General features: G+C 46.6%; 10 protein-coding genes across 28 annotated transcripts in view; 5 read left to right on the forward strand and 5 right to left on the reverse strand.

Moving 5' to 3' along the window:
* The window catches only part of LOC142030907 (F-box only protein 6-like), a 62,392-nt gene extending 38,458 nt beyond the window's left edge, over nt 1-23,934 (forward strand). For 3 of the 5 annotated variants that reach the window (XM_075027418.1, XM_075027419.1, XM_075027417.1), the window contains exons 2-7: nt 18,402-18,556; nt 20,709-21,031; nt 21,660-21,786; nt 22,513-22,608; nt 22,952-23,087; nt 23,628-23,934. In XM_075027418.1, the coding sequence (XP_074883519.1) occupies nt 20,773-21,031; nt 21,660-21,786; nt 22,513-22,608; nt 22,952-23,087; nt 23,628-23,774 (765 nt within the window). In that variant the 5' untranslated portion in view covers nt 18,402-18,556; nt 20,709-20,772 and the 3' untranslated portion in view covers nt 23,775-23,934. Of the gene's footprint in view, nt 1-18,401; nt 18,557-20,318; nt 20,481-20,708; nt 21,032-21,659; nt 21,787-22,512; nt 22,609-22,951; nt 23,088-23,627 lie in introns of those variants that run through there. The other 2 variants (XM_075027421.1, XM_075027420.1) reach the window with 2 other exon arrangements.
* On the reverse strand, nt 14,307-20,387 carry LOC142030908 (F-box only protein 2-like). The gene is made up of 6 exons (XM_075027422.1): nt 20,294-20,387; nt 18,356-18,631; nt 17,101-17,227; nt 16,908-17,003; nt 16,383-16,518; nt 14,307-15,958 (listed from the first exon to the last, which is right to left on the reverse strand). Exons 2-6 carry the CDS (start codon nt 18,603-18,605, stop codon nt 15,824-15,826), a joined length of 744 nt encoding a protein of 247 aa, XP_074883523.1. The 5' UTR covers nt 18,606-18,631; nt 20,294-20,387; the 3' UTR covers nt 14,307-15,823.
* Nucleotides 23,935-25,351: 1,417 nt separating the features above from the next.
* On the reverse strand, nt 25,352-33,106 carry MAD2L2 (mitotic arrest deficient 2 like 2). Of its 2 annotated transcripts, none has more exons than XM_075027424.1 (9): nt 33,001-33,106; nt 30,521-30,572; nt 30,166-30,284; nt 29,552-29,623; nt 28,577-28,677; nt 28,359-28,453; nt 28,172-28,245; nt 25,870-25,962; nt 25,352-25,570 (listed from the first exon to the last, which is right to left on the reverse strand). In XM_075027424.1, exons 2-9 carry the CDS (start codon nt 30,558-30,560, stop codon nt 25,529-25,531), a joined length of 636 nt encoding a protein of 211 aa, XP_074883525.1. In that variant the 5' UTR covers nt 30,561-30,572; nt 33,001-33,106; the 3' UTR covers nt 25,352-25,528. The 2 variants fall into 2 exon arrangements, with proteins under 2 accessions (XP_074883525.1, XP_074883524.1); XM_075027423.1 differs by lacking the exon at nt 33,001-33,106 and adding an exon at nt 32,507-32,805.
* Nucleotides 33,107-33,291: 185 nt separating this feature from the next.
* On the forward strand, nt 33,292-47,090 carry DRAXIN (dorsal inhibitory axon guidance protein). Of its 3 annotated transcripts, none has more exons than XM_075029212.1 (7): nt 33,292-33,424; nt 40,577-41,058; nt 42,413-42,600; nt 43,146-43,257; nt 43,640-43,729; nt 43,976-44,065; nt 46,085-47,090. In XM_075029212.1, the coding sequence occupies exons 2-7, from the start codon at nt 40,599-40,601 to the stop codon at nt 46,195-46,197; spliced, it is 1,053 nt and encodes a 350-aa protein (XP_074885313.1). In that variant the 5' UTR covers nt 33,292-33,424; nt 40,577-40,598; the 3' UTR covers nt 46,198-47,090. The 3 variants fall into 3 exon arrangements, with proteins under 3 accessions (XP_074885313.1, XP_074885311.1, XP_074885312.1); XM_075029210.1 differs by lacking the exon at nt 33,292-33,424 and adding an exon at nt 33,750-33,928; XM_075029211.1 differs by lacking the exon at nt 33,292-33,424 and having other exon boundaries at nt 40,272-41,058.
* A 6,024-nt stretch (nt 47,091-53,114) lies between these two features.
* Nucleotides 53,115-62,707, forward strand: AGTRAP (angiotensin II receptor associated protein). 2 transcript variants are annotated; one of them, XM_075027425.1, is made up of 5 exons: nt 53,115-53,235; nt 58,424-58,458; nt 58,682-58,793; nt 59,411-59,609; nt 61,803-62,707. In XM_075027425.1, the coding sequence occupies exons 1-5, from the start codon at nt 53,209-53,211 to the stop codon at nt 61,907-61,909; spliced, it is 480 nt and encodes a 159-aa protein (XP_074883526.1). In that variant the 5' UTR covers nt 53,115-53,208; the 3' UTR covers nt 61,910-62,707. The 2 variants fall into 2 exon arrangements, with proteins under 2 accessions (XP_074883526.1, XP_074883527.1); XM_075027426.1 differs by lacking the exon at nt 53,115-53,235 and adding an exon at nt 54,782-55,012.
* A 4,545-nt stretch (nt 62,708-67,252) lies between these two features.
* C5H1orf167 (chromosome 5 C1orf167 homolog) lies at nt 67,253-82,998 on the forward strand. Of its 4 annotated transcripts, none has more exons than XM_075027428.1 (20): nt 67,253-69,535; nt 70,090-70,133; nt 70,720-70,939; nt 71,122-71,285; nt 71,712-71,809; nt 72,168-72,354; nt 72,792-72,973; nt 73,297-73,483; nt 73,659-73,881; nt 74,432-74,613; nt 74,779-74,875; nt 75,287-75,429; nt 75,938-76,146; nt 76,947-77,091; nt 79,217-79,484; nt 80,060-80,168; nt 80,422-80,653; nt 80,762-80,897; nt 81,664-81,774; nt 82,495-82,998. In XM_075027428.1, exons 1-20 carry the CDS (start codon nt 68,255-68,257, stop codon nt 82,552-82,554), a joined length of 4,278 nt encoding a protein of 1,425 aa, XP_074883529.1. In that variant the 5' UTR covers nt 67,253-68,254; the 3' UTR covers nt 82,555-82,998. The 4 variants fall into 4 exon arrangements, with proteins under 4 accessions (XP_074883529.1, XP_074883530.1, XP_074883528.1 ...); XM_075027429.1 differs by having other exon boundaries at nt 67,652-69,535; nt 73,770-73,881; XM_075027427.1 differs by having other exon boundaries at nt 67,652-69,535; nt 72,171-72,354.
* A 777-nt stretch (nt 82,999-83,775) lies between these two features.
* On the reverse strand, nt 83,776-95,600 carry MTHFR (methylenetetrahydrofolate reductase). Of its 4 annotated transcripts, none has more exons than XM_075027439.1 (12): nt 95,500-95,600; nt 91,976-92,227; nt 90,633-90,871; nt 90,208-90,318; nt 89,836-90,029; nt 89,120-89,370; nt 88,225-88,359; nt 87,733-87,913; nt 87,157-87,339; nt 85,616-85,717; nt 85,247-85,366; nt 83,776-84,749 (listed from the first exon to the last, which is right to left on the reverse strand). In XM_075027439.1, the coding sequence occupies exons 2-12, from the start codon at nt 92,215-92,217 to the stop codon at nt 84,552-84,554; spliced, it is 1,956 nt and encodes a 651-aa protein (XP_074883540.1). In that variant the 5' UTR covers nt 92,218-92,227; nt 95,500-95,600; the 3' UTR covers nt 83,776-84,551. The 4 variants fall into 4 exon arrangements, with proteins under 4 accessions (XP_074883540.1, XP_074883538.1, XP_074883539.1 ...); XM_075027437.1 differs by lacking the exon at nt 95,500-95,600 and adding an exon at nt 94,258-94,882; XM_075027438.1 differs by lacking the exon at nt 95,500-95,600 and adding an exon at nt 94,902-95,039 and having other exon boundaries at nt 83,778-84,749.
* CLCN6 (chloride voltage-gated channel 6) lies at nt 94,979-114,830 on the forward strand. 5 transcript variants are annotated; one of them, XM_075027432.1, is made up of 23 exons: nt 94,979-95,222; nt 96,119-96,178; nt 97,229-97,294; nt 97,846-97,914; nt 98,617-98,683; nt 99,097-99,203; nt 99,440-99,566; nt 100,177-100,244; nt 100,354-100,412; nt 101,076-101,208; nt 102,106-102,219; nt 102,474-102,640; nt 103,565-103,691; nt 104,065-104,191; nt 104,534-104,687; nt 104,788-104,947; nt 105,093-105,199; nt 105,818-106,004; nt 106,639-106,796; nt 107,640-107,796; nt 108,538-108,645; nt 109,317-109,442; nt 110,770-114,830. In XM_075027432.1, the coding sequence occupies exons 1-23, from the start codon at nt 95,139-95,141 to the stop codon at nt 110,848-110,850; spliced, it is 2,613 nt and encodes an 870-aa protein (XP_074883533.1). In that variant the 5' UTR covers nt 94,979-95,138; the 3' UTR covers nt 110,851-114,830. The 5 variants fall into 5 exon arrangements, with proteins under 5 accessions (XP_074883533.1, XP_074883535.1, XP_074883537.1 ...); XM_075027434.1 differs by having other exon boundaries at nt 97,849-97,914; XM_075027435.1 differs by lacking the exon at nt 94,979-95,222 and adding an exon at nt 95,714-95,908.
* A 7,623-nt stretch (nt 114,831-122,453) lies between these two features.
* LOC142030915 (natriuretic peptides A) lies at nt 122,454-125,067 on the reverse strand. The gene is made up of 3 exons (XM_075027442.1): nt 124,812-125,067; nt 122,947-123,229; nt 122,454-122,679 (listed from the first exon to the last, which is right to left on the reverse strand). Exons 1-3 carry the CDS (start codon nt 124,929-124,931, stop codon nt 122,663-122,665), a joined length of 420 nt encoding a protein of 139 aa, XP_074883543.1. The 5' UTR covers nt 124,932-125,067; the 3' UTR covers nt 122,454-122,662.
* A 10,898-nt stretch (nt 125,068-135,965) lies between these two features.
* LOC142030916 (C-type natriuretic peptide 1-like) overlaps nt 135,966-136,749 on the reverse strand; it is a 1,747-nt gene continuing 963 nt past the window's right edge. Inside the window, exon 2 of the mRNA XM_075027443.1 lies at nt 135,966-136,434. Within this exon, the coding sequence (XP_074883544.1) occupies nt 136,129-136,434 (306 nt within the window). The 3' untranslated portion in view covers nt 135,966-136,128. The remainder of the gene's footprint in view (nt 136,435-136,749) is intronic.

The raw sequence follows: 136,749 nt of genomic DNA on the forward strand, positions 1-136,749 counted from the left end.
CTCAGGAATGAAATCCTGCCTGATTTTTTTGTTGTTGTTGTTGTTGGGGGTTTTTTTGAGGCATGTGTGTTTCCAGTCTTCCATGGTAAAGCTCATGATCCCCTAGGTCAGAAATGTCTCCTGTTATCTCCATACCCAGGTGAAACAGCTGGAGTTCTGCCCAGCACAGTTACAGGTCAAGGATCACTTGTGATACTAATGAAGGAAACTCATTTCAAGAGGTACAATTTGGGAGAGTCCTGCTTGGGCCAGAGGTCAAAAGGTGGATGGCATTGGGAATTGTGGTGTCAATAGCCGAGCCAGCTACGGTGTTGCTACAAAGACCTGGAAGTTGCAGCTTGCATGAAGGTTTAGTTCAGGAGGACTCAGCCATTGTGTGTGTGCTTATGGTCCTCAGCTGGTGACTTCTGCGACAGAGTTGTGTTGCATAAATTAAGGCCATGGTCCTGGGCCTTCCTTTGGGGGGGGCTGCTGTGGCACTGGAAGAGCCTTTCCCCTTCTGCCAAGGAGAGCGCCTGCTTCCTCGCAGCTGTCATGAGGAGCCTCCTGCATTTCTTTCCAGTGTAAAACAGGGCTGGATAATTTCATCACCGCTAATAACATTTCTAGCGAGGCAAGCTACAATAATGATAAGGGTAATTGAATCTCATGCTTCAGGGATAAGCTGAGCTCAGGAGGGGGATCAAGGAGGAATTCATTTCCCCCTTCCCTGTGGAAGCTGCTTTGCACAGGCAATCATTTGTGTTGAAAGGCTGATGATTTCCCTGGCACAGGGGCTGGGCTGACCCTAACAGCTGGGCTCCAGAAGATCCCTATTGCCTGCTGTTTGTCCTGGGTCTCAGCACTCTGCACTGTGGCAAAGGGCGAGCTGGATTTGCCAGCAGTCATTCCAGGAGAAAGTGGACAGGGGCAATAAGGGGAGATGAGGCACTGCTTGCCCAAGGCTTACAGCCTGCTGGCATGTGCAGGTGTGTGCTGAGAGGCTGTGTGAGTGGACAAGGGTGCCAGGAGGAACAGAAGCAAACTGTAAAGTTTAGCCCCAAGGTGTTATGTTCCTGTGCAACTAGCTTTGTGTAGAAAAAGCATGTGAACAACTTTGATAGTGGTAAATTTTTCAATGTCCAGAGCACTGCTTTGATTTTTAACTTTGGGGGACATGCGATGAAGTGAAGAATGTGAACCTAGGCTGTCCTAAGAGTTGCCAGGAGACAATACCAGCTCTGTTGTCAACTAACATCTATGGGCTTTGGTGAATCTAATCCCTAGGACTTGGAAAGTCTCCTCTTACTTGTTGTCAAAAGAGCAAGGAGTTCTAATTCCTGCAATGACGTTACAAAAATTGTTCATGGTATTTGTGGTAGAAACTTAATTTCAAATAGTATAATTTGAGAAAATCCTGACTGGGTCAAAACTTACTGGGGAGCCTAGGAAACAAAATGTGTCTGCATAACTGTTTTGTGGTATCCTCCCAGTTCCTATTACCATCTAGAGATGGATGCATTTCAGTGGGGTCTGAGGGGATCTCTTAATACCCTTCTCTTAACTCAAAGGAGCATTGGCATTTAATTACCTCATTTATGCTTGCTGGAAAGCCTAAAGCGTTCTGAGCTGTGGGAATGAAGGGGGTTATAGCAGATAGTGTGGTGCTATTTGTTAAGAATAAACCACAGAGTGATGCAGCTCAGCTAAATGGAGCTTTCAGACCTATCTGACAGGGTGGGAGCTCTTACTAAAAAGATCTGGCTGGCTGAGCTGGAGAGAGGAGATGCCTGACACACAGTGGGAGAAAGATGTCAGCAGCCAGCCATCTGTCCTGGTCCCCTCACTGTACTCCATTACCATCCCTTTGGATGGATTTATTTCCCACAGTGCTTGGTCTGGATAGGATCAGGCAGTAGAGTTGTGTCAAGGTCCATTAGTGGGCATCTGAGACCTTGAAAATGAAGGGATGTGTTCGAGAGCCATGCAGGGAGACTGTGTGGAGCAACATATTGAATCCAGCAGCACAGAGGTGTTCAGAAATGCTCTGGGAGTCTCTTTTCACTTCTAGGAGAGAAACCTAGCTGTGCTAGTCCTGGAGGGAGGGTCCAGGAGGCAAGAAAGCATTGCTATTCATTTTTTTTTCCCCTTAGCAGCTGTGAATTATTCATTGAAGTCCACTCACTTAGTGCTGGGGAAGGGATTTCCTGTTCATTATTTACTGATCTCTTCAGAAGTGTTACACTTTTTTCTTTTCTTTTCTGTTTTTTTTTCCTGGGATCTCTTTAGGAGCAGAAGTTTGTCCCCCTGGACTTTCAAGGAGTCCTTTGCCATGTGCCTTTGTTATTTATTCTTTATAATGAAGCTGCTAGAATTAATTCCTAAGAAAGACAGTGTAAAGAAACATCCCTGTCATTAAACAGTCTTCAGAGCTGTGGTTAAAAGATTTCCAGGTGGCAAATGAATGCCTCAGTGGACTCTGTGTCAATTGACTCATGATGTGATTGACTGATGGTGTCTAGTCTCATATCGAAGCTGTCCTTGATGTCTGTCACCTGGTTCCTTCCCTGGCTGTGAGCATGGGATGAAAAGACTGCAGTGGGATGCACAAAAGCCTTGGTGACCATGCTGCGAAGGCGTCCAGGAGTTTGGCCTGGGACTAGGTCTCTCTGGAGGTTACTGATCCCTAAAGTACCAAGGATATTGGGGTAATACCCTTGGATTTTTTTGGTCCAGGCTGTGGTATGTGGGATCCGTGCCCTGTAGCAGTGTCACTCCTTGTTCATCAAACAAAATCTAGGTCACGTTCCTATCACCTCTGCATCATGGGGTCTCTGGTAATCAGAGAGGCTGGTCTGTGCTAGCATGTGCTGTCTGTTCTGGGGTTGGGTGCCTGAATGAGACAGTGACACATCTCCTACCTACAGTCCCACACATGATGGCATTCACATGCATTCCTGCAGGTGCCAGAAGGCACAATGAGTTTGCTTCTCACCGGAGTTTTGCTCTTTTTTTCTCTTTTTCTCCAGCCCTGGCACTTTGTACAAATGCAGGTGTTGCAAGCTCTGCCTATTGTTTTTTATGGGGCATTTGCTGTTTTCGAAAGGTGCTATTCATCCTTACCTAGTGATTTGCAGATACATGTAGGGTATTTCTCCAGGTCTGTTTCCCAGTTGGACTGTGATAGTGTCAAGTAGTTAACTGGGCTCTGTGGTCTCTGAGGCCAGCTTCAGACTCCAGATTACCTGTGCAGATGAGCCAAGGAATTGCTGCTGTGCATGTTGATGAAGACAAGCTTTCTATGGGAGTCTGCCAGGCTGGGGGGTGGTGATCCATGATGAGTGGGGCTGAAGATAAGACCCAGAGAGGGGAGTGATCGCTGGTGTCAGGTGAAGAATGGATCAGAGGATGTGAATTGCACAGCAGGCATTGGTGCAGATGTGGCTGTGAAAGAGACCCTGTAGTATTGCTCTTGGAAGCAGGGCAGTCAGCTGGAGCAAAGCCTGCTCTCTGGGACACTATGGACAGAGAGAAAACACTGTGGCTCCTTATATGGGTCTCTATTGGCGTGCTCGGACTGTTGTACGTTACATCCCGTATATTGTGCTCTTTCTGCTTTTGTTTGTGCTTGCTGTGCAAGGTCTGCCTGCCCCTTTGTAAGGTGCACAGCTCAGCAGGACTCTAGTTCCCAGGAAAGCCTCCTGAAGACTTGAAAGATGAGAGGAGCAAAGTGAATCGAGGCATGAAACTTATAGTTAGCTGCTATCCAAAGGAAGGTAGCTGTTCATCTGAACAGGAATTGCTTCCACCTTGCCTGTTCCCACCTCCTTCTATCCAAGATCATTAGACTTGTGAAGGAGCAAATGCAAATGAAAGGTTTGAAAGCAGCCTGGAAAACCTTGGCTGGTGTTTCTGGGTCATAGTATACAAGTCATTAGAAAAACAGCAGCACCTCTGCCTCAGTTAGCTCTAATGGTCTCTGGAGATGCAGGTTGGCTGTCTGGCTAGGCTGCAGTGTGGGGAGATAGGAAAATTGGCATGATTAAATTATTCAGGCAGTTCAAAGGTCTCTGCAGGCAGCTGCTCCTTGTGTATGTGTAGGAGAAGGTTTTAGCATTGCTGATGAGTGTAACCGTTAAGGGAGGCGAGCCAGAGTGCGTTTATGAAGCCTGGCAGTTCTTGGCTCAGGGGTGTTTACTGGCTGGCACTGACATCCAGGGGCTCGGCTTCCAGTGTCTTGCAAGACAGATGTCACTATCCAGCACTGTGCCACTCTGACAAGAGGCAGTGTGCTCCCTTTTTTTGCCTTGTGGTAGACACTCTCCAGCTATCATGGGGCATTTCCTGGCTGTTTCTCTATCTGCTGGACATAACCCTTTCAGCTACTTTCTACCACACAGATGTGCAGCAGTGATGTGCTCAGGGAGGGAGAGCTTGTGTGGGTTCCCATGTGACACCAGCTGGGTGTTGTTATTGAGGGAGGTAGACCTTGACGCTGATGGGGTTTGGAAATGAGATGAAATGTCATTTGTTTTGCATGCAGGCAAAAAGCAGTAAATGAAAGGATTAGATGGAGTATGCATGAAGGGAGAGCTCTTGCCCTGATCAATAATTTAAAAATTCCCAGGCAAGAGAGAATTAGGGCTGCATGTACAAAACAGTTATTTGAGGCTTTAAAGAAAAAAAAAGGCAGCAGCAAAAAAACCAACCAAACAAAAACAACAACAAAAAAAAAAAACCCACCCCAAACCTTCCAAGAAGCTATTGAAAAGACTAGTTTGTTCAGATTTACTGGTTGCACTTGAGTTGAAGGTTGCAGATAATGTAACTGAAACTTATGCATGTATAGGAATTCATAGTTACTTCTATTCAAATTGCCTTAAACTCTGTCCATATCATGGTAGCATAAGGGAGAATAAAAAACTAAGTAGCCCTGGCCACTTAAAGGAACGGCTTTGTCTTACTGAAATCATAACAATTCAAATGCTTTTTCTTAATGTATGCTGATTGTGTCCAAACTTTCATCCTGTGTGGCCATGTGCTGTGCTGGAGGTTGTACGAAGCAGTGAATGAGGGTTGGCTGGGGAGGCAATGTGGTTCAGAAAACAATGCTGTGGGCTTGGAATTGTTGACTGTACTCACAGGCTTCCTGTGTGACTCCTAGCTGAGACAGGCTTATGTCTCTGCCATGCCTGTCCTAAAGTAGGGATAACAGCTCATGGAGGGTAATAAAATCTGCTGATAGTTCAGAAGCACATAAGTATATCATGGCCCTCATTCCTGGAGCAAGCACTGTCTAGATACAGATTAGGAATTAATGCATCCCATGCTTTTTTTTTTTTTTTTTAAGATGACCTTACCTTTTAGGCTTGCCTGCCTGTATCAAAGCCCCTTTCCCCACCTCTCTTCCATCCATACTGAATCCCAAACTCTCTGCTAAGAACAGAAGCACTGACTTTCACAACAGTCCATCAGCAGCATCTCCTGTTCTGTAAGGAGTGTGTCAAACCGTAAGTGCAGCAGCTTCTCGTTTCTTTGAGCTGAAACATCCAATGGCAACAAATCAGTATCATTTCCTTTGTTTTAACTGGTTTTCCTTATAATCGCTGCTACCATCAAAATTTCTAGAAAATAAAGAAGTTCTCTGCTTCTTCAAATGTACCATGATAGCTTTTCAGCACGCCCCACCCTGGATGGTGTAGCCTGTGCCTTGAGAAATAGTGGCATCAGCAAGTATTAGTGTTCCTTGCGCTCTGCGAAAGGCTGGTTTGAGGGGTCTCAGCTCAAATACTCTAGTGAACAGCCCCCAGTGGTGTCGTCCAGGAGCTGTTGTATTGCCTCTGGGGATCCCCAGAACCAGGTGTGCTAGTTAATCAGCTCAAGTGAAGTATCAGAGCCTTGCAAGTAAGAAAGAAAGGTCAGCTTGTGTTTACTGGTCTGAACCCCTCTGGACAGGGTGGCATCCTGTGCCTGGCACAACTGTGGGCTTGCCGCAGGCCTGGATACAAGGAGTGTTTTCATATTTGTTTCAGTGGTTTTGGATCAGTGAGTTATCGCCCTGCCTCTGTCCACTTCTACCTAGCCCTCTCACACTTGAGTGCTGTGTTTCTTGGCTTCGTGCCTGTGATTTTGTTTGCTTACCAACAAGAGCTGCCTTGTACAGATTGTTATGCATCTTGTCACTGCTGGGTGCACTTGAACCTGATGTGGTCCCTGAGGGCACAGTGGGAAGTTGGAGCTGTGCTCTCTGCTCTCCTGAGTCCTGGTTTCCACTGATGGTGGGTGACTGAGTTTATGCTGTGCAGGATGGGGGACAGAAGCATCTGAAAAGGGCAACTGGGGCTGCTGCCTGATTTTTTTAAAAAAATTTTTTTAAAATGTTGCTTAGAAACCAAACTCAATACTACCGAACACCACCAGATCTGCAGTGCAGAACTCATTGCACAAGGGGAAAGGAGGTTTTTTTATTTTTATTATTATTTTCTACTTTTTTTCCTTTTACAAGAAATAACTCACTTTTCAGCTGTTGGAGAAGGTAGTAATTCATCTAGAGCTTTGCAGCTTGCCTTCTGGAATGGTTTTATTCTTAATGTAGGAATAAAACTCTGTTAGGTCAAATACACAGCAATAAATACAAGAAGCACATTAGCTTTAATATATTGGATTATTCCACTTGGTGGTGACGGGGGAAAAAAACAAGATTTAATTCCCCTGGCAATGCAGGCAAAGAAAATCGCTTTCCCTGCCCATTTTTTTTCTGTTAAGTCATTTTTGTCTGTCAATGCCAGTGCTGCAGGCTTTGACAGGGTTTAATTTTACTTTTTATTTTTTTTAACCTGGTGTGAAAGAAAGAAGTATTTTCTCCAAGTAAATTGTCCACAAATTCACTCAATGCCTTTTATTTCTAGCTGTTACAGATTCCGTCCCTGATGGGATGTGTGGAGCTCTCAGTACTGTCAGGAAAGTGGGGATTGTCATGAACTGGCAGAGTAGGGAGCTTTTAGCTTCACTCAGCTGTTGGAGTGGGGCAGTGAGTTCAACACAGCTGTTCCCCCTTTTCCAGGCATGCTGGTGTTGGTTTCTGTTCCTACCCTGAAGCTTCACAGCTAGAACTAGGATTTGCTTCCCCATGCCAACTGTTTTTGTGATGTACCACCACCCTTCAGTGTCACAACATCTGTTGCATCTGTTCTTGTGTCCCACAGGCTAGTGGTGGCTTAGGGCTCCCATATGGTGGTGAATGTACCCAGCAGTACATGGATTTCTCCCAAGTGACATGCCTCGTGGTGCTGAAGTGTTTCATCAAATCCCATAGTCAGTCCTTGTGCCAAGCTGTCCCTCATTTTCCTGGGAGAGCAATGACATTGGATCCTTTTCCTACAATCCCTGTTTTTTCCCAAATTTGTATTTTATATCAGGAACAGGACAGATGACGAGGCAGGAATGATCTCCTTGCTTGCCATCATGGCAGACAGATAAGTAGAAGCTGGCTCTGCTGTGGATCAGGCAAGTAGCAGAGAGACTGCAGCAGAGATTTAGCTTGGATAACAGGGACAAAATATCTCAGTATGGTGAAGGACTGTAAGAAAGGACTTGCAGGGGGTAAAGCCTTCATAGCAGAAAGCTTTGAAAAAAGACTAGATGGATCTGTGTTGGGAGTGGTACACAGGTGGGGAGGGCTCTTCCCTACGTAGGAGAATGTGACTTAGAGTAGGCAAGCTCAGGTTTTGGGGTGCATGTCTTGGTTCTAAAGTGTCTCTCTCCTGTGTGTAAATTGGCAAGAGAGACTGAGGAAAAAGCACGGTAGGAGTCTCCATGTGGTTAACTGAGTCTTTGCACTGTATTCATCTGTCCAGGTAGAGTTATTGCTCCAATAAGCAGGGCTCCTCCACCAGCACCTAGACTCTTATCTGATTGTATTTGTCTAAGACGAGAAAGACTTCATGATAATCCTGCTGGCAATTAATTGGCTTTTGTTCAGCAAGAGTGAACACGATCTCATCTTAATCTGTTTCATTATTTCTCCTTGTATAGCACAGTCAACACAAGATTAGGTTTAATTTACAAAAAAATGCAAAGTCATTACTCATATCTGGATCAGGATTTTATCTGCTTCGTTTTGCAATGCTTCATGTGTCAATATTAACAAGAGGAGCTGCATGGTGTGTGGTGAGGTGGAAATGGCACTGCTTGACTTCAGGAACTTTTGGAAGGATTGCAAGCAGCAGAGCTCTGCTGTCATCCTTCCTCTACCTCCATCTCCTGCCCTTCCTCAGATAAGAAGCTTTGTGCTCAGGAAGCTACACTCTTCCTGCAGGGCAGTGGGCCATGATGCTCTTAACTCTCATCTCCTAGCTCCTTATGCAATAGTAACCCTGGGCATACATATGGAAAAGAGCTATGGGAAGCCAAAAGAAAATACTGGGGCGTCCATGGCAGTACCAGCTTGACCTGGGTCTCATTTGATGCCAGGTGAGAGGCTATGCCAGTTCCCTATGGTGGTCAGTGTCTGAGGACATCCTGGTCCTGGCAGTGCAGGAAGGCCAAATGGGTGGCTTCTGAAATGCTCTGCACGGCTGTGGACGTGTGCATATGTCTGTGGGTTTATCTACCCCTGTGCATTTCAACGTGCTTACCTGTGAGTGCTCCTACAACCCATCCCACTAACCAGGGTCCCCTTCTACCCTGTCCCTGCCAGGCAGCTGGCTCGCAGAGCAGTTCACAGCATGTTCCCTTTCCCCTGGTTCTTCTGAACATGGTACCTACATCTGTAACATGCTGAGTGGGAGGCATCTCACTGCTGAAGCTTGCTCCCTTCCCTGGTTAGTGCTGAGCTCCTGTTCCTGCTGCAGTTAGATATGTTCCCCCACGATCCAATCCATCAGTCCAGCGAGCACTCTTGCGACTTTATTGTGGCCTCTGCCTTTCTAGGAACACTGATTGTGCTGTGGTTAATGGGTCTGCACAGATACCAGCTCCACATGAGTTGCTCTAAGTGCCTGCAAGGGAGGTTAGCCAAGGGCATGTGTAATATAGCTGGGAGTCTTGCCTTGCTGGGGAGGGCTGTTGAACTTTGCATGCAAGGAGGGTAGCAAAGTGGCTATGTATGCCTGGGCAGTGTAGATGGCAATGCAGGCAGCCCTACTGCTCAGGGCACGATTCTTCTAATTCTTGTGGGCTGGATTAAGGTAAGATGATACTCTGCAAGGAAAGGAATGTTACTGATTTGAGTGATACTCTTTAATAAATCCATGCCCTAGGATAGTGTTGGCTGAGTTGTGCTGTTTCAATCAAATTTGAAAGGCAGGCCTTGATCTGTGTTCAAGAAAGCTTTCACTGCTCTCTGATTAGCGCATTACAGTTTAAGAGGCTGCCTGCATCCAAGGCAAGTGTGCTACCAGTGTCTGTTGCCCAAGAGGTAGCTGTACTTCCAAAATGCGTGGGGTGTCCCGGGTGGCAGGGATAAGCATTAGGGTCTGTGTAGCAGAAGCTGCTCTGCAAACCATGACAGCAGGCATTTAAACAGGACAAGAAGAGGGAAAAAACCCACAAACTTGAGCCTAAGCTGCAGCCAGAAGAAACAAGGTGCAGTGAGCAGAAATAGGCCCACAAACGCAACACTAGGAGCGGTACACTTGCAACTCTTCTGCCCATCTCTGGGCGTGGAGTCCCAAATCAGGAGCCAGCAACACCCGAGGCCGGCGTGGCTCTGCGGGCTGGCTGCCTGCAGCCCGAGTGCCCTCTGCTGTCACTGCGGCTCTGCAGCGGCCGCGGCTCCGGAGAACGCTGGCGGGGCCGGCAGCGCTGGGGGCCGGTGCGCCCTTTCGGGGGGAGAGACCGGGGCCGATACTCACGGGAGGCTTTTGACATGGCCCCCGCATGGACTGCAAACAGGGCTGCGTTCAGAGCACTGGACTTCGGATGCTGCCAGCTAGCTGGTGCCCAGAGCTGCCGGGAAGATAAAGTAAAAGCTGTTGGGCACCTCTGCTGCAATCTATCTTAGAATGAGACAAAACTCTTCCTCAAAAAAAAAAAAATGAGGGAGGCTGGCAGTCAGCCCAGGAGTGTGTTTGCCTGGCTGTATCTGGCTTTTCTGTTCCTGTGACTTCTCTTCCTCATGTGCCAATCTTGACAATGTCTATCCTGTTCTGGTTGTCTGGGTACCTTTGCTTTACGCGCAGGCTGCTGTGTAAGGAGCTCAGCTCTCTTGCGCAGCTGTCTCAGGCAGTAGTTATGCTTTCCAGATTCTGTGAGACTTCCCAGTTGAACTCACTATAGCTGTTCTCTGTAACTTCAAAGTACCTCCCCAGTAGGAAAGCATCTTTGGGCCCTTTTTTTCCTAATAGGTTAGGAGACTGAGAAGGACAGGGCAGTCACTGCCCAGTGGACTTCAGGAAGAACTAGCTGGATGGAAGGAGAAGCAGGAATCAGGTTAGCTCAGTGCCAGTGCTGCTCACCTGTGGACTTTGTTTTTTCCCCAAGATCTGTATGGTGTGGGATCGCAATGCAGGAGGCATGGGAATGGATATGACTGAACTGCAAAGGGAGGTGTGTGGCCAGGGGATGTTTCTTCACTAGCCCAGTGTTTTCTGGGTCTTCAGAGGTTTTGTCTTCCTGATGGGCTTGTGGACCCAAATGCAAGGATAAGTCACTGGCTTTCCATCCCATTTGTGACCATAGTCATCTCAGCTGTAGCTTTAGGCTGGAAGCCTCTGCTGCAGGTGTGGCTGATGCTCTGCTATCCTGGCTTTCAGGAAGCACCATTCCCAGCCTCTACAAGCTGTTTGATTTAGGGGAATCAATCTCATAAACTATCCTTCCTTTTACAACTGGCTAGAACAGCTGGGCTGCAAGCAATGGGGAATTGTCAGATAGATTTCCCCCACACACATCGCTAGTCCTGAATGCCTGGTGGGGTAGCAAACTCCTCCATCTGTCCACAAACCCCCCAGGTGGGTAATAATAGATGCTTCATATAGAAAAATTCAATTAGACTTGACAAGAGATGTATGCTAGTGCTTCCTTGCCAGGGCCCCATCTTGGTCTGTTCTGTTCCTCTGCAAGAGACTTGCTGTAGAAGCTATTATGAAAAAACAAACAAACAAAAAATCAACACCTTGTAAGTATAATGGCATTTATAGCCAGGACTGGCTGTGGTAGGCTTTGTAGAAAAGAAAATTTCAGTGGGATCTCGTACAACTGCAGCCACCACCAAGATGTAGTTGGCTACCCAGGACATCAGATGCCAGCTGCTGAGAGCAGGAAAGGGCTATGTGGAGTTCATTATCTAGGGCTTCTCTTAGTGCCTCTGAGTATTAAAGCAGCCAGGGTAAGAGGTGTGTTCATGCCAGTGTCTTGACCAAGAGTGAGTAGTTTGCATCTTAAACTTTCTCTCCAGTTGTCATCCAGCTGATTTGTTGCAATGTGGGGTGTTTTGGAGGACGTTTCTATTTTTTGTTTGGTGTAGCTCACTACTAAGGTCAGCAGTCGTCCGCCCCAGAGATGGCTGTGGTGCACTGTAGGTTTGATGTGCAAAGGAAATAGAAGCCCTTCCTACAGCTCATTGCCATGTACAGGACTGGGAGGATACCCTTTTGTGTGGGTTTGGTGCTTTTGCCAGCATAAATGTTCCAGCAACACTCAATTTTTGTGTTTTAGTGCTCAGATCTCTAAATACTTTTGAGTCTGGGTGATGAGAATATCTGTTATAAATTACTTGGGGACAGACCTCTTTCTGTCTGTACAGGACACGTCTGCATTGGTCATCAGTGTTCCCAAAAGCTACTGTGTAGTATCACGCAGCTGCTTGCTGGTGTTGGCACAACAGAAAGCGGAAGGAACTCCCTTTCAAGCTGTGTGTGTGTGTGGTGGGTTAACCCTGGCTGAACACCAGGTGCCCACCAAAGCCATTCTATCACTCCCCCCCTCAGCTGGACAGGGGAGAGAAAAATATAACAAAGGGCTCGTAGGTAGAGATGAGGATGGGGAGAGATCACTCAACCAATTACCATTATGGGCAAAACAGACTCAACTTGGGGAAAATTAACTCAATTTATTACCAATCAACCAGAGTAGGGTAGTGAGAAATAAAAGCAAATCTCAAAACACCTTCCCCTCCACCACTCCCTTCTTCCTGGGCACAACTTCACTCTCAGATTCTCTACCTCCTCCCCCCACCAGCACAGAGGGATGGGGAGTGGGGTTATAATCAGTTCATCACATGTAATTTCTGCCACTTCATCCTCCTCAGGGGCAGGACTCATCACGCTCTTTCCCTGCTCCAGCATGGGGTCCCTCCCATGGGAGACAGTCCTCCATGAACTTCTCCACTGTTGGTCCTTCCCACGGGCTACAGTTCTTAACAAACTGCTCCAGCGTGGGTCCCTTCCATGGCTTGCAGTCCTTCAGGAGCACACTGCTCCAGCGTGGGCTTCCCACGGGGTCACAAGTCCTGCCAGAAAACCTGCTCTGTGGGCTCCTCTCTCCACAGATCTGCAGGTCCTGCCAGGAGCCTGCTCCAGCATGGGCTTCCCATGGGGTCACAGCCTCCTTCGGGCACTCACCTGCTCCGGCGTGGGGTCCTCCCCAGGCTCCGGGTGGAGATCTGCTCCACCGTGGACCTCCATGGGCTGCAGGGGGACAGGACAGCCTGCCTCACCATGGTCTTCCCCATGGGCTGCAGGGGAATCTCTGCTCCGGTGCCTGGAGCACCTCCTCCTCCTCCTTCTTCACTGACTTGGTGTCTGCAGGGTTGTTTCTCTCACATGTTCTCACTCCTCTCTCCGGCTGCCATTTCTGTGCCTGCTGCAACTTTTTTCCCTTCTTAAAAATGTTATCACAGAGGCGCTACCACCATCACTGATGGGCTTGGCCTTGGCTGGTGGTGGGTCCATCTTAGAGCCGGCTGGCATTGGCTTTGTCGGACACAGGGGAAACTTCCAGCAGCTTCTCACAGAAGCCACCCCTGTAACCCCCATCCGCTACCAAAACCTTGCCACTCAAACCCAATACAGTGTGATAGAGCCCTTCAGTGGCTGGGAGCTTTAATACATCTAAACCTTTTTGTCATAGCCGCACTGACTTTCTGTAATCCTATGAAATTGTATCATCTCAATTTCCATGAAGTCTGTAACATGTGAGAACCCATTAACCTGCTGTGCTCTGTTCATCTCTCACAGATGATTTGACATCATCTTGAAATTGGACGTATGGGTATGGTGCAGATTTCAATGTGTTCAGACTTCTAGTATTTGATCAAAATTCAAAAGCCATTTGGAACAAAATATTTATAATGCGAGCAAGACTTTTTTCCAAGTACCCAGGCACTCACTTGCTCTGGGATTGTAATACTGATGTGGCTGAATGCAAGGAGTAATCCCTTCCCTGAGGTCAGCAGCAGCCTTTGCAAGAAGCTCTGTGGAGCAGAGGCAGCTATTCTCTGCAGTAAAGCTGCAAGGCATTGAGCACCTTGCAAAGCACCTCTTGGAGATGAGTGGGAAGGTCAGGACAGCTTTGCAGGATGCCCCTGACAGTCAGTGTGAAGATCAGGCCTACTGGCATGAGGAAGAGTGTGGAGGGAGGGGGAAAGCCCCTGGGCAGCTGCATTCAGTGTGACATAGCTGCTGGGGAGGCTGTGTGCATTTTGTAGTTCAGCCTAGATAAGCCTGAAGTTGGGACCATGGCCCTACCCTGTATTTACAAGGGACACAATATCTGAAGGCTTAATCCTGGGGTTTATGCTGACTGTGAGATGGTGGCTTAGGAAGGGTTCACTTTAACAACTGCATCAAGATATCCAATATTGATCCGCTTGCTATGCTGATTCTTTAGGGACAGAGGCCTCATTTCTTCTGTGGGGCAGAGAGTTGGCAGTGAGTTGAATATTAACTAGCAACTTTGTCAGCTGCATTAAAGGCTGTGGTGGATAAAGCAGCATTGTGTGACTGGGCAGGGGTAATGGAGGGGAAAGAGTTAAATTCTGAACTGGTTTTAGTCTCTCCTGGGTCAGAACCAAGCCTGAGCTTGGTAGCCCTGAGTAGGGCTACAGTTACAGATGACCTGGAGGGCATCTGTCAGGGCTGGGCTTTGTAGGAGCCTTCCTGGACCTCCTCTGTGCCTTGTGTGAATTCCCACTATGTTTTAAGTGCACCTCTGCCAGCTGCTGCTCTGCAAACCCATTGCCCATCAAGTGCTTCTGACAGGTTCAGGCTGCTGGTCAGGGAAGAGAATGTGTACCTCTTTCTGGGAGACTCATGGTATTATACAACATACAATGACTCCTGGGTTTTGGTTAAGACTGGTTGACATCGCTCCACATAACTGGACAGAAAAAACATGCTTAAGCACAGGACAAATAGCCAGCACACAAAGGAAGATCCACACACAGTTGTGTCACTTTATTACTTTTGCCTGGACTCTGGCTTGGCATGGCTGTGGTTCGGAATGCCAGTGTGCCCTAGGCATCCAGGTGCGGAAAGCCTGATGAAGCAGAGCGTGCACAAAGTGACCAGCTTGGAAGCTCACTCCTTTGGCTACAGGTAACAGTAGTACACTGCACTTGTAATGGTGCACTTTGATGCAAAGTAGCATTCAAGTATGTATGTGCTGGCAGCCCGGGAAGGGAAGACAGACAGATGGACACGAAAATGTAAGTGCCTACCTCTAGGCAACACCAGCTCTATTAAGGGGATGCTCTTCTGAGAGGACTAACTAGCAGGGCAGGCTTGGCTCAGGGAAGCTTAGGTGTCTTTGTTCAGGACGGTGGCTCACAGTCCTGAGTGATATCAAGAGGCACTAGTAGGCGTATGTATGAAGTGCTGTCTTATCAGTGAGCATATGGAGTGGAGGCAGACATGTACTTTTGTTAGTAGGCAGGAAGAACTGAGATGAAGTGGGGCTAACAGCTTTCTGTGTGAAGAACATCTCCCTGCAAAAAGTCATACTGGATGACCAGGGTCCTTTTTGCATGAAGCATGCGGAGGCCAGGAAGGAGTAGATGGAGTTTGTTTTTATTTGTTCCTGGACCGTCTCCCCAGTTTGCTTCTAACCCATTTCCTTAAGTCCTTGTCATCTCTCTTCCAGCAATTACTCTCAGTTGCCATCTGTCTGAGGGAGGCAAATGAAGCCCCAGGTTTGGACACCAGAGAGGTTTCAGTTCCCAACACTTTCCTTAATAAATGGATGCTGAGAACAGTGCAAGAGAAAAGGATCCAATCCCTATTGTTTTGCATTATCACTGAAAATTTAACTAATAGCACTTGGCAGCCAAGCTAGAGCTCCTATGTGGCAAGTAATGACATCTATTGTTTATAAGTGGGAGAAGCTAAGTTTCTCACTGCAGGTCATGGAAGCAGTTGGTGACAGATGTGACACAGCTCTGGGTTTCCCTGGTATGTTCTCAGACACAAGGCCTATGCCTTTCTTTCTTTTTTTTCCACTCTTTAACTTCCAGAAAATATGCCCCAAGTACCCTTTAAAATTAAGGGGTGCCCAAGTCTGGGAAGCAAGTAGGAGGGGTGTCTAGCTCAGGCTGGGTGCTAGGTGTTAGTGGCTTAGGAGAGAAGTAAGGTCTGCAGGATTTCTGGGTGATCTCATGTCTGACAGAGAACATCAGTGCAAGTGGCGAGGCTGTCTCATGTGATGCATTCACAAATCTATTCACACTCTTTGCATAGTCCTCTTGAGGAAAGATGGATGGTGGCCCCTGGCATCTTGCATGCACATTCATATGTAGAAAGGTTGTATGCTCTACAGCCTGGAAGCAGCACCATGCAGAAACCATCCAAAGGCCATGGGATGCCCTGAGGGAAGTCAGCTCCAGTATGCAGGCCCCAGTTCAGCATGGCTATGGCTCCACTGTCACGCTGCTGTTGGTAACACGTACGCCATACCATCCCTTCCAGAATAGTGTGTCCTGGCCACCGTGTTCGAAGCGGACAAAGCGGACCCCAGGCCCATAGTTGGAAAAGGTGTGGGAGATCTTTGGGATGAGAGACAAAAGGTTGTTGGCAAGTGTCAAACCACCATGAACCTACCCTTCTTTAGTGCAGTCTTCAACCCCACCTGCCCGAGTCATACCTACTAGGCTGGGTAACAATGAGGACACCTACAGTGGGAGTTACTAGGAGGAGCTTTGATCCCATTGTTGTTCAGAGGCCATTAAACCTCTCCCAGTTGGGCATCTCCATCTTATACCTGCAGTGGTGGCTCAGCAAGTTTCCAAGTTTTATGTAAGGTAGCCTCCCAGTATAATCCCTTTGTTCAATCACAGGGTCATGGCTCCACAGAACACATGACAGAGCCTCCTCCTCCTCCAGGAGAACTCTCCTGCTTCTCTCTGCTTGAAAATATTCCTGATTCATGCAGCTTGGGTGTCACCTGCTGAGCCCACAGCTGTAACTCACCTCAGTCCAGTTGGCATCATTGTCCTGTGGGATGGCAATAGTCTCACTTTTGTACTCAGCCAGAACATCCTCATTCTCTGAGAGCAGCTTCACACAGAGCTCATAGAGGCAGCCGGCATCACTGCGTCCTGCATACCTGCAAGGATATCCAAGCTGCTAGCCTTACCTGTGTGAACTCTGCGAAGAGCCAGAGCATGCAACTGCATCTTGCTGAATGCAGGCTCTACCAATCTTGTCAAGTTATTGGGGTCTTACTTTGAGGTGGAAATCCATAATGGCTCTTACCCCAACCCACCACCTCCCCTCATTCACAACAGGAACCTGGTCTTCAGAGGCCAAGTGCACCAACAATTTGAAGATTGTGGGAGCTACCTGTGGCACTGTAAGCCAAGACCCAGCCCTGTCCCACATTTAGGGGATCCTGGCAGCTGAGGTTTTAAGGCCCACTGCAGGTATATGACCTCCCTGCCCTTCCTTTTCTTTCTTGACTCCCTGCCTGCCTTCTGAGGCATCCTTGCTGCTTACCAGTCTTTTACCACAACTTTAGGCTGGGTTGTATCCATCAGCTCTTCCCAGTAGCCCTCAGCCCTAAGGTCAATGACCTGAGCCTTTCGACACCACCTGAAACACAAGAAGTTAACTGGTATCACAGTCTCTCCTGGGACTGAGGGGACCAAAAATGTCCCCTTTCCTGAATAAGAGAAGAAAGCAGCCTTACTCATAAGATGTAACAAAGTATTTATGGACTTCTTCACTAGGGAATTCTTTTCCAAAGTCCCCAGGGAGCTCTTCAATTTTCCAGCCATCACCTCCATTCTCTACCTCTCCCCAGTGCTGCAAGTCTTCTGCAAATGGCAGAAAAGAGACTCTGAGTCTTAGTTTCTGTGGGCCTGGGGAACCTGACCATCTCCCACTGGAACCTTTCTCTGGTTTGTGAAAGGTATGCTGTTAGATGCAGAACTAATTTTGTATGTAGACTATGGAGATGTTTGTTAAGTAGAAGTCAGGCAAAACCCTTTAGTCTGGCTGAACTTTAATGTTAAAAAACTTTAACGTTCCCCACCAAAATGGCTATGTACGTGTGGATTTATTTAAGAAAGTACGCCAGTGAAATTATTTAGGTATTCTGAACTGTGTGTCAGCACTTTCGTTGTCATAACATAGTAATAGCCTGGGGAGAGATGCCAATTGCTTTATTTCTAAATTGCTAAGTGGTATTTCTAGAAGCAGTATGGCCTTAAACATTGGGCTTTTCTGGTCTTAGCCAGAGGGAACCTGGATGTTGGAAAAGCTTGCAGGAAAAATAATCTGTAAATAAAATGGTCAAGCTGTGCTGATATTGGTTTGGTCTGTGATCTGTGAAATGTATTTGTTGCTGCTGGAGTTGTGAGGCTTGGTTACTGCTGCTTATTGCTAAGCATCTTACAGATCTGGCAAGCAAAGTTCATAGATTATCAAAATAACGACAGAAGGGGTATGTGCACAGCTCTAACATGGGCTGTAGTAAGGAGGGTACAAACAAGATTTGCCTGAGCTGCTTCAAGGAAGGAAGCCTGAAGTGCCTGGTGAGCTAAGGGCAGACTAGCTCCTGAGTGGGGAAAGGCTTGATCTTTCCTGTCATGGTTTGGCAAGAAACAATCTAGAAATGCAGATGCCACTACTATTACTGCATCGGACAGGGGTTCTGCAAAGGACACTTTTGTCTCTCCAATGTGATTTGGATCCCTGCAAGGGCTTATATAAAGTTGATGTCAGGTAGAGCCCTTTACAAAGGCTGATTATCAAAGGTCTTCATTCCCCTTAAATGATTTGACTGCATGCATTAAGTGATTTGACTTGGGCAAGAAGCAAGTACTGCAACCAGATAGCAACTAAGATTTTTTTTTTTTTTTTTTCCAAAGACTGGAGATGCCCATTTCTCAGTGACTGGTCATGTTTATGAAATCTTGGGGCTTGTTATGCTGGTCTCTCACCTTCACCACATGGGTTCTTGATGAGATTCTTCCTTTTCTTACTCAGGAAATAGAAGTTTTGCCAGTTCTCTGCATTCTCCTGTGACTCTGCTCCAGTGAGGCCTTCCTGCTGACACTTCAGGATCCAAAGCGCGGCTCCATCGACCAGGTTCTTCCACTGGCAGCAGACCAGGCGGCACGCCAGCACCAAATCCACTGCAGGTATGGAAGCTAGGATTCTGATCAGGACTGCTTCAGGGAGGGACTCCATCCTTGGGCCAGGCTAGACAGAGCTTTCTGAGAAAGAAGGGGGAAAGGAGTGGTGACGCAGTGGCCCTTCAGACATGGGGTCCCCCACCCTCGGTGATGTCAAACACTGATGCATTAGAAAAAAGGGAAAATAAGCATGTTATCTGAAAGCATGATTTTGGGGGCACAGATTGCTTCCTAACCTCAGGAAGAACCTCCTGACCCCTATTAAGTTAATACCCTGAAGCATGTGAGCAGATTAATATTTTATGTTCCAGGTGAAGCCCTTAGTTAAATCCATCCACAAAATGCAAGTAGTTGACATCTGCAGTTGTGGATAGTTCATCAGTTTCCTAGACTGGAATCAGTCCTTCCACAAATCTCTGCTGCTGCAAAAATCAGCTTCTTATTAATGACTTGCTCTGCAAAGGGAGGCATCTGGGTGTGCGTTCTGTCTTTAAGAACATCGCTAATAACAAATGCTGCAGAGCAGTACCTAAATATCAGTGGTGAGCATCTTGCCAGCCACATTTGCAGTGGTTCGTTCTATATCTGAAAGGCTTTCCCTTAAGGGGCTGGCATTTAAATCTCCTTAGTCATAAGCCTGTATAAAGTATAGGTCTGAGCATAAGTGAAAATAACTCAGTTGATATTCTCTAATATTCCTTTTTTTCTGTGGCGTTATAACACAAGCAATTAAGTCAGAAGTGTGTGCTTTAACTTCATGTGCTAATTCTGCGCTCTGACTCCCGACAGCTCTCTGCTGCCCTGAGTTGAAGGGCCAGGTGCTGCAGGAATAAGTAAAGATGAGTGTGCAGATTCAGAGCCCCATGTCATCAGTGTGGGATGCACTGTGACACTGCTTTTATCTCAGCTGGGTTCTGATGCTGAGACTGCAGCGAACTGCATAAGATGCAGGCAAACTCCTCAGGAGCAAGTCACTAAGCCTAGGAGAGCGCTAGGAACAAAGTAGGTGAAATATCCTGACATGCTACTTGATGAAATATGGCAGTGCCAAATCCAGCAAGGGAGGGAAGAAATAAGGAGTCACTACTAGAACAGCATCCTAAATTTAGATGTTCCAGATGCAGAGCTATCATGTGTCCTCTACCTGCAGTGCAGACAACAGGAGGAAACTGTCATTTTAAATTCCCTGGCTTCTATGGGGATAGCATTGGGGATTTCCCTTCTCTCCCCACCCCTTTCCAACCCTCAGCCACAGTTCTGAAGGGTAAAATGCGATTTTTTTTTTTTTTTAACTTTTTAAAAAAGAAAAAAGAGAGATCATCCTGGTTTCATCTCCTGCTAGAATTTCCCAGGCCTCACCTGCTCTCTGCCTGGTGGTGGAGCATTACCGCTCTCCTTGCTTAGCAAAGGCTTCCCACGCACTCGGGGAAGGGGTGAAGGTCCCTGGCTGACTTTCCTTTCCCGCCCCGACACACAGCACCTCAAGACCGGTCTCCCGCCGGCAGACCTCCCGGGGTAGCCTCCATCCCTTGCCGTCCTTGGGGCTCACTCCGGTTCCTTATCTGCCCCCGCCCCGACCCTCTTTCCTCCGCGCCTTCCCCTCCCGTGCCGCCCAGCAGACACCCGCAGCCTTCCGGCGCAGCGCCCAGCGGCTCGGGGTGCCCCCCTCCCGGTACCCCCGCACCCCTCCCGGCAGGGCAGGGCCGGGCCGGCCCCGCGGGGAGGTACGGAGCGCTCTCTTACCTCGGCGCGCTGCTCGGCGGACGGACCGGGGCCGGCACCGGGACCGGGGCCGGGCTCCCCTGATAAGGGGCGGCGTCCCCGCGGCCCCGCCTCCCTCGCCGGCTGCCCGCCCCGCGCTCCGCCCGCTGCGGAAGGGCCGGTGCCGCCTCACATCCGTGTCCGGAGGGCGCAGACGGGCGGAGCCCAGGTGGGGCGGGGGGCCCGGGGCCGCGGCCGGGCGGGGGGCGCCGGCGGGGGAGAGCGCTGCCCGGGGAGGGGGGGGGGGGGGCGGCCGCCGCCGGTCGGGGCCGCGGCCCCGTGGCCCGGCTCCGTCCCGCTCGGGCGCCCGGGGGGGGCGGCCCGGCATCCCGGGGCAGGCGGCTGGCGGGGTAGTTGTGTTAGTGACCGGTGAAAACTCTGCTTGTTGTTCCCGAAGCGGCGTGGCCTCGGCGCCCGGGGATTTTTCCACCGCGTCGTCCTGCAGCCCGTCACGGTCTGTGATGACAACCATTTGCGACCTCCCCGAAGACGTGCTGGTGGAGCTGCTGTCGCTGCTCCCAGCCCAGGATCTGATCCGCACCTGCAGACTGGTCTGCACGCAGTGGCGGTACGTGGTGGATCTGACCACCCTATGGAAACGCAAGTGCCAGCGCGAGGGGTTTTATATTCAGAATTTGGACAGAAGCGTCTCTGATTGGAAGATCTTCTATATGCTCTGCAGCTTGAAGAGAAACTTAATCAAAAACCCTAGTGCCGAAGGTTTGTTTCATTATTTATAGTAGAGGGCTAAAAGACTTTCCCAACAGTCAGAATGAGTCAGAGTCTCGCATTACTCAAGCGCTGCTGGTGTTGTGGGACTGTCCAGCTACCGAGGGATCTCTGCCGGGTCAGATCCACAAGTAAACGTATGCACTAAAACTGCCGCGGATAGGTAAAGTATTGGTAAATACGTATTTGTGGTTGTGACCAGAAAAAAACCTCTGGAGTCGCTAAGGCCCCAGCACTGCAGACAGTGACGGTTAATTTGCACAATATGGTAATGAAACTATCAGGTATTGAGATTAAACGTTTGGGCAGCTGGGGAATTTTTGTTGTCAAAGACTTGACTAATGTGACTACAGTAGTTCTACTACTTTACTGATTACGAGTTTCTAATGTGGTCTGGAAGTTGCTGCCTATTAGCCTAGCTGCTGACAGCCACATTAGAAGTAATGGCAACATAAAGACAGAAGTCACTTTCAGCTGTAGGAAAAACACAGTGTATCTGAGAAACTCATCCAAGTAGGTTCCTAGTATTCTTCTGTCACTGATTCTTTAACAAAAGCAGAGACGCTGTTGGAAACTGAAGTGAGGTCCTAACGCTCATCTTTGATATCTATATTTTTAGAGAACTTTCAGCACTGGAAACTTGATAATAATGAGGGAGATAAATGGAAGATTGAGGATCTGCCTGGAACTCATGGAAAAGACATGCCAGACCCCAAAGTACACAAATACTTTGTCACTTCATATGGGTAAGAACTGGATTCCAGTAATCTGGAGCTGGGAGACCTGCTTCCTCCTGTCTGCAGAGGCACTACAGTTAGAAGGATTGAGGCAGGTCACTGAACCTTTGCCCATGTGTGGGGAAAGGAAGGAGCTTAACTAACCTTTTATCCTAGTTAGTCTAAAGAGACAGGTGTACTGCTGAGAGAATTAATTGCAGCATGTGCTAAATTCCTCTGTCCCCACCAGGAATTTCCTGTAACTTTTTTATAGTCATGATAATCCACATGGATTCCCTGCTTCTCTTCTACCAAAGGTGGTGGGCAAAGGTTAAGGTTTGGCAAGCTAATCAGATGCACTCACCTGACAAGTTCAAAGCTCTGTAACTCTAAGAGTGGTAGGTGTGTTTGTCATGCTAACAGCTTGCAATAAAAGCTGTCAACAAAGGAGAATTATCTGCTTTTACATCCATTAAGCAGTAGTTTCCTCTTACCAATATATGCTATAGAAGTGCAGAGACCTCTCTTAATCCAGGTTGTAGGTAACTATTCCTTTTTTCTAGGGGTGAAGCTAATCAGTTCACTTCCTTGCCTAGTTCTGGCTATGGAAAAAGATATGCCTTAGCCATGTCAGCCTTCTGGGCCTTCGAGGTTGGGTGGGCTTTTGGTAAGAGTGAAGCTGTCGGGCAAAGCGTGGACGTCGAGAGGGAAGAGATGTGTTTTGTGAAGTTGTGAATATTTCTATTGCTGTTGCAGGCCATGCTTCAAGTCTCAACTCATTACCCTGCAGAAAGAGGGATACTGGAATCAGCTGATGGATGAGAAACGGCCTGAAATTGTAGTCAAGGACTGGTAAGCATATGCACTGAAAACCACCAGAATTTCTGGCATTGGCCTAGAGATAAGCTAGGCCTCTGAAGCTTTTCATGCTATAAAATTAGTTCTTTATCCTTTGGGAGTTGTAGCTCTTGAGTAAAGCATAAGCTAAATCTAAGTTTGTTCAATGGGCTGTAAAGAGGTGACAATCCTGTGGAGAGCAGGATAGCTGGAAGTTTTAGAACTTCTTCATAGCTGTGGGGATGACATTCCTTTTCCTCTGCAGATGAGGATCTCCTTGGAGACTGTTTTTGAACACTAAAGAAAACTGAACACTGTATACACAACCCTGCTCCTTGATTACTCCCTGCCTCTCTAGGTACGCTGCCAGATTTGACTGTGGGTGTCGCTATGAACTTACAGTGAGGCTCCTTTCTGAAGACTACATTGTCCTTGAGGAGTTCCACCCTGAGCCAGTGGTTATAGAGCAGTGGAATGATGCAGCGTGGAGAGAGGTAAGCAGCAGCCCTGTGGGCAGTAGCTTTGCATCAGTATTATTGATACTTGAATCTTGCAAGTCTTACTTGGCCAAAAGTCCCAAGTGGACCTTCTTTCTCTGCTCTTCAGCCTCCTCTACTCAATACAAAAGGTAAGTCAGTCCTTGCTGTTGACAGTGCTGAAGAAGCAGTAGTGTCATGAAAGAGGTAGGTTTGGTTTGTAGGTGCCCGGGGTTTTCTAAAGAGCGTCCCCTGAACATGTTTAACTGGTTTGATTGGCTGTAAATTCCCCATTACATTGTTGCTTACATGACAAACATACCTAAGAATCAAGCTTAATGTTATGTTTTACTTGGAGGGGATTTCAGGGCAGAAGGCTAAGTAAGAGAGGCTTTTTTCCCATCCCTCAGAAAAAGGGGTATGATGCACTTTCAATGAAAGATATCTTAAAATGAGCTTTTCCTGAGACCAAGGCTTGCATATTGTAGTGGTCTGAGCTTCTAGGTCAATGCTGGTTTATTTAGGCACATTAAGATGACCTTTATTCTTTCTCTCCAGATTTCTCACACCTTCCAGAATTACCCAGCTGGAGTTCGTTACATCTGGTTTCAGCATGGAGGCCAAGACACCCAATTCTGGGCAGGATGGTACGGGATCCGAGTGACAAACAGCAGCATCACCATTGGGCCCCTGACACTGTTATGAAGGCACAATATGAGCGTTTGCTTTTACCTCAGGACTGTAACCAGGTGGTCTCAGGTGCACTTATTTGTACTCTCCGGGCGCGTGTCCTGGCTTTGTCTTGCACAACTGATCTCAAATACAAGCAGCTAGTTCTCCTTGTTCACAGCAGAACTTCTGCAGGCCCAGCCCTTTGGAAGGACTTCTGTCTTCATCTTCCAGGCTCCTGTACCATGGATGTTACTGCAATTACTAGTGCCCTTCCACAGGAGGAAGACTAGGACAATTAAATATGACATCTGTCTCTTCTAGTTAATCTGTCCTTGTGCTACAGCCAAACACTGTCTTAAATAGAAACCCTTTCTTGGTTGTTTATGGAACTTACAAAAGATAAGGCTAAAATGTTTTATTTCAGATTATCAGTGCTGTCCTCAAGGGCTCTGCTACAGAGAGACTTGTTTTGTACGGTATTTTCCTCTTTCAGTTTAATTCTGTATAAAAACATGTATCTTTCACATCAGACCTTTCATAGCATAAGGAAACTGTCAACACTTTTTCATAAATGCCGTATCACTGGTACTTAATTCCTTACTGTTTCTGTAAGTGTATATGACCAAAATGCTACATGCCTCCCCTGTCCAAATACAGCCTGTCATTGTTTGAATAAACAGCTAGAGCAGGAGGAGATAAGAAATCCATTAAGGTGGCTACCTTACAACATAAGTGCCTTTTGATTGTGATGGGCTTTTTCCATATTACCTTTGTACTACCAAAGTACTTGGTTTGTACTGAACAGTTTAACCCTACATAAAATGTTAAAGCAGTGCACAACCTCAATCTGTAGTATTCTCGCACTTTTTCCTTGGAGGAAGCAGGGAGGTACTATGCTGGCTGTCTTATCAAATTGTCTGACCAACAAGCTCAGCTTAAATACTAAGAACCATCTCTTCTACCTCTGTATGCACAGAGCCAATACTAAGACCTTCTTCCAGCTCCTTTGGTAGGTGTAGGATTAACAATGGTTTCCCTTGTCTGCTCTCTGTTAGGAGTAGGACATTGGCAAGTGTCCTTGCTGGACAGATGAATTCCACCTTGCTAATGCTACTTATAGGTGAAAGCTCTCCCAGGGCAAGGGGAGAGATCAAGGTTGTATAGCCTCTCATAGGAATTGACAGATTCCACATATGTTCCAGAAAAGGTATGGAAAAGTGGTGGAAGCTCCACATAAAATACAAAGCTCCATACAAAATAAAAATACTTCCTCACTTAAGGGGGGAGGCTGGTTTGGACAGAACTCAGCCTAGTTCAACAGGGGTAAAACTTAATATTTATTGAAGACTACTTGGGACAGTCACAGTGGACAGACACTACATAAGGCCTCACTCACCCTTAGTACGAGTCCATCGCTCTAGCGGAGCATGTAACAGATTGCTGTATATCACTACCCATGAGCAATGGCGATGCCCTATTAAGGTGAGAACTGGATTGGTACAAAGCACTGGCTGCATACTGCAGTTGCCTATATCCTGCCCCCAGGGATTCGCTGTAACAAAACCTATACTCACTCTCACACATGAGTGTACACGGGAACAGGCTCTGGCTCCACATTCCAAGTCAGTTTTATATACAGTGGTAAGAGCACTTGAAATAAAGAGGCAGCAGCTGCTCTACATTCACCCAGAAGGCCAGCTGAAGAGACGGTTATCAAGGTATGGTTTGTGAGACACCTTATTCCACTGGAAGATCAGATGAGGTTTGAAGGCAAGGAAGATTTGAAATCAGGTGCCTTTGTGGGCTCGCTCTTCTACATATAGCTGCATCTGGAGGAGAGAAACAAGCATCAGTTCCGTTTGATATGCAGGTAGGTGAATGCAAAAAGTCTGCAACAGGCTAAATAGGAAGAGTCTGTATGTTCCCCCATAACCAGGTTTCCTATTTTATTACAAGGAGTCTTGTCCCGTTTTGATTACAGGCACAGGCATCTGCAAGACTAAGCTACTGCTCAGCAGTTATTAAAATTGTTACCCTACAGAAAACTGCAGAGCTGGCATCAGAGTAGACAAAGCTTAGAACTACATGCAGTTTTCAGCCACTGCTTGGGCCAGAAAGCTCTGCTCACCTTTAAGATATCAGATGTCATAGTTTTCAGGGGGATGAGCCGGGGATCATGCATGTGCACATCTTGTTCATCAGCAAGGATCCATGGGAAATCCTAGGGGCAGGAACACAAGGCGTTTTATTTGCAGAGAGGCTGGCAGACTCTGTAAGGTGAGTTCTCTTTCTCAGCACTAGGTCAGCATTAACTGAATGAGAGCTCTAGTGGCTGAGAGAAGAAATGGGTAACTCAAACCTTTCGTAACAGCAAAACTCAACACTTGCACACTTGGCCCTGAGACTTGGCATAATTACCTTCAGTTGCAGCATCAAACCATAATGTTAACCCACTTATTCCAAAGGTGACATCTCACCTCCTTAAAAGATACGCTTTTAACTGTCCTGGCTAGCATGTTCTGTTCATTACACCAGCATTTAATTGCAACTCCAAAATGCTCAGGGCATGGATTTCTGTCCTGCTTTGCAAGCTGAAAGGTTGGCCTACTATACTACCAGTTTCCGTTACTAAGCAATACAGAGCAGGCTTCCATTCTGAAACAATTTTATACTTCACTAGCTTTGTTTATTGATTTATTGTGCCTTGTAACACCCAAAATAACTTGGCTCGGGGCAGGGGGAGGGAGACGGGAAGTTTCCTTGTACCTAAGGCAAGGATTCTTAAAAAAAAAAAAAATTTCTTGTTTTAAAGTGATCTGCACATACTTTCCTGCAAGATAAAATGTATTTGTGCACCCAAAATCCACTAGTTAGTTCAATCTTAGTCTTCCTTGCTGTTTATAAAGTTATCAGCCATCCACACACAGTGGATGTGGAATAAGGGCTTTGTTGTTGATTAAATTCAAGTACCTATTCTGTATATCAGAATACTTTTAACTGATTGAGCAGGCATTATGCAGTAAGTATTGTTACAACCTAATTCAGGCATTGAAGCAGCTATTGTCTGCAATTGTGGCTGGTGTGTGGTGAGCGTGCTCAGTCACCTAGCTAGTGTAAACCATTTTAACAGATTCAAACCAAAGTTGTGAAGTGCATCATATGAAGTTAACATATGTGTTCAAAATATCTAGCGGCCTTAACCTTAGAGATGCCAAAACTCTGTAATTTCCAGACTTTGCTCTGCAGCTTTCTCATAATCAGGTAGTGTATTTGGTTTGTGTGGCAAGGTTTTGGTAGCAGAGGGGGGTTACAGGGGTGGCTTCTGTAAGAAGCTGCTGGAAGCTTCCCCTGTGACCGACAGAGCCAACACCAGCCGGCTCTAAGATGGACCCGCCACCAGCCAAGGCCAAGCCAATCACTGATAGTAGTAGCACCTCCGTGATAATATTTTTAAGAAGGAAAAAAAAGTTGCAGGACAGACAAACAGCAGCCGGAGAGTGAGAACATGTGAGAGAAACAACCCTGCAGACCCCCAGGTCAGTGAAGAAGGAGGAGGAGGAGGTGCTCCAGGCACTGGAGCAGAGATTCCCCTGCAGCCCATGGGGAAGACCAGGGTGAGGCAGGCTGTCCTGTCCCCCTGCAGCCCATGGAGGTCCACGGTGGAGCAGATCTCCACCCGGAGCCTGGGGAGGACCCCACGCCGGAGCAGGTGAGTGCCCGAAGGAGGCTGTGACCCCATGGGAAGCCCATGCTGGAGCAGGCTCCTGGCAGGACCTGCAGATCTGTGGAGAGAGGAGCCCACAGAGCAGGTTTTCTGGCAGGACTTGTGACCCCGTGGGAAGCCCACACTGGAGCAGTGTGCTCCTGAAGGACTGCAAGCCATGGAAGGGACCCACGCTGGAGCAGTTTGTTAAGAACTGCAGCCCGTGGGAAGGACCAACAGTGGAGAAGTTCATGGAGGACTGTCTCCCGTGGGAGGGACCCCATGCTGGAGCAGGGAAAGAGCGCGGTGAGTCCTGCCTCTGAGCAGGATGAAGTGGCAGAAATAACATGTGATGAACTGACTGTAAACCCCATTCCCTGTCCCCCTGTGCCGCTGGGGGGAGGAGGTAGAGAATCCGGGAGTGAAGTTGTGCCCAGGAAGAAGGGAGTGGTGGAGGGGAAGGTGTTTTGAGATTTGCTTTTTTCTCACTACCCTACTCTGGTTGATAGGTAATAAATCGAGTTAATTTTCCCCAAGTTGAGTCTGTTTTGCCCATAATGGTAATTGGTTGAGTGATCTCTCCCCATCCTCATCTCTACCTACGAGCCCTTTGTTATATTTTTCTCTCCCCTGTCCAGCTGAGGGGGGGAGTGATAGAATGACTTTGGTGGGCACCTGGTGTTCAGCCAGGGTCAACCTGCCACAGGTAGCCAAAGATATCACTCACCTTTATCACCTGGATCTTTTCCATGTTCCGTGTGGCAGCCTCCCGTGTGTGAACCAGAACGGTGAAGGTACAACCTGCAAGAGAAATGGTAGGCTCTGGATCAGGGGACAACTAACAAAGGATCAGACACTACCTATTGGCTGAAGGCAAGTAATGCCATGCTATGAGGCTGTATGGACCCATTTACCTGGGGGATTATTGTCAAGCACAGCATCACACACGCTGATCTTCAGGATGAAGGCACGCAGTAACTGCTCCACATGGGACAGCAGGGACTCTGAACTGTTGAGGAGACAGCAGTTGTTACTGGCATGCAGCAAAGTGCTGGGGCCTGGAGCTGCTTCCAGAACACTTCTGCAGAGGCAGGTGTTGGATGCCACGGGCAAGAAGTAATGGAAACTTTACCTAATGGAAAGAAGAGGTGGCTGGGTGATCTCAAAGACAAATCTCTCCACAGGGTGGTGCTCTTTATCCAGGATTACAACTACGACTTTCTCCACATCATTCTGCAAGAACAAAGATAGAAAAATCCCTGCCTTAGAACAAGCTGTCTTCTCCCCAACAGTGTGCATCACATACTTCTGGTAAAGTGGGAGTATGCTTATTTGTTGCGGCTCACAGCCGTAGCACTTATCCAAAGCTTGAGCACTGTCAGATTATTCTTACCGATCAGAAAAAATGCTTTTGCAAAGCCATTTCTTGCTAGATGTTAAACCGATAGCTTATTGCTAAGGCCTAGGGAGATGAAGTGCATTAAATAGTACATTTCTCTAGATACTGTTTTGGAACAAAGGAGGAAAAGTGTACAGCTGTCTCATGGCATCACTCAGGAATGTACAACAATGAGGAAGTTAAGATATGCTTAGACTGTTGGCCAAATATAGCAGCTTTGTATTTCCGTTCTCTAAAAGTGCATTAAGGTTGTCTGTAAAGAGCAGAAAATGCAAAATCTGCCTGCATCCTGAAACATTTCATATGGTCACACCTTTCTCTTACAAAATCTAGAGTTCAAAACTACCTTTGCTTGCTGGCTTACATCAAAGCTTTTAAACTATTCTGCCAGATAGGTGCTTAAACTGAAATGTAGTCAAAAGCAGAACATTAAGTTACCATGTAGGATGATATAACTGAAAATATATAGATGTATATCCTCATGTGCATGTATTTGGCATTTAGTTGCATCTATGATCAGCAGCAAGGCAGGGCCTTAACTGCAAGGAAAGGTTATGGATGTTATTTTTGTTAGGAACTTTATCAGCTAGTTTATTGTATATGGTAAAATTGTAAATAAATTTTGCAACTAAGACAGTATTTACTTTCTCTTCCTTTCTATCAAAACCACTTGCAGTATTTTTGCCAAGGTCCCCGATATGATCTTACCTTCTCGAGCAGTGGCTTTACACAGTGCAGTGTGTCCTGGATGTACTGATTCAGCTCTGGGTGGCAGGACATCTGTAGCAAATACAGTGAATAGTCAGAGCTGTGTTCTGACGTGAACCAGTACAATGCTAAATGGGAAGACTTAAACAGAAGCACAAGTGTGTTACAAGGCACTTGAGTCATGCTTCAAATAGCATTTTTCACCATTAAGTTGCCAATTCAAACCAGTAATTTTTTCATGGAAGGGTTAATTAGCTGAGGCAGATCACTGTACCCACACAGTTGTAGTATATTGGGAATATATACCCACAATAGCATATTGGGAATAGTATATTCCAACCATCTCTACTTCCTAGGAAGCATGCTTTCATGTTACCTTACTGTACATAGCTGGGGAAGCCTTCTACTACTGTTGTCCATGATCTGCTTGTTCCATGAGTACTGCTGTATCCTCAGCTACAGGGCTGTTTTCCCTTTTGACAGGAACTAAGTTCTCAAAAATGAGTTTGCACATTAAAACAAACTCTGGAAGTTATTTAGTTGTGGTGAGCGTTGACTGATCCCTGCTATTTTGCTTGTCTGTGTGGCTGTCAGCTTCCAGGAAAATCTCCTACCTGGACAGGTACATTGTATTTTTTCCTCTTCTGAAAGATCCCAATAGGGTAAACTTCTCTGACATATAAGATAAGGTGAACAGCCACTTCCAGAAATTCTGAAAGAACATCCGCAACAACTGAAAAACAAAAGTAAAGGATGCTGAAGTAGGGAGTCGGGGGGAGCATGCAGAGCAATACCATATACTCATAGGAATTTTTTTAAGGTATTTTTTCCTGCATAAATTTTACCTGCTTCCCCTTAGCTGCAAGAAGTTTAGGGATAGAGCAACCCTCCAACAACAATCCCACAAGCTCATGTGCCAACAAGAACCCTTGCAAGCATAGCAGTTTGCAGCTTAGCACAACACATTACCTTGCCCAAAGTTAAGGTCCTGCCGTGTGAGAGTGGTCATCTTTCCCAGAACCTGGAAGTAATCACAAAAAGAATGTTTATCCTCTGGCTCCTATATTATTAATACAGTCAGCTCATGGAGCCATCCACTTTCCTTGTGCTGCTGAGCTCAGACCCAACAAACTGTCCTCTGCGCTTAGTCACAAGCATATGAACACTACCATGACAAATCCACAGGGCCCACTGTGAAAGGTTTAAGCACCCTCCGTAACCAACAAGAAGTCACCAGAAATCACCAGTAGTACAAAAACCAAAGACAGTATCATTGTCGTGTTCTGGCTCACACCACAGATTGATAGATTACTCATAATTTAATTCTTGCTTTTTTTTTTTTTAATTGGGCCTTATTTAAATAAAAAAAGTGAAAATCTGTCCAGTTCACAGTTCTTCACTGTCTCCCTCCCTTTTTGATGCATTTTGCTAGGACTGGAGAATTCCTGATTTCTAACACATGAGAAAGTTTAGACAATCGCTTTTTAGTAGCACAAGGAATGCTAGTTTTTTTAAAGCCACACAAGTGTTCTCGTAACATACTAGAACATACCCCTTTTCTAACCCCTACATCTTATTGTAACAGAAGAACTACTCTGTTTTATGGGTTTATTTTCACACCACCACCACAAAACATTGCTTGTTCAGGCTAGGCTCTGCATCTTTCATTGGCTCTACACAACACAGGTACTCATCTGCTGTCCACTACCAACAGCTTCAGAGTCCCAAGGAAACCAAACCCTGCACAACTGCATAATTAAGTTAACACAGAATTTGTCACACAGAATCATGGAATATCTTAAGTTGGAAGGGACCCATAAGGATCACGGAGTCCAACTCCCTGCTCCTCACAAGACTATCTAATCCATATGACTAAGAGCATCAGCCAGACGCTCCTTGAACTCTGACAGGCTCAGTGCCATGACTGCTTCCCTGGGGAGCCTGAAATTTGTGACAATTATAAAGGGCACCACATTATTGTGCCAAATTGAATACTGTGTGCCAACAATCAAACAGCAGACACTGAGGTTCAACTTTCCAACAGCTTTCCTTATATAGTGGAGGCTGTGCCTTACATGTTTTAAGCTACAGTGTACATAATTTTCTATCACAAATTTTAATGTTTCATTATTTTATCCATACTCTTTGCATGCATGCAAACTCTAACCACTAATAGCAGCACCATTGTTCAAAACTGTGTATGTCTTTAAACATCCCCAGGAGCACCTTAGCTCCATCAGTAACACAGCTGCCTTACATAGACCTCTGATAAGCCACAGTCATTCCAATCAGTTGTTTAGCCACTGATTTTCAAGCTGCTTCAGCTGCAACAAACCATGTTTTTCAGACCTACAAAGAATTACTTCAACCTTCACAAAATAGGTAGCTACTCTCTCCTCTTTCTTTTTAAATCAGAATCTTACCATTGTATACAAAGACTTCTGGAATGTTAGTGATCTGCTACAATAAATAACATTAAGATACTTAAGCATTTCTCTAGCACCCCTGCCACAGTGACTCTCAAATTTGTACAAAAGATCTGTATCAAAGTAGCATTAAGAATCTGTGTTTTTAGAGGTTTAGGTTCGCATCCTCACCTAAACACCACCCTTTCTTAAACAGAGGCCCCAGGGAGGCAAGCGCATCCCCAGAGATCCACCCTTCAATGCAGTCATAAGGTTATGCCTAAGAATCACACATTTAATACTCCCTCAGATTAAGGTTTTGGAGTAACTGACTGGAGCAATGCTGCAGTTACTAGCCTTTCCTCTATTCATTTGATTTTGCTGTCCTGCATCTAGGAGGTCAGTTTCCAGAAAAAGTCATCCCATCTTCCCAGCATAACAGACAGCACCGAGGGAAAGCCTGCACTTCCTTCATGGTGCTTTCTGGATGCTAGCAATCCCTTACTGAAGGAATTTCAGAAGAAAAAGGAAGCGAAGGAGGCAGGGATACCATGCAGTTTGTAATCCGTCATCTCCAAGGTGCCCACGTCGATTACACGGGCTCCCGCGCTAGCCCAGAATGAGGAGCACAGGCCTCCCGCATCAGCTTGCGCTGCGCCCTGCCCGCTTCACGGCTTCGGAGGAGAGAAAGGAGAATCTCCAGATGCTCCTTCACCGTTTCACCTGCCGGTTTCTCTAACGCCCGGACAGACGGAAGGACAGACCGCGGCTTTCGGGACAGGGCTGGGTACCCCGGGGTGCCCGGCTCCCCCCGCTCCCCGGCAGACAAGCACTGCCCTTACTTCGCTCTTCCTGCCCGCATCTCTGAGCCCGTGCTGCCCGCCGTTCACCCCTGCTCCCTTCCGAAACAGGGCTCCCGACCCCGCAGAGCCCCCTCAGCGCCGCCCTCCATCCCCCCACCGCCAACCCAGGCGCCCGCCCTGGGGACCCCCAGCGACGGGCACCGCCCCCCCCAGCCGCGGAGGACCCCCCGGTGCCCCTTACCGCCTCGGCCCGCCCGGCGGAGACCCCCGGTGCCCCCGCCCGCCCCGGACCGGCCCCCGCTGACCGTCACCGCCGCACACGCGCGGCGCCCAGCGCGGGTGGCCGGGCGGCGGCGCGGGCGTGTGACGTCAGGGCGGTGGGCGGACCGAGCGCCCTCCGGCGGCGGGAGGAGCGGGCGCGGGGCCGGGGCCGGGCGGGGGGAGCCGGTCCCCGTCCCCGCCGCCCCCCGCAGCCGCCGCCACCCCGCGGGCTCCCGGCTGCCCCCCCCCACCCCCCGCTCCAGCGCCGCAGCTCCTTCCCTTGCAGCGGGGCTGGGTGCTCGGTGCAGGGAATGGGGCACCCCGGTCCCGTTTCCCACGCCGTTACCCTAACGCGGGGGAGCCCCTGCGGGGAGCGGGAGCGCCGCGCCCGCACCGCCGTGCAGGTGAGCGGGGGCCCGGTCGCCACCACACCCCACCCCACCCCACCGGGGCCGGGCCGCCCCGCCTTTGTCTCCGTCCTTTGTCTGCCCCGGGCAGGAGCCGGGCAGGGATTGCTCCTGCCACCCGCCCCGTACCCTGCGCTCCCGTGGGTACCCCTCCTCCTCCTCCTCACCGGGCACCCCCGCATCATGCGCCCCTTGCACCCCCCTACAGCACCCTCTGCACCCCCCCCGGGCCCAGCACACCCTGAGCCCCTCCGCCCCTCCCAGCCCCACCTCCCCCCGCACCATGCACCCCAGTCCCCGGGGATTCCCGGCGTCCCCAGTTCCTTTCCACATTCCCCCACTGCCTTCCCCCTGTCTCCTCCTCCTCCTCCTCCTCCTCCTCCTCTCGGGTTTGAACACCCCCCTGCCCCCCCGGCAGACCTGCCTCCCCTCCCGCTGCATGCACAGCCGCTCCCCTGCCCTGCCTGCCGGGCTCAGCCCAGACCGAGGAGCTGCGGACAGGTAGGCAGCGCTGCCCGCATCGCGCTCACCTCGCACCCAGCCCGGGGCCGGGCCGCGGGGGTGGCCGGGGGTGCATGCTCCACCGAGCTGATTTCCCTTTGCTTTCGCAGGGATGGGGAAGGAGTGGGGGGCACCTTCCTACTTTCCGTGCGCCCCGGAGGAGACAAAGGCCGGGGGCGACGGGGAACCCCCCGGTCCCGCCGCCTCTAGGCTGCCGCCGCCGGGACACCGGCGATGCGCGGTGCCTCGGGTCGCGGCGGCACGGCTCGGCTCGGTGGTGGGAACCGAGCACCGAGCTCGGACAGCGCCGGTGCGCGGTGCCTTCAGTCAGCCCTATTGTCACCGGCGCCGGGGAGCGGGCTCCAGGCTCCCCCGCCGCCGTTCTGCCTCCCGGCTCGCCCTCAACGCGACGTGCAGCGCCGTGCACCTAGCAGGGGTGTGCAGTGCGGGCTTTTGGGGTTTGCGCCCCACCACCTTACTGCAAGTCCTCGCCACTTCAGGGGCTACTGCAAGCTCTCTCCCGAGATCGCTCTCCCCTTCCCTGCAAGCAAAGTCGCCTCGGACGGAGGCATCGGCCCTCTCGCAGGCAGCTGCTGAGCACCCCGGGGGGACGTGCCGGCTCTAAGCCAGAGCTGCCGTGGAGAGTGGTCGAGGGCTGAAGGAAGCTTTTCCCACCGAGTCATTGTGTTTGCAGAGCTGTGCGCTGCCGTGCAGCGAGTCCCTGAGTACCCGTGGGTTATTCTCTGCTCTTCCTCTGTTGGTGAAAGTGAGGTCTCGTTTCTGAATTAAATCAGTTTGGCATCAGTTAATGACTTATTACAGCTAGTAATTTGTAATGTAGAATTTAAGTGACATTTATCCAATTCACACCTGAAGTCTTCCATGAACCAGAGGGTTTAATGGAAATGGTTTTGTATTCCCATCTCCTCTCCCTTGCAGAAGGAGGCATTAATCCTACACGTTTTGGTTCAAAGTGAGAATGACATGCAAGGAAAAATGTTGAAAGCACAGCCTAACTGTTCTGCCAGTTGGGACACATCCACTTCTCCCCCCAGCGAAGATTGGGCCAAATCTGCCCCCATTCTTCCCTGTCACACTGGCTGGTGCTTTCCAGCCGGGTGAGCAATGACCTTTGCTATTGATTGTGTCTCATTTGTCACTAGGCATTGTGCATTAAACTGGAGAGTCTTCTCTGCTGTGCTGACAGCAAGCGACTATATCTTGGATGCTAATCTCAGGCTCATTGCTATTTTAATCTCATTATTGGGTAAAGTAGAGTCTGTTTGATAGCAGGTCGCCTATGAAGGCTGTGTCAGCCACTCCGTGAAGCCCCAGAGGGAAGCAGAGCAGCAGGTACTGCATATTCATTCATGTGCCCCTCTTCCACTTCAATACGGTGACTTGCTGGGCTGCTCTGTCCCCGGAGGATGTTGGCGCTGCACCCTCCCTGCTCGTGCACTGACGCTGAGGGCAGTGAAGCTCTCTGTGCAGATCAGGGTAGGCACAGGAGAAAGGGGTAGCATGGCTGTGGCTGAAGGTGAGAGGCGCGTAGTGACTTAAAGGATTTGCAAGGTGTCCAGCCTTCATCAGAGCCGGAGTGCTGGAGCTGAGCATGACTTAGTGACAAGTACAAAACTGCCAGCTTACAAATCTGGGCTGCAGGAGAGAGGGTATTTCCTGGGCCATGCTTTGTGAACAAGCCACTTCTGTCCTCCGTGGCTAGGAGGGCAGAGCGCAGGCTGTCAGCCAGAGCTGGTGGGTGAGGGGAAGGGATTGCCTGGGCCAATGGGTCAGCAAAAACAGAGTCCCAGTTCCAGCCCTTCAACTAATGTTGAGTAAGTCACATTTCAAGTGGTCACTGGACGTGAGTCGCCCTAGGGAGATTCTTTGTGGAGGTACAGGGGCAGCTACAGCTACTACTCAACACCCTGCAAGCCTGAATCTCTATGTCCTGTCTCTTGTGCCACTAGTGCAATTAGTGCATTAGTGAATTTGGCCCTTTCTGCAGTGGAGTGCCATTTGGTGATGGCAGAAAGTGAGAGAAAACAACACAGGCAAAGGAAAGCAGATGTTTCAAAGGGTGGTGGCAGGATTCAAGTGGCCTAGCCTAAATATCTGCAGAGCGGAAATCTCACACCAAACACAGTCATAAGGGACAAGGACACTGTGGAGTCAGATAAATATGAAAGGCAAGGTACGGAGGAAAGTTGACAACAGATTCAGGAAACCTAAGAAAGGAGGGAAGCTCTGAAGAGGGACCCAAAAGGGCTGGAGATCTGTGAGCAGGGGACTCTGCTGCTTCGTCGTCCCAAGGATGTCTGGGCCAGCAGCAAAAAAAATTCTTTAGAAAGTGAGTGTGCAAGAAATGTTGGAGAGAAGAAAAGTGTTATTACTTTTCCCTGCAAAGGAAAAGAGAAGAGTGCATATAAGATTACCTGTCTGCTTTTGAGGACCCTAGAAAGCTGGGAGAGAGGAGCCCTTTGAAATGGGAAGTTCTCTTGGCAGATTGTTTATGAAGCTTCCCAGCATTTGCCTCCAGAAACAGAAAAACAGATGGAAAGAGACCCAGCAGGGAAGTGAAATCTCATTTATCTGCACAATGCCATCCTCCTGGCTCCAGCCAGCTCTCTGCATGTCAGCTACCGTAGAGCCTACCCCATCCATTCTGCTCCAGGCCTTCCCAAGCCCATCCATCACCCTATGGCTTCTTATTTGCAGGGACCCTGGCACACGAAGCTGGGTTTATTGTCTATCATCCCTGCCACACATGCACATACACACAACACCCATGTAGATGCACATACACTTTGTCTATTGCTGCAGCTTGGGATTGTCTGGAGTCCAGGAAATCTTTACGCATGCCTGCCAAAGTCTGAGCTTATCAGAGCCAAAGAGAAATCTGGCCCAGCATATGTACTTGGGTCTAGCTTGGTTCAGCCCTTGAGCATACAAACTGCATCATTTGTGGTCTGGAGTGATAAAGGATCTTGATATTCTCTGTTTCTTGGTTCAAGAGTTTTGTTCCTCTTGGCTGTGACATGAAGAACATATGTGAAAAGTTAAAGCTAGGACTGTCAGGTATCATGTTTTAAGTGAGATATGTGAATGAACGTAGATGATCTGATGTTTCTGCTTTGTCAAATACAAAACTGCAGCAGGGGCAGTTTCAGAGCCAAGGTGACATAACTGTATTTATAGAGGGAAAACATGCCTGACTTTCTGTGGACCTTCTCAGTCCATGGCTGCCTTGCAGGATTACAAGGAGAGAGCAGAGTAATAGCAATTGTATCAGTGGGTCCAGAGAAAGAGCCTGGCCACAGGGAAAGTTACCCAAGATGCAGCCCCCTCCCCCCCCAATTTCTCTTACAGGATTGTGACCATCCGCTACTAACCCAAAATGGATCAGAAATAGTGGCTGAGACAGTGCTGCAACTCACTCATCAGCCCTGAGCCTGCACCCTGGGTAGCTCTTAGGCCTTATCTTTGCTTTACACAATTTCTTGTTAGTAGGCAGATTTGGTACCTGAAGAGGCAGGTGGCTCATAATCCTGAGGGTCTATAAAGGAAGTGCAAGGCATTGGGTGGAGCAAGGAGGATGGAGGCCTGGTGTTGTGAAGAGCTACAGGGGCAGCTTAACTTGGCAAGTACTTCAGCTATTTCTTTTATTAATATATGAACCCTAAGAAGAGGATGAATTCTAGGCTTGCTGCAGCATGTGTGATTGTTTTAGAGCAATTTAGGAAAGGTATCTCCTTACAAGGACAGACTTCTTTCTGCCTAGCATATATCTCAGGACAGAATTTCACCCTTGGCAGAAAAGGTGCATCAGCAGTGTGAGAACATTGCTGTCACCTACATCAACGAGCCTGGGGCTAGCATGGTCTTTTGTGGACTGTGGTCCTGACAGAGGAGAGGGTGGAGTTTACTTTGGTGCTCAGACATTGAGGAACCTGAGCACTGAGGAGAACTAGGGATGCTGTTGTGTTATCTAGCTGCCTTTTGGAAGTGTAAATTTTACAGCTTCTGTAGGGTAAGAAAAACGGAGGCGGTAGGAAAAGGTTTCTGAAGTTAAAGATAGACTAGGGCATGGAAACAAGTGGTTAAGAGAAGGCTGGGACTTCTGTGCCTCTAGCACAGCAGTGTTGTATTAAGCCAAGGTACCACAACTTGCATGCGCTGTTTTGGTTTGGCAAACAGCTCGGATGTCCCCTGACAACAGTGCAGTACAGGTATTTACCTGCATTATTAATGCAAGATCCCCAGAGACACAGTAACACAGCATGTTAGCCTGCCCTCTCAGCCAGCGCGGAGATGAGGTGACCCATGTGCTCTAGCTGCGCTTTCAACCTGTGTCATGCCAACAAGACAGCTGGGTAGCTTAAATAAACGCCCCCTACACTTTGAAGCGGATCTTCTGTTTAACTGCCCTGTAGCATTTAGCTGCTTTCTAGCTCCTGCTGAAAACCAGAATCTGCAGCTAGTGTGTCTGTCAGGTTCACCATCAAAAGGGCTCATGTCTGTGTGAGTGAGATTGGAGACACCTGCCTCGCATTCTCTTTGCACTTGTTCTCTCTTGGTATTTTGCCTACAGATGAAAAGGTAAGATGCTGTTTCTAGCTCTTTGAGTTGTTCTGAGTGATGCCTTGATCCAGCTGGTTTGCTCTGGTTCTTAAAGAGAAAATCCTAAGGAAAAACAAAGACCGTGGATGCAGAGCTTGGGTTTTGCTTGGTTGCTATTTGTTCCATTGGTTTTGAAGCAGGACTTCAAGCACTTTGTTAACAAATTTAGCTGTCAGTCTGGTTTTTCCTTTGTCCCAGGTAGCTGCCAATAAAATACTATTTCATAGTGTTATGCCTTCAGCAAATGAGCTACCCAGCACCTCCTAAATCAGTCCTCAAGTAGCAGTTTGTTGTCCTTTGTGGCCAGTAGAAAGACCTGCTTTTCAGACACTGCATTAAAGAGAAGGTCCCTGTGCTGCCTACCTCTTTCCAGAAGAGGTCTGAACTGAAAATTTGCTCCCAGGCTCTGAGCAATAAGAGAGGTGAATCTTGGAAAGGCAGAATCAGCTGGTGAACGAGTGAGCAGGCTTTTCAGTTGAGAGGATGAAGACATCTCCCTCTAAGCTTTCCAAATGCTTTATGAGGCTGGGGCTGCTATGATGGCAGAGGTTCCACTAACTTGAAACACTCTGCATCTGCCTTACAGGTTGAAAGAAAAGAGGCAAGGAAGAGCCAAGGCTATTCTTAGGGTGTCTCCTTTCAGCTGCACAAAAAAGCACTGAGACTGGCCTCAAAGGATGTTACCTGCTGCCTTTCACAGGTGACAATGGCTGGTCAAGCAGCAAAGCACCTGGAGGAGGGAGTACAAGGCATTGTAATTATGCAGCAAAGTGGTTCACCTGGTGAACAGGCAGTGGGAAATCAGGTGCAACTGGGTCCTGGGGTGCAGGGAAGATGGGGAGGAAGTTGAGTGAAGAGCTGTGGCTGCAACTTTGTGACAGTATTTCTTAAACGTAAGCATAGGCCTGGTTTCCTGACAGTCAGTGTCATGGGGAACTCTGGCTTTAAGCATCCCTTCACGCTGCCCAGATTGAGAGGGACAGTCTGAGAAAGCTACCCAAAGTTAAAGGCTACACTGCAAATGCTGAAAAACCCTTTTCCCTTTTTGTGGGAAAGGACAGGGGAGAAAGACTTAATTAGAGAAATCTCCAACTCGTGCAATGTCCCAAAGCCATGTCATATAACACAAACACAGGGATGAAGGAAGACCCTAAAAAATATTACAGTGAAACAGAATGAATGAGAATAGTCTGCAGCCACTGTGCTGAGGGACTCAGTCTCAGTGGTCTTTGGACTTAAGTTACCCTCCCAGTGACAGCCTTACCTGGTGGGGTGAGGTAAAGTGACCTGTGCAGGGTCAAGGAGGGAAAGTGGGACAACCTAGAGAAAACTCAGTCTGCCTCCTTGTTCTTTAGATCAGCATCCTCTGCTTTGCTGACAGCAGAAGATTTCTTTCTCTGCTATGCTGTGAGGTATCAGCACAAAATTTCCAGTGTTTTTTCTTCCCTTGACCAGTTTCAGCCACCCTGAAGCAGTATGTGTGTGCATGTGCATGTCTCTGTCTTGAGCTGCTCAGGGCTGTTGCTGGTCCTGCGAGGCCACCATCTGCCTCCAGTTCTGTTCATCTTGATGTCTTCATTGCAAGGAAACCAGCTGTGAGGAGGGGCCAGTGCCAGCCAGGCCCAGGATGCCAACCTGGCAGCAAACAGCCCTAGCCGGACAGCTGGTGCTGTGCAGGCAGCTCAGGAGCTGTGGCCTGCAGGAGCCAGCCTCCCCAGCCCCTCAGATGGTAGGCTGTGAATGGGAGGGTAGGGGGCTAGTAAGGAATCAAAGGGAAATGTCCTACTGATTGATGGCCCTCATTTGCACATGAAACTGGGACCTCTCAGGCCTGCAGGCCCTGCACGTGTGTCTCAGCTGCTGTAACCAGGGCTGGGAGAGGAGGAGGTAACCAGGGAGGGAAAAACTCCACCTCTGGACAGCGTAACTGTTTTCATCTAAGTGTCCTAGGTCTGAATCTTGCTTGCCTTCACAGGTCGTAGAAGTTGGTTGCTTATTTTTTCTTTTCCTTTTTTTTTTTTATTGTAGGTGAGGCAGAGCACCCAGGATTATGGCAACTTCTTCCACCTTCTTCTCTCCTTTCCTTTTCCTGTGTGTGCTGGTTCTTTCTGACGTCAGTCTCGCAGTCTCCCTGGACCCTGGCACAAAGCTCAAAAATGTCCCAGAGAACAACAACCATCTTCAAAACCAAGAGATGTGGCTGCAGCAGTCCAGAAGTGGGCATCACCACAAGCATGGCTTGGCCAAGAAGGAGAGGGTCCATGCCATGCCTTCTAGAGGGCAGCCAGCTGGGGAAGAGACCGTCAGAATGGGTAGCGGAGCTCCAGCTGTGGAAGAGCTGGTGGCAGAGGGGCAGCCAGCAGCTCTGAAACAGAATAAAGATGTGTTCCTGGGTTTTGAGTTCCCATATCCTGAAAGGGAGAACCAGTCCCCTGGGTCTGAGAGAGGAAAGAAGCAGAACCGAGAGCATCGGCGACACAGCCGCAGGGACAGGCTGAAGCACCACAGAGGTATTTGAGCTCCAAGGGAACCTGAGGCTGTTGGGTCACTAGAAATGAGTGTCACTTGTATGAGGGCAAGATGATGCAGCTGTGGTTGAGCCACATGGGTGTGTGGAGGGTGTGGGATATGTGCCTGCTCTGGGGAGAAATCTGCCAAACAAAAGAGGCACAAGAAAAAAGGGGAAATCCAGAACCAGAGATTTTTACTGCTGGCTGAAAGTTTGTGAAAATGACCTGGTTTGCCTTATAGGGGGACCTCTGAAAATTCCTACGACTTGAGGGGTTGTTTTGGGGTGGGCTGCTTTGGTTTTTTTGCTTCTTTAGCAAATGGTTCCATTTATGAACAAACATGTCCAAGCCATGCTCAATCTCTCCACTGACTTTGAAATATGACCAGAACTAATACAATTAGACCAGAAATAATACAAAACTCCTACTTCACTCGAAGATCAGTTTCTTCTCATCAGAACTTGTATTCTTCTATGTCTATGCTGAACTAAAAAACCCATAAATTTTGCATATGTGAAATTGCACTAATTACTTTAACATGTTGCTTGTTTTTGACTGGGACTGCTTTCCTTTGCAGGTCAAGTTGTGGGTGTGTGTCTCTGTGGTATGATATGCTCAGTGTGGTAATCTTTAGTCCTATTAAAGTCAGGCAGTTTGTGTCAATCTACATTATTTGACAAGCTGGGTGTCAGTATCCCTGAGTTCCAGCTATTACTCCTCCCTGCATCAGTAAGAAGAGCTCTGTTGTTTTCTCAGGGGACTGATTAAATAACTCATGTTAAGCAATATAGAAGAGTATGCAACAAAGCTGGTTTGAAGCAATATTTGGAGACTACAAAACAGGCCTTGTTTCTTTGGTTTAACTTAAGGTTGTATTTAAATTAATACTTAGGAAAAGCAGGGATGAGGCTGTGAAGATTTTTTTATTTCAAGTTAGGTAGGTCCTGACTTGAGCTAAACTGAAATAACCCACTACTAAAATCAAATAAGAATGTGTTCACAGGTATTTGCAGCAGCTTAATCCATTGGTTTAAAAATGGTTAAACAGGTACATTTTGTACTCTTGAGACTAGAAGACAAAATCCTTCTAAGCAAGAAAGACATATCTTTAAGAAGGTGTGATTATGTATGACTTAAATGTGTAAAAACTGAAATGCATATACTCTCTACCTGATCTATCATTTTAATTTAATAGTACATGACTCTCTTTTACACTGTTCTAAACAGCAGCTCAGAGTGGTAGAACACTGGCCAGTGGCTGGATTAAATCTGAATTCCTTTGACTCAAATCTATGGCACACAAAGAGAAAAGAGAAGAGAAAGCTAATGCTACCATACCTGTTGCCCTTTGCAGGGAAGACTCCTGATGCTGGGCCAAGCTCCCTGTACAAGAAACCTGAAAGCTTTGAAGAACAGTTTCAAAACCTCCAGGCAGAGGAAGCTACAAGTCTGACTCCCACTATGCTTCTCATCACTGCATTGGAACTAGCTGTTTCCACAGAAGAGCCTCCTGTTCTTCCAGCCACATCACCACGGTCACAGGTAAGGAGGCAGCTGGTAATTGCAGTGTACCTTTGATGCAGACAGAAATCTCGGCTAGATAAGGTCCAGTTTCCTCCCCCCGCCCCCCCCCCAGTTAGATGTAAGTGCTTGCTTAACACCAAAGCCCTGCCTCAAAAGCAGCTCTCTGTCTTGGAGACATCTAAATGCCTATTCTTCATAAACACTTCCTTTAGTTGCTTCTCTTCCCTGCCCTACCTCTCCCTTAGCTAGCCATCTTTATTCAGCTTCGAGGACCAGAGAGGGAGTAGGAGCACTTGGCTAGAGAGGCAGCATGTCCTAATGCTCCTTGCTTGCCTCTTGTCCTCGCACAGAAGCAGTGGAAACTTCCCTCTTGACTTCAGGTGCAGCAAGGGAAAGCTGTTCCCTTTTGAAAATGAGATGCCAAGAATCCCCAGTGGACAAGACAGGGGTGGGGGATCATAAAGTCTTTTTAAGGTCTAAAAGCACCGGGGAAAAATTGCAAAGACTTCAGTGTTACTACAGAAGCATAATGTGTTGTCTCTTTGGTTTCTTGTGGTTTGCAGGCCCGCCTCAGGCAAGATGGGGATGTGATGCCCACCCTAGATATGGCACTTTTTGACTGGACAGATTATGAGGATCTCAAACCAGAAATGTGGCCATCTGCTAAAAAGAAAGGTGCTAAACCTCCAATGTCCTCTTTGCCAAAAGTCATTCCGTAAGGCATGTCCCAAAAGTCATTCTGTAAGGCTTGTCACATGGTCAGTGTTCACAGATGTGCCGAACGATGAGAGATCATAGTGGTGGGGAAAGAGAGAAAAAGCATAATGCTGATTGTGTTTTGTGCTCAGTTTCAAAATGTTTCTCATTCTGGACACATAATTTGAGGGCAGAGAAAAAATGATAGATGGAGGGTTGAGAAATAGGGAGGAGATTAGACTATGAAGGTTTAGATTTCAAACTCTTGAAGACTGAGGCTGTTTTTACACTGGAACAATATAGTCTCCAAAATAAAACCACTAGCATGAAATTTTCTATTAGCATCTGTTTTTTTCCGCAGAAAAACGCCGCAGTAAGAGTCCCAACAGTGGAAATGAAACCATGATGGCTGAAGGAGAGCCATGTGATCACCACCTTGACTGCCTCCCAGGTCAGGATCAGCTTGGTGGAATCACTTCTCCAAGCATGAGATTGTTTGAAATCCAGCCCAGGTTCTAACACAAGTATCCTGATTTCTGATGCTGATAGAAAGTGATATGCAGAGGGAAGGGCAGAAGCTCTCTAGGCGTGTTATGAGAACAGATGATGTCTGTACCATGGAGCTGTCATGGGTGTCAGTAGCCCTGCAAGGGAAGGCAATAAATGAGCTGTGCTGACCCCTGTTCCTGTGTTGCAGGCTCTTGCTGTGACTTGCGTGAACACCTCTGCAAACCACACAATCGAGGCCTTAACAACAAATGTTATGATGACTGTATGTGCACTGAAGGTGAGTTCAGCTCTTTGCTTTCCTCCTTCCAGCTGGCTTCGTAGTTGGCTGCATTGACTTGGAATAGTGGTTTGTATGTGAAAATAGGAGCCAAGCTCTGCTGCTCTTAGCCTTTCCCTGCCACTGGCTTGCAATGTGACCATTGAGTCATCTAGGACATCTTGCTTTCCTTCTTAAAAACAAAAATCCTGATATCTACAAACCTAACAGAAGAAGCCACGATATACTGATACTTCAGTGGTGCTTTCAAGTACCACAGGTTGTAAAAACAGACTACTACCTTTGTTTTACATGACCTTATGCCTAATATGGCTTTCCTGAGTTAATTTCAACTGAACTTGTGGCAATTTAGTAGGTGCGGTCTGGACACAGACTTTTGTTTCTTAAAACTCTTTCTGAAGAATCCATAGCAGCCCTTAATAGACAGTTGTGTTATGAAGATGTTGAAAGGCACTCTTCTAGTCTCAACATGTTCAAGATCAGCTCCAGGCACTGGGTCTTGTCTCCCAGAACAAAACTCTGGTTGCCAAGTTTTGTGACCTGTGTTAGGTACCTAGTGACTTTGACGGGGTCATTCACCTACATTTTACCCAGTTAAACAGACTGCTTTCCTCGAGTTGCAATGTTAAATGATAGTCTTCACCTTGGGTATGTTGTGTAACACTTGAAGGTCCTCATCAGAGAGAATGCTCTGATAGATTAGCCTACAAAAGTGTTTCTGCAAGCCTAACGAGGGCTGCCCCCAGCCCTGCTTTTTACTTAAGCTAGTTATAAGTTGATGCCAAATGTGTATCCTCTGTAGCATTAAAAAGATCCCCAGAGATGTAGGGTCCAGATAAGATAGACAAGAAGCTTAGATAAGGGCAGAGCTCTGATCTTGTGTGCTCTCCTTCTAGGAGGCTAGACTGCCTTGGGGGGATTGGTAATGAGGGGCAGAAACCCAACTTCAAGGTAGCCAGTCTCAACATAGCCCAGGGACATGCACTCCAAAAGGCTGCTCAGTGACCTGTGACATCGGCCCGGTCTCTGTACAAGTACTCAAGGACAGTTTATGGGCTGTCTCATTATAAAAGCTGTAAATCCTCAGCCTCCCCCACTCTCGGGTTGCTGGCACTGTTGCTATCTGCTGCCTGCTCTGGAAGTAAAAAGAGTTGCAGTTTCTAGGATGATCAAATCAGCTCCTACCAACCCCAATGACCAGATCCTGGGCCACTGAAGATCAGGGCTTTTGTGATTTTTGTACCCTGTCTGGCCCAACTAGCTATGCATTCTGGTGTAACAAGGTCAGAAAACAGGCACCAAAAGAGAAATCTATCCGTGCCAGAAACTGATGAGTTACCTTGACCAGAAGCTCCTATTGCCTTCCGCTGCCATGGGAGAATATGTACTCATGTTTTTTACAAATAAAATGCCTTTTTCCCCCCTTAGTATTCACCAACGCTATATCAAATAGCTTCCTTCAGACCCTGCACTTCAAGCATCCAAAATGGAGAAACTGACGGAGATCAGCAGTAAGCTTTGGATCAGACCTCCCAGTAATAACATTTCAAAGTCTCTTCCCTCCTCTCCTGAAGCTTCAGGGAAATAAATAGCAAGGGGAGCTCCCTAGCCATTGCTGCTGCACATTAAGTCTACAGTAATTTCCCAATGGAGAGATCACTTAGACAGTAATGGGAAGTAATAGGGGGAAACCAAGCAGGGCTTCCATAAAATCACCAGAAATAATCAGGATAATTCATCGGTATTTCAAGAAGCCAGTGAAACCTTCTGCCTGAGCCAATGAATCCCAAACCAGAACAGTGAGCCAAACAGCATAGCAGGGCCCAGAAAGCAATATGCCCTGCCTATGTGAGGCATTTCTCTGCCACCTCATTTGACACTGCCCAGGCTTCCCAGCTCTGGGACTGTCCCCACTGCAGCAGGGTCTGTCGTGAACTGAGGCCAAGAGCTAATTGTTTGATGTTACTGCTGTAGTGAGCCCTGGTCTCTCCTGCTCACTTATGTGTGTCTTTTCCATAGGGCTACGCTGTTATGCCAAATTCCACCGGAACCGAAGAGTGACCCGGAGAAAAGGGCGTTGTGTGGAGCCCGAATCAGCCAACGGAGAGCAGGGATCATTCATCAACATTTAGGAGGGTGGGACTCCTGCCTGGATGGTCAGGTGCTGGGGTCAAACTGTTTATACCTAGCAATAGGAATTAGAGGAAAAAGTCAAGAAAATGACTGAAGCTGCAGGCTCTGAACATGCCAGGTTCATATAAGACTGAAGCTCATGTTAATTATAGAGGCCTCAGCCTTTTGCATACCAGGACTGCATTCCCCCTCCCTTCCCGCACCACATTGCTGCCATTGAGCTGGGTCCTCTCCCAGTTAGTAAGAGATGATCATGACTAACATTCTGATGGTCCTCCAGGAAAAGGCTCTGCAGTTTCATATAATCCTCTCAACAGAGGCAATATATGAAAGATCCTTCAGGACAAAGGGGTTATGAGCTTAAACTTTATGCCTTAACTATTGCTTGTGAAGAAAGCTAGATCCTTCTTAAGGATCAGAGGTTCGTAGAGGATAGGAAGCTTGTAGCCTCGAGGTAGAATCAAAGATGGAAATGGATCAGCAGGAAGCTGGCTGCCTAGGTGAGAGGGGACCCTCTGACAGAGCTCTTGCTCTCTCCCTTGTTCACTGCTACAGACAGATATTCCCTAGCTGTTATACACTACCACTTCCTACCTGTCTTCTTTGGGACCATCCAGTCTCACTCCTTCCTTCCTTTCTTGCTTCCAGAGAACCACCCGTTTTCCGCAAGGATGCGGCAAGACATCCCAGCCTGCAGCTCTCACTCATTTAGTTATCCTGCCAAGTCTGTTATTTTTAATGATTATTTTTAGGAGCTTTCTGGGGAAGTGATAGTTTTCCTAGTGAGCCAAAAATAAGGTTTTTGGTAACAGGAGATAGGGACAGGCTGTTCCATTGTAGTAAATCCTGTGACATGTTGCATGTGTGTTTCCATGATATGTAAATAAAGACATGATAGATATCCTTTGTGCAACTCTTCTGCTTCTTTGACTGCACCTAAGGATGTGGCAGGAGCCAGAAAGGCCTATAAGGGAGCTGGCCAGCAGGTAGCACTGATGATTTCAGGTAATCACACAGACCAATTATGCCACTTGGTAGAAAAATTTCTCTACCCAAATTGGGGATCCAAGTTTCCCCATATCCTCACTCAAATTGCAGCTAACAGTCAGTTTCTGCCTGGTGTAACCATCCAGATGTTTAAAATTTCTTTATATTACTACTTAGTTACTGACTTCAGGGATATATTGGAGCAACACAGGCTACCTGCGTTGAACAGGAGTAGTGTTAGTTGGTAAAGATGTTCTTTTCTACTGCTAACACCCCAATGCCCTGGCTTCTGGTGGGAGACAGCTCTGAAGCCTTTTACATTCAAGAACCTGGAGATGTATGGCACTTTTTGTAGGAATACAAATATTAATCATGGTGCTGTGCTCAGAATCCTCTTTATACTGCTTCCCTAAACTCCCTGTGTTCCATTTAGGTAGGCGATTCTCCATTTTGCACTCCTGTTTCTGTTGTAGTGTCACTCTGCATTGTGTATTCGCTCAAATGCTGCTAACATACTCTAATGTGATGAGTGCCCAGTCATGACTACAGAGATATGCTATGAATACAACATTAGTTCTGACCCTCATACACCTGCGCTGCTAGGAGGTACACTGAAGGAGGAATTTGTAAAGGAGCATTTAGGCAAAAACCTACCTCTTGGTTGGATGTAGCTATTTAGATTTCTGCTTACAGCACTACAGTCTTAGCCCAAAATGCAGGAGTAAAGAAAGGTGGTTTGGCTCCAGCTCTATGCCACAGCAGCAAGGATGCAATTTGTTAACCCAGAGAGAGAAATGCAGCCCCTCCCTCAGCCCAGATGCAGAATAGTGGGTGGTGCTGCCAGTGCTATTGTCAGTGGAAGCATAAAGGGAAAAAGGCCTTAATTGATCACAGTCAATTGCAGAGCTCTCAAACCCTGGTCTGTGTGACACCGATGAGAACCACATGCACAGCCATTATGAAAGCCAGGTTTTGATACCACACTGCTTTGCAATATAGGAGCCGAGATATGGTTGGAACAGTGCAATTGAAAGAAAGCAGGAAATTTTGCAGGGGTCTTTATCCTTGGTGATGCAGGTATTCGTTGCCCCATACACTATATACGGAATCCTTGTAGGATCCTGGGCAGTGTTTTGAGCAAGGCTGTGTTGCAAGTCATGTGAAATACAAGCAAGTTTAAACAGCAAGTCTGAATTTTAAGCCAGAGCTTTTAGACTCCAAAAGGAGACTTGTTTCTTCAGCTCTTGCTTTTTCAGCTTTTGGTCTGTTATTTACTCTGAATATAAAGAACAGATTATTCTTAATTGGTGGGATTAGTTAAATGTGTAAGGTCAGTGAAAATTGAGTTAACTATTATAAATCAAATCACAGGATGACTGGATTAATTGATCACATTGGAGTTTCAGAAAGAGAGCCCAAGACGGAGACTCATTCTTTCTGAATCACGCTGTAACGTTGCAGAGGTGAAGAAGAAAGGATGAGCCGTGGCACATGCACATGCTGCACAGCCACAGCAGTGTGAAAAGAACCAGACAACCTGATTTATATATCAGCCAGATCAACTACTGACTTTGCAATTGCAGTGCAAAGGAAAGCTGTTGAGCAAATAACATGCCAAGGTGTGGAATGCAAGACCAGCCTGTGATATAAAACCCCAGGGCAACATTTGTACAACAAGTCCAACCCACTTCTGAGTGTAGCAAAGCTTTTTAGTGCCGCTCTGTGCTGCCTCACGGGCATGACAGCAGCTGCGGAGCGATAGTATCTCTGGGTTACATTTAGCAGCTTTCCCCTTCCTTCCCAGTATCTCCCAATCGCAGTGCAGTCGGTGACAGTTCTGCCTTTGGGGGCATTAGGTCCGAACAAGGGAGAGGGAGACAAATGTCAAGCAAGTCTTGATTTTTATGTTCTTCTCAAATAATTGTTTGAGAAACTCAAATTAAGAATTCACACAAGCTCAGCTTCTCTACTGCCCCCAGAGAGCTTAAGCTAGAGCTCTTGCAAGATTTTCTATTGTCTTGAAAGGACTTTGGATCAGGCCCAAACCAGCCATAGCAGGGCTCTGTGGAATAATTTTTAAAGTTAATTGCAGGGCATGAATGCAAGAAAGGTGAGTGACACAGTCCCACCCCAACTCCTGCTCTACAGCTACTGCTGTTAGCAGCCTCACAATGAGTCCAAAGGGTATGCATCATTTTAAACCACTTCTCCAAGGGTGAGAATCATTAGACATGGAAAAGAGAGGACAGCGTGCTGATTTGACATAATCATCTCAGCAGCTGCCTGCTCTGCAAATGCTGTTGAATCTCGGGGATGTTGCTGGCAGTTACCAAAACGATGACTGCAAGAAAGACAAGAAGTGGAAGCACAAATTAAAACACTTGGGAATCATTCTGTCTCAGGTCTGTAATAGTCTGCATTCATTTTAGCTTGGGGGTGTTTTATTGAAATCCTCTCCCCCCCCCCCCCCCGGAGTAATTACCCTGTTGTCAATCCACAGTGTGTGAAAGTGCTTCAATTTCAAACCCATGCCATACCAAATTGTTCAAGTCCATGCCAGTCACTCTCTGCTACATAAAGCCTGGAAAAAGCATTGCTTTCCTATTTTTTTATCAGAAAAAATGAGGGCTGTTGTTTTCTTGGAATGTTCTGAGTGATCATATGTACCCCATAAAGCCATTTCTGGTATGTCAGTTCATTTTCTAGTGTGCCAGTGAATCTTGAAGAGTAGTCCCTCAATTATATCTCAAAGCTCTAGTTAGATTTTAGAAAACCAGAGGAGCAGCTCTTCTTGCTGAGATTAGAAAGGACTTTCAAGTGTGCTTGCCAAGGTACCACATTAGTGTAACCCTCTGCACTCACCAAATCATCTTGCCATAGATTGTTTTGTAGTGAAGTTGCAGGAGGAGGCTCCCCACCAGCATTACAAAATGCTGTGAGTTTCCCCTCCAATCCAAATAATGTTTCTGCTTGCTGATTTCCCATTGGGATTTAAAAAGGAGTTTGTAGAGCCAGGACGACTTCTATATGCCCTTCCTCACTGCTTATTCAGAAAGGCTCTATTGATAATATATGCTTTTGTGCTTACATATGCCTATGTGATGCCTTCGTTGCTCTCAGCTCCACGGCCAGGGGCACAACTCAAAGACACCAGTGTTACCTTCAGACTAGACCTCAAGTGAGGGACGAGAAGGGCAGAACTATGAGGGGTGAGCTTGTCTCCATCCTCACAAGCTAGATAAGGACAGCAGGAGCAATTGTATTAGCTCCACTACTTGCCCACGGAATCACTATCACCTTACCCACCAAGGGTACACTGTCCTGAAAATGCAAAGGAAAGCATTTCTGCCTTATTAGCCTAACTTTTATGCTGGCAGGAAGGGAGCCAGCTGTGTATTCAGTTTTTACTCAGTCTGCACAAGACATACCACCAATATATTTGACATAAATCAGCTAATTGTTGGATATTAGCTGCAGTGAGCTGAACTCACCTGGACCAGTCTTCTAGTCAGGAAAATCTCCATATCCTGTTTCTAGTCTCCTGGGTCATCTGCTTCTCCCTGCAGGTCTTCTTGAACTTGCTGCTTATCTTTCTCACTATGTTTATGTTGCTTTGAGTTATAAAGCCTAGGGAAGGGAACAGAGACAGCAGGTTACACAGAGAGGCAATTTACAAGGTACAAGCAAAGCAAAGCGGAGATAAAAAACAAACAACCCCCCAGATCAGATAGGTGTGAGAGACGTGCAAATGCATAATGTCTATCATAGCTCTCACTGTTTTCATATCCATGAGATCATTAAGACATTTCTAAGTCCCCTGAGTCCATGACATGCAAGCCCAGGATATGATAAGCAGGGCTGAATTAATTGCACGATACATTGATGAACAAAATGAAGTAAAGCGCTTTTATTGTACAAGGGGAAACGAATGCTTTGCATTAAACGGCAGTCACATCAATCCAAATTATGGCTCATGCTGCATAAATGATAATGAGACTCTGTCTCAGACTGAGTGAGAATGCTGAAAGGAGCAAAGACGCCCACATACTGCTGCATCCAAACAGTGCTTATACTTAAACTGGGACAGTGGAATTTGTCTTTATAACAAACAGTTCTCCTTTGTTAGATACCTATCCTGGCAGAAGGACATCCCTATTGCACTTTGCACCCAAACACTGAGCCAGCAATATGGCTATTCAAAGTCTATCTTTCCCCCACCCCAGCTGTCATATGTTCTTTTTGTTATTTAGGGTAAAATCTAGTCCTTGACATTACTAGGACCACTAGCATTGACCCTATTTGATGCCACTACTTCTGTGAATAGAGGCAGGGCTTCCCTGCAAGATGCAGAAATGGAAATGAAGTCACAGCTGATGTGTCATGTGGCAATACATGAGTTATATTTCAATCTTTCATCTGGTAAGGTGGCACATTCAGAGATTCCTGGGGGGACGGATGGACTTTTGCAGCCTTTTTTTTTTTTTACTGCTGTTCTGAACTATGCAGCCAGTCAATTTTGTTCTGCTGCTTCCTGTGGTTAGCATTTTCTAGGTTGTCTCATTTTGGCATTTAATACTTTGCCTTGGGAGATCTTCAAGTGTGCTGCATATTAGCAGTCAATAGCACTCAGGGTGCCATGAAGGGCAGGCTAGATAGGGCCATATTTGTGGGCTGTTGGAGAATGTCTGAGTGTAGGTTCAGCACTGCACAATTCTCATGCATAACCTTGCACTGCGCTGCTTGAACTGGAAATAAGATTGAAGGATGACTCATACATTTCCACATTCAGGTCCTGCAATGAACTTCTGACTCCTTGCTCACTCCTTAGAGGCCTCATTTTTTCTGTTAGAATAAATGATGACGAGAAAGCAACTGACCCAGTAAAACATTGTAGACTTACCCTGCAGACAGGTAAAGCATACATTGGGCAAGGAAGAGAGGGTTTGAGAGGGGTCATCCTGACTTCTTGATTCTGTTAGTTCATTTGCCATACTTGGGGAGAAGACTGCTATTATGAACTGGACAGGAAATGGTAAGCTACAGCTGTACTGTGTGGGGTTGGGTTGATCACTTATCATCTTCCCTAGCTCTAAAATGGGACAAGCTTTCTGTCAGAATGAGAGATGACAAACTGGTGATTCATACCAGGCTTTTAGGCAAAGAGTTCGGTCATCTAGCTTTGGGGAAAAATCTAGGGCCAAAGGAAGCAACTAAGTATCTGCCAGACATTCTAGCTACATGGCTAGAGATTCCAGTGCTCAAATCCAAAGACTGACCTGAACTTGGCTTGCTTATTGTGTGACACAGCTGAGCACAGCGAGCACCCTGGAATTGCTTTTTTATTGGTGTTTATCAAGAGTCTCTTCACCACTCCTCACCTTTTTGTCACAGTACTGCTGTGTGCACAAAAGCTTTCTCCTCCTCCAGAAAGCTGCTAACTTCCATACACACGTTAGCCTTCCTGGACACTGACTACCGTCCAAGTATAATGTCAAACCTTCCCTCAGCTGCATTACGCCTGTAAGCAGCAGGAAGAACCATTTGGCTGGGTGTTTGGAGCCAACGAACTCATCCAGACACACTTCTAACCTGGTGGTGGCCTTCCGTTTTGGGAGCAGGTGCTGTGCAATACACGTCAGGTAGCGAGAGTGCCCAGACTATTTCCTCGCCCGGCATACGGCCGTCTGACGAGAAATCACCGCTTGCCGCCCAGCCCACAAAGGCACGCTCCAGAACCACCGTGCATCAACCGATGTGGCGGAGGGCACGGTTCGGGGCGGGGGCCTCCACCTCCCTCCTGACCCGACGACGCGCCGCCGGCGCCCGAGGACCCTCCGCCGCGGAGGGGCTGGGACCGGCCGGGCGCGGAGAGACGTCCCCGCGGGGCGGTGTCCCGGCTCCTCCCGCCCCGCCGCCCTCCCCTGGGCGGCCCGGGGCCAGCCCGTGGCGGCGGCGGGGCCCGGCCCGGCCCAACCCCACGTGAGGCGGCCCCGCCGCCGGGAGTCACGGGGCGGGCCGCTGCCATGGAGCTGCCTGCCGTCAACCTCAAGGTAGGGGCCGCGGGGCCGAGCCGCTCCCGGGCTTCCCCGGCGGGGAGGGGCCTCTCCGGCTTGCCCCGTGACTCGGGCTTCGCAGGGCTCGGAGAGAGCGGGTTGCCAGCGGCCGAGGTGCGGCCGGGAGGAGCGGGAGGGCTGCGAGGGGCTTTCCGCCGGGGCGGCGGCCTTCCTCCTCGGCTGCGGCTTCGGGGGAGGCAGAGGCCTGGGGCGGCGGGGTGGCGTCCCGGGGAGCCGGCGCTTGGCCCGGCCTGCCCTCTCCTCTCGCATTGCTGGCCGGCTTTGCGCCGGGTCAGGAGGTGTGGAGGCCTCCGAGGAGGAAGGACTGGTGTTTCCAAACCTTTTATCATCACATGGGCGCACGTTGCAAAAGCTCTTGGTCGTTAAGACCGGCAGGCAGTGACTCCGAGGTTCTCTCTTACTTCAGGGCGGTTGCTAAAGTGGCCGAGGACTGGGTTGGGACAATAGCTGGTTATTAACGTGTGTCCGTGGAGGTTTCCAGCTCAGCTGACCGGAGCTAATCCGGGATAAACACTACACAAGATCCTGAGGAGGCAAAGTTTTTGCTTGTCGGGCTTAGAAAGATGATCCCAGTTATTTGGGGGCTATCATCTAGTAGATAATTGAAATTGCTTCTCTCTTGGGGGCAATCTGAAAATTTTGGTGAGTGTCTGGTAACCAGAGAAATGGGAAATAAGGGACTTTTCACAGTTATGTTACACTTTTTACTTTGGGAAGAAGCACATCCTTGCGGAAAAGCTGGAGGATACTAAAATCAATTTTTTGCTGGTAGTGTTTGATGCTGAAGCCTTCCCTGATAGACAGGTGAAATTTTCCTCTAATTTTTTTTTTGTCTTTCATATTTTCAGAGCCCTGAGATTTCTAGGTGTGTGTGCCTTTTTCCAGCTTCACTACTTTGCGTATCTTGTTTGGTACGGCAAGTTTCAGGTGCTTTCTTTGGTTAAAACTTTTGCCTGGAGAATGAAAACAGCACTGATCACATCAGGTTTTTTTCTGCTATTGATTCATAAAGCTGTGACCAGTGGCCTTGGAGCAGGCAGCCTACAGGTTGGGTGGGAGGATAGTATTAATCTCAGCTACTGTTATGAATTCAGCTTTGTACAGGAAGGTTTTCATGTGGCTGTGCTAAATAAAAGCTTGGTGTTCATGTAATGTTTCCCCCTTTTACTAGTTTACCAAGAAAAGCAACTTCCCTTGTTAGAGGCAAGTAAGCAAATGGATTTTTCAAGGCCTGGCATGTGGATTATATTACATTCTGGAAACTAGCTCATACTTGGCGCTGACAAGTTTGCACTATTGTGCGATTCCCAGGGCACTAGGAAGATTAACAGATCTTGCCTTCTGCTTTGTTTTTTAACTTGGTTTGATTTTTTTTCCCCATGCTAAAACAACAGTGAAAAATAAGGACATTTAATTAAAAAGTTTGTCAACATGAAATACATCTTCTACCATGGGAGGTGGAGATAGGGGAGCTGAAAAAAACAGACTTCTTGAATGAATGAATCACCATGACAACATAACTAAAATGTTGCCTTTCTTCTTTAATTTCAGACAAACGTTCCCAAATCTCTCACTAGATAAGAGTGAAGCTTGACCTGGGCAAACAGTTTTCAGCATTAAGAAATTCCTTGTTGTCAAGTCTGCCAATACTGCTCTGGGGCTGAAGAGCTGGGGAATAGGGAGTTAATAATTGTACAGGCATCTTCGTGCTGTTCCTGAGTTAGGGCCTGCTTCCTTGAAACATACCACAAAGGTGGGAAAGATTCTTATTCAGAAAGGCACTGTAAATAACATGCACTACTGCTATTCATTGGCATGATCTGCTTACGGTTTCTGTGAGATTAAAAAGATGAGCCTCGTGATAGAAGTAGCTCCAAGAAAACTGCATGACTGATCTGTGTTTGTGCCAGAACATAGCAATGTCTTAGCCCTGAGGTCTCTCTTTAAGCCACTTGCAGAGCTATAAAATTAATGTAGCAGGCTTTGCCCTAGAGTGAATGAGGAACACGCTCATGAAACAGCATCTACTGGCTCAGGTCTAATAGTAATGCTCAGCAAAGCATGTGGGAAGCAGCATAGTCATATTTTTGCAGTGAATGCTTGATACCCAGGATTATTGCAATACGCAGAACCTTGAAATACAAAGTTTGAGTTTGATCAAGCCTGGACAATGCCCTACAATCCATGTGCCTGGAAACATATGTTTGGTGCTTGAGCTTTTTTAAATGCTAGGTCACAGGATCATAGAATAAGTTAGATTAAGAGAGACCTCTGTGTGTTTTCTAGTCCAACCTCCTGCTCAAAGCAAAGCTAACTTCAAAGTCAGATCAAATAGCTCAACACAAAATTCAGCTGACTTAAAAATCTCAAAGGACAAAGCCACAACAACCCTGTTAGATAGCCTGTTCCACTGCCTAACCACTCTCATTATTATCACTCTGTTATAATAATGAGGAGCATCCTCACAGGCAGCCTGCTCACAGGTGGCCACTCAGGTCTATATTTTGGTTAGTATATCCTCAGGTGAATTATCTCCCTCAGAGTAGATGAGCTCACTCTCAAAAAAATCCCCAAAGTAAAATAAAAAAAAAGTTAGATACTACAAGAAAATAATTGTAATTTGGAACCATGTAATTTTTAACTTAGTAAAAATTCAACCTTGTGCGAGGTTCTGTGCTGAAGCATATTTAAAGGAGTGAGTTCCTGTTCCAAAGAGTTTCCCAGACAGACCTAGGCTCTTTTTATGCTTGGCTACTAGTTCCATCACATTCTGGGATTTGCAGAGGAGCTAGGAACTCCCCTTAGCTCTCCCCAGTTTCCAATGGGATGCTCTTAATCACATGGTCATCCTTCTGCCCAGAAGGGATGGGGACAAAGGTCCCACCTTTCTTATTTTCTGCTCTCACCACTAGTTCAAGTCTTAGGAGTTATTTTCTCAAAAGAAGAAATGTATGCCTTTCTTAGGTACAGACTTAAGTCCTTGAAGAGATGGAAAAAATTTAAATTCTTCTGCTGTCTCATCAGGAGACTGCCTGCAAATTATCTAATCTCACACAGTGGCTGTAGCTTTAAAGAATGTTTTTCATTAACACTACATTTTCTATGTTAAAGCATACCAAGACCACCAGCTAATTCCACAGTGCCCTGAAGAACTGTCAAGTAAATTGGACTAATAACCTGGAAGGGAATGCCTTGTTTAAATTTCAGCGGTCCCTTATACTATCAGCCCTAGTTTACCTGATTTTATGCTGATGGCTAAGTGTGCTTCATAATTTAATAACTGCAGTATTGATCTAGACAGCATAAAAAAAAAAAAGCCACCCTGCCTAATTATGTTAACTGGTGAGCCTTGAGGGGTCTTGTGAGTGTGTAATATGCAATTAAATACTACCTAATTAAGAATTTCCCTGATGTTGTGATAGTCTCTTGAGTAAATGCTATTTGCATGTCTCCATTCTTATCTAAGAACATCTTGTATTTTACTGATTAGCAGTTTCTGCCTGGTCTCCGTGGTACAATTTGGGAGAAGGAGAAGAGGGGGGTGGTGATGAAGCATTTTGTAGGCTTTCATGAACAATTAAAAAAAATCGTTAATAAAAATCTGTTTAAGCAGGGTTTGAGGTCTAGGCTACTCGAGGTGAATGCTTGGAAGATGTGCTAGGGTACTGCAGTGAAGCAAGAGCTCTGTCTTACCATGGTAAGACATCTATATTGTTGTATCTTGACACAGCAGTGTGAGCCACAGCAGATGTGTCACTCCTGTTGATTTCCTGGCTGTGCTTCACTCATGTCACAGCTTCATTGGTTATTAACTCTCTTCTCAAGCAACTGGTTTTGTATTAAGTTAGAGCATGGATAGACATTTTAAGTCAATGAATGTAGCAGGATGTCAGTAGATCTTAATTTATTTTCTTTAGTGTCTTAATGCTCCTGTTTGCATACAGCTTTCCTGTGTCCACTGAGTAATTTAGCCTTTTGCTACTTACTTATTTCCCAATTTTATTTTTTTTTTTAGGGGGCGGGGAGTGTGCTTCAGAGGGGTTTTGTTGGTGTTGGGTGGGGTTTTTTTTATACCAAGGTCAGTATAAATGCCAATTGGAGCCTTTCTTACAGCTAGAAAAAGTGCAAGAGTGCCTGTTCCCATGGATCCTCTGATATGTCTGGGCTTCAGCCTGTTTTTTTATGAGGCTGCTAATAGAGACAGTCTTCCATATTCTTGTTTTCACAAATCTTTAGAGAGTGAATACGAGTGATCTCCCTTTGTTGATATTGGCCAGCAGGCTCAAAAGCAAGTGAGCGCATGGATATAGGTATAGAAAAAGACTGAAGTGGTATATTCTTGTTCCCATTTGCTGTCTTAATAAACATGTAGAGTATGTCTCCTTGGTTACAGAATGTCAAGTGCTGGTGAAGAGAATCCTTGTGTCACTTGTTACAGTAAGATGCTTTTTTGTTGGATTTGTCCCCTTGAGCATGAGTATCAGGATCATTAAGGACATTTGCAAAGTACAGAATCTGTGACAGCATTATCTTATTGCTACTTAGGGCGCTGCTGACATTTGGGCCCCTAGTGGCTTCACTGGGAGTGAAAAGAGCTGTGTACTATGGCAGGATCAGGTTCTCAGATTCCTAGAAGATGCCTTCAGGTCTATTAATATTGCAGTGAGGTTGAACCACTGCTCTGAACAGAGTGGAAGAAAGTAAAAGAAGGATTTACTGGGGACTGGAGCGAAATTGCTGGGCGCTGCAGGCATGACTATCCATGGACTTCTTGGTGATGGGATGCCAGATTGGTTATGTATAAACTGTGCTAGCATAGTGTGAATCAGATTGCGCGGCTTTCTGTACAAACTATTCTGGAGTTCCAAAATCAATAACCCATTTAGAAAAGACTAAGTGGGCCCTGAATCAACTGTTGACAGAGATGACAACAATAATGAATGACTACAGTGTAGCACCACAGGAAATACTCAGCAACAGAAGCAGAGAAAAATGGTTTTCTGTCTTCACTGTCTCAGTTGCTATGCCAGCTTTCTGCACTGGTTCATGGGTCCAGGGCACTCTTCCACCTGTTCCTTGGAAACAAGATGGTGTCATTTCACGTTGATCCTACCAGAGTTCTCCCAACTTGCTGACCAGTCTTCCTCTCTGTTTTTTTTCATAGGCCATCATTCTGGTACACTGGCTTCTCACAGTGTGGTGAGTGATTGGTAACTGGCCTGGCCTGGGTGAGAAGGGGGTATTCCTTCAAACTAGGAATGGGACATTTTCACAGAATCAGCACTCCCTGTTTGTGTCTGTCTGTGTGCAAGAAGATCCTAAATCTAAGAGTGTGGTGTTTGTATGGGAACAGGGGTGAATGCAAAAAATGTGTTGCAGGCTTATTGTGAATGTGGGCTGGGTTTTTTGTCTTGTTTGGCAGGGGATGCATGAATCACATGTTTCCAGCCTCCTATGCCTGGGGAAATTTCAGTGTCCTTGCAGTGGGGATCTGGGCCATTGCGCAGCGAGATTCCCTTGATGCCATCATGATGGTGAGTGTGAGGGTGTATGCCTCCACCAGGCTGCTCAGGTAGAGGGTGGAGGGCAGAGACAGCTTCTTTGAGACAGTGATGATTTTCAGCTGTTCCCAGTACAGTGGTGAACAAGTCAAATTCCTTGTTTGAGTTGTTTTGGTTTTATTTAAGAGAGTGTATAAATCTACAAGCACTGTAAACCATGATGAGAAGCATTCCTATCACTTATTTTGCTTCTCAGAGGTGAGGCACACTTGATTCTTACTTTTTTTACCTGCTGTTGTGACTTGTAATGCCAGAGGAAGACTCAAAGTGTTTAATATGCTTGAGTTGGAGGGGCTTTATAAAACCCTTCTCTGAACATTAAAGAGATTAGCAAGCAAAAATAAACAGTCCTGTAGCATATAATGAGAAGGTGTCTGACAGATGTGAAGCAAATGCACGAAATAGAAGATCATTCCTTTAGGAATCTCTGTCTACCTGGGGCAGTGTCAAGGGTTAGCAATGTGTGATACTGGGGTGAAGGCATGATTACTTGAACACAAATCTCACAGGAAACAGACGCTGTAACTGACTGTTACTCCTAGCGGTTAATGCCCTATTCGGTTCATGTCCCACTCTTTCTTTGTTTCCAGTTCCTGACTGGCCTGCTGCTCACAGTCCTCACAGACATCATTCACGTCTCTGTCTTCTACCCTCCAAACAACTATCTCACTGATGTGAAGCGTTTCAGTATAGGCATGGCCATCTTCAGCCTCCTCCTCAAACCCATGTCCTGCTATTTGGTGTATCGAATGTATCGGGAGCGTGGAGGAGAGTACACCTTTAACATAGGTAGGCTGCTTCTGTGTCAGTGTGGGCCACCTCCTCTGGTGTTAGGAAGACCACTTTGCACTTTGGACCCTTCAGCCTGAGCTCTGTGCAGCTGGATTCTAACCCCCTTTCCAGGGAGGGGGTGGTGCTCGCTCTCTCTTGCTTACGTCTGTTCTCCCATTTTGTGGTTCTGGTGTGTCTTAGGCCTTAAATTTACATTCTTCTCTTCCCTTGCAGACCTGGAGTCCTCATCTGACAGCCATTTTGCTCACAATGGTATTGATACCACTGCTGTCTCTCTTACTCAATGTAACTGAGAGGCTTTTCCTCTCTTCCTTCTCTTGCATTTATGTGTGCTTGTTGGAAGCCTTTGGGTGTCCTTCTCTCTTTGCCAACCCTTTCTTTTCCTTCTGGGGGAAAACAGAGGCAGCATCCCCTCTAGCTGGATTATGCATGAGAGGGAAAGAAGCTGGATTTCTAACTCCATTCTTTCTCTGGGCCTTACATGTCCTAGCTACCTTGATGGCTCTGGACCTCCATTTCCTCACCTGGAAGATGGGACTGATGTTTACCTCATGGGATTTTGCCTGGAGGCAGTCATTTTTCTCCTAGCTGTACTTGCTAATGATAACATGGCAGCCTTACCAGAGACAAGGTGCTGTGGCTGGATGTTCTGGGTCTTAGCTTTGCCAAGCACACCTGGTGCTAGTTCATGCCAAGGCATCTACCAGGGATTGTTTGCTGTGTGGTAGTTCACCCTGGCAAAACCAGCAGCCTGGCACAGTTGGTTTTTTTGCCTTCCTAAGAAGGCTGTGCAGGACAAAAAATAGTATAACTGCATTACAGTGTTTGAAAGCTGTCACTTGTGCTGCTTTGGTGCTAGCAAAGAAGATAACGCTTCCTGTGAGAAGAGGTGGATACCTGCAGAGGAGGAGAGTCCATGGAAAGAAACCATGGCTTGGAGCGCTATGTGCTATTTGCATCTCTCTGCTAGTGGAATGTGGATGGCTTCTCCATCAGCTACTTGTGCAAATGCCAGACAGATCTGTCTTAACTGGGTCAGAAGGCCTGTGAGTCAACTGCAGTGATTTGCTGTGGGCCATGTTTGTGCCAGTTTTTATTAGTGGCTCACTAGTACTTGTAACTGGGATTTGACATTTGTATCCCATGGGAAGTGTAGGTATCATTGAGGAGTTCATCCCTGACTTGGAATTTGGGAGCACTCCTTTTCAACCACACTGTCCCAACACAGACATGATACTGAGAGTCTCCTCTCAGGAACAGGTTGGAATTCAGACACTTTGTAGTTTCATATCCTCTCTTGAACTGTCTTTCTCAAAAAATTTTCAGTACAAACCATGTGCTGTTGTTTTGTGTTGAATGTGGTTGACAAATTTCCTCTCTCATTTTCCTCCTGTCTGGCATTTTCCTTTTGAACCTGACAGTGTTGCATTTTTCCTGGTCTTCTCTGTCTCATTTTCTTTCTACACAAATTCCCTTTTTGTTCCTTGCTGCTTAGAACAAGCCTCTCATATGGTTTGGTGCCCACCTTTGATTCAGATTTCTTTCTAGCCGTGGCAGATGCCTGGCCTATAGGTAAAGAGCTGTCCATGCACATTTTCTGTCTCTCCTTTCCCTGCTCATCCCCTGGACAGTAACATGATTTTGTACCAGTCTTGTACCCCAAGCAAATTGTTCATAGTGCAATTGGGAGCATTGCTGGATTCAAATTTAGTGCCATGGTGTGGCATGCTTGAGGCATAGCTGCCTTGTTGGGAAGAGTGGTTCATGCATGAACCATGCTCTTAAATCTATGCTGTCAGCTAGCCATGGTTCCTGCTGCTTCTGTTTGTCTGTTTATTTTTCCACTAGATCTCATAAACTTGATCTTGCTGAAATATGCTGTTACAGGAGCCTGTTATGCTGCTATGTAGCATTGCGGGTCTTGTTTTCCACACAGCCATGTGGCTACTAAGAGAGCAATTCTCAGGGAACAAAGAGGCACGTTCAAATGCATCTCAGTTATTTTGCCTTTGTTGGAAGGATGAGTTTTCTTACCTCCTGCCTGTGTAGTGAGGATTGCAGAACACGGGTGCTGGGGAGGTGGTAGAGCAGCTAATGTGGCGTGCTTCTGAGCTGTTGGTTTCTTCTAGGGGATTCAGTTCTTGTGCTTTTGTTTTTTTCCCAAGCTTGTTCTCTTCCATTTCCATTCAGGTGTCACCTGTGCAGGCCGGGATCGCAGCACCTATGAGACAATTGATCAGCAGGATGCCCCTCCACAGTGGCCTGACTCAAGCAAGACAGCCCAGCAGCCATACTGAGGCCCTCTCTGCAACAGAGAACGGAAGCTTCCCTTGCCCAGTCTAGCCTTCCACTCTTCTCACGTCTGTTCTGATGGAGCAAGACCTGCTACTGAGCAAACAGGAGAGGATCTGATTTCACTTTTTGTTTTGCCTCCCTGAAGGTTAGGCAGATGGGTTCCTGCAGTAAGTCCAGAAGATCTTGGAGATGTCATGTTAAGCACTGTGACTCTTTGTAATCCCAGTATGCTCTTTTCCTCCCTCCCCCTAAATCCCTCCTCTGTATGTGTGAGTTGGATGCAGCTTCTGCAGTCTTCCAAGTCTTGTATTGTGCATTCTCTCTATTGTAAGTAAGGAAACCACTCAAAATATTCCTGAACAAGCTATCTTTAAAAGGCTTATGGACTGCCCTTCAATACAGTTTAGCCTGCTTTTATGCAGATACATCTCCAGGAAACATCTGGGAGTTCCTGAGGGCTGGTTTTGATGGTGTTATTTAACTAAGATTTATGACCGTAACTCCCTATGCTAGCTGTGGTGGTTTGCACAAAGCTGGGGTTGGTATAAAATGTTCTTACTGGGCCAGGGAGCTGCTTGTGCTCCCAGTATTTAGTCTTGGGTTTTATTCACTGATGCTTTTATGCAAAATGTCCTTCATAAATAAGTCCTTCCCAAAAAATGGCTGTTGAATGTAGGTTATAGATATTCTGCGCCTTGAAATGTTCTTTTGCCTTCAGCTGCCTCTTTTAACAGAACTTGAAATGTTACATTTTTCTAAGAAAACTATAAAATGAACACAGTTTTTCTGTGTTAGAAAAAGTTACGCTGGTCACCTGTGTCTCATTTGAAAATGTAGGTATTCCTGAGGGTTTGGGACTGTAGACAGGCAGTCTGGGAGAGTCATTATGGGGGAAGGTCTACAGGGCTTCAATAGCTTTTAGTCTAAGCTCTACTCCGACAAGTAGAGGGTACTGCTTATAAATGTGTGGGTGGGAAGGTGGGCTACTAAAATGAGGATTGGGGAAAGTAAAAGATGGGTTTATTTACACTGCAGTGGTGAGCTCTGTGGGGTGTGATAAACTATAAACTCTAATCTTATGCACAATAAATCTGCCCTGCTGTGGCTTTCAGGTAAAATTCTAAAAAAAAAAAAAAAAAAAAGAAGACAAGTTCAACAGGATTCTTTATCAGAAGAAAAAGAGTATGTCAGCTTTGGCAGAATGAAAATACCAGTGGTAGGACGATATGTGTTTTTCTGAGGCAGGTTCATTTTCAGTTTACATCTGTTATTCTACAGTTGCATTTCTCTTGACAAGACCTGCTGCTGTCTTGACTCTTCAGTGACCAAGAACCCTGTTAACTTTGCTCTAACCTCTAGAATCATGCCATTTGTGTGTTTAAAACCAAGCAATTTTCTCTCAAGTTTGATCGCTTTAAACATAAGCAGATGTTTCCTCCACTATGCTGCACAGACACTATAGTGACCTGCTGCTCTACCTGGACCATCGTCATTTATTTATGCCTGGACCAAGCACATGGTAAATGCCATAAAAGTGTGATGGTCTGGTTTACTCTCCTGAGATGAATGTTGTGCATTCATTTTGCAGGCTGCCATGCAACAGAGCATAGGAATAGGAATCAATCTACTCTTGTGATCAGATGGGGAAGAAAGAAGAATAGGTAGGCAGAAATTTCTGGGGCTTATGGAGTTGCAGAGCAGGCCTGTATGTTCAGTTAATGTTTTTTTCAGCTCTTCAGAACTGTGCAGTGACAGCATAGATCCCTGAATAATGCATTTAAATGCTCAGGTTTTTTTCTTCCCTAGACCTGTGAAGCACAGACTGAAAACAACTGTTTTAAATGCTATGCTTTTGTGTATTTGCACAAACAAAGAGTTACATCTAGTGAGGCCTTGCCAGCCATTCTCCATTGAGAAAGACACCACAAAATCTATTGATACTCATCTAGTTGACCTGCTGTGCGCTTTTCTGTGGAGAATTCAGCGCATCTAGGGGCTCAGGGGAGCAGAGCAAGGCAGGAGTAATGCTAGGCTTACTGTGCCTGGTAGAAATACCTATTTTGGGCAGTAAATCAGAGAGGCGAGGACAAAAATGAGGCCCCTCTCCTGGCTTCTGAGGAGGAGGAGGGCATTTGTTTCGGCAGTGCTAACAATAAGCACCAACGCGCTCTTGGATCAGTACCTGGTTTAGTAGGGCGTGTGGGGATTCATCAAGCCTGTTGCGCTGGATGGAGCACAGCCTGGCTTCACCGCGGGGGCTCCTTGTAGCTCGTCAGTGGGGTCTCCTCACCCAGACGTGCAGCAGGTGCGATACTCTGCTCAGGTTTTTTTTTTTTTGCTTTGTGGTTGTTTGTTTTTTTTAAATCCTTGGGTCCTGATGTGCCTGGGTTGTGGTTTTTTGGGTTTTTTTTTTTTTTGGTGATGAGCTGGCAGCTCTCTAGGATTAACCACAACCCGCCGGGTGCAGGTGCCTCCCTCAGCAGCATCTTCTCTCAGGTGGCCTGAGGGGGCAGGCGGGGCCTGCCCTCGTGGCTAATGGCCGGCCTCAATCGATGGATGGGGCAGCCTCGCACCCTGGCAGGGCCACCAGCCCGGCCTGGGCTTGTCCACGCTCTCTTGGGGGTGGCCGCAGGCCCTGGTGATGCCGCCCAGCGCTGCTGACAGGAGCCAGGACGTGGTGGTGGGTTCGGGGTGCCCGATGGGCGAGGAGGAGGAGGAGAATGTGCCCCCTCTCCTGAGGCGTTTCCCCGAGGGAGGTGAGCGGTGCCTCTTGCGGGTCCGCCTCATCTGGGCCGCCTTCAGGACGCAGCTTTAATTAGCCGTGGGCGAGAGCGGCTTTCCCGTGGCCATCTGCAGCCCCGGTGACAGGCGGCGTTGCTAATCGCGGGGGATAAGCTGCTTACGGTGACCCAGCTGGAGCGCGCTCGCTGCCCGGTTTTGGGCAGTAAGGGGGGTGAAGCTGCAGGTTTGCCCCTGCGCTCGGAGGCGCAGGAACAAAGAGGTGTGTGTCCCGTCCCTGAGGTTCTGGCGAGGCGCAGCGAGCGGCATGTCCGGCAGCGGCTATCAGAGTGAGTAAGTGCCTACAAGGAGAGGTGTGTCCGTACCCGTGGAGAGCGCTGGGAGCCATCAGGGATGCTGTGTGGGAGCCTGGGGCGTGCACCCCGGCTGTGCCAGCTGAGAGCAGGCCTGAAACGGCTTCCCCGGGCTGGGGCCGTGGGTGATGGCCCTCCCGCTCCCACCACCGCATTCCCCAGACACCGGCTGGTTCTTGGATGGCAGCACACGAAGGGTGCTGCTGCCCGGCTGTTCCTCAGGTGCCGGAGCAGTAATTGCCCTCTCTCTGATGAAGGGAAGACCACCTGTGTGTGCCCATTGATCTTGAAGTGGTCACAAGAGGCTCATGCAATGGCAGCGGTGGTTCAGTTTGTAAGACTGAGCAGTGGGGGAAAAGCTTTGTTTCTAAGGCACATGAAGAGTGATCTTGGACCAATCACCGGTCACAACATGGAATGGATCAGCCTTGGTCTGCAGGGATGGGAAGATAAGCATTGTCTGTGCAGTGCTTATGTGTTTATAATGGGTCTGTCATTGTTATCATAATGCGAAAATGGCATTCGTTTCTAAGAGCTTGATCTACTTTTCATGAACTGTGCTATTTACTTCCTTTTGCTTGTAACAACAGAAGTATGTTGATCAGCTTAATTTTGTTTGCTAAATTGGATTTGTTTCAGGTTTTAATGCGTTAGTGTGTTGCTGTGAAGTGTATATAGTAAGCATGCATTAAATGTTTTAGTTGGAAACATAAAAGCTAATATGAAATCCATTTGTCATGGATTTTGCAGTTCACAAAATCTGCGGCTTGCCTTGAGTATCTCTCTTGGCTTAGAAGAAGTTTTTAAAAAGCACTTCATAAAATCTTGTTGCCTTTTGAGTAAGACTAACTACTGCTTAAAAGTGGTTACGCTAAAGTCCTGAATGGCAATTTTGGGAAGGTAGGCAAACAAGGTTTTTAAAGGACTTTATCTCTTCCTGATCTCAGTGAGACTGAAATCAGGAATGAGTGAGGTGAAGAATACCACCTAAAATAATCACGGCAATGTCTTGAGAACCTGGTACCTGGTAGAAAGAACTGAAATGGACAGCTAAAAAAATCACATGAGTTATCAAGAAAATAGATTATGTCTAGGATCTTGAGCATAAAGTAGTCCAGTACCAGGTTCCAGGTGTTCACGGAGCAAAACAGCACTGATAAACATGATGGTTTCATGTCCTTTACACAATTCAGATACTTTATAATGCCCTTTTGTGATCCGTTGCTAGTTGGCTGGATATTCCTGGGATGCAAGGAGTGCTTTTATGGAACACCAGTCTGCTGCATTTTGTAGTTATACTTCATGCAGTGATAGGCACCCTAAAGAAGGCAGCTGTGTTTTTTCTCTTCACTCTGTAGTTGCCAACTTCTACTCATCTGGCAAAAATTATGGGCTCTTTCCGTTCATGGTACACTTGGTGATGTATGAAAGGCAGTAACGGCAGTTCCCAAGGATAATTGCAACTCTGCATGAATATCTCCTGTTGCTTTGGTAATTGAGTTTACTCCCCAGTTTGTGGTGATTACTGAAAGAGTTTGTTTTCCTGTGAGAAGGACAAGCAGGCTGTTTGCAAACAGGGATGACTGAGGCTCAGATGCTTTCTTAGAAGAGAATGAGATAAATGTAGTTTGGAAACAGAGTGCAATTTGACAGGAGGCTTTCTGATATTCGATTATGTTTGAAAAAGACAATGGGCATTGATTTCATAGGCCGTGCTGTCTCTTTCTTTTCAGATTGACTAGGGTTTTTTTAAGATAATATAGGTGTGTGTGTCTTTTCACAATACCATTTTCATTTTTTTAAAAGGGGGGTGGAAAAGAATTGTGGTTAGAATGACAGTGATTGACAACTTGCTTTTAAAATTTGAAGGAATGAAAGCACAGTCCCCTCAAATTGCACTTACCTGTTAGCAGCAACTGTGCTCAGTATGAGTGTTATATGTATAGCCATCTGACTTAGTGGCTAGACTGCAGATTAGGTCTCCCATCTGTGCTGTAACTCTTCCAGGTTAGGGGACAATGTTGATTCTCTGGATGTGTAAACATGGTTTCATCCTTTAGTGTGGACAAGAAGAAATTGGCCTGCATAGCCTTGAACCTTTGCAGGGCTGTAGCATGATACATGAACAAATTTTCACTTGTTAAGCAGTTGAACAGTACCTTAAGTTGAGACACTACCTTTCTTATCAGCCCTGGAGAAAATACAAGTGAGGAGGAGATCTGAGATGGATTTCCAATCAATGAAGGGGGGGTAAGCATTGTACTCCAGCTGGAACCATGTTGCTCTGACTTCTGTCAAAACATTTTCTTTTCGGCCTGTTCTTGTTTGTTGTCATGTAGATCTGGAAAAGCGGCTACAGACTACCATGTCTTGGCAGCAGGATAATTCAGCCTTGCTAGCAATAAGTTCTTTTTGAGGCTACAGGTGCATGCATAATGCTGGAAGTCTTTGTTTTCCAGGTTTTCTGTTGAGAACTGAGTCTGTCCCCTTCGATCATTCCTGCTCTGCCAGACATGATTGTCTGCTGAGAAACAGGAAGAGAGTAGTGTCCGTAATACTTTCAGGACAGAGGCTGGTGGACTGGAGACAAGAAATTTGTAAGGAAAGTACCCAAAGCCTTTGGCAAACTAGGCAAGATGTGATGAGAAATATGCATGCTCCTTTGTTTATATTTCTTCTTATTTTTCTTCAGAGCAAAGAAACATTCAGAAGAACGTGAATGTTGATCTGTATTTGGGCACTAGAAGTCGAGTAGACATTTCTCATCACTGGCTTGAGGCTGCGGCATTCAGTGTTACTCCCAGCCAGACAGCAGAACAAGGCCGGCTGTGTACCACACCTCTGTCAGCTGGGAAGAGAGATCCCAGTCGGAGACAGACTAATCTCTCCTGCCCTTCTCAGCCATTCCAGGACAACACCAGTCAGTTCTCCAGTTCTTGCTTCCTGCAGCAAAATAATCTCTGCTCTAGGCTGCAGCAGCACAGCTCGAAGTGTGTGGCTCATAGGATTCCCCATTTTGCTTTGTCAGTGCTCCCTGCTGTGAATCTCCCTCAGAGATATTCACACCTTGAGGCTTATAATTTAGAAGGGAGAAGGAGTGAGAGTATTGACTTTTCTCAACAACACCATCAGAAAGCAAAGGCAGCTGGTAGCTGCTCCATACATGCTGCTCGCCATCGCTATTTAGAAAGTAGGAAGAAGAATAGTGACTATCCGGTGGAAAAACAACAGCATCAGCCTCCTGTTGCTTCTTGTATGGATCCTGTGAACGCTTCACTGGTCAATGCATGTTTGTCCTCTTGTACTGTAGATTCCCCTCTTAGGCATGAATTAGTGGTGTGTCCCTCTTCAAGGAGCTCAAGCGAAAGTGTGAACACTTGCCAGAGTTCAGCCCTGACCTTGGGGGATCTCGATTCATCTAGTTTGGAGTCCCTTCAGTCTCTTTTGCAATCCTCACAGATTTCTGCTAGTTTGTACTGTTCAATCCAGAGGCTTAAGCAAGAAACTGCTTTGATGGGGATATGGGGCTCCCTCCCTCTGGAGCCCAAGTCTTCTGCAGTCAGTGGCACTTTGTGCTTTGCTGCTGCTGATTCAGCTTCTAGTATCCTGAGCACAGGAGAACAGCTAGCTGGAGTAAAGACAAGTGCTGCTCAGGCAAGATTGAAATGGGAGGTCCCATTTGCTAAAGACTGGAGCCTTAGTGCGGTGACAAGGGACTTCAGTCGTGTAGAACCTCTCTCTGTCTTTCACAGATATGGATGCAGTGACTTGAACACATGGAGAACCAAAATTTCAGGTGACATCCAGCCAGAAACTCTCGCTTCTGGGGTGGGCTCTGGCGGGCTAGTGAATACAGAAGCAGATTCCTCCTACAATTGCTCCCCTTATTTCAGATGCCAGTCCCAAGCAAAGCCAGCTCTGGAAACTGGTAGTTTTTATGTTCGCACAAGAAGTCATTCCCCTGAAAAGGTTCTTAAAGGAGAAGAGACATCTGATGGGGCATCCCCGTGTGCTGTATCTTGGAAGAAAGACCTTCCAGCCAGTCTGTATCCAGAGGGTCTGCAGGTGTCACTAGAGGCAGATTTGGAGGGGGCTCAGATGAATGTTGGTGTAGCAATGTATGGGATTCCAAGGGAAGTGTGCGTGAGAGTCGCTTCTCCTTCTGGAGATAAAGAGTTTAGACCAGTCCAGCAGCTTAGTATTAAATCTGTAGAAGTCAACAACTCTGAACCTCATTTTAAGTCCAGCAAAGAGTCAGAATTACGAGCAGCCAGAAGAGTGGCTGTGGTAGGCAGCAGTCAGTCCAGCCCTTTTGGTATTCAGGTTGAAGAAGGCTTTGGTGGATATTCTGGCATAGATTGTATGAATGTGAGCAGAGAAGGAAGGAGAAACAATTACTCCTACCAAAGCAGCTGGAGGAATTGGGAAGCTGATGCCAATCTCGACCAGTCTGAAGAACCTTCTGTGGAGAGGAGTGCCAAAGAACCACACTGCTGTGAAGAAGGGAGCCAGGAACAGGAAACTGTGTCCGGAGAGGTGAGGGTGTGCTCACTGTGTAGCATCCCTGTTCACAGATATTACTTGTGCTTGTTTCCACTTAATGCTATGGGTGCAGAGTTGAGGTACAACAGTGATGGGGATGCTTGTCCTATAACTTTTTCTGGCACTGAATGGCCAGATTCTCCTCTCTTATGGTCCTGCTCCAGCCCAACATAACGCATCTTTCTCACATGCTTCTTCCTAAAGACCAGCTTGTTAACTTGGTTGTTCTCGGGAGTGTAAACACCTGTTTATATTCTCTGGATCTACATGCAGAGGGAAAGCATTAAACTGGTTTTTACTCTGTGCATAGTTGCAGGGCCCTGAGATTTCAGGTTTGTTGTGCTTTTCCATGTCTGAAGTATGTAAGAGTATTCACAGAACAATGGTGGGGACAGTGTCAAAGGCATCTGACATAATACGTTACCCTGAGGCAGCACTGTTCTGGTCTCCATCCAAAATGACATGCCATGCTGGGCACAGATAAATTCTTCAATAGAGTAGAGTATTGTGAATAATCATGTGAGTTACTGTCTTTTGTCTGTTTGCAGGTCTTGGAGAACAGCTTCTGGTCATGGAAGGTGAATGAGCAAAGGTAAAAATACTGTGTTTATGTGTGAGTGTGCTAGTAGCTAACAGGGGAGGAAAACTGGTGAAAAGTAGCTAGGGAGCCACATTCCTGGGAATGTTTGATTATAGGACTTAACCTACGTTATTCTGCCATGGTTGGCTCAGGGGCTGTATCCATTTCTTTTCAAAGGGTTGCCGTATAGAATGGAGCATGCTGTAAAAAAACCACCTCTGTATCTTTTAAATTCTAGCTTCTAGATTCAACCTTGGTTGTTGCTAGCAATGAAAAAGCATTGGTACCATATATGCTACTTTTCAGCGCAGCAAATTCTGGCATGCTCACTGCATAGTTAGCGAAGATCAAGAACTAGACTTATCCATGAGATGGGATTCAAATCTGTGACTGTGGATAGGATGTGTGTGAGATTGCTACCAATTTAGGAACAGTGATACCTTAATTTGGTGTGAGGATGCAGGTTTTTCACTCTTTAGAGAGAATGATTTGAAATACCTCTTCTCAGCTTGATGGCTGAACTCTGATTGCCACCTCCTGGCTATGTTTAACTTTCCTTTCTGTTAACTGGAGCTCACTTTTGTTTTTTCTCTTTAAGTTTCCAGCACTTGTGTGACAGACAAATGCTAACTAGGTGTTTCCAAGCCTGGAGGGGACACATCCTCTGGAAAAGGGCTGCAGCCAGGCAGCTTTACAGACAGCAGCTGCTTCGGAAGGGCCTTGGTGCTTTGCGGTGGGCTGTGCACCAGAGGAAGATGCAGCTGGAGGTAGCTCAGCAGAGACATGCCTTGGCTCTGCTAGCTGTCAGTTTCCGCAGGGTGAGGACGGGCTAGGGACAGTAGAAGTGATGCCATCAGTTTTCTGTTGTGCAGTCAGAGAAGGCAAAAATCCTATTTGGAGAGGGAGGGGGAAGGGGTACCCTGTGTGAAATTGAGTTATGTGGACCTTGATACTGATACTCTGCCTGCAGTTTGTTCTAATCTTGTGGTTTCTCCTTCAGTGGAAGGAAGCTGTGACAAAACGGAGCAAGAAGCGATCTCTGCAGCCTGAGCCCCAAAGTTCATCAGTGGGGTTTTTTGGAGTAGGAAGATTAGCAGCTATGACAACGTCAGCTCAACACCAGCTTACAGTAGGATACTCAAAGGAAGCTGAGCAGGCTTGTAGGTAAGCTGAGAGCTTCTCTTTGTGTTATCTTGGACAAGGGGAAGTTTACAAACACAGGGAGAAATTTTTCTCAAATGGTGGGAAACTTGTTTCCAGGACCTTGGATGTATTGCTGCAGATAAGCACTGCAAGAATTAGTAACTTAGTTTTAAGAACTAAACAATCCTGTTCCAGAGCTTCTGTGCACTAGTGTTTTCAATCTGATTTGAGTGTCTGACAGAAATACTCCTGTACTATTTCTTGAGTTCAGCTATCACCTGCATATGTGATACAGGCGTAAATGAGATTGGAGTGAGGCAATACTACAGTCTCTAGCAGGACAGCAGAGGTGTCAAAAGAAAAACCTTTTGTTGTGTCTTCTGATTCTGAAGGCAGAAGAACAAGTCCAGACAAAAAGATGTTAAAGCATGCTTGTGACTCTTACAGGGTGGAGGGAGGACTGTGGACACAGCTTCATCGTAGGCAGAGAGGAGATGAGTTCTGCTGGAGAGCTCAAGCAATCAGAGATATGAGACGGCTCGCTGGTAAGCGCACGTTCTATAGCCTTGGAGGTAATCACTGTTTCACCATGTTTCTTGGTGTGTGTCTAATTGTTGCTTTGACCGGACTCTTTCAGAACCTGATCCTGCAAATAGCTGGGCCAGTATCTGTGGTGGTGGAGGATGGCCCACTTGCTGTGTCATACACCTTTTGTCTTGTTCCTTGTATTAACTCAGCTGCAGTAGATGCTGTTGCTCCAGCAATGTGAGCTGTCTCCCTTAAGTGCCCTTTCTCAGACAGCTGGAGTTCAGCCAGAGGATGTTTGCAGTGTGACATTAAGTTGTTTGAAGTTCTTCTCAGTTGTTTTTCTTTCTGTCAATCTCTTCCTGGCCTGCAACACAGCAGCTTTCAGACTGTGGCGCCTGCAGAAGGAGCTGCTGAGCAAAGAGGAAGCCAGGGTTTTGGAATTCCGCGCTCTGCTGGAAAAGAAGCAGCTACGAAACATTTTCTGGGTGTGGCGTTCCCGATGCTTGGAAATGGAACAGATTTTAGCACTGACAACTCAGATCCAAAGAAACTTGGTCTCACGGTAAGTTGATGAGGTCTATTTTTCATGTGAAAAGTCTGTTCACTGTGAAAGTCCAAGGAATGACAGAGCCAACCCAGACACTGATGTGTTGTTCATTTTAAAGCCATCTATTCTTTTGTTTTAGGAGTTAATAAAGATGAAAGTAGGGGTAGAAACATGAAAAGGAACTACCGTGGCCAGAGACGTTATGACTTGCCTCCTGTGCACTGCCAAAGCTTTTTGGTCTTGAGCTTTGATGTCCTGAAAGACCAAATCCAAGAGCACCCACTGTGCTGCTGTGCTCTAAGCATCACAGTGGCTTTTTAATGAAATAAATGAATAGAAGCTCAGAAGACAACAGCTTCTGTCTGTCTTTCCTGAACTAAAAGTCTCAGGAGGAGACACAAGCTTGTACACGTGGTTTTCCATGTGGTTTTATTTTCCTTTGGTATTCTCAGGTGCTTCAGTGCATGGAAGACGACTGTTGAGCAGAAGGCACTTTACAGGTGCAACCTGGCCCATCTCAGAGGAGTATCACTGAGGAAATACTTCCAGCAGTGGGTTCAGATGCTGCAGGTCAGAGAAGGTGATAAGCAGGCAATGGTGAACTTCTTTCTCCTACAATGGAGGCAGCATTATGGTGAGCAGCTTGGGGTCTGTGCAGAATCTAGGATTTGGAGGTGCTTAGGCTCCTTCCTCCTCTTCTTGTATGGTGAAAACCAGCTGAAAACAGCCTGATAACAGAGAGGCTCAGATGATACATGGTATTAACAAACCAGAGTTGGCAGAGAACTAGTTGTTCTGGATGCATCAGTGAAGCTACAGGGAGATTTGTTGCTCTGTTTCATAAACCTAACAGAAGGTCTTAAACCTTGCTGAAAAGAAGCAGTTTGAGGGCTGGGCTGAGTTTCTTAGGAATGCCTTCTGACAAACCTTGTCTCTTGTCACTCTGTACTGGTTAAGGACCAGTTATAAGCGCAGTAGCTGGCAAGACTGCGACAGAGAAGCATGAAGATCAGCCATTGTGGACTGCAGAGAGACTGTTTCCAGAGAAAACAGGCTACACTCTTGATGACTTCAGCCAAAAGGTGAAGCTCCAGAGGGTGTATCTGCTGTGGAAAGCAAGGCTGTGCGAGCATCACAGAGCTGAGTGAGTGAAGAATAGGCAGTTCCTGGAGCCCTGCCTCTCATTAGTAGTGCCCACTTGACTTTCTGGTCCTCTGGAAGAACCCCTTTTACCATCTATCATCCATCACGTCTGTACTAGTGTCCCCCTCTGGTATCCCTTTTCAGTCACTTTGCTGTCTCAATATCTTCTGTCTCAGCTCTTTCTCTCAGACATTGGAGCAGTGTAGACTCAGAAAAGCTCTGAAATTTTGGCACCAAAAGTGTCTCATGCTGAAGACAATTGAACAAAGTCCTAATCACTCACACAGGACTGTCTGTGAAGAACCTCTTGCCATGCTGTTTTCTGAGGACCTCTCAACATCTTCTGGCTTTGACAGCAATCCTCCAGCTACTCTGGCCTCTCAAAGCTCATTGGAGAAGGTGAGGAGGTCTTGATACATCCAGACTGCTCTGAGGTATTAAATTGCTGGGATTTTTTAGGGGAAACCTTCTGCTTCAACATGAGATTGTCATCAGCAAACTGTGCTCACTATTTAGGCCTGAAAAGCACTGAGCCTGTAGGGTCCTGGAGTTTAAATGTAATCAGAAATTGTAAAGTCAATTCTCTCTGTGCCCTTCCTGGTTCATCATTTAGTGATATGGGGAGGTGCTGAGCCAGTGAGGTTCTCTTGTGCACTTGCTCCTCTTTGTGGCTGCAAGGTGGAAGGGATGAGGCACAAAGAGCCTCATTACTGAGAAAGTGCATATGCCCGTTTCCCCTTTTCTCAGTTTAGAAATAACTTTCCCATCACTTATATATGTTTGCGCTCCAAAGCTGTACTTGGTAGCCTGCAGTTCCTGTGGATGCATCCTGGACTTCCCTGAATCCTTGCCAAAAAGAGGAGTAAATGACACGGTTGGAGCTGTTAGCTGAGTGATTCCACTGCAAGGACACTTATCTCACAGCATGTTCTTCCCTCCATACCTGCAGGAATATAGTTTTAGTGACAGCAGCCAGCAGAGCTTCTCCTCCATTCTGACTGCTGAGGATGTCACACACATGCCATATTACAGTTCCTTCCTGCAACTACACCAGTGCACAGAGCTGCCAGCTGAGATGGGTGGGGAGCTGTACTGGCAGGCGTCCTTTCCTCCACAGAGTACTGGATCTGGGTGAGTTGGAGACTGGTTCCTTGGGATGCTGGTAGCAGTGGCCCCTTGTTTGATCTGGCTGAATTCTTTCCTTCTGGATAGTCCCTCAGATGACATCACACCACCCTTCCAGATACTTTATCCTCTTCTTTCTTTCCCTTTTTCCCTGACACTTTTGTCTTGCAGAAGAAACTGGTTTGTGGGAGGTCAGTTCCAGTCTTTGGCACTGCAGAGTCCAGACAATAATGTCCAGCCTCTCACCAGTTACTCTACATGGGAAGAGGTAAGGCTGAAAAGTGGTGCGATGCATGTAAAGGTACAAGTGTTTTCTGCATAGCCCAATTTAGCGAAGAGCCTTTGGGTTTCAATATCAGCATATGGAAGGTCTCATTGCTGTTCTGTCTTTGTTCTTCTTTCTTCTTTCTCAGACAGAAGGTTTGGGAGATTGAGGCATTTCTCAGGGCAACTCTTCCCTGCCATTTGCCAGCTGAGTTGAAAATAGGCCAGGTGTCAAGGATTTAAAAGGGATGTGTTTAGACCCTCATGTCTGGGTGTTCATGTGGTGTGTGTGGGTTAGCAACAGGGCGTTAGGCAATCGTAGAAATCACAGCGGCAAGGAGAAAGGGCTGAGCTGCGTGGAGTAACTGTGTTACAGCAGCAGCTCAAGGCCCTTTTTTGCTTTTCTGGATTACAGGACTGTGATTCTGACAAGGAGGTGAAGAGTTGCTGGCACCAAGCAGAGAAATGCTGCCTGCAGAGGTACTTCATTGTCTGGTCAGCTCGGACTCAGCAACTTGTAAAGGCCCAGCAGTACTACAGGCTCATTCAGCTGTCTCGGTAGGTATCGTGCTTTCCAGAAGTTTCCTAAAGCTGTCTGTTTTGAGAGCTCTACACTTGCTTTTAAAAAAAAAGTCTTCCTCTAACTATCTTTTTCTATCTTCAGTAGGAGTTTTGCAGCCCATTGTTTTGGTTTTTTCCCTGCTTCAAAACTATTATATCTGAACACAGCCATTTCTGGTTTTATAGGATGCCTCACAAATTAGAGCAAGCCCAGCAATGCTGGTAACAAGCCCTGGTAAATTCCTATCCACTGAACTGGCCTTGCTCTCTAGTCATGCGGAAGTTGAAGAGCACAACAGGCTTGGCACAGCCAGGACAGAAACTTACTCCCAACAACTTGCCCTGTCCATCGTTTCCCCAACATTTGATGTAGAAAGGATGTTAACAGATCAGATTTATTTTCTGAACTCCCATGTGTATGTTTATTGTTAAAGTTTCAGTTACAAGGGTGTGAATCTGTGTGAGTTGTTCCTACAGTTGGTGCAATGACCTTTGTCTTTCTCAGAGCCTTTCTCAGGTGGTACCACTGGGTTGTGGAAAATAAGAACCGAAAAGCAGCAGCAGCCTTCAAACATCAAGTTCATTGCTGCCAGATGGCTTTCAGCCTGTGGAAGAAGAGACTGGCCCAGAAAGTGGAAGCTGACCGGAGATTCAGGTGTCACATTCACCGGATGACTGCTGATGCTCTGTGGTGTTGGCATTCCTGCTGGCAAAGTGAGTTACCCCATCCTACAGCAACAGTTATGTCTGTAGGAGAGGGATGCTGTGGGAATGGTCGGGATGGAAAAAGTCCCACTTCTGGTTGTAACTTCTGGTTGTAACTCTGTGCACTGCTTCTCTGGAATGGCACATACTAGTCCAGGGGTCAATAAGTTCCTGTGTCACTGCCTTCTTGTGGTTACAAGCAGGACATGTGCCTTGTAGTGCTTTATGCTAGGGGAGATGCTCCTTTGGCAGCTGATTGAAAAAGGAGTGGATCTTGCTTTACCTGCACTACCAAAGGAGTGTTCAAGCAATGCATTTTAGCAGCTGGGGTGTTAAATGGAGTTCAAATGCAGCATTCTGATTTTGAACATGTCTCCTCAGATCCAACAGTCAGGCTTTGCTTCAGTGGGAGCAGGGTGTATCTTTTGCTGCTGTTTAACAGTCCTGATCCTGTCCCTCAAGGGATTCCACATGCTTTTAAGGGCTAAGTACTTACACTGTGCCAGGGAAGGAACACTCCCAATTTTTGATGGAAAACTGCCTTGCATATGAGAGTGGAAGTGATTTGTGATCCCTTGCTTGGGGAAGAGCAGGGGGAAAGAAGAAAAGAAGGTCTGACTGCCTTGCAGACAAAAAACTACAAGGTGAATTGAAAAGTCTCTTCAGCTGCTAAAGAGAAGACAGGAAATCTTAGAAAGTCTGGTTCCATTCGGTATTTGCAGCAGATGTATTCTTTGCTCTTGTCTGGACTCCGCTACGGAAAAAAAATTGTTGGGCTCAGCTAAGGAAGCTCTTGTGTTCTCTCACAGGGAAGCGTGCTGTGAGAGAGCTGCAGCAGCGATGGGCTCAACACAGCTGCCAGGAGAAGAAGAGGTTGGTCCTGCAGACATGGTATTGCCAAGCAAGGAAGCAGAAATATGCTGCTTTATTCTGGGAACGTCTTCTCCTGCACAGGTTTGTTTCCTGCCCTCAAAGCATTTCCTAGGGAAGCTTTGAGTGAAGAGCAATTTATGTAGCAGAGAATCCAATGTGGTATTTGTAAACTAAGCAAGGGAGATGCAAACAAATTTGTGTAGTTTAAAAAAGTGAAAGCCTTGTTTCCACTGGAATTATTCTGTATTTGCTGAAAGGAATACCAGGTAGAAGTCTTACAGAGATCTGATGTTTACAAACCTGAATCTTTTAGATTCTGGAAACAGTGTGTTGATTTTAATTTAAATTAAAGTGAAAAATTGAGTTCAATGTATTCCTGCTGAAAAGCAATATTCAGTAAAGCCTATGAAGAGGGAACCATGATATTCAATTCATCTTGGTTTTGCTTACAGTATAGGTGAAGCTGTAGTACATTTTGGAGTCTTATGTTACGGTGCAGATCCTGAAAACACAAGAATTTAATCTGAAGAGCATGGTGTCTTCTGGCAATCATTAACCACTTCTTATCCCTCTTAGCTGTTGTTCAGTAGGTTTCTTATTGAAATCTGTTTTGTTTGTGATTTATGTTGTATGAGGCTACTGTCTGTCTCAAACGCAGTGAAGTGTCCAGCTGGAGTGGACCAGGAACTATTCAGGTGGTTCTCTTTGAGGTAATTCAGGAGGATAAGAATGAATAAGGTTATTTATGCCAAGGATTCATTTAAGGCATGAGAAGTGCAGGTTTGGCCCTAGCAGATTTCCTTTTGAATTGCAGGTTCAGGCTGAGAGGAGACAAAGATCTGCAGAGGAAAGATCAACTAAAACCCCAGTAAAACCTTAGTGGCTGTGATGCTTAGACTCTGCACTCCCTCCACCCAACTGCATTTTCTTCTGCAAATCAATCTGTGTGGTGGCACCCTAGTGGGATGTGTATTTGAGAGAAGTCCTTAATGTTGCTCCTTCCTGTAGAGTGTGTTTCCACCATTAATCTTCCTTCTGAGTTCTCCTTTGATGAGAGCGCTCTTCTAATTTCTCACCTGGATATGGTACAGGCTGAGCCCTGTCTCTTCTGAGGGGGGCATTTTTCATGCTAGGATAACCTGCAATAGATTCTCTTGATCTTCAGAGAAGCCTGCCAGGCAGAGGATATTTACACCTCTGCCCTATGGTGCAGTGGGGTGATTTGCATAATGAAAGTCCAAGTGGAACAAGGAACCAAAAGGATAAGCCAGGAGTTAAAAGCAGATTGGCTTCTGAGGTTGCACAGGAAGACTGGCCTCCTGTGCATCAGTCTGCAAGATATAGAGAGATTATTATGGGTGCAGATTTACAGTGCTGTTAATAGTAACTCCTGTAGACATTGATTTTTTTTTTTTTTTAAATAAAATTGTCTCTGCAAAGATTCTAGTTGTATGCAGGCCTTAGTTTGTGACAGCCAAGAAAAAAATTAAAATCTGAATCTTGACAACAAACTGCTGTCTTAAATGCAGCCTGGTTCTACAGCAAGAAGACTTAAGGAGTCTGATGGGTTCCGTGCTGAAGGAGATTTTAGCAGTTTTATTCTCATCCCGTAAAGAAAAAGCCGTCCTCAAGCATCGTCCTAAAGGTCAGCTGCTGGCACAGAGAAAGATTGAAGACTGACTAATTTAATTCCTTTCTTTTTTTGAGGGATCCACTATGTGTAGTGACAGGGCAGCCTAGGAAAAGCGTTTGTTTTGTAGGCAAAGGAAAAACATAGTATGACGTGGCATTTAGTTTGCAGAGGTCTTTGAAGAGGAGGAAATGCTAAAATGGCCAGAAGGAAGACAACATATTCCTGGGCTTTGAGGATTTGAGAGGGAACAGTGCTGGGAACCCGAAGTAAAATGAGGGCAAGTTTTTAGCAGAAAGAAACTGTATTTGAGGAGTCTGAACTTACACCTGCCAAGGACAAGGCGCTGGAAAACTAAGTAACATGGAGAAAGATACATAAATGTCGATGGCAGAATAATAGGAACAACTTTTTTTTTTTTTTTTTTGAATGCTCTTTCGCTTGCTTTGACCACTTACGTGTGACGCTGCAGGGTGGGGTGAGAAGGTGGAATTTGGTCTATAGTCTGTTTGGTGCTGACATGGAAATGTGACTTTAGGCATCTGCCATTTTTCTGTGCTTGTATTTGTTTTTTAGGTGCCTAGTCACCTGGGCCCAGGTCACTGCTTGTAGGCTGAGGCAGCACGAAGCCCTCTCTTGTTTTAAAAGGGTCAGAGAGCACCGTCTCCTAGTTGTGAGCTTTACTAAGTGGAGGGTGAAATTATTGAGAGCTGAACAGCAGGTGCTGGGAGAGAGAAACTACAAGTGGCAGGAACCCTCTCAGGGTAAAGCCTGTCACCGCTGGCGATTGGCCTCAAGAGGACAGCAAGCCCTGCGCCTAGGATCTGTGGCTACTGTAAAACAGGTGAGAAAAGGTGAAGGTCCCTATGAGTCAGTTTTTCATAACTGCCTGTTCTCTCGTGAAGACCTCAGTGAGTCATTGAGTACTGAGATACAGTGACAAGGCTTTGTATAAAAACCTGGTTTGACTCATGGTGACTGCTTAGTCCCTGCCTTGAAATTCTTTACAGACTGTGCACACAACTTCATCACCATAATCTGGCACTGATTGCAGCAACCATCTGGAGCACAGCAATAAGGAATGGGGACATTTTGACCAGAGAGATGAGAGCACTCCTTCCTCTCTGCTCAAAGATGAGATGGGATAATCGCTGTCCCTACAGAGTAGAGCGAGCTGTCAGAGTTGCAGCTTTTTTCAAAAGACTCACAGCTAGCAAACCACAAAGAGGTCGATTGATTTGGAAGGCCTGAGTCATTCCTGCTGGGATCTCATCTGTGCAGTTTTCAGCCTGGGGTCTAGCACATTAAACTACCTGCAGGGATATGAACATAAATGTATCTCTAAGGCTAGTTTGTGTATGTGCTGTCTGTGCGCCTTGTGTTTAGTCGTGGCTGCAGCTGTGTCATTTCTGTTTGCAGGCCTGCAACTACTGGACAAAAGCAGCTGCCTTTTCCCAGTGCTTACGGCAGTGCAGTACCCTGATAGGTGCTAGGAAGAGCAGGAAGATGTCTCTGTCTTGGTCCATGAGTAAGAAGATGTGCCCTCCTCTTTTTGTTTCACGGGGCCATGTGGGGAGTGTGAGTGAGGAGGGAAGGGGAGTAGTGTTTGCCAGCCTGATGACTGGGATTCCTCTGTGGAGTAGGTGCTCATGGCAGTCAAACTCTGACTGTGGGTTGCTTCTGTGTTCAGGAGCCAAAGGACTAAGGGCTTATGGCAGCATTGATCTCTCCCTCGCTAGCTCTAAGGTTAGCTCCTGTGTGATTCCTCTTTTCTTTCCTAGAAAACAGAAGAGGCAGAGAAAAGGATTCAGCACCAGCTGCCCCTCTTGGCCTTTTTCCCAGTGCTATTCACCGCTGGCTGGTGATCTACAGAAACCAAAACAGGGCTGAAAGGCTGCTGTTCCCTCACCTGGTAGAGAGACCTGGTGTGGTAGGACCCTCTCCTGCACATGCAAGGATCCAGGAGAACAAAGCAGAGATGGACTTGGAGGAGTGGGATGAGAAGTGGCTTGGGTAAGTGGAATGGAGGGCTCTGGGCTTCCTCTTGTTGCTGCCATCAGGGAAGGACTCCCTTGTAGGGCTGTTGAGCTGATAAAGCTTATTTTGCCCACTTACCTGTAGGAGGAAGTATCTGAGGTGGTGGCATCACACAGTGATGCTTCGCCGGTGCTGGCGTGACAGGAGACTGCGCCGTCTGGCAAGGGGATGGCATCAGTGGAGAGAAGCCAGCAGGGTGGCAATACTGGCTCAGGTGTTGGTGAGTGTCTGGTACTGCTACCAGGGTGGCAGTGATGGGCAACCCTGCTCTGCTTGCAGCCTCACATATGTCCTGGGAGATGAGACCTGGGGATTTAACAAGTACCAGACTGCACCAGAAATCCTGGTTTGCTGCTGTGGCTACTTTTCCATCTTCCTCTTTGAAAAGCTAGCATGGTGGACTGGCATAGCCACATATTTAGTTGTGCTTTGCCCCATCTTACCAATGGGAAGCTGAGACAGGGTGTAGAATGTATAGAATGTCTGTAGCCTGTGCAAAAAGTTCATAGCAAGCATTACAATCTTTGTCCTCATCTGTGTTCCTGATACATCCCTCTGGTGGCTGCAGCCTACCAAGAGCTGTCATTTGGCTTCCCCTTCTGCTCAGGCATAGCCATCTACGGAACAGACCCATGTTCTATCTGGCTTCCTGGGCATTAGCTGTGTGAGATGTGCTCTGACCTGCCCATGGGACAAGATGACACATGTATAACGAGTGCATCCATAGTCTCTGAGGAGCTGTGCCAGAGCACTGATGGGGCACTGTCCTTTCCCCCAGGGTACTGTGACTTAATTAGTCACAATATTTGCAGGAGACAGTAGTTCAGCAAGGGCTTTGTTAGTAGTCTGCTTTGTTCATTACCAATGCAAAGTCATTCAAGAGGGACCTGGGAAAGGAACTGGAAGCAAGGTGGGAGTAGAGGGAAGTGAGGTAGTTTGCCTGCCAGAGCCCAAATAATCTGTGTATGGTCTCTTTTTCCTGGCAGGACCAGCAGCGGCTGATAGAAAAGGCCTGGAGGGTGTGGAGACGACGACATTTGCAAAGCTGTGTAGTGCAGAATTTTCTGCAGGAGGAAGCCAGGAGCCTACTATCTCAGGTTAGCATTTATGACTACTTTAATTCTGTGGACCTCAGTGAACCAAAAAGCACCCCAAAAGGACAACTGGTGTTCTCTGTATCTCCCTGCACAAAGTGCACTTGCTTAGGGAGAAGCTGAATACATCAAGGAGTGGGACTTGCCAGGGAAATAGCTTCCAGCTTTATATGGGTTCATCTTTGGGTGTTTTTCAAAGCTTTGTGTCAGTGGTTAATTTCCCTGATGTATGCCCCCTTCCCCACCACTACCAGAGATGTTAATCCACTAATCCCCTGCCTCTCAAGAGCCCACTCAGGGAAGAAACAGGCTCCACATTGGTGCAGAAGGACTGTGCTGACTTGCACCCGGGTGCAGGCATATTGCTAGAAATTTAAGCAAGCAGGCAAACAAAGCCTTAGCGCTCAAATAGCCAGTTTGCTCCTCTGCCTGCTTCCCAAAGATCCATGCAGGATTAGGTCCTCCTTTAACGAGATGAGAGCAAGTAGAGAAATTAGAGGGCAGAGGGGGCATTGGTCTTCTTTTTCTCACATTGATTTGTACTCTGCACTTCACTTAGTGGCTACAGAAACATAGGGGAGACTGGGAAGGGCTTTGAGAGAATGGTGGGACAGTTGGTATAGCCATTGCTAGAGGAAAAGCTGTCTTTGTAGGTACTGTGAGGGTGGCTGCAACCCCTCAAGGGTAACCTGAGTGTTTGATTTGTCCACTTTACTATTTAAGGCTTTTGGAAGGTGGCGCCAGCTAACAGCATTCCAGCTCAAGGACAAAGGACGCTGCTGAATGGTGGGGGCCTGCCTGCAGCTGCTGCTTATTTCAGGACACGTGGAGGATACAGCTGGCTGTCATAACAAAGAGCTGGTCCTGCGCAAATCAAGAAAACCAATGTTCTGCTCATGTGATAAAAGCAGTGCTGCAGGCCAGAAGCACGATAGCCAAAGGACAACCAGGAAGAGATGGTACCTAGTGAAAGATCTTCTTTAAGGGACTGATATCCTACCTCCCTAGAGGCACAAATTTGAGAAGTTATTCCCTTTTGTTGTGAGGTTGCATTCTCTTCTCCTCTGAACACCGATTTTGCTGGAGTTCTGATTAAAGATAAAAAAACGCCTTATAGGCTCTCCCTTTACTCAGTGCTTTTTCCTGGACAGTTTACTGTCACACAGGTGAATAAGCAAATACATCAGTCTTAGAGATAAGCAGGAGTCTGCCTGTGCAAATGCTACATCCTGTTGATTCCAAAGTCTGGACTGTCCTCAGTAGGTGTGAACACAGGTCTTGATTTTTAGATTTGACTCTTTCCCTGGCTGGGGGGAGTTCCCACATGGCTCCTACCTCCTCCCCCTATCTAGGTCCATCAGCTCTTCATTAAGCCTTTCAGTGGGTGGCCAACCTCTTGACTGCTTCATGCTGGTTCCTTTCTGTGCTGAATGGGCTAGGGATGAAGAAACCTGCTGGGAACAGCTGAGCACCAAAAGCTTTGCTGAGGCAAGACAGGCGTGTCTGACCCCCAACCTTCCCATTACTTGCTTCTGTGATTGATGCCCTGTAATTACCCTGGATATATGAGCCCAGTCTCAGACAGCTGTAATGAGAGGGTCTGAAGAATCTGGAAAAGGCTTTTCTTCCTTGCTTGTTTGAAAGAGATGCTCACAGCGTGGCAGGGATCTCAAAATTCCACTGGGAACTGCCCCAAGGTCTTGTTTTCCTACCCTGTGGTAGCTTTGCAGGATTGTTAAGTACACAAAGCAGCCTCTGTAGTAGCTCCCCCAACCCTTTATTTCAACACTGTGGGGCCTAAGGCTGTTAAGAGTCATTAGGTCAGAAAAGATAGGCTCTCTTTCCCTACAGGCACTGGAAAAGGACCACCACAACTCCTGTGACCTTGCAGAACTGAGCCAAAGGTTGTAGGTGGTTGCTTTTGGTAAATTCTAGGATTTAAGCTTTCTTAAGCTTTGTCTGTACTTTACTTAGGGCATGCGTTGAAAGGGAAGGCAGAACTGCCTCATAAACAATTGGTTTTCCTAAAATTTTCCCTTGTGCCAGGCTGATTAGTTTGCAAACAACGTGAGTCTTTGCTACTTACAAGAGTATGGCCTAGTATAAGAGACAAGTTGTATTTGTGTATTATATTGTATTTAATCTAAGAAGTAGTGCAATTCCTATTCAGTCTCATCCAGAAGTGAGATTCACATATTTATATTAAAAAGAAAACAGGAAATATAATAAAAGGAGAAAAGTTAAGGAGAAAATTTGAACCTTCTTCTGGAGTAAGTGCAAAAGAGCCTGATATGATCAGTTATGAAGAAATACATCTTAGGAGTGCAACATAAAAGCCACTTGAGCTTCTTTTCCAGGTTGGTAACTGCTGAAATAGCATAGGCACTGCTGACAGGAGTGTTTCTGCCCCCAAGGCAGCATTTCTGGCATGAGAAAGTTACCAGAATCCCACTGAGTTTTATCACATTGATGCACAAGAGTTCTCCTGTTACTGTAATCAACATAGCCATGATTAGCACCTCTTCATCCTGCAGAGCTGGCCTTCAAGCTCAGTCTAGAGCCTCAGCTCACAGATTCAGGTAGTTCTGGCTGTTCAACAAGAAGTGATCAGGGAGCCTTTGTGTTGGGGATAGAACAGCATGTAGTGGAGGCAGATCAGAGAGCTAGCCTCGTCACTGGATTTAAGAGCATGTGGTCCAGCATCAGCACAGGAGCTGCTTTTTCTCTCTCTCTGCAGTCAATGGACGGAAGGAGGAAGTAAGGGAGTTGAAGAGGAATTTTCACTGCTGAGTCTGAGTGTTCAACAGCTCAAAAGTATCATCCACAACCTGCCAGAGGCAGTTTTCAAGTGGGAAGTCATTGTCCACCAGGTTGACCAAGTAGTAGTTGTCATGGATGTACTGGATGATCATGCGAGATGGTGACTCCTCTTCATAGAGCTTGGCCCATTGCTCGATCCACAGTGCAAAGGCCTCATCCTGCCAAGGAAAAAAAAAGTGTTGGCAATGGTGTAATGCACATGTTAGAGAGCTACATTTTCATATTACTTCAGTTAGCACAACCAGTGTTACACATGCCTCGCCAGCCTTCTCAGTAAAAATTGCAAGGAGCCTCATGCTTTCCAGTCAGTGGGAAGTGCCCAGAGCTGGAGACACATTTGCAACAAAATGGCTCAATACTGCCCTTGTGCGTGTAAGAGGGGAGGGAGAGCTACTGCCCAGAACTCTGGGGGCCAGTACAGTGAGAGTGGTAGCTGCTAAGCCTCCAGTTACTGGGCTCTTGGTGTCGGAGAAGAGCTCTTGCCGGAGCAAAGTTCTCCTTACACTGAGGGAGTAGGAAGAGCAATATCTGGACCTCTGCAAGCTAATATCACAACAGTACTCGACTGTGAGATGTGTCACAGACTAAAAACAAACCAGACGCTCTGAACTTCCAGGGCATCACAGCAATGTATTCAGCGGGAGGGAGGACTCACCTTCCAGGAGAGGAAGCTTACAGGATCCACTACAGTGGGCTGGATGATCTCTCTGCCTGGGAAGATGCCCCAGGTGACAGCATTGGGTTGCAGATCTGGAGCATTGGTGATATTCTGGCCCTGCCAAAGGAAGGAAAACCTTTCTGAAGCAGCTGCTGGAGGAGGGATGGAGTGAGTTGGAACAAGTGCCTTTAGTCTCTCCTTGTTAAGAGATCAGGCAGCTGCTACACATCACAGCTGACTTGCTTCACTTTCCCTTCCCTTGATCAGCCTTCACATCACACTTTCTTCATAGTGATATCTGAATCTTTGATATTTGCCTCTCTCCCAGGGTGGTGAAAGGAAAGTTTCCTGTAAACAACAGCCTACCTTGACATTGACAATGTGGTAGTTCACTCGCAATTCATACTTCTTCAGCACTTTGAGCAGTGCCGTGACGATCTCACTGGAGGTGAAGAACTCCAGGTATGCCTACAGGGAGGGATAGGGAAGGGCAAAGAAAATAAGAGCAGCCTTTACTCATGGTAGGGCTGGGACACATACAGGCAACCAAGAGAACAGCTGTACAGTCTGGGCTGCTTGGAAACCAGGCAGCTTAAGACTTTTATGTCCATTCCCAGAAAGGTGTACTACAGAGGATGCTTGAGCAAAGGGCAGAGCAAATCAGTAAGAGAGCTGGGGGCGGGGGGGGGGGGGGGGGGGAGGAAATTGGGGAGAGCAGAGATAAGGGCAGAGGAACAACCAGCTCAGGAAAGCTACAATCTTCCTGGTTTTCACCCACATAAAGAGGCAGGCTGGAATAAGCTCCAGAGAGCATAACCACAACTGCTGTGCCTGGGAAGCAGTCTGTGCCAGACAGAGTGCTTAAAAGATGCCTCGAGCTTGACCTCTGTTCTGCATGGTACCCTATGAACAGCAGTGTCCTGCCAAGGCAGCCCAGTCTGGCGGGTGCAGAAGTCAGGAGTCTCAGCTGGGCTCTCCCAAACACCCTACCATTCCCTGTCCTCATCTTCTGTTCTCAATTCTCCCTGTGTGCTCATACAACCTAATTCTGTACTTGCTCCGTGCTTGGCTGCTCCCAACAACGGCTTCGCCTCCTCTCATTTCCTGGCTATTGTGCGAGATGACGGATTTCCCCTCACCTCGGGGGAATTTTTTTCCTTTGAAAACATAACTGCATTTGCCATCTGCTGGTCTCATGGCTTTAGGGGTTTGGATCCCTTTTGAACAAGGCTGCTTTGTTTCCTAGTATGAGCCACTTGCTTCGCATTTACCTTGATGGGAGATTCCTATCACAGCCATTAGTGGCAAGGCTCTATGGCCTGAAAATGCATGACAGTAGGAGGCAGGCATGGGAGATAAGGCTGCATGCAGGCTAGAGAAGGAACCTGGCAGCTGTCTGAACAGCACAGTGCTAGTGCTGTGGGGTGGGGACAATTCGTGGAGAACTCTGCCTTAGAGAAGGACAGATGGGGAAATTTTTAAATGCCCAGTTACTACCACGAGAGGCTGGACAGTAAAGGTACTACTTCATTGATTCCTATCTTATGAAAAACCTGGGTGCTTCCTGCATCACTGAATGGGATCAAATGCAGTGGGCAGGCAGGTGTTTGCACCTAAAACTTCATAGCCCTGCTCTAGAAAGAAATTACCAAGAATTACTTGCTGAGGGTAAAAAAAATAAACTCTATAGATGTCTTGAGGTGGGGGAAAACAGCTATGAAGTAAGCCATAGAGATGACCGTCTGTCTCTTAAGACACCAAAGGAGCTTTGCCTCATCTCAGCAAGAAGGCATTAAGATAAGGAGCAGGCAGAAGGATTATCTGGCTGAAAGCCTAGGACCTCCCTTCCTAACAGAGACTAAACTAGGTCATAACTCTTTGCTGCCTAACCCAGAGTAGTGCAGTACCTTTTGGAAGACATAACCCCCACTGGGCCCCCAGCCTACAATGGGGTCTGTGGATGGTTTGCCATTGATGTTTGGCTGGGAGTTGATGGTCAGGATTCCTCGTCTGTTAACCTTCTCCAGCTGCTCCTTCAGAAGGTTGGTTTCAGTGGCAAGAGGGTCATCATTCCAAGGCATACACGTAACCTACCATGAGGAGAAAGGATGGCTCACAATGGATGTAACAACCCTTTTGTTACCATCTAGATGTTGAACAAACTCAGAAGTGCCCTATTGGTCTCAAACACACCTACTTCAGGACAGAATTCCCAGGTTTGGTTCAAGGGGCAGGATATCCTCAACTCTTAAGAATGACTGCTGAAGTCTATTGGTACTGGTTCTGTCATACCATAGCAGCTTTCCTTTTATGTTGAGCCCGAGCTCTGGCTGTTGGATTTCCTTCAGCTGCTATCTCAGGATGTCCTTTTGATAGGGAAGTGCCAATTCTTGTTTAGAAGAACAATGTGGGACCAGGAGCAAGAGGAAATACGCACTATTGTCTGTGGCACACTGACCATCCCCTCCTGAGCCGTCACTCACCTTGTGCCCGTTCTTGTTGGGTTCTCCGGTGATATAACACGTGAACACCTCAAAGACGCTTTCCTCACCAGTCAGCTCTTCTCCCCACATCTTCAGAAGCTCCTCCCGGGGAGACTTGCTCTTCAGGTAGAAGAGGTAATAGTCCTTCAGTTCCCCAAAGGCTGGAGAGGAGGAGTTACCCCTGTAAGGGGACCAGACACAGGATTAACAGGCCACTGAGGAAGATGAGCTGATTTGGTGATGCAGGAAGACAGCCACCCAGGAAGAGAAGTATCCAACAAAATCCACCTAGAGACCAAAAGCCTCAACATCTTGGTGCCGTTCTCCTCATTTCATTCAAATCCAAGCAACTGGGGACCACTTCGTTAAGAAGCCACCTGTTCTGTCAAGCCCAAAGCGTGCCCAGGTCACCCGCTAATGACAGACATCAACTGTGGAGCAGGCTTTCATACCACACTTCTACCTCACTGCCACTGCAGGCTGACAGCTTACCATCGGCCATTGGGGAAATCATCCCATTCTTGAGTTCGATAGATGTAACTCTTTGGCCTAGAGGCCCAGAAGATTGGCCGAACATCTTCAACTCTTCTCTTGGGGTGAGCACTGACTGCCCAGGGCAGAGGCCGCCTGCATGGGAGGAGCAGATGTTAACACAATTCCTCTGCAGACTTTCCACTAGAGGCCAGAAGCCTTTCCCTGGGAGAATCTTGCCTCTGGGGAGAGCAAGTAACAGGGGCTGAGAAGAGTACTATTTGTCAAGAAGTAGGACAGAAAACTCTTCTTCCTTTATGGAAAATCTTCTCCCACCCAGTTCCCTCACAGGATGCTCAGTAGATGTCTATTAAATGGTTAAGTACAGGACTGACAACTGAAATTGGACGAGGTAAGGGAAAAGCACTGTGTGAAGCTATTTTTAACACGAAGAAAATACAGCTGTTTTCCTTTGCTCCTCTTGTCTATGCCGAAGCTTGTGGACTCAGAGAAAAGTCCACATGCCCTTTATCAGCTGTAAAGAACCCTAGAAATCCACAGCAGGAGCTTACATAGCACCTAGTCTGTAAGAGGTGTTGTGACAGACCTCAAAAAACATGTTTCTTCCAAGTGGCAGCTCTAAGAGTTCAGGTTTTTAAAGTTCCAGAACAGGCTACTTCAAAGCCATTTGACTAAAACAAATTCCTCCTTCATCTGTCCCCTCTATTCCTCACAGCTTTTGTCAGACACCTGCAGGAAGGGTGAACTTCTAAATGCAGAAGGGTGCTAAAAAAAAACCAAACCCCAAAACTACCAGCAGAGGAGAGGTGCTAACCCATCCATTGCTTGAGCCTTCAGTGGATGGGATGGATGGATGTGAAAGAGGAACTAACAGAAGCCAGCATATTCTGCTCACCTGGGGTCCTCCGTCCATAGGCCCAGGCGCTTAAGGACTTCAGTAGTAGCCACTTCCCGATTGAGAGTGTAAAAATGGAGCCCATGCACCATGCCACTATCCAACAGCTCCCGGCACATGGACACTGCCTGCTCCACCCCAAAGTTCCGGATAGCTGCATCATTGTCCTTGATGGGTTCAATCACATCTTTGATTTCTTGAGGCACTTCCAACTTGGAGAGCTTCACCAGCTGGCGCAGGGAGTGGTAACCCTGGATGAGGATGCAGGGGATTTTCATTTTTCCAATGCCCCTAACACAGGTACTTGATGTCGATTTTGTGGAGGGAGACTTAGAATTGGGGCTCCTGGATTCTACTCCTAGGCCCCATCTCTAGGATGGTAACGCAGTCCTGGTCACGTCACTTTAGGTGACTTCTTCCCATTTCTTTGCCTGAGCCTAGCATGCTGCCAGTGATGACTAACACCTTAGGACTGGTAGACCATTGTCTCTTATATCCCTTTTTGCCATATGGGCACAGAAAACCTTTTAGGCTTGTTATTACAGGACAAAGAGTTTAATTTGGCAAGCCATCTCCAGATTTATCACACGTTTAGCACTCTCACTTCCCAGAAATTTTGTGGAGGATATTTAGAGACCTCCCTCAGCTCCTGACCCACAAACACCTAACATCCTGGATCCTTATTCCCTCCCCAAACCAGTATTACTGGATTTCACCTGTATGGGGAAGATGCCAGGAATAATGGGGCAGGTGATGCCAATGGCTTGACAGTCCTTCATGAACTTGAGGAAGGTCTCTGATCGGAAGAAAAGCTGTGTAATGATGAAGTCTGCCCCAGCAAAGACTTTCTCCTTCAGGTACCTCAGGTCTGCCTCATAGCTCTCTGCCTCAGGATGACCCTTGGGGTAGCCTTTGGAGGGGAAAGGGAAAAAACAAGTGAAATCCTGGTGGTCAGGACAACATGCTAGAAATTAGAAAGTAGCCAATCTGATTGTGCTGTCACTTACAGCCCAGGTCCACGGAGGAACTGCTGAGCTGATTTCCCTATCTCAGGCCCTACTCCACACTCTGCAGTGAAAGACATTTACCTGCCACACAGATGTCAAAGTAATCATCAAATTCATTGCGAATGTGCTTAACCAGGTCAACAGCATAGTTGAAGCCATCTACTTCTTCCTCCCATTCCTCACCAACAGGATCTGAAAAGAGAACAAATGCACAGCTCTCTCCAACTATTTGCTGGGCTCAGAACTGCTAGTGCTCTAAAAACCTCCTGCTATCAAAAGCAAGACAAGATGAAACCTCCAAGTTTGCAGTTTTACCCATGGACTGCTTTTGTCTACCCTTGAGCTGGAGGGAATGCTAACAAAGGGATCAAGAGAAATGCAGTCTCAACATTTAATTCCCACAGCAGAAGGAGCCTCTAAGTCTTTATTTCTCCATTTTTACTCTGGAGTTTAACACAACGGCAATACAACCTCAGCCTCACACATCATAGGACAAAAGGATTCACCTCCACGCAATGCCATGATGTTCTTCAACCCGAGCCGCTTGGCCTTCTGCAGATGCCCTGTGATGTCATCCTTGGTCTGATTGCAGCATGTCATGTGCAGGATGGTCTCCAGGCCACAGTAGTTGACGGCAGTGTTGGCAATAATCATGGAAGAAGTTTCCTTGTCAGATCCTGGGTCCCCTGCGGGGTGCCATGTCACATCAATGAAGAGTGGACCACCTGCTCCCATGCGGTCAAACCTGTGGATTTTAGAGTTGTGTTAGCCTACCACGTAGCCAACTCCCCTCCCTTTGCCTTGGATATCTTGCTTATTGCTGGAATGCCAGCAACAGACAGACAGAGCTTGGATGACAGCAGTGTGAGAGACCAAGAAAAGTGTTGAACTAGGAGTTTAGCAAGTGGCCAACATAAATAAGGAAAGTCATCCTTTAAGGCTGTATGAGGAGGAGCTGACAATCTTTTTGAAGAAGAGGCAACTTAAATGTTTTCTGTAGAATAAACTTCCTCCCAGCATGCTCTATGAGAGTGATATGTCTTCTGTTAGACAGCAATGCAAGTCCCATTCTTTTTGGGATGGGAGACTATGCTGCAACTCCCTGTTCCCAGCTTTAACTGTAGAGGCCACAAATATCAAAAGATGGATCAGATATCTGTTGTGTTCCCAAGTGTGCCTAACAGAAGAAACAAAGGCTCCCCTAACTTGCCTCTCCTCTGCTCTGGGTTGCAACAGGCCCTTCTGTTTAAAGTAAACCTGGCACTGGCATACAGCAGTTACAAAGAGAGTTATGAAAGTCCCTCTTCTCCCCCAGGTGGGTACATGGTGGCTCCTGGGGCTCCCCACTGGGCTCCAGGATAACCCTTAGCTCTGGGGACACCTATCTCAAGAGGCTAAAACTGTAGTGCTCAGTAATAGAGGCACAAACCATAGTGGCTGGATGTTCCTGAAAATAAGTGGGAGTCTCTGTTCCAGAGACTTGGGCACACTGTCCATCAATAAATATTCTCTGCTTTTAATAGGTACTTTTCTGCTCTATTGTCGCCCAGCACTGCTTCAGCCCCAGAGCATGACAGTGGAGTTGCTCCATCTTCACAGAGCATGGGAGAGGGGAAACAGTCTGGTCCCCTCAGTAAACCCATCATGACACTTAACTCTTCAGGGCTTCCAAGGAAGACAAGTTACCTGGTGTCCATTACCCTCCTCAGCAGGAAAGCACAGCCCCATTACCTGCTTCGTCACCTGGAAGGGGAGACAGAGCATGGGGCAGAGCCTGCCTCATTAGCTATTTCCCAGCCCTCCACCAAAGACACTTAATCTCTCCCCTCTCCCACCCTGCAGCCCTCACCTGGAGATGAGATTGACAGCAGCATTGGCTGTGCGTGGTGGGAAGAACTCCAAGGAGAACCACTTGTCTCCAGACTCCTGCCGTCGACGCATCTTCTCCCGCAGTCGCTCATGACGGTCAGCATCGAGGACCGGGGTGGAGCAGCGTGAGCTGTCCTTGGAGCTCTCGCCCCCACTACTGCTGCCACCATCAGACTTGGAGCTGGAACTGGCACTGCAGGTATGCTGGGTCTCATTGACCATGGTGAGCTCTCTGGAGGAGGGGAACAGAAGGAGCACGGTGGGTACAAGACAGGACACAGATCTCAGCAAGGAGCAGTTACTGCTGGGGTGGGCAGCAGATGATGAAAAGGAAGCCTATGCCAAGACCCAACATTAATCATCATCAAGGAGTCCCTCTTGCCAGCCTTGCTGTAAGCTGTAGTGGGGGATCTGGTGAAAACACTATAAAATGTGTTTAGATAGTGCTGACAGAAATAGCACAGCAGATGGCTTCATGCCACTTTGATGCAGCTCTTCTGTGCCTGCTGGGTCAAAGTTGGCTATCAGACGAGTCAGATCAACATCACTTTTGCCCTGACAACAACTTAGCAAGCCATGATACCCGTGTGCATCAAGTGAGGGCCTCTTTGATCTTATGGCCTCAAGCTGGACATGCCAGCAGACTTCCCCCCCCCCCCCCCCCCCCCCCCATAGCAGCTGCTTCTTGGACTGTATCCATCTTCAGAGTTTCCATTCTGTTTGTTCCCAAATGGCAGTGCTTCATTACAGTGTAGGTAGGAGAGCAAGTGCTAATGGGGCAGATACACAAGACTGCACAAACTATTCCTATGTCAGAAAAAAAGTGAAGAATCCCCTCTGATCAGACCATCCCCACTAATGCCATCCTTTATTTTATCTTTGCTGGCATCAGACAGTTGCATTTCTAACCGTTAGCCTTCTTCCACAAGACACACCATCTCCACAGACAGCTGTCCCCTGTGCCAATACCACTGCACACACTCAGCTCTTTCCTTTACCAGACAGGCTGTTCACGCTCCTTTCCTCACCAATTGTGGCTGTTTGGAAACAAGGTCAGCAGACGCCATCCCCTTCTCCCTGCCTTGTAACATGATCAGCTGTGCTTGCTTGCCTTCACAGAAAGGAAAACAGCACTGCAAGTCAGTGGGTCTAGGATGCCTAGCTCCACTTACCTCCCAAAAGTGTTTCACCCTATGCTTTTAAAATTAGGTAGCAATTATAGATAATTAGAGAAGAACTGCCATAAAATTTGGATCCACGTTATTTGCTTATGTGCCTGCCAAAACTTAAAATTGGCACTGGAAAGCAGCAAGCTGTCCAAGCATTATGTAATATTGGAGCCTGTTTTGGAGGAAATGGTTGCTTGAACTAGTGTGCACTCTGTCCTTATCATAAGCTCTGTGGGTTCAGGTCTCCAAGAAGACTTTGAACTAATCTTCTACTGTTTACACTGAGTTGCCAATCAAACAAAACCCTTTGGGAGAAAGTCTACTTTTACCACCTGGGGACCTCTCCAGCTGGCAGGAGATATGAGGAAGAAGCGCAGGCCTTCTGCTGCCAAGAGGAATTGGGAGTCTTAAATCTCATGTGTACCAACATAGCAGGCCATAGTAAAAATCAGCATCACAGACCTATTGAAAAGTGAAGTAAAAGCAACTGGGTGCACAGTAACAGCCCTGACCAAGCTCTCTCAAAGGACTTTGTCTGACATCCACGTAGCACTAATCTGAGAGAATTAGCCCAAAGCATATGCTGGTGATCAAGCTAGCGCCACAAAATCATGCGCAGTCAACTCCCAATATCTCACTTCTAGCAAGCACACCACAGCACCATAGGCAAATCAAAGGACCTCTGTTTTCCCACTTGAGATTTAACACCCATCACAAGGGAAGGGTTCGTTTAATGTCTCTGTAGGATGAGACTTGCTGTTGAGGAGAGGAGCTTATGTTACTGGCAATCTAGAACCACAAAGACAGGAGCAAGGCCCCACTTGAATTTTGTCTACAGGCAGCATTTGGAGCAGTTTCCTCACCATCAGACACATCACAGATTTGCTGACAGAAGCTTGCAGTTACTGCAAAGAGAAAAAAGACTTTCTAAACAGCAAAACCTGTTGCAAAATAAGACAATCTTAAACATCCGTCAACTCCGCTGGGTCAGCACTCCCGCTCCTCCGTCTCTACCACGCTGCAGAGCTCAGAGCAAACATCTGTGGCCCGGCACACTGATGTTGATCAGCGCGGACGTGCCCGTTGCATTTACCTGATGCTGGTGTTGCCCATTTGCTTCGCTGTAGGGTATTTTTACTGCTTCCAGGCCTGAGCTGGCACCCACACACGCAGTCTGGAGGTCTGCATCCTCCTAAGCTTAGTTTTACCACCCATGCTACACTCGGCTGCTCAGACGTACACTTCATGTGGGGTGTATGTGCCTGCCAGGGACTTGTCCAGGACCTTGGTGTCCTGGGCCATGGCATCGGGCTGACAGCCCTATGGGGCAGACAAGGGGCCCGGGATTGGATCTACCCCTCGCCAGCGGGCCAGCTGATGGGGCAGCCACGGAAAGGCCGGGGGGAAAGGGCCGGGGGGAGAGCCCGGCGCCCCCGCCGGCTGCCGGGGGCGAAGGGGTGCCAGCAGCGCCGGCGGGGGGGAGATCGTCCCTGCGCCGCAGCCGGACTCGGGGCCAGGCAAGGGATCAAGCCGCAGCCCGATCGTTCCTTCACCTCAGCTGAACCCGCTGGGAGCAGGGCTCGGCCCGAAGCAGCCGGCGGGCAGACCGGGCCGCGGCGCAGCGGCAGCCTAGCCCGGCATCGCGGCTCGGCCTAGCCGCGGGGACTCCCCAGGCGGCGGGGGCAGGGATCAGCGTCCCGTCGTGTCCCCCCCCTTTTTTCCCGGGTCCCCGCTCACCTCCCGGCGGTGCTAGGCGCTGCGCATCGCGGGCGGCCCCATCCCGCGGCGCTTTAAGGCCGGCCGGGGCGGGGCGGGGCGGGGCGGGGCGCCCGGTGCTTCCGCTTTCCCTTCTCCGACATGGCGCCGTGATCTCCCCGCTCCTCCGCGTCGCGCCGGCGGGGGGCGGGGCCAGGCGGCGGGGTCACGCGCGGCGCGGCGGGTGGGGCCGGGAAGGGGCGGCGGCGGCGGCGGAAGATGGCGGGGTGCGGGTCCGGGCTGTGCTGCTGCTGCTGCCCGCGCTGCTGCGGCGAGCGGGAGAGCCGCACCCCTGAGGAGCTGGTACGGCCGCGGCCCGGCCCCGCCGCCGCGCCGGCTGTGGGGAGCGCCTGAGGGCGGGCGGCTGGGGGGCGGGGGGCGTTGAGCGTTGCTATGGCGCAGGGCCCGGTGCCTCCGCCCCAGGTGCCGGCGCCTCAGCCCGCGCTCGGCCCCGTGCCTCAGGGCCCGGTACCTCCGTCCCCGGGTCGGTGCCTCAGCCCGCGGTACCTCAGCCCGCGGTACCTCAGCCCGCGGTACCTCAGCCCGCGGTACCTCAGCCCGGCGCCTCACGGCCCGATACCTCAGCCGGCGCTCGGCCCGGCGCCTCAGGCTGTTCCCGCTCTTTTGCCTCCTGTTGGGCCCGGTATCTCCGCCGCTCCTGCCAGTGCCTCGGCCCTCACTGTCCCGGTACCCCGGTCAACGTTTGCTTTGGTTGGGCCTGGTGTCGCAGCCCCTGCGGCTGGTGCCTCAGCCTGCGCTGCTGCTTCTTCTGCCGGGTACAGCACCCCTCGCAGCCGTTCGAGGGGAGTGGCTCTGGCAGCGGCTCTCTCCAGCTGCCCGGCATACGAGAATGCTCTCTGTGCAAGTTTCTTGTCCTGTGCTTTCCTGTAACATGAAGGAGAGCTGGGAAGAAACCCGTGAAGGAAGCTGGGATGTGGGTTTCGTACTCTCCTTTACTATGCTGTGGGGAGCTCCCATATAGAATTAAGGTAGCGTATTCTTGTTGCGGGGCAAGCTTTAAGGTAAGACCCTATACGGTTACCCCAAAGTAAGTGGTGGTCTGGTAATCCATGCTCAGACTTTATAAGCAATAGTGGCATAGGCCTTCCCTTATTTTGGCTTTGCTACCAATATTCATGAGCACCTGTATATGCATTCATTCCCCTGATGATTTTCCTTTCCCGTATTTGTTTTTGCAGACAATCCTAGGAGAAACTCATGAAGAGGAGGATGAGATCCTTCCACGCAAAGACTATGAGGTGAGAAATTAACGTGAGGAGAACTGCAGACAGGTTTCAATCTGTCTGAGTTTGTAATGAGGCAGGTACTCAAAATGCATCACTAGGGAGATTGCATTGGCACCAGCAGAAATACCAAGATTTGCCGCACTTGCAAAGAACTGCTCTTCATCATTACACGTTTCTGGGTTAAAGCCCTGTGAGTAGAGCTCAAACATCCACTGCTTAAGTCAGACTGTTGTTGAGAAAATTAATTTTCAGAGTCTGTTGCATTGTTCCACTTTTTAAATGAGATTTACAGGCTGTAGTGGTCTTGTTTCTTCATGACTAGAAAGCATCTGTGGCTGCTTGGTCACTGTTGCCTTACTGCTGTCTCTGATGTCATGCTGGCTCACAGCAGATCTTCCCATCTAACAGATCCTGCTTCTTAAAGGAGATTTTTGCTTTTTGCATGTCTGTATGGTGGCCCTGAGGTATTTAGAGCAGTTGCTGTCAGTATGGGTGTCACCAGCTCGACCTGTTACTGCTTGGCTTGAAAAGGCAAAGTTGATGTAGATAGAAGGTAGTGGTGCTTTGTGAGTATGACTAGGCTGTTCTATACTACTTTTAACTCTCTGCTGTGATAAGCTTAAGAATTTATGCTGCTCATCTGGAAAGGAGTTCCTATCTAGTGTTCATGTTGTAGTGAGAGGTTAAATATGAAGATCTAATATTATCCCCTGCATTGTCAAATTGGAGGCACTTAAAGAAGTAAAGTCTGAAACTGTACAATGTGACTTCTTTAAATTGAAGTTGTATTAATCAGTTGTGTTCCTGTTTGGTTCCCTATCTCCCTCAGCTTGGGCAGTGAAATTGGTCTGTTCTTTCGCTTCCTGATTCTCAGGCTTTGGCTTTGCTGGAAATATGTAAATGAAGTGGTTTCCAGGAATTTTTTCTTCTACTGTTGTTTGCCGAACCTACTGTGGGGGTGGTAATGACTTCTGTAGCCTTTAACAAGTTTTTCTATCCATAGTTTTTTGCTCAATCTGTTGCAGCTGATTCTCTTAAATTGACCTTTTGGCATTCTTTCAGAGCTTGGATTATGATCGCTGTATCAATGACCCATACTTGGAAGTTTTGGAGAGCATGGACAACAAGGTAGGACCTTGTTCTTTCTTTTTCATTAGCTTGAGAGCTGAAGCTGCAGAAATTGCCCAGAGAAATTTGCTCAGAGAAGCTGTGGATGCCCTGCCATTGGAAGTGTTCAAGGTCAGGTTGAATGGGCTTTGATCTAGTGAAAGATGTCCCTGTCCATGGCCGGGGAGTTGGACTAAATGATCTTTAAAGGTCCCTTCCAACCCAAACCATTCTATTATTCTAAATATGCTCCACTGCAGGAAGTTTTGTGGTTTTTTTTTCTTCTCCATGAAAGAAATTCTACGTGCTCTCTGGGTTTCTTTATGAAAAGAATAAAAACGTGGAGATTATAGCTCCCAGCATCTCTTCTGATCCTCAGGTTTAAAGTGAGCAAGGTGTTCAGCACTTTCAGTTCCCTATTTTCAGTTTGCTGTTGTCACCATCTTCTGTTGATTTATCACTCTAGCTGCAATTGAGCTGTGGAGCCCAAAACCAACTTTTCTGATCCCCGTTTTGATATTGCTTTGACTTGGTTGTTTTTGTTTGTGGTTTTTTTTTAATCTCTTCCTAAGCAGAAAGCCCAGAGATACGAAGCAGTGAAGTGGGTGATGGTTTTTGCTATTGGAGTCTGCACAGGACTGGTAAGGGTCATGCTGTTTGGGGATTGAGGAAAATTCAAGAGTCTAAGCAGGAATAATTTAGAAGTTATTGTCAAGCAGTAAAGAGGAGGAAACATTCTCTGTCATGAAGTGGAGAGCTTAGTAGCAGGAGTTGTCTTTTGGAAATTATAGCACATTGTTGCTAGATTATTTTCCAAGAAGCCTTTTTTTCTTTTAGAACTTGCTGTGCTTTCTTTGCAAAGTATTCTGGCAAATCCTTTAATTCTGCATACAGGAAAACTTGTCCAAAGTGAGCACTTAATGAAAAGGGATGCCAATTTAGAGTTGAACTGTATTTTTTTTATGTTTGGCAGTACTAGTGTCACTGCGTGTGCTTTCTAGAGTGTTTGAAAATTAGCTCTGCTGACTGTATGCCTCAGTTAAACACCAGTTTGCTTCTGTACCCTGAAGTATGTTGTGGGTATTAAAAATGCTATCATATTAGTACTCTGAAATGCATCTCTTCAGAAATAATTCTAGAATCAATCTGTCCCAGTGAGAACGAGGGAGGCAGCAAATCTGAGTTTCCGAAGTTACATTACTCTGAATGACGCTTCTTTTGCTGCCTTCATCCTCTGTCCTCCCATGTGTGCATACTTCTGGAGACTAGAGACTTACTAGAGAGCGGTGTCTGTTACTTGCGTGTAGTAATTTCTGATGGCAAATCTGTCATCTTTTTCATAGGTCGGCCTCTTCGTGGATTTCTTTGTACGTCTCTTTACCCAGCTCAAGTTCCGGGTGGTACAAAGCTGTATCTTTTACCTAGTGTATGGGTTCATGTTAGACTCAAGTGACCTCTTCCTTTCTGTTGCCATGTTTTGCTCAGAACAGCTGACTCTCAGACTTTTGCCATCAATCGTGTTGTTGATGATTAAGCAAGTTTTCAACTTGCCTATGTAATTCAGCCCTTGAAACCGAGAAGTGTTTCCAGTATCACGTATGTAGGCAAAGGGTAATTTCTGAAAGATGAGTGGTTTCACTTCCTTGTAGCTCAGTCTTGAGGTCTGAAAAGGAAGCCTGACTTCCTGATGGGTTGTGTCAGCTGCCCTGGCTGGATTAGGAAGCGTGACTTTGGCTTCTGATGCCAGTGGGACCACCAGACAGTACAGAATGATTGTGTATTGGTGGGGGGAATGTTGTTGTTTTCCTTGACCAACGTTGCAGCGGTGGAAGAATGCACTGAGAAAGGCTGTCTTGCCTTGTCCTTGCTGGAGCTGCTGGGGTTCAACCTGACCTTTGTTTTTCTCGCCAGTCTTCTGGTCCTGATCCAAGTAAGACTTAGGTCCACTGCTGCTCCTTACACAGCCTCCCTTTCCTCTCACACAGGTCCTGGGCATGAAGTATACTTGCCAAAAGCACTTTCTGCCCCAAGACATCAGATTAGCTTCACAGTGCTAATTGATTTAGCTAAGCAGGGTCTCTTGGTCCTTTGCTGTGCTTTCTAATGAGATGTTGTTGGTCAGCTATGAATTCGATGCAGCACAGCATCAGTGTTTCTTTTCTGCAGCCTGTAGCAGCTGGATCAGGAATTCCTGAAATTAAGTGCTACCTCAACGGGGTTAAGGTTCCAGGGGTTGTGCGTCTCCGAACGGTGGTGTGCAAAGCTATGGGAGTGCTCTTCAGTGTGGCAGGAGGTAAGAAGGGCTGTGGTGTATTGGTCTTGTTGGGATAAGGAATCACTGAAGGGGGAAGAATGCTGTTCTTGCTATACGTAGAGCACAAAAGACTTCTGCCTTTCCAGTAAAATGATTTTGATGGGCTGGAGCAGAGTCATGAGCCCTGAATGCATGTATAGAGTAGAAAATAAACAGAAGGATCAGGACTATTGGGGGAACAGGTACTTTTCTGGGTGGGCAGACGTGACTCTTTGTGGTTCAGTCCAAGAGGGAGACCTGAGAATTCTCCAGAATGCATTGTCTAGAGCAGCTTGAACCAGGCTATGTTGTAGGCAGCAGGGCAGAGTAACTTGGAGAGTTCAGAGTCCTTGTAACAGCTGTCTCTGAATGGTTCCACCCACTTGGAGTGCAAAGTCTGTGCAAGTCTTCACAGAGTTTTGGGGGATTGAGGGGCAGGGGTCAGCACCTTCCTTCACCTTGAGGGGAGACGAAAGAGCTGCAGGCTTGGCACAGGGGACTGTGCCATGGCATGGGAGTGGCGAGCTGATCTCTCCTGGCATTGTCAGCAAGGGAAGGTGGCACAGGGAGGGGGCAGGGAGTGTGTTGCCGCATCAGTCCTGTTTTTCAGGTCTTTTCGTGGGGAAGGAGGGTCCAATGATTCACAGTGGTGCTGTCGTCGGTGCGGGTTTGCCACAGGTTAGTGCTGACATGGATCACTGTCCTGGTCACACCACTGCTTTGTAAGACTATTGTGAGGAGTAAGTTTCCATCTCTTAACGTTTCTAAATCTTTACTTTGTCTGTAGTTCCAGAGCATCTCTTTGAGGAAGATCCAATTTAACTTTCCCTATTTCCGCAGTGACAGGTACTGTACCCAGGATGTGGAGGAGGGGAGAGGCAAATAAGTGAGCAGACTTTCTTGGGAGAAGGGTGGCGGGCTGGGGTGAATCAGTCAGTTGTTTTTTTAAGTTTCTCTCTAGTGTCCTGCAGTTTCATTCTGCAGCAAGACAACACCAGGACTTGACTCTTCCATGCTGCTCTGCTCTGGTCTCCATGTTCATTGATGTCCTCTTCTACTACTCAGCAAATCTCTACCCACTTAAAACCTTTAATGTCAATGGTTAAATGGCTTTATTGTTGGGAACAAGCTCAGTTCCTTGCCCTCTATGACCAAGATATACTACAGAGAAGGCTGGTTTACCTGAATGTGAACAAAATCTTGCCCTTCCCTCTCTGTAGTTCTTTCAAGTGATGCTGGAGTCCCACAGTTTGGGATGGTTCCTCATAGACTGGGCAGTTGTTTAGTGTCAAAGTTTTGCTCTGTGTTTGTGCTCTAGAGAAAGAGCATGATGCTGCAACAACTTACTGAATAAATGGTGTTGCCTGCCTTGGCCAGCACTTCTCCCAGCTGTCACTCCTGTATCCCTGGGATATGTCCATAAATGGGAACAGTCTCTTACTTTACAGAACCTAAGCATCTCCAGAGATCTGCTTTGGTAAACTGAGACTGTTTTCCTCTTCATTTCAGGGATAAAAGGGATTTTGTATCTGCTGGAGCTGCTGCAGGGGTTGCGGCTGCTTTTGGAGCCCCAATTGGGGGCACTCTTTTCAGCTTGGAAGAAGGTTCCTCTTTCTGGAACCAGGGACTTACATGGAAAGTGGTGAGTAATGACTCTGGCTTTTTCTGTGTGTCTCTTCCTTGAGCCAGACCTTTGGGAGGGCTTGCCCATGAGGGCATTCAGATTATCCTGTCTCCGCCTGAGCACTTCTGGCAGGAGAGAGATTGCCTGCTCTATCACTGCTCCAGAATTACTACAGATCAAGAGCAGAGATGAGTCTGTTACTATCTGGAACTATGGGACAGCTTTGTAGGCAGCAGATTTAGTGTACCTGGGAGAAAAGGCTTTTATGTCTGGGCTCTTTGCAGTCTGATCCTTTAGGAGCAGACTGAGTAGGCAGGTGCTGGCTTTCTTTCTGCTTTTTTCTGCCTTGGGATGCTGTATTGCAGCAATGTCCTGTGCCTTCAGGTTGCTGATTTCTCTGCCTGTAGTGCCTACTTTCATGAAGTTGACAGTATATTAAAAATGTATTGGATTTCATGATGCTTTTGGCATTTCTTATGCCAAACGTCCTGTTGGTGGGATTCAGTTACATCTGGTCTTTCTCAGCAGTGATAAAAGGAGCCAGGGGATTTGCCAAGATAGCAGCTCTCTCAGAGCCAATGAAGATCTCAATTCCAACTCTAAACAAGCTGTGTTAGTGCCTTGTAATTGATTTGCAACTGAAAATTAGCATGTTTGGAAAAAAAAAAAAAGAGCTTTTGCTGCAAGAATTACTAGGTGAAATTCTAACTTCTGGTGCAGGAGACCGAATCAGATTATTATAGTAGTCCATTATAGCCCTACTCTCTTTTGCAGCAGGGAATGGGTGTTAAACCTCAGTGGATTATTTTCTTAAAGCCTGAGAAGGCTCTGAGGTTCCCTTCCCCAGGCGTAAGTCTCAAGGAAGAGCTGACTGTGCCAATTTTTTTTTTATTATTTTTTTTTTTACTTCCTCAGCTTTTCTGTTCCATGGCTGCCACCTTCACCCTGAATTTTTTCCGCTCTGGGATTCAGTTTGGAAGTTGGGGGTCTTTCCAGCTCCCTGGGCTGCTGAACTTTGGGGAGTTTAAGGTAAGATTTAGTGCTGTTATTTCCCCTCCACCTCCAGTGTCTTGTCAATTCAGTATTTCTGGGGGTTTTTTTGATACTTGCTTGTATTTCAGTGAAGGGCAGTTGATATTCAGCTGCAGTATTTTGATAGCCTAAGACACAATTGTTCTCCTTTGGTCATAGCTGCTGAAACTGTCCTGCTCTGGAGACAGAAGCATTGGTAGGAAATTGCAGGAACTACTGCAATGCTTTTTCTGATGCTTTTCTGCATGTAGTGCTCTGAGTCTGATAAGAAATGCCACCTCTGGACAGCTGTGGACTTGGGCTTCTTCATTCTGATGGGGATTGTAGGAGGCCTTCTCGGAGCCACCTTCAACTGCCTGAACAAGAGACTTGCGAAGTATCGCATGCGGAACGTTCATCCCAAGCCAAAGCTGGTCAGGTATTTGTGCTCTCTTGAGTTTGTGCAGGGATCTCTCATCTGTGTTCAGTGTCCCAAAGCAAAAGCATCAATGTAGAAGACCTGGTGAGTGAGATTGGAGGAAATCCCAGACGTATTCATTTTGAAATCACAAAACAAAGCCTCCATAGAACTTAGAAGTGAACACCAGAAACCAGATGTTACAGTCCCTGTGCATTTTTGTAATTACTCTGGTGGTACAGAGAGAGCTGCAACCACCCCTTACCAGGGCTATGAAGGGAGCTCTTTATAATAAAAGCTATAGCTGAACAAACCAGAGCTTTGTCTCCATGCAGTATTTTTTTGTCTTGTCCAAACAGATGTGGAAGGAATAGCTGATCCCACTCTTTTTTTTTTTTTTAATAATTATCTTGTTTAATTAAATCTACAACTGAGCTAATATCTGTGCTATTTAGGTAGGGAATTGCCATGTAATTCTGCAAAATAGCTGTTTGTTTGCTCGAGACAATTACTAAATAAGAAGCCTAGGTTTAAAAAAAAAAAAAAAGTGTATTTTGGCAGTTAGAAAAGAAAAGAGATTATGAGAGACTATGCATCAGCCTGTCCAATCCTGTCTAGCCTTTTTACCCTGTAAGGATCTACAGAATATCGTTGCCATGTGAACAGCCTCATCACTGAACCCTTCCCTGTGGCTTTTTATACATGGCTGCTATGTGTTCTCTGGGCAGAAATTACTCCTTTTTGGGGCAGGCAATTAAAAAGGGGAGATAGTGCAATCTCTGGCAACCAAGTCATAATTCAGCTTGACTTGCAATTCCCTGCTTCTGATGTTAAGCTGTGGTGACTGCTGCTTCTTGCAGCCTTATCAAAGTCATGTGCAGAGCTGGGACTGGGTTACACGGCTGAGTGTGGCTTCAGTGTATGGTTTCTATTGTGTATTTGCAGAGTCTTGGAGAGCCTGCTGGTGTCATTGACTACCACCGTCGTGGTCTTTGTAGCCTCCATGGTTCTGGGGGAATGCCGGCAGATGTCTTCCACCAGTCATAGTGGCAATGACACTCTGAGCCTGCAGGTGAGGGATCTTATGTGAAGATTACATGTCTCCATCATATTGTTCATCCTCCAGAGAAGCACAGGCACATAATGAGCTTTTGACAGCATGCAGTACGTTACAGAACTTCAGTGAAAGCCTAGGGACAGTTGCAGGAACTTAGGGTAATAATGAAAGCTACCCTTTATGCTTTTGTACATTGGCAAAGCAGCTCAGGCTGTGAAGAGGGAGCCCATTGATGCTGCAGGCCCCATCTTTGCTATGGATGTTTGATCTGAACTTCCCAAAGTGTGGGCTGACAGCCCTATATGGAAGGGTTACTCCCATTCTGCCCAAAGGCTAATGTAGGAGAGAGTGGATTTTAACTGTTCCTGTCTTTTGTGTCCTGCGTTAGGGTATGTCAGAGGATGTGAATTCGAGCATCAAAACTTTTTTCTGCCCGAATGAAACCTACAATGACATGGCCACACTCTTCTTCAACCCTCAGGAGTCAGCTATCTTGCAGCTCTTCCACCAGGACGGTGAGTAGCTAGGAGACAGTGCCGCATCCCATGCTTAAGCTTCAGAGCTTCATCTTGCTTGAAACAGCCTTGTCATAAGAACCACGAGACTAAGAGCATCTTCAGGCCTTCGTGGCTCTGGGGGACTGCTAGTACAACAGGTGAAAGCCTCCTCCATGGGAAGAAAAGCCTGCTTTTCCTCTCTTTTTCACTTACTCATTGTCTTCCTGTGTGTTTGGACTGGGAGACTAAGTAGCTGTTGTGAGATGAGCCTGCTGTGAGCTGAGGGGTGGATGATGCAAGACTACTGTCTTAGTCTGACAGACCTGTGCCCCTTTAGTCATGATTCTTCTTGTGTTGCAGGTACTTTCAGCCCAGTCACACTGTCCTTGTTCTTCCTTCTCTATTTCTTACTCTCCTGCTGGACATACGGGATCTCTGTGCCCAGTGGTCTTTTTGTGCCATCACTGCTTTGTGGGGCTGCCTTCGGACGCCTCGTCGCCAACCTCCTCAAAAGGTGCATTGAGTGTGCATATGTGTGCGAGAGATGTGCTGCGAATGCACGCTGAGCTCTCAGGCAGGTTTTTCTAACCTCTGGTCTCTGTGTTTTGTCCTAGCTACATTGGCCTGGATCACATCTACTCAGGAACCTTTGCACTGATTGGGGCAGCAGCATTCCTGGGAGGGGTGGTCCGGATGACAATTAGCCTGACCGTCATCCTAATTGAATCCACCAATGAGATCACCTATGGGCTCCCAATAATGATCACCCTCATGGTGAGTGCAGGGTCTTAGCTCTGGCTTCTTGCAGACTGCTTGAACATGTGCTGGCCCTGAATCTCTGTTCCTTCCTGGGCTATGATAAGCCAAGGAGTCTTGTACTTGGAGCAGCAACTCAGTAGACCTTCCATTTGCTCTGCAGGTAGCCAAATGGACGGGAGACTTTTTCAACAAAGGCATCTATGACATCCATGTGAACTTACGAGGAGTGCCTCTTCTGGAGTGGGAAACAGAAGTGGAAATGGATAAGTAAGGCTGCTTCTCTTGGCAGGGCTGTGGGTTAGAGTTTGTGGTAGTATTCTTGCTCAGAAAGGAATGCTGTAATGCAGGGGGATGATGCTTCATCTCCAATGAACCTGGCTGCTCTGAGAGGAGCAGCTGTGAGGAGGACTGCTGTGAGAGGAGTTGGGAGTTGTGCATCTGGCCTGTGGCAGGAAAGAGGTTCTGGAGCCCTTTCTGAGGAGGAGTGGATGGGTGGAGATCTGAGGAGCAGATTTGTGAGGTTCAGCAAGAACTCTGTGAAAATATTCCACTGGACTTTGCTTCTTGCAGAATTTCATCTTCCCACCTGTCGCCTTTTCCCAGTAATGTTGAAACACCTTCTATGTTACAAGTTGGAACCTTTTTCCTTGCCTATAGTGCATTGTTGATGCAATGTTATATTAAAAAAAAAATAAATCAATTGTGCCAGCACTGCTAATAATACAGTGAAGGTGAACATACAGGTATAAGGAGCTGGCAGAACTAAACTGCAGCAGACTCCTTCAGGATCTCATTTTGGGACTAGTTTGTTTCCTTGTTTGACCATCACCAGCCTTCTGTTGCTGACGTGATGCATGCAGCAATCTTGGATTTCTGTTTCCTCAGACTACGAGCCAGTGACATCATGGAACCCAACTTGACATACGTCTACCCACACACCAGAATCCAGTCCCTTGTTAGCATCCTGCGCACAACTGTCCATCATGCCTTCCCTGTAGTGACTGAGAACCGGGGCAACGAGAGGGAGTTCATGAAGGGAAATCAACTGATAAGTAACAACATCAAATTCAAGGTAAAAAGTTGTTTGTTTGGTAAGTTGAAGGGTAAAGAGCTTTGTTTTGCAGGTGGGAAGCCCTTTGTTTTGTTATCTAGGCTTTTGTCAGTGCAGAATTCAGGTCAGAGATAAGCACCTACTGCAATACAAAATTTTCAAGGACTCAATTTCATTCCATTCTCTGTGTCATGGTAAAGGCAGAAGAATGGTCTGCATTCCTAGAGGCAAAAGTTAAGAGGACCAAGTAACCTGTTTAGGATAGACATGGAAGAAGTTTGGATTTGGCGCTGAAGTAGTGAACCCACCATTGAGATCAGTAGTAGATGCCTAAATACTTCTCTGCTTTGCAGGAGGGGTAGTGGGGCAGATGCTTTAGTCTCTTGGAAAACTTAAAATTTAAGGTCAGAATGAATAATGAATGTGCTTGTGGCATACTCGTGCTCTAGCAAAAAAGGGTGCCTGAGTTCCTAAACTCCAGGTCTCTGTCCAAGGAGAGTACAGTCCTATGGGCTATTCTAACAAGTAGTGCAGCAGCACTGACTAAGGAACTCCTTGTCTGGTGACATAAAGCTGTGATCAAATAGTTCATAGTTGCTCTTGGATAACTGTTGACCTGCTTAGTGAGTATCTGAAAATGGTTTGTTGTATCCAGAAATCTAGCATACTCACCCGAGCTGGAGAGCAGCGCAAGCGTAGTCAGTCTATGAAATCCTACCCTTCAAGTGAACTGCGTAACATGTGTGATGAGCACATAGCAACAGAGGAGCCACCAGAAAAGGAGGATCTGCTGCAACAGATGCTAGAGAGAAGGTGAGATCCTGGTAGGCACAAACTTATGGGAACAGGGTGTTTCCATATGTTGAGATGTGTTGTGATGCTTCATACAGTCCCTGTCATTCCATCTGTCAGAAGAAACAGTGCTAGCATCCATGTTTTAGAAGTGACTTGTCACATCTCATTAGCCAGTGCTGAGGCTCACACCTGTGACCAAGTCCTAGGTTGATGGCTTGATGGTGTCCAACCTGTTAAATTAAATTTTCTTCAAACACCTATTCAAAAGTATTGCCTGGAGAAGATGGAATACGTGGGGAAATGTCTTGTCTGTAGAAATCGATGCCCTCTTGTCTGCAGAAATCTGAGGTCTCTGCAAAGCTCACTTCTCCCAAGAGAAGACCTAATGACCTGGTGCCATAATATCGATACCACCTTTCTGGTAATTGGGCTGAGTCATCAGGCTTGTATTGCAGTTGCTTCCAAGCAGAAGCCCAGTCTAGTGAATCAGTTTCTAACTTAGTCATTGTGACTCCTGTGAGTGGAGTCCTGACCCTGACATTTTGCCAGATGCTTCAGCTTCTATTAGAATCCAAATAATTTGGCATCGAAAATTGCTTTAGTAGCAAGTGATTTGAAATTAAGAGTTAGGAGATGGTCTCCATTCTGCTGCTGTTGTCATACTCTGCCCATGGTAATGGCTCTTGACCCCTCTCTGCTCTTTCGTTTGGTGGAGAAAAGACTTGCTTGTCTCTAGCAAGAGTCCCTGAAAAGTTCAGGAGAAGGTTGCAAAGGGCTGAAATAGCTGTTACTGTTCTGGAGGTGCGGGTATGTGTCTCTCCTTAAATTCATGCAACTTTTAACGTGTTAAATGTGTCACAGATATACTCCCTACCCCAATCTGTACCCGGACCAGTCTCCCAGTGAAGAGTGGACCATGGAGGAACGCTTCAGACCTTTGACCTTCCATGGCTTGATCTTGCGCTCACAGCTGGTCACCCTCCTTGTCAGGGGTGTTTGTTACTCTGAGAGCCAGTCGGTGAGTCTTCCTAATCGGGGTTTCGTAGCAGACACATCCCTATCCTCTCAGCTGAGAAGGTTGGGAACAATATTTATGGGCTGCCAAAAAGAATTTACTTATTTTTACACTTTAAGGAATGCATCTGTGTTTTAAAAGCTGCAGACAGGTAATGCGAATTCTCCCTTGCAGCTCTAGAATAGAGAGAATTGAATTTCTGTTTAAGTATCCCCAGGAAAAGATAACAGCTACTGTTTAAAAAATAAACCAACAGACCTGTTTGTTGCATAAAGGTGCCATCCTGTCACAACTGGAGAACAGTGGCAGATACTAAATACCAACAGAGAAACCAGCAGTGTGTACTGGGTGTTTTTACTGCTGCGTACCAGAAGACTGTCATCAGTCGTCTGTATCACTGAGATCAGCTGTATCACTGAGATCAGTATGAGCATCTGTGTTTGAGGCCCATCTTCCACAAGGCTGATTAGTTGCTGCCCTCCAGTGTTGAGTGTAGATCCGTCAGAGGGTGGAGAGCAGATCTGTTTGCTCTGTCAGCTAAACACCTGTATAGTTTGGGCTTGCACTGCTGCATTCTGAGATGAGCTGCTAGGAGTACCTCTGCAGAAGTTGTGCGTGTGGGCATGGGGTGAGAAGGAGATCTGGGTGAGCAATTGGGAGGCATTGTTTGCTGTGCTGCTTGCAGCCTGTGTACTGTCTGGGATGGTGACATATTGGTTCAGTGGGATGTGTTTTTAATTGCAGAGTGCAAGTCAGCCTCGTCTCTCCCATGCAGAGATGTCAGAGGATTACCCCCGCTATCCAGATATCCATGACCTGGACCTCACATTGCTGAACCCTCGCATGATAGTGGTAAGAGATGCAGTGCAGTGTGACAGTGTTTCCTGATATATGTTTAAGAATGTCCCAAGCCTTTAAAAAAGGCTGAGAGCATGTTTAAGTCCACCCTTGGGTGCAGTGACCAACATCCTGTAGCTTTCATGCATTCAGTCAGCCTTGTCTGCATGTGGAAATCAATCCTCATACCTGCTATGGGGTAGCATCACACACAGGTGCTTTACTTTCAGAATAAGACATTGCCTGTCTAGTTTTAACTTCCTTCGAGATTAGACTCCTGCCTGAGTGAGATTGGACAGGCAAACTGCTGATATCTGTTCAGAACTCTGTGCTGGCAGCTCAGTCAGTGGCAGGCCTGTCATTGTCTTTGTGACAGGAAGGTTGCTGTGTAGGCCAAAGTGCTTTTTTAATATACTTTCTTATTTCCATGGACCTGCATTTATCCTGCTCAGAGGTTTTCTGCAGCATCGGGCTCTTAAGATCATGGATTACAGTGTTCAAACAAACTGCAACAAATTCAGGTTCCTGAAATAATTTCATATTTGTGGAGAAATAGAAGATGCCCACAGTCCAATACCCCGTCCAGAGATCAGTGCATTGGAGGACTTGTAGGAATTGCTTGTTAGTGATTCCCAGAGATAGTGAAAACGCCTCTTGTAAATAATATAATTGGTTTTCTTTCTTAGGATGTCACCCCATACATGAACCCGTCACCCTTTGCTGTCTCTCCAAACACTCATGTATCACAAGTCTTCAACCTGTTTAGGACAATGGGACTCAGACATTTACCAGTTGTGAATGCAGTTGGAGAGGTGAGTCCTTATCTCCATTTTGTTTTGGCTGAGCAAGGAAGCCAGTGTGGGTTTTTGCAATGTCTTAACTCAAACAGAAATGCTTTAAAGAGATCAGAATGGGATCTTCTGAAGGCCCCGAAGCATTGTTGATTACTGTGACTGTTATCTTTTGTGTCGAAGCCTGCTTCCTGCTTTCCCTGCAAAGGGCAGGACATGCAGTCTCTCCACTGTCTCAAGTTTGCAGCGTGTGGAAGCCCTTACTGTCTTGTACCTCTTGAGAGGCCTTGAGCTCATCAGAGGCTGCTAATTTGGCTTCCTCTTTGACAGCTTTATGCAAGGCCAAGAGCAGAATTTCCTGTGTGTTGGGGCAGGAGGTTTTTCTGCTGGAAGGGAACTTGCATTCTGTTCCTACTCATAGGAGCAGCAAAATAAAGGAGTCTTTGAATGGTTTGTGCTTGATTCACTTGTACTTGTCTCTTTGCCATCTACAATGCTCAGGAATAGTCAGTAGGTGTCAGTAATTTCCTATAAACATAATGAGAAACTGTTTCCTTTAAGCCTGAACTGGTCTGTCCCTTTGAGACAGCAGTGTTTTTTCAGCCTCTTGGGGTTCCTAATAGCTACTCTGCAGACCCTGTTGGTTGAAAATGAGATGTTGACTCATTCCATGTTTAGTATAAGATGCTCTTGCAGTACTAGAGAGCAGCCTAGTTCTAAACTCTTTCAATGTGTAAAATCACTGAGGCATTTCATCAGCTGAAAGATGTGGTTTGCCTGTTTCCCCAGCAGGCTGGGAGAGGGTCCCTTTTGTGACCTGCCAGCTAGTGATGGCCAGTGTGCAGTCACCACTTAGCTAGTCTTTACCATATCTCAGTTTTGGTCTTTAGAACTTCCTAGGGTGGATCTGATATGAGCTATCTGCAGTCATGTCATGTGAGATACCAGAAATGTCTCTAATAAAGCCATAAGGGACAGTTTTGATGTTTTCAATTACGGTTTTCACTTTCCAAAGGATTTAGTTACATCCGTATGCTAACATGGACAGGATTTCGCTTCCTAGGCAGGGGTAACTACTACTGTGTCCAGACACAATAGCAGCAGTTAAGCTGTCTGAGTGTAGTTAAAGCAGTGCCTTGCCTGTAGATAAGTGCTGGGAGAGGGAGGAGCATTGTTTTGGCAAGGTTTGAACTTGAACCCACTCTAATTCAGCATTGGTCAAGAACTGCTTGCAGGTTCCCTCTTTTTTTGGGGGTTGGAAAGAACAACAGCTCTACCATGCAGGTCTCTTAGTGGCCCATCTGTGATACTGACTTGTATCTTTTTTCCTCTTTTCTTCCTCTTTAAGATTGTTGGGATAATCACTCGGCACAACCTGACCCACGAATTTCTGCAGGCAAGACTGAGACAACACTATCAGACCATTTGATGCCCCTGCCCACCCTGCCCCACTGTCGGTGTGGCTACCTCCCTCTTCCAAGCCTGCACACGCGCTCGCATTCTGCTTGGACCCCACAAGGCCCAAGACTTGCCGTTTGGCTTCTCACATGCATATCAAGCCTGGGGAGCTGGAAAACACCTTGCTAGCCAGAGAATTAGAGGAGCTGCCTGAGCCCAGAGCTGTTGATTGGTCTCAGGCACTTGGTTTGACCACTCTTGATCCAGGTTTTTTCTTTTCCTGTGCCCCAGTTATCTCCTTTCATCAGATGTTGTTCTGACACCATGTGTTCTGCCATTTTGTTTTGTTTGGGGTTTTTTTAAGGGTTGGAAAAAAGAAGCATCTAGCTCTACTGTGTCCTGTGCAGAGAACTGCAGCATCTTTTCCCTGTCCTCCTGTATGTCTCCCTTTTCCTCTTCCTTCCTTGTTCCTGCAACTGTTGCCTTATTTGTGTGAGAATGGGGTGGCCGTCAAGGCTGAGAGGAGATACTGAAGTTTGCAGTTATCAAGTAGTGGTTCTGGACGATGGCTTTTCTCAAAAGCAGTATTAAAAAATCCAGCTCTTTGGAAATACAACTCTCTTTGCAGGTGCTCCCAGTTGCCCATGTTTTTCCACTGTGGCTTCATTTGTTCCTGATTTCTCTCCTTCTTTCATGGGGAAGGATCCCTGCTGTGATATTTTTGACAGCAGCTGACTTTTGAGAGCAGCTCAGCAAATCAGGAGTTCAAAACAATTCAGTTCCAGTTACTGTTTGGGATTATAAATATTTAATACATTTGCAGAGCATCTCAGAGAAGGGAGATTTCTTTCCCTGTTAGCTGTTGCTATTATCTCCCTGTAAGAGACTCTTCTAAGGTACTTTGTGGCACTCCACTTTGTCACTACCCTGACACTCCTGCATTTCTTGGCATTTGTAGGCACTTTGTCCTTGTACTGATCCAACAGTGAGAGCCTGGGACACCTTTCCAGCTAGGGTTAGAGACCGGGGAGCCCCACATCCTCAGAGCACGGTGAAGTGTTGCTTTCTGGAGGCAAATAGAACTGATGCCCTGTCTCAGGGCTTGGTTGAATTATCTCTGTGTCATGAGAGGAGCTGGTGTAACTTCAGGCTGCCATATAGGAGGGATACTTGGTGCTGGTGACTAACAGGCAGGATCTGCTGCTGCAGGGTGATAACTGGGGCTGTCTTTGCTCTAAAAATGCTAGGGATAATGTTTGCGACTGCAACAGCTGAATATCTGTAAGGGTAAAATCAGCACTTAGAAGCCAGTTGCAGCCAGTTCACTGCTTTAGCAGGTACCATCCTGGCCAGCACCTGTATTGTTCCAGCAGGCACCTGCCCTCCTGAGTTTTGCATACAGATAACACTCAGTGGGAAGCCAGCATTGTGCCTCCAGGGGCTGCAGAGCTGATTGGCTTGATAAAGCACAGAGCATTCTCTCAGCCAAGAGACTGGGCCAAGTAACATGGGGAATGTATCCCAGAAAAGCCTCTACACAGCCTCTGAGCACTCCAGTTAACCTGTTGTCTGCCATAAGGAGCTAGCTAGGTGAGAGTTGTGGCAGAAGGAAATTGGACATTATTGTATTTTCTGAATTCAGGAGCTCATCTGTGCTGAAGATTTTCCTGACTAAGCCTGACGAAGTTGTGCGCTTCCCTTACATGTCAAAACACTAAATCTGTTAAAACAGCCTGTTTGACTGACTTCGTGGAAGCTGATTGTTCCAGGGCACTGCTCTGGAAACTGCTGGCTGCTGAGCCCTACTGCAGTTAGGGTTAGGTGGAGGTTTTGTGCCCAGGTCACTGGCCATGGTTGTGATGTAGGGCTCTCAGTCACTGGAACTCTTAGATGTTCATGGAGTCTTTGCAGTCTGGATAGTTGGTAGACAGATGTATTTATTCTCTGGCTGTGCTTGCAGTAAAGACGGCTGAGTCATAGGAGGCTCTTGAATTCTGTCCAGCAGATGAGAGAAAACTTGGTTTTACAAGTGGTTCCTGAGGCCAAGTTTTAGGGTAGAATTTCTCCTTGTCATACAGTGCATGGCATAGCCCAGCTGGAAAGTTTGGTTTTAGCAAAGCTGTTTGTTAGCACTTAGATTTTAATGTTTATTCCTCTCCGTTGACATCTGGAGACCTTTTTTTCACTTAGCATTCTTTCCCACCTGCTACCTTGTTAAGAGAGGAAGGGCAAAGGGAATCTTTGTTTTCATAAATGGATTTATACCATTTCCACAAAGGAAAGAGCAGGCTGTGGTACATGCAATGGCAGTTGTTGCAAAGGAAGCTGTGTGTGTCCCAGGACCCTTTGTTAACCGTGGCTACTCTCCAGGGCTGCTTGGGAGGTGACCTATCTAAAGAGCAGGGAATACATTTGTTCTTTTCCCTTTCTTACTGTAGAACTTGCAGCAACAGGTCTTGTCATCTCCACTAAAATAGTTTTGCTGGTTTCTGAATATCCTAGCTCCTTTTCAAATAAGGCATGCAAGCTCTTAAACTTCCAAGAGTAAAGTGAAGGTGTTTTACTACAGTCAGTGTCCATTTTGTGCCTTCAACCTGGACTCCCTAGCTGGGACAGGTGTGGCATGTTCCTTAGACCATATGAGTTGGCATCAGCTACTGCTCTTGACTTACAAGTTCTTTCCCTGTAAGTAGAATAAGGATGTTTGTTCTCTCTGCATAGTCTCTGCAGATGATTTCTAAAATGCCTGTGTTCCCTGAGCTCTGGTCTTGCACTGAGCTATCCCAAGAAACTTGCAGCTTTCACACTCCCTGAAGCTGGACTGTAGGTTTGAAATATGCTTCTGTTAACCTACCTTTCGTTCAAAGGATTTATGCTTATGGGCAGTTACAAATGACAGGAATCCTGTTTTGATGGGATTTTGGATCATTCTACTGTGGAATTAGCCATCCCATACTGTCAGAGCACCTGTCAAGAATACCCTGTGTCTCTCCATGACAAATCTTTTTCCTCATGCTCATGTGGAGTGATTGTGTGTCTAAGGTTCCATCCTGCACGTGAATAGGGCTCCTTAGATTGTTTGCCTTGAGCTGTTCATGTCCTGTTTTATTTCTGTAAACAAACAACAGCAGTGTATTTTGCTGCAGGATGTCTTGTCATTGCTATTGAGGCCTGGAGTTAGGCAATCCAGACAAGACAGGCTGAAAAATCTTGTCAAGGTTTGTCTGAGCAGCAGCTGCACTTCCCCATGAGAAGGCCGCTTGTCTTCAGCCTGCTGTCAGCACTGTCTGCTCTGCCTATGCATCTGTCTTATTCAAACGTTTTAGCTGTAAAACACACCCCTTTCACTCGTTCTGTAAAGAAGTTTTAAATGAGGATGGTGGGTGGCCCTGCCAGCTGCTTTAAAGGGAAATCTGTGTGCAATCACTGTTATGTAGCCTGCAGAAAGGGAATTACAAGTTCATCTGACATTTGGAGATGCAGCATTTCCCTTCTGTTAAGGACTGATGCAAAGGGGCTTGTGTTGAGTCAGTCTTGTTCTCACACTTTGATCACTTAATTCCTTTCTTACAACACACTAACTGCTTCTACTCTAGCTCTGGTTGCTTAGTGATTTACCAAGAAACTTACTTCTAACATAGGTGCCTGTAACCTTTTACTCAGAGCAACACTAAAGGAATAGTAACCAAGAACTGGATTAGTATTGATGGCAAAAGCTAGGGGGTAGTATGGGGCATTCTCCCCTGCCTCATGGTTTCCTGTGCAGTGTTAATTATGCGGTTTTGAATTGTTAACTTACTGTGAGCCATTCCAATGGTAGCAACTTACCTTTCCATTTGTTTTTTTGCACTGTTTTTTTGTTACGAAATGATGTAAGCTAATTCCACAGTGTATATAAATTGTATTTTTTTTAAATTTGTATGAATATATTTTTATTTGAACTATGGCACTTGGGAAGTATTCGTGTAACCATAACATGTCTGAGAGTAAAATGTTTGTGTGTCTCCTTCAGCACTTTCAAAGCCTTTTGATGTTTCTAGTGTTGTCTTATTTTTGCCCTTTATTATAATAAAACTAGTAGAACGTGGCAATATCCAAGAACGTGATTTGAGGTAGATGAGTAGTTGCTATTATAAGCTGTCTGGATCTAGCAGTTGTGCAGAAGGTGTTCTGAGGCTGGGCAAAGATAAGAATTAGTGTAATACTTTAGGTTGTGACCACTCTAGTCCCGTGTTCTGTCACAACAGCTGTTTAAAAGGAGGGAATTATCAACTGTTTGATAAGGAGCTGAATTGTGCACGTTGTGCTAGAGGTGACTGATGGTTGTCTTACCTGAGAACTCTTGCTTTCCATCTTCCTCCTCGTAAATTAATGAAGGACATTTAGAGTGCAGTGTTGCACCTCTTGTTTTACAGGTAGCTTCTCCAGGATGTGAAAACCTGTTAATTTCATCTTTAGCTTTTATTTAGTTTGTGGCTAACTTTCCTGCTTTATCCTGCTGTCTGCCTTACAGAAAAGAACTTGTGACAATTTTTCATCTTTCATCACATGCTAACAGGCCAAAAATGTGAGTAAGTACAGTCTCTGAGCACATAGAAATACCTGACCCAAAAGCTCACTGCCTTTCCATGTTTGTGCTGTTTTTCTGGATCGGGTAGCTGTGTTGTACAGGATGCACGTAGCAGCTCTCTGATGCACTCTAATACAAAGTTAGCCAGCAGCTCGTCTGGCTCCTGCCCTCAGTCTCACACTTGGTGTGTATGTAATGACAGGGAGAGCCTGAAATAGATAAAAGCGTCTGTTGGGAGGGTATGGTGGAAACTCTGTGTTTGGGAGCTAAATAAGAAGTGCCATGGTGGTCTTAGTTAAGCTGTGCTCCTAGCCAGGAATCAGGGTAGAAGAGAGTCATCAGGAGAAAAGAGTGGGGGAAACTGCTTCAGCTCTGCTGCTGCCTTCTGTTGTAAATGCAGTAATGTAGGAGCAAATGAGAGAAGCGTTTCCTTCCTAAAATTGAGGTACATCAACTGCCACTTTAGCGTAACAGTAAAGGAGGAAATAGACTATCTGTTTTTTGTCTACTTTCTCACCTCCTGCCCCTGAAAAAAAGGGGTGGGAGAGGTGTGTCTGTCCATGCTTACAGACACAGCTTGACAATTCGGTGTAATGGCAACTTCCTTGCAGCCAAACCTACTAAAGCAGCCAGCTGGAACGACGCAGACACCAGACACTTGGTTAGAGCCTTTGCCAGATTTATGGCTGCTTTGGGTGTCAAGATTATATGCAAGGTGATTCCTATTGCAGAGAATAAAAGCAGTAAAGTTTCTTGCCTGATGAAGGAGGGATCAAAAACAGTTACAGGTGGTGGTTTGTCTTGCATTTTATCATGGGTGATAGAGGTGGTTACTAGAAAAGCTGTGTAATACATTTATGCTTAAAGCAGTGAACTTCATATTTAGATTAAAATTCCTTTCTACCCAGGTTTGTAGACTTGCTAAATCCAACCATGTGTCATGATCCCTGTACCTGTAAATGGTGTTATCTAGCTGAAGAATGTAGTGGTGTTCAATGCGATTTTTTTTTTTTTTTTTTTTTTTTTTGCTTTGCTTTGCTGGCAGGATACAAGCTGCGTACTTTAGCATGTATGCATACACATGACAGGTGTGTATCATGCAGCACACACAGGAAGAAACAGGATGGTTGCCCTGAGCTTTGGCTGCGCTTGCGTGTAAGATGAGAGAATGAAGCTGCTCTTCTTGTCCAGGGTGCTGAAGTGCTTTTAAGCGGCAGTGGGATACACTCGGCTTCTAGAGCATCCACTGTAGCTTTTCAAATGCAGTGTGTGGAAAAGCTTGATCGTACCTGGAATGAGATGGCAGCGAGTTCCACCACCATCTGGGAAGTAAGGGATATCAGTTTGTGAGGTTTAGACATTGAGATCACTGTTTAAAAGTAAGCAGGATGTCCCTTTCTCAAGGCTGTTTCAAAACTGTAGAAATAAAAGCACAAGTTGCTGTATGGGCCATGTGTGGTTTAACACACATTTTAGTGATTCTTAAGCATGTAGGAGTGGGAGACTGGAACCCATATATACCAGTTTGAATAGATGAACATAGAAGACAATACTGGGTAGAAGAACTCATGACTTATCTCTGTGGAATCACTGACTTTACACATTGATTTTTTTCTTTTCTTTTTTTTTTTCTTTCTTCTTCCCAATTCCAAGCATAGCAGGCCTGACCTTAGCTGCCTTCTCACTACCTTCTGTTTTCTTAAAACTTCCCCTCCTCCCAAGGCTGCTTCTTTTTCTATACAGGATTCTGCTGGTTTTCCAAGAGAGCATTCAGGAGATGGGAAGGTAGGGGGAAGGTCTTACAAATCATCCTTCCTTCCCGCATAAAAGACCCCAAACTGTGGTTACAACTGTACGCCTTATTTTTGTCTTTTTTTGTGGAAGTATATCATTCAGGGATAGAATCTGCCTTTAGGAAAACAAAATACAGGCATGGTATAACCTTCTGTTTACAAAGGGCAAGTTGTACTGTTGAGAGGGGAACTGATGTGCTCAGGATTCTTTGAACTAGGAACCCCAGTTGTACTAACTCCTTTTGTTCAGATAGGGTGATGGGAAGGCTGGCCTCAGAAACTATTACAAGTGATCGATGAAAAGGACCAAAGGCAGCAGCTGTTTCTGGTTGCCAGCAGTGAGGTACAAGAGCCTATCCCCTGGTCTTAAAGTTTCTTCCTGCCTTTTTGTTTCACTCTGGTGTTTTCCTTCTCACTGTGAAACTGATCTTGAGACCTCTTTTCTTTATACTTGCAATGATGGCAGGAATAAGACTCAAAGAACAAAGCCCACTGCATTCTATCACTTGCTCTGGTAAAGGATTGGAGCCAGCAGAAGATTCCCTTTTAAAGTTATTTGTCCATAGCAGCTGTCACTGCTATGGTTCAGCTCCAGCAGGAAATGACAGCACAGGGACATCTGCTGCAAGAAACAGCTTTGATTTGTTTCAAGATGTTTCACACCTCAAAGGTGTGAGAAAAGCACCAGAAAAGACCCTTCTTCCTTTATCTCTCAGCAATGCCTCTGGACTCTTCCTTCTTCGGTGTGAAAATTGAGACACACGTGTTGGACAACTGGGTGCCAACCATCTAATGGGAGCTGTACCTCTGGGTAAGCATGCGAGCAACTTGGGGAGAGGCTGTTCTCAGCATGGCAGAGTTGTCAACAGGCTTTCTGCTAAATTCTGAACTGTATCCATGCTGCTGGTAGCCTCTGTCTTTGAGCATGGTGCCAGTGTGCTATTGTCTGTAACGAGTTGCTGCTAAGATGACTGGGACACACTTATCAAAGCAGATGTCAATCAGCAAAGGCCTTTGGGGGCCAAGCTTCAGTGAAAGTAAATCAAGCAAGCTGGGTATGGCCAGATTGTTGTGCAAATTGGCACAGCTCCACGATTCCCCACAGCAGCAGAGGATGTATGCCCTATACTTCACGTATGATTTCTTAGAGAAACAAAGCAGTGGTGACAGGTCCTCTTGGCATTCTTGTCTGCAGACTGGGATTTCAGTAAAACATTTAATCTAGTGGGAAGCTAGAAAGGGGTAGTGCAGTGTCTGAGGGGGAAAGAAACCCTCAAATCTAATTTGCAAAAAAAAAAAACCCCATGCCAACCCCCATGCCAACCAGACTACTTTTCCAAATGAGGCTCATGCCTTACAGTATGCATAAAGCATGCTAGTGTAATTACTGTCTTTCAAAGTTCAAAGGAAAGAAAGCTGCTGAATTATGCACTGCCAGTCAGGGTTTCTGCCAGGAGCTATTAGGAAGTGAGTATGAAGTCTGGCATTGCAGGAGGTGGCAAATGTCATTAGAGCTGGGTGGAGGGTGTTAGCCTGGTCCTTTTCTGATCGCACTGGGATGTGTCTGCCTTTGCACAATGAGCATGATAGCACTTGGATGCATCTTGGGTGCTGTGTTGTGGGGGGTTGATTAAGGTTTATAAAGCACTCTGATGCCTGATAAGGTGGAGGAGGGCAGGATTTCAGGACCCTGCCCCATGGCCGGTGCTGAATAGTTACTTGGAACCTAACCTGCATTAGCTGCTTGTGACATCAGCTCTTGCTTTGCAGTGTTGGCTTTGTCCCAAAGGTATCCTGTGGTTAGACTGTTTCTGAATTGTTTACAATTACAGGCTACACTGTTTCCTTGTCTTGGGGCTAATTGACAGCACAGTTCCTAAAGCAAAACTCTGAAGTGTTTGGTTGGTTGCATGGCCACTAGCATTTTTCCTACGCTATTGCTGACATGTCACCAATCTTACCTTCCCCTAAGGGAAGTTTCTGTAGAAGACTTGAGGTGTATCTTGGATAAGTGTGAAGACTTAGTAGGAATTAATGTAGAACTGAAGATTAACATGTCTTCAGTTCATGCCCTCACAAGAGCCTGGTACTGCTTGTTTCTCCTCCAGTCCAATCCCATGTTTTCCTCCAGAAAGTTCTACCAGGATTAGTTTTCAAAATTTACAGGCACCAAAGGTGGATCCACTACAAACCTGAAGAAAGCTACCTCACATTTAGACATCTGTCTGTGCAGAATGGGCTACTGCTGGAAGAGAGCAGAGCCTAGTTAAAAGGAATACCTGCATCCTTTCATGGCTAGCATGTGCAACTGTGCAAATCCACTTCAGTGACAGCAGCAGCAGAAGAAATAAAAGGCAGTCAGCTTAGCACCTGATGTGTATATGGGATGACAGGATGGTCCTTGGAATCTTTGAGCTATAAACATAAGTCCAAGTTGCTGCAAAGTAAGGTAGAGCGTGAACATGTAATGCATCTCATGCTGTGGTAACTGCTTGTGCCTCTTTTCTTCCCCTGCTGTAAAGATTGGCCTGCTGACCTTCAGTGAAGAACAGAGCTGTGGCACTTACCATTGATATTGCTGGGTCACAGTGTATGTGGCTGTTCTGTGAAACAGATGATAAATTAATTCACTTACTAGCTTGCTCCTTCATTTCTGCACCTACAGGCTGAAATTCCTGGCCTAGCTGAAAGCAAGTTCCTAGTGGAGCCTTTTGTGTTTTCTGGATGCACCCTCTTGGTCATGGTATTTTTGTACTGTCTTTAGAAAGCAATCAATACAGCTCCAGAGAGACATTTAGCTTTCAGATGTCCTTGCTTTCTCCATAAGCAGTGGGCTGCTTTTGTCTGTGTGCTTGTTTGGGACTGGCAGTTCCCAAGACTGTTCCCTGCTCTCTCTGATCCAGCTCTCACAGCAACAGTGGCAGGTTTGCTTGTCCTTGGGGGTGATGATCTTTGCCTGTAGAGCTGTTCAGTGCTAAGTTTCTCTCATTCAGCTTTTCCAAGTGCTTGTTTCTGTGTGCAGTCCTATTCTGACCTGACTGTGAGATTTCCCTGGGGGAGCTTTACAGCTCAGTGTGTTTATGGGAGTAGCAGTAAAAATCAAGCCACAGAGATGCTTTTTTTCCTAGATTGCCTACTCTCAATTACGTTCTCCCAGACCGCAGGGTCTATTAACATACTGTCTGCAAGCCAATACAGACTTGTTCCACCAGGAACTGGCTTGCTGTTAATACTGGACCCACCTGGCTTTGGGTCAGGCAATGCCAACTCTTCTTGCCGTTTTTAGCACATTCCACTGAACTCATTAGTGTTTTGTGCCTTGAGGGGCTGACAGGGAGGGACAATTTACAGTGTCTATGCAAGTTTCGCTTGACTGGGTAAAATTCAGCTTCAGCAAGGGCTGTTATTTTTAAGAGTACGAGGATTGTTTTTACTTTCCTTTATAGTAGCACATGGGAAGTCAGGCTGTTGCCTGTTGCTAGTGTGGAGGGATCCACCTGCGTGTTCCCATCTTGCTGCAGCAGGAAACAGGTGGCTGCACGGGTGTGTTTGGAAAGCCTGTTTGAGAAGACAAAGCCCCGTTGTCCCGGCTCCCCAAAGGGTGACTTCACACCACCTTGATTTGTGAAACTGCCTCTGCGTAAATGCAGTCACTGTAGCTTTTCACTGCAGGGATGTCTTATGGTATCTGCTGGGAGTCTTGACCTGGCAATCTGTTCTCCTGCTAGGGAAACCTATGGCACTGCTAGGGCACTATGGCACAGAGTATTTTATCTTTGGCTGGTGCTGCTGGAAGGAGAGGCTCTGACATGTGATTTGTATCACACTAGGTGTTGTTTACCATTGGAGTGGAGCAGAATGATTCCATCAGAGTAGGCTTCTGCTCTTTTTCCCTAGGGAAGAATCACAAGGGCCAGCGTGGCAGGGAGCACGCAGGTGCCTCTCAGAGGCCATGTCAGTAGTATAGGGAGTGACTGGGAGGGCGGCTTGTCAGAAATGCAATGTGTGACATAAGCCCTATTAAAGTGGTATAGCAGCCTTAGCTGTAAACAGACATGTGCAGGAGTGGTGTGCCATTCAGCACTCAAACTTACAGTTTCACTGTAGCTATGGTTCCTGAGAGCTGTTGTCAGCAAATGTCATGGCTCTGGCATATCTGCCTCCCCGTAGCCTATCTTGACCAAGTATCATTCCTCTCCCTATGCGTATATACATCAGCAAAGTCAGAATTAGACTTCTGCAGTTGAGTCTATCCTGGTGCTGCTATATTCTTAGGCCCTGAACAGGCTTCCTGGGGTGCTCCAGCAATGGCTGCTGGGAACAAGACCCAAAATTAGATGCTCAAAATAACACAGTTTCTAGCAGTATGTGCAATCACAGGACAGTTGCGTTGAACATGGGCTCAATGCCATTGCTGCGGATGACTTGGGAATCCGAGCTATTTGGTCTCTGGGGTGCTAACTGAATGTAGTCTTGGCAGTATAACCCTATTTGGGGGAGGAAGAATGTGATTTGGGCCAAATTCAGATCATAGGTGTGAAATCTAGCTACAAAGGCTTAAATAAAACCTTTATCAATAGACTTGCAGTGTTCCCATTAACCATGTTTAGAACAACTCTGTGAGGGGCCATTCCCAGAAAGTGATACATGTACAAGCTGCTTTGTAATTGGAGTGATCCCACCTGCCCTCACATGAAAAATACCATGATAGCATTCAAGCCCATTGAGGATCCATCAAGAAACACTGGGGATCAGCACCTCAGCCACATGCAGAGTGAGACAAGACACAGTTAATGATGTATCTTTCTGTTGATGCTTGTAACCTTTATTTGGTCAGTGCTAGAAAGCGTATACAATGAATTCCCTTTCCTCCCTCTGGTTATATTGAAATTTGTGGAGTGTTGTGATTTTTCTTATTTCTTTTCATGTAAATTTTGCTTACGTGAGGGATTTGTGGCAGTTCCCTTGACTGAATAATCTATACCAGCAAAAGGACTCTCTTGTTACTGAAACCCTGTCTATAGGAAGATTCATGTTGGTCTTTCAATGTTGAGGAAGCTTTTATTTCCTGCTAATCTGTTATAATTTCTTAGTGCAGAGGGGAAAATTCTAGTGAAAAAACTCATTTTTGTTTCTACCAAGTTCATACTTTCTCTATCTTATGTAAGTAATATCCAGCCTTGTGGTACCAGAGTACCAATAAAACATAGGCTTTTGACTTTAGGAAAATACAAGAAATTTTAATGCAACAGACAGGAGAGAGGTCCAACATGGATGTCTAACGTGTTAGTTTTATTTAAAGATGATCTCTTGGTGCTAAAGTAAGAAATGTTCTTTAAAAAACATCAAATAAATAAATAAATAAATAAATAAAAATAGGAATAACTTTCTGTTGAAGAGCTTAGCAAGCATCCGGCTTTCATCTTGGGAGGAACGGGTACTGTAAAGCATTCTTCAGAGTAGGATATAGGGAGGTTGTCCTAATTCTTCCTGGAACCTGCAAGCCAAACATGAAGTAAGTGTTACCAGTATCTGTTTCTCTCTCAGTATATGCCACCATTATCAGCAGTGCTTTTTACCTACCAGATCAATAGACACAGGCTTTCTTTTGAAAAAACAGTACTAGCTTAAATGTTAGGCTAAAATGAATTTCTTTCTCAAACCATGTCTTATTACAGACTTAAATAAGAGCCTCCTTCTCCCTTGTCACATGACACAGATTGCAGTCTGTTCTGTTCAGCAAAATGGCTTAGGTGGGACTCACCATTGCAACCCATTCCACTCAGGGAGCCGATTCTATCGATTCTTCTGCCGAAGCAGCCAGAATCTCTCATCATCCTGGGCATCTGCAGCCCCCTCAGTCTCTTGAGGAAGGGGTCCCTGTAGGACAGAGGGCTGCTGGGTGCTAGCCTGGGTTCAGCCTTCTGGTCATCACTGTCATCTATGAGTTCTGGTGGCATCTCCTGGGTTTTGGGTTCTTGCAGGTCAGGATTAGACTCCAGGGCTTCAATCATTGCAAACTTATCGGCCAGTCTCTCCAGCAGAGCCTACAGGAGAAGGATTAATTTAATGAAATTCCTAGTTTTGTGGTCATTTGCTAGCTCTTCCAGTCATCCAGTTCTGCATTCAGCAATGGTCCCATAGCCAGCCCTAGGGAGACTGTCAGGTTGGATCCCAAGGTTGCTGGTGATACTTGAACTCTGTCCCCTGCAGTAAATCCCTGTGCACATTAATTCCACCTATGGGTAGCTCTAGCTGAGAGCTGAATGAAGCTGTTTGCCACCAAAGTGCATCTTACTGGCAAGGTTAGAAGAGCTCTTTGCAGAGAGAAAAAAAGCAGGGTCGGAGTTGCACAGGGAGATACTACTCAACACACCAATGGTACACAATCTCAAAGTACCTCTGAATCCATAGTCCACTCCTATGTTCTTAGAAGTTGCCTGCAATGCTCCTTGCCAGCAGTTGGCTTTTTTTTTTTTTTTTGCTATCTGCTTGCTTGTCACCCCTTGCTATTTTAATGGACATCACTTGGAGAAGCTTTTGGTGTTTTCACTGATCTCTGCCTCAGGAGTTACATGATTGCTGCTCCTTAAAGTAACATGCATCTCTCTGAAAATACCTGTATGCTAAATCTATGACAGCTATGTGACTTCTTCCTGAGTACTGTTCTCTCTAATTTTTAAAGCTTTGTGTAACAGGGATCAGATAACCTCCTCAAGGGCAGCTCAACCAATTAGAGGAATCTAGTTGTCCATCTCTAGAAGTAGAGTGGAGAGGAGTGAGCCTTACGGCTTGCTTGACAGTGAATGCATTTGGAAGCGACTCTTCTCGGTTAGCTGCTGGAAACAGCCTAGAGGCATGGGCCAGTTTTAGCTTTGGCTGACACTGTCCTAATCATCTTAGGGGGTTTGTTCTCAGTGTATGATGCTGTGAGAAGCTGGTCACTGGTACCAGTCCAAGGAAAAGTTTGAGCTTTCGGACTTCATCTTGCAAGACTGAGTCTTAAGCTTGTACTGTGCTGCAACAATGGATGTTCTCATTCCTTAAAATATGCACCTGGTAATTTCATAGCTCTAGAAGCTTTTCAGGATGAGTCACAGTAAATGATCATACTATTCCTCTAGCAACTTTTCTAAAATTTTGACTTTGGGTGCTCCACTTTACCTCCTTATCTCCCATCCACATGCAGCCAGTTCTCTTAAATCCACAAAGCTAGAGCCGTATGGCTGTCCACCTTCACTGTTCCTGCCATTTAGTGGGATAAACAGAAGCCTACCTGAAAGTTTTCTATTTGTTCTTATAGAGCTACTGTGATAATTTTTTTTCCTTCTCTGGGACTTTGCTCCCAGGAAGGTGGATCTTTAAGAGAAAAAGAACCGAAAACCCAAAGCAGGCATCCTACATCAGAATTTTGTTTCTCAGTGCTACCCAGTAGCTCAGGTGAACCCAGCACTGGAGGATATTGCTCTATAGAGCTTCTCTGAACCCCTGTGAAGAACTGAGACTTTGTCCCGCAGCATGTGATTGCTGATGTGGCTATCCAATAGTGCAAAATATTAGCAAAACCACCACCTCACACTCTGCTAAGGACCCCAAAAGTTTAACCATGCAAAAGGAGAAAGTCCTCACCTCCATGCTGGCCAGTTCTTTGGCAGGGCTGAGGCTGTAGATAGGGTTGGCTCTGCTGGACTGGAGTTGGATGAGCAGCAGCAAGAGGAAGCCACAGGAAAATGAGCCTTTAGTGTCCATGGCGCTGGGTTCGTTGGGAATAGGGAAGTTAAAGCTGTTTCTTCTGAGATATCTCTTCAGGTCTCTCTCTTCCTTGTCCTATCCTCTCTCTTCCGAAGCTTGTCTTTTATACTCTTTGGGTGTGATCTCTGCTTCCTAGGTTATCAGTGGATTTATCTGGGGCACATTCCAGTCCCACTGCAGGCATGCAGCTCTGTCAAGGGAAGATTCCCTTTATTAGCTGTCATTAGGCAGCAGCTGCTGTTGCTGAGGAATGTATGTCACAAGTCAGTGATTTCATGTCACTCCCCCTCCTCTTGATACCAGGCGCTGTGATTACATAGTCCAGTTGGAAATTCTTAGCAATTTTCTTTCAAGAGACCCCTATGGTCAGATTTACGGAGATGGGAAACAACCCTGAAACTGCTCTAAAATCCGCTTAGAAGCTTTCCATAGGGAAATTACCTTTTACAGGGAAAACAATAGGCTTTTCAGATGAGTATTTGGTGGAGAGTAAAGGCTGAAGATAAATCTACTTTTAGGACACCTAAAGTATTGTGCACACTTTCCTTCTATATATGGAATATGCACAGCCACTGCATACCATGGAGTGTGCTGAAAATCCCAGGTTTGGGCCACTTCTCCTTTCCGGTTGCTGTTGAGGTGATATCACTATTAAGACTTTGTATTTGTATGTTGCCAACAACAGAGGCGCCCCGATCTGCACCTCAATACAGACGGTAACTTCTAGACTGACTCTGCAGGGACACCGAGTACTTCCAGCCCCCTGCGACAACTAACCGGCACCATTGAAAAATACTAGTCTTTATTAACAGCTAAATGTTTAAATCAATGGGATTTCTTTAAACATCGATGGTAAGGCTTGACCCTACATCAGTAAAACTTAAAGAAGAGATGGCCAGATTCAGGAATAATCTTCTTGTACCGTCATACGAGAAAGCAACTTGCTCAATGGGAACTTTAGATAGATGGCTTTCAGTGTTATTCAGCAAAGGCATCAGAATCTGGCCCCACGGAAGAATGAATGAATTTGTGTATATGTGTGTTTTGGGAGGGGTTAAAATGAAATGTTTAGTTTCATATATTAAAACCAAAAAGTATTTATTTGTTTCTTTGAGAGCTGAAGTTTTCAAGATTAACTAAAAACTGCCTATGCTTAAATGCAAAATTACAAAAATGCAGATTTGATGCAAATTCCGCTTCCAGTATTGTCTTTGTGCTTATAGTGCAACTAAAAATTAATCTTTTTTACAGAACTGCAGGAGAGTTCTAAATTATGAAGCATATTGCTTATTCTGCATTTTTCTAATGTCTCTTGTTATTCTAAATTGAAACAAGAATGAATATATGAGCAAGTTGAATATGTCAGTGTAGTAATAATTTGTTGACTTTAATATGAACATAGATCTTTAAAGAATCTCCTGAGTACAGTTTCTAAATAATAACAGGATGATAAAATATTTCTCACGTCTTAAATGTCTTAACATGGTGTTTGTGTACAAACATGTGCACACACTGTTCACATGATCAGCTACCAAAATTATACTAGAAAGGACATTCTCAAGGTTGTGAAGTCAAGCTCAAATGCTACTTTTTCCTAATACAGCCTCAAGTCAGCCCAACTCTGCATGTGTTCTGATGAAGCCCTTTATTATAAAAGCACTCTCTATTTTTCCCCAGTGCTTGCTTTTTTCAGTACATGGAGGCAGTATTCATTTTTTGTATTATTGTATGTCCCAACACATTCTTATTTTGTGCTATGAAGAAAGAACTAAGATCCTGATAGCTTTTTTTAAAATTAACACTCCATGTTGCAGTGTCTGTATAATTCACTAATTACAAGTATTCCCTTACTGCTGCTTTGGGGTATGTATGTGTGTGTTTACACTAGGGCGTAACTGGGTTTTGTAAATTGAGAAAGTGTGAGAAGGTAAACCAGAATTATTCATTAATATTGAGTGTCCAATTTAGGATAACTAGGATCTGTTATTGTTTTATTCTTCCTTTCTTTTCACCCCCTCCCACCTGCTAAGTATTCTCTAGTGCTATCTCTGTGCAAAAACATTCTGTCATTTGATCTGAGTTTTGCCTGAGAGCTCAGCACATCTGTAAAGCAACCCCTGGGGCACAAACCCAGCAGCAAGAAACCAAAGAACACAATATCCATCACAGGTGTGAAATACTTTGCTTTGAGTGACCTGTACCTGTGAAACAATCTAATATTCCAGGATTGTATTCAATAACCTGGACCCAGAGATACTCCTTTCTTTTACTGGTTTGTTCCATTTCCCTCTTCCATATTCCACAGCAGATAAATGAGATGTAGGGGCCTGACTTCAGCCTTGACAACACTTTTCTAAGACAGGGAGATTTCTGTGCATTATTTCATGTACTATGTATGGAAGGATGTAGATGGGATAAAATAGCTGACCATCACAGTAGCTATTGTATTTTCAAAGCCAAATTTTGCCCTCTATTATCCCTCTCACAGTCCTGCCAAAGCAAATGGAGTGTAAAATGTCAGAACTCAGTTCATTGTTGTTGAAGCTATAAAGCTCACCTGTTTGTTTGCTTGTGGTATCTCAGTATCCTCACCTTGGCGAGATTAATATGAACTTTAGGCTTTAAAGCCCAGCAATGGATAGTCAAGATTCAGGCAATGTCCATGGCTCGCTGGCTATTTGCCTAGTAAAACCCCTGGTGGGAGTCTTAACAGGGCAGCAAGTTCTTATAAAAAGCATACTGTCACCTGTTTTAGTGTTGGGAAATTGGCACATTTCCCCGTGATCCCAGGGTATGGGACAGGAGGCATGGGACATGAGGCTCCATTAGAAAGCAACATGGGTTGCTCAGAGCAGAGAGGGAGAGCACTAAGGGTGCTGCCGGCAGCCCCGTGTGTGAAGCCCTGCAAGGAGGAGCATGGTACACGGACAGAGCTCAGCTGAGGGTGACACTGCCCTTTCCCCAGCAGGATGATGAGATGTCCTTGTTTTTCAGCCCTGTAAGGCTAAGGACTGTAAGCCTAGGGGCTGCTGTCATGTGGATTCCTTCTGCTGATAGATCTGTCCTAACTGATGCCCCTACCTGCTGCACTTCCTTCCAGTGATGCCCATTCTCCTGTTGCTGTTTTGCAGCTGAAGAGTGCTAGAGTGTGAGCTGATTGTAAAGTGCCTTTGTAGTCCTGTTCTGAGGAAGAGGCTGGATTTGGATTCCTTTCCTCTCCCAGTGACTAAACCCTTTGACAAGACCAAGCCATACCCCTCCCAAGCTCTTTTTCCCTGCCTCACATTTCAGTTAGATTAAGAGGGAAATGAAGAGATGAGGCCATCGGTGCGTGAAACAAAAGGGAAATGTAATAATGTCCAGCGCAGGGCATGCAGCACCAAGATCATAGGACAAGCCATAGTGCAATTAAGATAGCTAAGTGTTGCCTCACTCTTTCCATGAGGGATTAAACTTATTTTCATCCCAATCATGGATTGTTTCTCCCACTGACTGGGATATATTGTCTCCGTGATGTGGCTGCCCCTTCATTGCTGGACACTCCAGGCTCAGTGTGGCCCCTGCCTGCCTCAGTTCCTTTAGAGCAGGGTGTTTGGCAATGCCTTGAGCCTTTTTGTCTGTTTAGGGCTCCCTGTGCTTCACAGCCTTGTCTTGAGAGGCCGGAGAGGGCTTTGCACAAAACCCGGGCAGAAGAGCGAGGGGGGCTTCGCTGAAGCCAAGTGACACTAGCCTGGGGAAAAGCAGTCGTGTGAGCTGTGCTGGCCCGGGGGAGCTGGGCTTGGCTGCTCTCCGGGACCGGGTAACGGGGGAGGCCGAGCCCCGGGCGGGCAGCGCCGAGCCCGGGGCAGGCGGGGGGAGCCCGGCGGGGCCGGCGCTCGTCGTGCGGGGCGACTGGCGTCTGTCCCGGGTCCTGAACGCCTCGCGGCCCTTCGCCCGCAGCGGCAGCCGTTCAGCGGCCGCTGCCAAATGTATTTTTAAAGCGATGGAGCCTTTCTGTCCTTAGCGGCCCCCCATGCCGGTCCGCCGTGCCAAACTCGGCACCGATACCAGCGGCTTAGCGCGTGTAGGACACTACCTGGAATTAACCCCAAGGCCAGTGCCCGCCTCCCGGGAGGATTCGCAGCTAGCAGCGGTGAAGCCGTCGGGAAAGGCATCGCGGCTTGCTGCCACGGTCCCAGAGCTGGCACTGGTGCCTGACAGTCCCTCTTCAGTGCAGCGTGGAGGGTCACTGGACTGATCGTTGTCCTGGAAGGATGCAACCACCCTCCCTCCTGCTGCTGCAACTCTCCGGCAAAGGCTTGTCCAGACCGGGTGGGATGCTCCAGCCAGGGTTGGGAGCGAGCCCTTAAGGCAGAGGGAGAGGGCCGCTCTGGAGGGGATTTCTATATCTTCTGACCGTGTTCTACGCCGTGACCGAAAAAAACACTCACAAAAGGCGATGCATGCTTTGTACAAAAGTTTATTGCTCCATCGCCCACCCCCGCGGAGGCCCCGAGGGCGAGCCTGACCGTCTGGCTGCTGGGCACCGGCCTGGAGGCTCAGGAAGCGCTTGGGAACCGGTCCCGGGTTCAGCTTCTCCCTCTCCTCCAGAAACCTGGGAGAGAAAGGCAGAGAGCTGCTGGGGGAGCCGCTCCGAGGCTTTCAGCCGAGGACAGCGGCCGCTCTCAGCGGCTGCCCCGGCCGCCTCCGCTTCGGCGGGCAGGGGCGAGCTCCGGGCTCCCCCGCTTCCCGGAGCCGCGGGGAGCCGTGGGCTCTAACCCGGCACCTACGGGCTTTGTACTGGTTGCATCCCAGCCCCGTCTGCGCGCCGATCCTCTCCATCCTCGTCCCAAAGCAGCTGGAGAAGTGCCTCCGTCTGTAGGAGGAGAGGAGGCTCCTCCACTGGGTCTGTCCCTCCGCCGGCTGGGGAGGGCTGGGCGCCGGGAGCGGGGCACCCGGCGGGCCGCTCTCCGCCCCCGGGAGGTCCCACTCGGAGCCGCCGTCCTCAGCCCCGGCCATCGGTTCGTCTTCCAGGCCCGGTTCCCCTTCCTCCTCCTGGAGCTGCCCCAGCGCCTCCAGGAGGTCCTGGAGAGGGAAGGAGAGGGGAGAAACGACGGCCGCGGCGGGGGGACGGGGACCCCGGTTTCTGCCCGCTTCGCCCCGACGGGACGGGTGCGGGTGGCCGCCCCGGGAGCCCCGGCCCGCCCCTGCCCCGGTACCTGCAGGGACCGCAGCTCCGCACCGTGCTCGCCACCGGCCGGCTGCGCTCCTGCCCATGGCAGGACGAGCAGCAGCAGCGAGGCCCCGCAGCAGAGAGTCGGGAGCTGCATCCTATCCTATCCTATCCTACCCTACCCTATCCTATCCTATCCTATCCTATCCCAGCTGGGCACCGTGTCGCTGCTTTGCCCAAGGATGCCTCTCTTTATATCCCTACTCTCTGCCCGGAGGGAGCTCAGCTGCCTCCTGCCAGATCCCCGCAGGAGTCGGAGTGCCACACTCTGCCCCCCGGCTTCGATAAGGGAACTGGTTACAACTGGCCCCACAGGTGACCCTCCAGGAGAGGGGGGTCTCCTGAGTGCAGCAACTCCTCCAGAGGGAGAGAACTGCCCCAAGTCATCTCCTCCCCTCCTGGCAGCACTCATTTTCACAGAGATTTCCTCCCCCTCCACCCTCTGCTCTCCATCACTGTTAGGTAGGAGTTGATGCAGTGAAAGGACCTTGCACTTTCTGCCTGTTTGCTCTGCTTCACATCTACAGGCATGCAGGAGCCGTGAGCTGGCCCAAGCAGGGGTTGATTTCCCCTCCAAGGGGATGAGCGATGGATCATTTCTCCTCCATGGGGAGGAGAAGTGGGGGGAATCAGAAATTTTCCTCTGTCTGCAGCAGCTCCCAACAGCTTTTTCTTCTCTGTATACATATTTTTGTGCTACGTGAATAGACCATGTCCTGAGATTTGGGTTTAGGAGATTTTCCTTCCTTGCAAGTTCATGTGATGATGATGGTTCTTGACTTCCTCCGGCATTGCCTGCAAACCCTTCCCTCTATAGCTAAGAGGCACTAATGTTTTAGTGGCCTAAGTCTGCCTTGAGTAATGGTATAGCTGACCACTGCTATAAACAGTACTTGCTCTCTAGCCATGCCTTGGCTACAGCAGTGAATCAGTCACCACCTTCTTCTCATATCACACCATCTTTCCCATAAATGATGGTGTGTTCTGTCCCCCACAGCTTGGGTTGGAGTGAGAAATTCCTGTGGAAAAAAATGTTCTTTCCAGAAAGCCCAGGGGCCTTGCCCAAAGAAAGAGATTTTGTAGATCTTTAGATTTAGGCTCCCCAGATAAAAGTCTCTGAATTACCAATTTGGCAATTGTAACAGGCAGCCTGTTTGTATGAAACTTTCTCTTATTTTGCCTCAGAGCTTTACAGCAGTTTCTTATTAACTTTCAGTAAAACTTTCAGTGTCTCTTCTGTGTGAGTGGTGAATTTCAACTATAAATGAGTACAATTTCCACTGCTCCCAGGGTACAAATCAAGATGACCCTGTTAGATCCTTACAGAATGAAAGTCAGAACCCATGATATCCAGTGGGTAGAACAGCAGACAGGGTAATATTAAAGCAATTACACTAAGTCTCTGCCTTCTGCCCTCCTTGTTTGCTTAGCCAGTACACTCATAAATCTCTCTGATTTCACTTGATATGCAGTGATTTTTGCTTGGGCCCTTATTTCAGAGATTGTCCTAAAGCTCAGCAATGCCAAAGAAAGCCTTTCCCCCGAGTTCAAAGGGTTTTGAACCAAGCTGTTGTGGACTTATTACTGCTAGGTGCTGTATGACCAAGCAACAACATACCTTATGCTTTTACATGTCCTTCCCCCATTTTCTTGTGCTTCTGTTCCACAAATCTACCTACAGCTGACATAATTTATCTTAGATTGGAAGCAAACTATCAATATCAGCTGGTGGGGGACAATGATCTCTGCATCCAGCAGTCTTAACAGTTGGCAAGTGGTTTTGTTTAAGGCATCACAGCAAAGAAGAATCTGGCAGAGAAACAAGGTGCATGATTTGAAAGTATGGTACATGAATGAAGGAAGCTTGCATCATGAGTGTTATGTTTATACAGAATAAGAGCAGATAGCTAAGGTGAGGATGCACATCATTGATTTTGTGTGTAGTAAAGACAGACAGGAGTGGAAAGGGATAAAGCAGCGAGAGTGTATGGGATCTGTGTGATGACCAAGTGAAATAAATGCAACTTAGCCCTCTAATAATAAACTAGGCAGACTTGAATCTTGGATGAGACCAAATCTTGACTCCTGCCTAACATCACTTATAAAGAGGTACCCCAAAAGCAGACACAATTGAGAAAGATACCTGTATGTTTCTTTCTGTGTAGGAGTAGTTTTATTGCAGGCTTTTCTCCTCTGCAACTTCTGTAATCCTAGTCTGTAAATTCATGCACTACTGCTTAGTGGAAATGGAAATGACACAGCTAGAGATGAGCTTCCCCCATCTGACCGGCTTGTTAACTTCAAAGGTTAGCTTTGATTATTTAAATGCTAATAGAACTCAGCAAATTACCTAAAGTACAAACACACCTGGCTTCAGTCCTAGGGATCTAATTATGGAGCCTTTTATGTGAAATAAATTGTTCTTGCTTTCTGAAAAGTGGCTTTTTAAAGTGTTCACACAAAATGCCAGGTGATGGGATGGCACATTACCAGTTCAGCCTCTGTGGAATTGGAGCTCTTATCTGTTTCTTACTCATCTTCTGTAGGATTTTGTTCACAAGTGCTCACAGTTCAGTCTTTGACCTCCTCTGACCTCTGTTATTTTATCTGCAAATAATTTCAATGACCCACAGTTTATGTTAGCGTAGCTGAGTTTGGATACAGGCTGAGGATGTTCAGGAAACAAACTCCAGTAGCACTTACCCTTCATTGGATTTTCAGTGAAATTTCAAAATCAGGAAGCTTTTATGCCTATGAGAACGTGCCTGTTCCTAGGGTTACTGAGAGCTGGGAGCAAGCTATCAGACCCAGGATTATTAGGAAGGAGGCTGTAACCTTTCCATTAGCACCATCACAAGATACTAGCTCTTCATTGTTTGACACCATAATGGTCCATTGGCTTCGTGGATTAACATTTCCACTGTATAGATTGAACCTGGGCCAGCCCCGGGGCTCGCATACCTGAAGAAGGACTCTATTTAAGAAAGCTGGATGCTTCCTGTCAAGTTTCCACAAATAAGCATGTCTGCTTCTTAGTGTAAGCTGTTGTGTATTGGGGGAAAAGAAGTTAAAATCTCTTCCTGACTCTATGAAGGTGTATTAAGTTAGAATAATGAATCAGAAATCTCTCTGCTCATGTTTGTGCAGGGCAGAGGTCTTTGTATGATGGAAGCTACAGCAAGGGAGAGTGTTATCTGTATGGCCCAACAAGACTCCAGACCTCCAGGAGAATTTGCCCACAAATTACTGTCTAGTCTATGGGGCTCCATCTAGAAAAGCTGTTCATACTGATCAGACCACAGCGTTAGTTTTAAGACATGCATAGCCTGTCTATTAATATGTGAATTTTGCTGAAAACTGATTTATTCTTTCATCCTCCATTCCCCACTTTAATTCTTCATCTGACTGGTGAAATGCTTCATTTTCTTGTTGTTTGCTTAGGAAAGGCAACACAGACTATAATAAATTCATTATATGGACTCTTCTGTTGTTTGAGAGCTTGTACTCAGGGGTGCCTATGTAAGTGATGAGACTATTCCTTGCCAACGAGTGTCTCTTCAGGGCATTTTCACTGTTGCTAATGCTTTGTTATCAAAGTTAACTTAAACAGAGTAAGTAGCAAACAGCATAAGACGTAACAAAAACTGTTAGCTAGACAAGCCTTCAGGATATGTACTTGAATTTTCAGCTCAGGATTTGTGTTGATAGCCTCGTATCTGGTTTGAGGAGAGAAAGATTCTGGAGGATGGAATAGCCATAGGCAGGTAGAATTAATGGTAATTTCTAAATGTGCAAGAGATATTGAAAGGGTAAAATATTGCAAGAAAATAGAGAGAGAAGCTATTGGTAGCTTGTGCAAGGGGAGAGTATCTCCATTAACAAATTGTTCTGTGCTTTCTGGTCTCTGATAGTCAGCTCTTAAGTGTTGAAGCATATGTTCATGAGCTTGTTGTACTGATGTCCTTCCTAGAGCAAGTCTGTGGCATCAGGGTGGAAGCTATATCTTGAAAATAGCATGAGAGAAGAACAAAGCTTTCTCTATTTTGGCTCTGGGGTCTTGGATTGCCTTCATTCTATGGGAGTTGTGGTTAGAAGGAACAGAACCAAATCACAGAGTTTAAGTGTTTGAGGCAGGCCCAGAAACTAGACCTCTATCTGCTCTGTGCAAACAAGCTTTCTTAATGAGAGCTGAACTGCCAGGGATTCAGAGCACATGCAGCTAGAGGGTTGCTTTGCATAGATGTTTGCGCTCCATGTTGCAGTTGTTGCATCCAGGGGTCCTGTTAGGAATAGACTTATTACAAGAATATTTTCTTGCAGGAGTATCTGTCTTGTGGGCAAGAAAATGGGAGGAGTACAACTGTGTAGGCCATCTGTCCACTCCAAGCAAAAGCCTGGAAGTGAACAGCTGTGGCTGTGACCGTCAGTGTAGACATTTGTGTTCCATGTGTGAGCGTGGAAATCTTCCTGATTTCCATGAAGCTGCTTGCAGAGTTCAGCTCTCATCAACATCAGGATAGCACAGTCATGATCTTGGCAAACCAGCCTTCATACAGAATTCCTTTGGCTCAGGACGTTTGCCAGGTAGGTGTTCTCTGATTGGTCATAGTTAGATTCAGTGAATACTTGGTTTGCTTAAAAAATAGAATGGTCAGATAATTTTTTTTTTGTATAATTTTGACTTTACTTTTTTGTTGGAAAAATGCTTTGCAATATCTGGATCTGCCTATGGAAGAGTAGGGTGCCCTTGAACTTTCTTCAAAGAAGGATAGCATTTTTTTTGGACGAGGTGAGATATACTAATAAGAAACAATTGTTTTCCTCTGTCAGGGGCAGATCCAAATGCAGAGTAACAGCTTTCTACTCATGTCAGCTAATACAGCTACCCTTTTAGTTCAAATTGTGGTGGTCAAAGACTTGGGGTGTTGTGTCCTGGTTTCTGATGACTCATTTGTGAAGATGGCTATGTCAGTCTTGTTCCTGTTATATTTATATTTAGATAGTAATATCTTAATTTCAGAAAGGTTCTTTCGGTGAAAAGAAGGGCTTGTTTGATTGTGTGTCCTTTTTTTTATTTATTTTAAGAGCAAGTAAAAAGCCCTTTTTACCAGAAAGTAGCCCCTCTGAAATGCTTCTGAATTCTAGTGGATTGTGTCTAACTGCAAACTGGGGCACTGTTTCAGTTTCAGGAATGATATATGAAAGATTCACAGCAAAGACTTTAAGCAAATTCACCAAATTATGGAAAACAATTTATTATCTGTGACATAATGAGACTTGTTTATTTATAGGTGTAGTACACAAACAGTACAAATGTTTTTTGTAATTCTATTTCAGATAAATGTTCACAAATTATTACTCTGATACAAATAGGCAGTACAGCAATGGTGTATTCTCTTGACCGAGTAATTCAGGGGAGAGGTGGGGTGCAATTTGCTCAGTACATCATGAAGTAGATGGATTGGTGGAGCTAATGTGAATAAAGGTTGAATATCTTACTGAGAGGCAACAGGTTCTTTGAAACCTCAAAGTCAGTCCTGTCAAGAAAGCAGAGGAATAAGTAAAAGAAAGATAAGTCAACAGGATTTCACGCATGGAAATTAACTGATTTCTTACTGTTCTAGGGCCAGGTTCAGCTCCACTGTTCTGCTCAGAGTTTCTTTGGATTGACACAAGCATCCCTAGGGAGCTGGTGAAAACCTCTCTGATCTGGCTTCTGTGACAAGATGAAATGCATACAGCTTGGAGAAAGGAGTGAAAGCAGGTAAAGCAGAGATGTGGCATTCACAGATTTTAAGTATACATCTGATGACAGTGAATTCTGAGGAGAGTAAAATTAGTAAACTGTGATAGGAAGGTAAAAGTTACTTTAAGGCACCATTTCCTTAAAGCTGAATTAAATCTGCTCTTCTGCATATTTATGCAAGTTATACACAAACACACAGACAACCTACCTCTGCTTTCTCTTACCATAGTAAGCAGCTAACATCCTAATCCACTCAGCGATCCAATTCTGTCCAGCTTGACACCAAAACAGCCCCTGGAGAGGCCCTTTTTGCTTCTGCCTCGGTATCTTTGGGGTAAACTTAGGAGGTCACTGAAGATCCTCTGGACAGCACTATCACTCATGGACATGCTCTCAGGCTGGTCCCTGGTGTTTCGGGTCCACTGAAGTTCAGCGTCTTGCTGATCAAAGGCACCTGTTGGGATCATGTCATCTTGCTCACGGTCCCTCTCTTCTGAGACCAGGGAATGCTCCAGGTCCTCATCTAACAGTTTGGACAGACTCTGAAAAAAGGGAAAGGGAGATGGTAGAGAGGGAGAAGAGAAGAAAAAGGAGGGGTTCTGGAAACTCTGTCATTATTTTAGTATAAGCCATGCTCAGTGCTAAGTTTGGAGAAACTTATTTTGAACATTTATCAAAAGATTAAAGTACTGAAGTGATTTCTGAAGCTGATGATGGTTATCTTTAGTTTCTTCTGGCTCACCAAGCTGCTCTGAGCTAATACTGTATGCTGTCTCAAAATGCTCTAAGGCTCTATGCTGTTACGGTATTCTATAGTTCTGAGCTGACAAACTGCCAGTTAAGTCTTTCCTGGAGCT

This window comes from Buteo buteo, chromosome 5, assembly GCF_964188355.1.
Source record: "Buteo buteo chromosome 5, bButBut1.hap1.1, whole genome shotgun sequence".
Classification (NCBI taxonomy): Eukaryota; Metazoa; Chordata; class Aves; order Accipitriformes; family Accipitridae; genus Buteo; species Buteo buteo.

Coding starts and splice junctions, on each gene's coding strand:
- CLCN6 (XM_075027432.1), top strand. CDS start 95,139: ATGGCGGGGTGCGGGTCCGGGCTGTGCTGCTGCTGCTGCCCGCGCTGC. Junction 103,692..104,064: donor ATGACACTCTGAGCCTGCAG/GTGAGGGATCTT, acceptor GTCCTGCGTTAG/GGTATGTCAGAGGATGTGAA. Junction 105,200..105,817: donor ACAGAAGTGGAAATGGATAA/GTAAGGCTGCTT, acceptor CTGTTTCCTCAG/ACTACGAGCCAGTGACATCA.
- DRAXIN (XM_075029212.1), top strand. CDS start 40,599: ATGGCAACTTCTTCCACCTTCTTCTCTCCTTTCCTTTTCCTGTGTGTG. Junction 43,258..43,639: donor GCCATCTGCTAAAAAGAAAG/GTGCTAAACCTC, acceptor TTTTTTCCGCAG/AAAAACGCCGCAGTAAGAGT. Junction 44,066..46,084: donor TGACTGTATGTGCACTGAAG/GTGAGTTCAGCT, acceptor TCTTTTCCATAG/GGCTACGCTGTTATGCCAAA.
- LOC142030915 (XM_075027442.1), bottom strand. CDS start 124,931: ATGGACACTAAAGGCTCATTTTCCTGTGGCTTCCTCTTGCTGCTGCTC. Junction 123,230..124,811: donor AAGAACTGGCCAGCATGGAG/GTGAGGACTTTC, acceptor CTTCTCCTGTAG/GCTCTGCTGGAGAGACTGGC.
- AGTRAP (XM_075027425.1), top strand. CDS start 53,209: ATGGAGCTGCCTGCCGTCAACCTCAAG. Junction 58,794..59,410: donor CCCTTGATGCCATCATGATG/GTGAGTGTGAGG, acceptor CTTTGTTTCCAG/TTCCTGACTGGCCTGCTGCT. Junction 59,610..61,802: donor AGAGTACACCTTTAACATAG/GTAGGCTGCTTC, acceptor ATTTCCATTCAG/GTGTCACCTGTGCAGGCCGG.
- MTHFR (XM_075027437.1), bottom strand. CDS start 94,277: ATGGGCAACACCAGCATCAG. Junction 90,872..91,975: donor GCTGTCAATCTCATCTCCAG/GTGAGGGCTGCA, acceptor TAAAATCCACAG/GTTTGACCGCATGGGAGCAG. Junction 85,718..87,156: donor GGGGTTATGTCTTCCAAAAG/GTACTGCACTAC, acceptor CCCTCCCTGTAG/GCATACCTGGAGTTCTTCAC.
- MAD2L2 (XM_075027423.1), bottom strand. Junction 28,246..28,358: donor GCTTGACAATAATCCCCCAG/GTAAATGGGTCC, acceptor TTTCTCTTGCAG/GTTGTACCTTCACCGTTCTG. Junction 25,571..25,869: donor TGACATCTGATATCTTAAAG/GTGAGCAGAGCT, acceptor TCTCTCCTCCAG/ATGCAGCTATATGTAGAAGA.
- LOC142030908 (XM_075027422.1), bottom strand. CDS start 18,605: ATGGAGTCCCTCCCTGAAGCAGTCCTGATCAGAATCCTAGCTTCCATA. Junction 17,228..18,355: donor CAAGAACCCATGTGGTGAAG/GTGAGAGACCAG, acceptor TGCCATTTGCAG/AAGACTTGCAGCACTGGGGA. Junction 16,519..16,907: donor AAAGTTGTGGTAAAAGACTG/GTAAGCAGCAAG, acceptor ATATCCTTGCAG/GTATGCAGGACGCAGTGATG.
- C5H1orf167 (XM_075027428.1), top strand. CDS start 68,255: ATGGATCCTGTGAACGCTTCACTGGTCAATGCATGTTTGTCCTCTTGT. Junction 71,810..72,167: donor AGATATGAGACGGCTCGCTG/GTAAGCGCACGT, acceptor CCTGCAACACAG/CAGCTTTCAGACTGTGGCGC. Junction 74,876..75,286: donor GTTACTCTACATGGGAAGAG/GTAAGGCTGAAA, acceptor TCTGGATTACAG/GACTGTGATTCTGACAAGGA.